We start from the raw sequence: 101,367 nt of genomic DNA on the forward strand, positions 1-101,367 counted from the left end.
GACTGACATCCACATTTTTCTCTGTCATTTGCAGTTGCTAAGGATTAGTGCAAGCTAAATGCCTCGAATCCCACTTTTGACAACTTCACAGGGGAGAAAGCAGTTTGATACAAATTCAAAATTAAAGTAGAGGTGATGAAGCCATCAAAATTCTTTATAATCTGTTTTGAGTTTGCATGTAAAGAAATCAGCTTAAACGTCCAAATTCTGTTTAAATGTGACTTTTTTTACTATGACTATGATCAAGCAGGATACCACAATTATCAGTTCATTCCTCATAACCAACTCCTTGCTTCTGCTAAAAAACAAAAAGCAGTTGATAAGCCATTAGCGTAGTGCACTAGAGTTTATCACATGACAGGTGCTGCTACTTTACTCAGCTTGTTGGGGCTGCATTAGATGTTTCAGGTTAGATTTGTCGAGGCATCGTACTGAATCCTAAATCCTCAGTATATTAAATGGCCTAGACATCTGCTTGGGTTTTAGATATTTAACCCCTCCCCCCGTAATGCATTGCACACGTTATAGCATAGAAGAACATTGGCCTTTAATGCTTCGCTTTGTTAGTCTAACCTCATTTCACTTACCCTGAAGGCAACCAAATGCGGGGTTCGGCGAGCACAGCACGCTCGCTGTGAATGAGAGGAAAGGATGATGAATGGAACAAAGCTGCATATATTTTGTCTAAGATGGCTTAAGTGATGTCTCCACATCCTCTTTAAATCTCCTGACGTCACAGCAGACAAGAGCTTTGCAAAAAACGGCCAGGGCTTTTGTAGATACAATTTATACACTACTGTCTGTGCAGTGTCTCCACAAATCCATGCTTGCAAACTCAATATCCTCCGCTACTTTATTATGTTTATCTACATCAACCTCTTACTATGCTTGATCACAATATAGTGTACTTGATAGAGAAAAGTGATCCTGTATGATCCAGTATGCCATCAGTGGATGTTTGGGCACAGCTTTACAGCCAAGAAAAGACATCAAAGCCATACTTTACAGAAAGAAAAAAAAACACGTAAGATAGATAATCAGTTCACGTACATCCCTTATGTTGTCTGTAGTGGTGTGAAGCAACAGTGAAACAACCCAGAAGTTGATGAAATCCAGTGCATCTCACCACAGTGACCATTTTACAATCAGCATGTGTCCATTGAAGGATCTAGTTGAGATTATACTCTCATATTGTGGCCAATGAGTGACCACTGTCCTTTCAGGGAGGCATCAGCCAATAAGGAAGATCTTTAGGTCCCCATCCTATAACCCACCAGTCACATCATACAGTAATATATCACTGTTTTGAATCATTATGTTTCTACCATTTATGTTGATACCTGGATTGTTGTGAATTTCTCCATTTTGTTGAGTTTCTGATGTAAAGGCATGTCTAATCAATATTTATTTTAGATGGTGAACTTGTGTATTTCAACATTTCAATCATTAATGTTGTTAGATTTTAGGAAATGGTGGCTGAGACAAGAATGCTCAACAACACTCCCTGTATTGTGTTTTCTGCACTGAATAAAACTTGCTGCATTTTCCTCTAAACTCTCATCAACTTTGCATTTGTCCATTGTAAGACCACCTGGATGGACGAATACATCTATATGCTATTTTTAAGTGTGTATAAATTCAATTAGAGATCCAAAAGTAACTCTGGTTCCTTCTGGGGATGCTAGTATTGCTCTGCGGCCCCTGGTAATATTTGGTTTCAATCTGGTCCCCTTCTGGGTGCTGTTCTAGTTCAAACAGCCTTGTGGATAAGACTATAGAACACATCATTTCTTCATTATGGAGCTGGAACTTATTAATTTGGAGCACTCAATTATATACTGCATAAATAGGACAATGTCTTTGCATATCCACTTGACACAAATAAATGCATGTATGTCTCTAAACCGGTGTCCTAAAATGTATTTTTCTGTCCAAAGAATACATTTTCTAGATGATGAGGATGTGATGGCAAGTCACAAATATGTAAATGCTTAACCTATTTCCCAAACAACATAATTCCTTTGTTGCCAAAATAAACAACTTCAATGTACAACATCAAATTTTTGGTTACTTTATGGCATTTATTTATTTATTTTTTTGGCATTTGGATAAGGTTAGGGAAAGTTGTGGTCTGCAGTTGCAGTTTAGTTGAATGGGAACTCCGTTCCACACCATCAAGAGGTCTGACATGCTGCAATTGCCTCCATTACAGCTTTATAAAAATATATTTCTAGAAGTGCACGTTAAGATTAATATGAACTATGTTACAGTCCAATCATATTTAATGAACAATAATTTTAAAACAAAAGCACTGTTATGAATTTTGTAAATAGAACATTTGTGTAACGCCACAAGTTTCTGGATAATGTGTTTTCCACTATCACTGACATTTAAAAACAAGAACAAAAGGTTTTCCTGTGCGCTTCCATAGAACCTAATAAGTCACCTAATGAATAATATGTCACCAGTCAGAAATTTTGTTTCTCTTGGTCTATATGTACCTCATTCTTTTAATATCTTACCTCAATCTTTTCTTTTAATCCTCTGAAACTGAATGCAAAGTAGAGATTAATAATAAACTTCACCATAAACAGGCCATGTGCCAAGAATGGTCCAGAATTACTACATTTAAGTAGTAGAGTTTTAAGAATCTGCCTCTTCACACCAGAATGTAATAGTTGTAAATTCCAGGGCCACAGTGGTGTAAATCAAAATAAGGCATTTGTTTCTACATCAACAATACCTGGTGCACTGATGCAGTGAAAACACATCAGCCATGCTCTTCCTCCCGGAATGGGATTTTATTAGGTGTAAACTATTTTACTCCTTGAGAAAAGGTTTTGTCTATTATCTCCGCTGGTGTTTACATCGCCTGCAAGCACCCAGTGGTGTAAAGAACAACAACTGCTGGCTGAGCAAATTTCTCAGTTGTACAATTCATATTATGGGAGATTTGAAATGAAAACCATACAATAATCCGATGTGCATCCAGATCACTCCATAAGGAGGAACAAGTACAAAAAAACAACATAAACCCAAACTCATACACAACAGTGTTACAAAAGAATAACCAAACCTGGTGTGGCAAAACAACAGACGTATGACAATGGAAAGCTGGATACAGAAACACACAAGATATGAGACAAAATGACAACCAACTGAGGAGGAGGACGAGTTTAAAAGAAAAAGGGACCAGGTGAAACAAATCAGGAAAAACGAGGTAGGCAAGACACCAAACAGAGTAACAGGAAGCGACAAGGGAGGAGCAACAAAATAACAGCTAAGGACAGAAAATAAAGCTGTGACAAACTAAACACAGGGACAGGGTTGTGACACAAGCTGGAAAATATTTAAGTAAGAAATAAGAAAAAAAGTGTGAAATTTACGGTTCAGTGAGAGAAAATACTTCTATCTCATGGGTTATTCCAATGAATACCTTGTACAGATAGAAATGTCAAAGATTAAAGCTTTCAATATTGCAGAGGCTGGAGATGGAGACATGGATTAACACTAAAGTAAACTAAAAGCCTTGTCCATCTGATTCAGATGCCTTTTGGTCTCAGTATTATTTGCTAAAGGCCATAATAGAGTTTCAGTATTTGATGCCATGCGAATACCAGGTTGTGCAGAGAGAAACATCTTGGGCTTATTGTGAACAAGATGGTGGGGATGGTTGTGGGACTTCTAATCCCTCAACACCTATCCCCACTACTCATCAACAGTGCAGTTGTAAAAATGCTGGGAATGACCAATGACTTGAAATAGAAGACAAACAAGAATGGATTTTCTCAAACTGCCCTGCAAGACAGTCAACCCTTAAGTTTGTAGGCAGTTCTACTGAGCAATCATCAAAAGCACTTCGACACCATGCTCCTTTCTTTTTCATGAAACGTTCAACTCTTGCCTGCTGCCAGTTTTGCCCCATCAACCTGAATTTAATCTAAGGCAAGTGTGTGTTCAGGACAAAACTGCATCAATTGCAGGTTTCAGATCCAAGTTTTTAAAAGTGGATTTTTAAGAAGGGATTACATGTTAAAATCAATTAAAAATGGATTTGAAATCAATACTTTGAGCAGGGATTTAAATCTTTGAGACTGGATTGGATTTATTTATTTATTTATTTTAATGCATTCGAGCAGTACTGGTGTCTTATCTTTTAGAGTTTAAGAAGACAAAATGAGGACTGTGTGTGTGAGAGCTGTAACAGGTAAACATCTAGATCAATTTCCAAAGCCATGTTTCATACACACTCAATAAACATAAAGAATAGGGATTAATAAAAAGAAAGCAATTTCCACTAGCTGGATTTGCTCCCTCAGCTTTGGCTGCACTCAGCCTGAGATGCTCACCACTAAGCTTCAACAACAGAAAATCCTGCAGCTGAAAGATCCATTGTTTTAGTCCTATTTTTGGAGTCAGAAATATAAGGATGGGATTTCACATGTTTATTGAACCTCATGATCTTTAACCTCAAAATGTCTCATATCGTTGCATGACGACAAGGCATGCTGCATGCAGTAGCTGTCAGTGTCTTTATTAAGACGTAAGTGGAGAATTACAGAAGATGAGGAAAGACAAGATCAGATCAGATCAGATCAAATCTGAAAGGAGATGAGACAATGGTGCTGTCAACTGCATTGGCATGTGGTTTCAAGAAAATTCTACACTGGCCCAAATGCACATCTTACAAACAGAATAAAGAAATAAATAATATTAGTCATCAGGGCAAGAAAAGCCATGTGAAGCATGAAAAGGAATTACATGATAGATGTGCAACAGATTTTCCAATGAAAAGAATTCACTGAAGGACACAGAATCCACACACACACACACAGAGAGAGAGAGAGAGAGACTAACAGGCAGGGCTGTAAGAATAGAGCAACTCACAAATTCAGTGCTGCATGTGAATGAAGCACTGCAGTGTTTTAGCTTTTCATCAGCCGCATGTGCCTGGGTGGTGATGCTACAGGAAATAATGAGAGAGATACTTTTTCATGACTAGTAAAAAATAAGATTGCTGTATTTTTATTAATCACTAGCTGAGATCCGCCTTCACAGCATTGTGATATTTTTTCCACACACACACATACATTCAGTCTTGCATGCAGCGACAGTTTGTACAGGGCACAAACTGATGAAGACTGCAGTTCTCCACTGCATAAGAGGTGATAACATTTAACATTTAAAGAAGCATGACATGCTATTTTTAATAAAAATAAATATGTCTAAGAAAAGGAAAAGGCCACATTCAGTGTCTAATATAGTATCTACTGCCTGTAAATCAAAGGGACTCGTGACAAAAATCACCATAAATTTCCAAACCCAAAATGTAATTAATCTAAACCCCTTTGTTACATAGTAGGTACAATAAATAAAGGCTGTAATTTAAAGTGCAGCCTCTTATCCTCCTCTTATCTGTAGTTACACTAAAAGTAATAACACCTATCATGTCATTATTTAATAAGTACCCCTTAACTACAAACATTTTTCTTATTATCATCTTGTTACCCTCTTATTCCCCTAAGTTTGCTTATTGTTAACAAGTAACAACAAATATGTATCCATAGGTACTGTGTAATTATACAGTTGTTACTAATAAGTACACAGTAAGTTTACTGTACTTACCCTGCAAGTCACGGGCTGTAATCTAAGGCTTTATGCATCATTTACATTGACGACGAGCTAAGGAAACACTGGTTTGATCAGATATTATATGTATATATTAATGGTGATGTAATTTTCATGTTATGTCACTGACTAAACAAAGTTTAATCTCTCAGAAGTTAACAAATAAAAAATACAAACAAATCACAGATAACCTCCCAGTTAGGATCAATGTGAAGATCTCAGTGTTATTAGATGTGCTAATGGTGCAACACGATTACCTGTTTACCCCCTTTAGATATTCAGAGGATTAAATCCAGGAGCCATTATCTCAGCTGTGGGCTTTGTTCTCCAGTTGCTGTGGCAAAGCAAGGTTATCAGTAACACAGATAGTGTGACACTATCCACACTGATTATCAATAATACTCACTAGCTTTACCATATCCCCCGAAGAAGGTTAAAGCCTTGATAGCCTCTCAGAGAAACCAGAGAGCATCTGTAGGTAAGTTGGGGGGGAATAACATGGAATTAATGAGCTAAGGAGAGGGGAGCACACATAGGAAGCAACATACTATGATGTGAGAAAAATTCTGTGAAGAGAGCTTGTTTAAGAGGAATGAGAAGGATCCAGCAAAATGTCAAGTGAGATGAGAGGATTACCTTTACGCAGCCAAAGGGTTTATTCAGCCTTTAAATTATAGAGAGAAAGATGGAGGTGCAACAGGAGGGACTTTAAAGTGAGAGAAGACAGTGCAGTGTAGTTTCCAGCTAAGTGCTGGATTGCAGCAAAGGAGGAAATAAAACAGGAAGCAATGGAATGAATAAGAGAGTGAGGGACAGCAAAATGAGGAAGGTATACCTTCTATTTATAAACCTGAAAGAGACCATTTGGATAGGCTTATGGAAAAAGAACAAAGGAGAGTAAAAAAAAATAGACAGATGAGAAAAAAGTTGAATGGATGGAAAGAGAAGCTGCCAGTGAACAGACAGAGCGTGGGGGTGAAACTGTGTTGCATTAAAGGGAGCTCCAGTCTCTGCACAAGGTTTACTCTGGAGCTTCATCCTGTACAGCTGCATGTCACTTGTTCACCAAGATTAGCTTTGCAACTGTGCAGCGCAGGTAGGAAGTGTTTTTACAGCAGTCCTGATTACGAAATACAATTTAAGCAATTATAAAAGTACATAATTAAAGGTAAAAGCAATACTCAAAATAGAAAGAGTGACAAGTTCTTTAAAGATTACTCCTGTGAATAAGACTAATAACGATACAAGTACTTATGCTTTCTCGTGAGGAAAAGTAGGACAGAAGACAATCAGTAAAATGCAATAGCTAAATAGAGACGCAGTGACATTTGCAGGAAATGAGAAGTCAATATAATCTAATAGACCTGGACAAGTGGTCATTTTTAGAACAGAAATAACGTCTTATTGACATCAGTGCTGTATGCTGCAGTGCAGAGAAATCAGTCTGAGTCTTGGGTTGTAGTCTATTTAAATTCATAATTCAAAAGTGTAAAATTCGATTAACTGTACTGTGACTGTGTTATCAGACTCTGAAGTATCTGACAACATTGGTTACAGTAGGTGCAGCAGTTTACACTTCAGCTTCCTGTTGTAGCCACATGCTGCTGTTGAAGACAGCGTGAGCCGTTTAGATTAAACATGCATCATGGCTGTAGAGTGTAAAGCTGCCGTTTCATGATTGCCAGCCCAAGGCCTCTCTCCAGTGGTGGAGAGAAGGGACTGCAGCTTCTAGCACATTTAACATGGCAGTTTGAGCTGATCTCAAAACCTACGTCAGGAACATTGAAAGGAAATTTTTTTAGATTTATATATTTATTCAGTGCTGTAATATATTAATTTTATTGATCTCTGAAAATCACTGGTCACAACCTGTATTCCAAAAGATTGCTGATTTTTCCGCCACTACAAGAATCTAAATTGGGTTTTTAAGGTAAAAGTAAAGTGCTTTAATAGTTATTATACATACAAGGTGAACAACGAAGTTCCGTCAGATGATCAGATGGAGGATTAGTCCACAGCCGCTGCGGGTGATCACTGCCACTATGGGCCAACCTGACCTGGTCCTTAACACATGCTTTTAGCAGTAGGGGAAACCAGAGTACCCAGAGGAATCCTACGCAAACAAGTGGAGAACATGCAAACCCCACACAGAAAGGCCCTGTCCAGTCTGGGGATTGAGCCCGGAACCTTCTTGCTGTGAGGAAAGTGTGCTAAGCACTCTTCCCCAGTGATGCCCTTTAGTGAAATGCTACTGGATTAAATGTGGATTTAGCCCATTTCCCCCTCTTAGCAAATTCTATCCATTTACTAATGTGTGATATTAAATTCATTGTAAAGCTTGTAAGATACATTTGTGTAAATAACATTCACGTGAAATGATGCAGAACCGATTTGACGTTGAATTTCCCCAAAGTGTAACTTGTGCACTTGAGAAAGTGCATATACTCTAAATAAACTTGACTAGATTTCCTTATTTGTATTTCCATGGGAAGCAAAAAAACAGAAACACATGTTAATCAACAGGAAACATTTTCAATGTCCGTCAAACTTGAGTGGACAGAGAAGTCAGAATGACAGCCTTACTATCAGTAGAGGGGGTTTAATGCAAGTTTTCAGCTATTGCTCCATAACACACACATTTAAACTGAAAAAAATGTAATGCTCATGCACTTAGTTAAGCGATGCAAGTTTAAAAAATGCCACACAAACACACCCTAACATATGAGAATTGTACTTGTATTTCATGCTTCAATCAACACTCTCACTGAGTGTGGAAGATTACTTTTAAGATTACTTCTCTTCAATGTTATTGAAAGAAAGCATAACCCAGCTAAAGTGAAAGTGGATGTCTCAAGAAAACACATTTGTAATCTACTTTAGGGTACAAAGATACTGGCCAACTAAATAGACACAAAAACAATGAACATATTTTTGCAAAAGTTTTATTTTTGACTTCCTGACATAGTAGATGGATGGTTGTTTTGTTCACCAGGGGCTTTACACCAACCCGGTTTTAAAAACATGCTCTGGAATAAAAACCCCAGGGACAAAACACTGTCTACTGAACAAATAACTCTTAAGACTTAATGTTGGAATCAACATTTTCTTTCTAGAAGGCTCTTGATCACTTAAACCATAAATTTGTGAGCCTGTGGTAAAGTGACTTAAAGAATGTTTATTTTTGTAGACAGTCATCTACCGTTTACTTTTGTTGCATAATTCATGGTTTGAAGACACATTCTTTGAACATAACTTCAACTGACTGAAAGCTTCTTCACGTGTTGCCAGTTTGGTCTGTTTCCATTGGATCATAGCACAAAACAAAAGGTTTTTTAAAAGAAGCTTTACAAAGTGTTACAACTACTGTTTTAATTGCCTCTAAAACTCAGATGAGGAGGGGGCAAAAGAGAATTTAAGACATGAACAGTGAATTTAAGATCAAAACGTGAACCCTGCAAAAACAATGGGAGCTCACATTGACCAATACTATCAGAAAGGTTTCTAAACTCAGAAGGGAGGGAATGTAGAGTGTTACAAAAATTACCAACCAGCTTGTTTTTTGATCAGTTTGCACAACTGCCTCAACTCAAGCCCAGCTGTGAGTAATCTGCTCTGAACACCCATTCCCTAAATCTCAAAGTCTATTTTAAACTAAGATGCTTCGAAATAACCATTTATGGTCATGAAGCCTCTTTTCTGTCTCAGAAAACACGAACAAGCTCGTGTCAAAACAGACGGTTGCAGTGCATAGGTCATTTACTGCCCTAAATAAAGTTAATATTTTAATCAATTTTAGCATCATTTGTACGCTTATACGACACATTTCTGGGTTTTATAAAGAAGCACTACATAGTGCATGAATTATTAAAGGAAGTTCATAATTATTGAATGAAATGTAGTGTATATATACACCCACTCACAGTGACTCAAATAGGACAGCACTCACCGGTACAGAAGACCAGCACTTCCAAAATGTACTTGTTGTGTAATGGGAGTACCAGGACACTATTAGTTTGTATTTCCTTTGTGACCCACCTGAAAACACTCACTTTGGAAAGCAGGAAAAGCTTTACCAAGCTTTAATTGTTTGTCATATATATAAAAACCCTTTAAGTTTCTATTAAGCTCAGCCCCCCAAACAAGTCCATTACCAATTAACAATTAAAATTAATATTTGTCTTTGTCTGTTGTTAGTTTGTGTGTGCTATTATTGTGCTCCTCACTAGTTAAGTGAGGTACAAGGCAGCAAAATTCTAAGTCAAGGAGAAAACATCAAAGCAAAGTCCTAAAAGTGTTCACAGTTCACGAGATGCAAGTGCGAGAAAGAGGAGAAAGGAATTTTTTTTTTTTTTTTTAAAAGAGATTTAAGTGCATAGGAAGATGCGTTGAATGAATAAAAAGAAAACATGGATCAGTAGGTTATTTCTGACCCCATCTTACTAACAGAGTGGTGGGTGGGAGGTGGATGAAATGTATGGAAATACACTAAACCAGTGATTAACTATGTTGTCAGCAAGGATGATTTGCATACTGCAGGTGATGTGACAAATGGAGCCACTGGTAATCATTTAACAACTTTGTCATTTATCGCTGAATACATCAACTGCATCATTTATCGCCATTGTAATTATATTTCATCTTCCCCTACAGAGCTCAAGACAGTGGAGTTATTATCATGTTTAGCATTTTTGACTAAACATTAGGCCATGGGGTCAAATCTGCAGGGCATCATAACATGTGAGCAAAGCCACTTTAACCCATCAGAAAATGGCTGTGATATAGAGCATATGTAATGAATTCATGGACAGTTAAAATGCATCCAGTGACTAAAACATTTATGAGCTCTGTTCAGCTATACTGGATGTGTCCCATAAAAACCAGAAACATGTCACGCAGAGCTGGGTATGCCCTCCTCATTATGCTACTGATACTTACTAGTTATATTGACAACAAGAAAAAATAGCCCAATAATGTTGTATTTGAATTAAAAACACTAGTATAAATTCTGTTAGAGTTGTATTGCAGGCAAATTTCAGCAGATGGGCGCCCATCAGGTGTTTTATTAAGTCGGTCCCACAACATCTACAAACTGAACAGTGTGTTCTAGTGTCCACAAACCAAACACCCACACACTTAAAACAACCAGCCACTACATTATGTTGATATTATATCAAACAAACCAGCCAGATTTAATGTTAGCAAACAACTAGGCCAGTTAGTACAATGCTGCCAGAGGCATCAAACATTTCAAATAACACCAAACACCTCTTCTGCCAACTCATGCTACCATGTGTTAGCCAGGAAATAGGCCTCAAGCCTGCCTGGTGCATCAAACATTTTGTTAACATGGAAAATTTTGTTTTTCTTTTTCTTTTCCATCATGTTCTTCTTCACCACAACCATTCAGCTGGCAGCCATGTGTATCACTGCCTGCTTCAGCTCTGCCCTTTTATACCTACTACACTCACTTAGCAGAGAAGGACTTTTTGTAATATGAAGGGGCCCAGATGTTCTTTAATGTAAAGGTCAACACACATGTTCCCCTTCATATTGTGCCACTTTAAAGACTGGTTTTATCCCATTTGAATAAAAGTTGTAAGGCACAAAACGTTGATTCTAAAATAACATAAAACTGTAAAACCTTTTAGTGTCGGTCACCTATCAGTGCTATTTTGTTTCCACAGCATTGAATTAGTTGTTTGAAAGCACTGTGACTTGAGCCGTTTAAACCCTGCTATCAGTGTCCATTCAGCTAAAGCTCTATTAACATGTCAAAAACACAACAGGTTCTTTGGTCTTTTCATACATCTACACCACAGAGCCATAGAAATCAGGGCCCGATAACAAAAGAGGGGGAAGTGAGGGAACTTGGGTGTGTCGCTCTGAGAGTGGGAGGAGCATTTCAAGTTCAGGAAGAGTACCTGAGCACCTGCTGCCCTGTAACTCATAGCAAAGTCCGTGTAGGTGTGTTATCGCACTGCTCCACGTCAGAGGAAAACATGCAGAGTAAGTTTGACTTACACCTATTTATAAGTTTGTAGGAAATCCTATGTTTTGTGAGTGTTTTATGACTACAGATAGCCTGTCTAATTTGTGTAGACGAAAAGTCACAAACTGTGTAAGTTGTAGTTGGACACACTTTGTCAACAATTAACCTTTCATAAAAACCTCCTCTGATTATGGAAAATTAAAGCTGAAAGCTGTGTTTGTGTCAGATCAAACTGATCAATAGCTGCTACTGTTATTTAGCAGTCCTATTTTACTAAAATTATACCTTAAACCTTGTCTGACACAGATTTCTTATCTACATTACATTACTATCAGCATATATCATTACAGAAACATAAAAAATAGTCAATGGTTTGATACATTCTAAAATCGAACTAATCAGGGTAAAATGGACAAATCAGTGAAGGCTGCTAAAAACAACAGTGGTTGTTGGTTGTATAGCTGATACAGTGACATTTCTTATAGTTCTATTGTGTTTTAGACCTGAAGCAGAGGCTATGAAGTGGAATGTCCTGTCATTCTACATTCCTCAGATAGTTTCATACTCGCCGCCGAGCGACACTTTTAAATGGACTTCCTTGTAATGTGAAAGCACTTTGGCAGTGCCCATCAAATGTATTTGAGATGAAAAATGCTTTCTCAGCTTGTGGTTCTTCACATTTTTCAAATTGATCTACATGTACATCTGATTCACATCATTTGTGGAAGTGTGAACTGAGTATATTTAAGGATTTTAAAAAGTAGCAGCCACCTTCTCATTACTTCCTTCAGCACAACCTTTTGTTAACCAGTTTTTCAGATTAAGAGACGACATGGCCATATTGCTCGAACCATTTTGTCTCTCCTCCTCTGTGACTCTTCATGATCTAAGTTATTGAGACAGAGTAAAGCTGTGCACATGCCGACCTTTAGAGTTTAATACGGCGTAACATCACATTTACTTAGCTCTCCCTCTACGTAAAATAGGAGTGCACTTCAATCACATCTATGGCCTGTCAGCCTTTTTATAGTACAATATAGTTTTTTTAGCCTGCTATTAAAAATGTGCCATTGAAGCTTTTATGGAAAGTGTGTAAATTGCTGTGCTCATTAATGTATTTTAAAACAAACGCTATCACATCATACTTTAAGTTTGCTTGTGCAGGACTAAATAATTTGGAGTAGTTGCTTTTGGATATTAGTTATCAAAATCATGTAAGACATTCTGACTGAACATGTTTGACAAAAACATTTAGTTCTGTATGGTTTAATAGGTGGTATATTTCTAATGTAGCTGAGGACTTGGTGCCTCTGACTTCAGTTGTCTGTTTTTACCCTTTTTCTCACTTTCTTCCAGGCATAGGCTCTCCAAGAGGCCAGGTCCTCTCAGAGGAGCAATTCAGCTGCTCCATCTGTCTGGAGGTGTTCGTGGAGCCAGTCTCCACACCCTGTGGCCACAGCTTCTGCAAGGCCTGCCTACAGGGATACTGGGACCACAGCAAGAAGTTCACCTGCCCCATGTGTAAGAAGACTTTCTCAAGAAAACCTGAGATGAGTGTCAACAGGGTCCTGGCTGAAATCTCCTCCCAGTTTCAAGGGCTGGTGATTGCAGGGGGAACGAATGAGGGTGGCGGGGCTGGTGGAGCTGCCTCACGCGGATCCACAATGAATCTCACCCCAGAAAAAGCCCACGGCTCTGCAGGAATGGACACAGGGGAGTTTGCCCGAGCTGGGGAGGTTCCCTGTGATGCTTGTATTGGGAGGAAGCTAAAGGCACTCAAGTCTTGTGTGAACTGCCTCGGGTCTTTCTGTGAGACCCACCTCAGGCATCACAAAAAGGTCAGTTTGTTTTTATAGTTTATACTAAAGGTAAAGACAAAGACTACAGTAGGTTTTACCTAACCACAAAATATATAGTACTCAAACACATTCATCACTATAGTAAGATTATTTCCAATTCATATACAGTTCTTCATTTGTCTCTTTGGAAAATAAACTGGGTAATAATTGTTTCTCTCTCGAATATATATGCATCAAAGTGATCTGACTGCTCCTGTCTCTGAAAACTCTTTTTACTATATACCACAGAGCAGATTTATTAAATATACTCATGGTAAAATAAGATAATCAGTGGCAGGTCGCCTGGTTGCCTTCCTTTTACATTTACTGATTAAAATTTGTCTCCCATTATGCAGATGAAGTCCTTCGCATCGCATCGTCTAATTGAACCCACTTTTCACCTGGAAGAAAAGATTTGTAAAAAACACGAGCGTCTTCTGGAGCTTTACTGCCGCAGTGACCACGTCTGCATCTGCAAGGCCTGTGCCGAGGCCACGCACAAATCGCACGACATTGTCTCGGCCGACCATGAGTGGAAGAAGAAAATGGTGAGTTGTAGTCATTTGGCTGGTTGTGCACTGTATGTGAGAAGGTTTAGATTTTATATCTTGCCTTAAAGGATAACTTTAAGGAAACTTTTCTAAATGATTTTAACAGTCCATAATCACCAACAGAATCCAAAACCAACAATGAATATTCTCTACTCACCTTAAGTCAGTTAACAGCCTGCAGCTGGATTAGCTTCTGTTCCATAGACCTCTGTTGTTGTCTAAAAACCATAAAAACAAATCAACAACACACACAGCTCCACTGGATCACATATGTCTTTATTCCAAAAGCTGATGAACAAGCCAATTTAGGCCTCGACAACAGGCCGTAACATATGTGAGTAGAGAGGACTCAGTGTTGGTATTAGCATAGTGGATGATACAATTTAAACTATTACCAAAATTATCCTCTTAAAACTGTTGGATAAAGGTCTTGCCTATAGTTATAAAGTGTGGATAAGTGATTTTTTTATATTTACAAAGCTGTGTTAATAACACTTTTGCTCATCCATAATTATGTATTTTAACAGAGCACCATGGGAAAGAAGAAGTCAGAACTGAAACATCTGATCAAGGAAAGAGCCAAGAAACTGGAGGAGATCAAACAATCCATAAAGGTCATCAAGGTATGACCTCTTCACTTTTCACAACTACTACAGAAGGAGAGTAACTCACTTAACAGAAACCTGACCAGAGTCCTAACTGTGCATGTGTGTTTTTAGATCCCCAAACCCTAAGGAGACAAGAATACAGCACATGTAGAATTATTGGAGTAGATTTTCCTTTTTTTACATACAGTAAATCTGCAAACATTGTTTTCTATGATAGAATTCAGATATGCTGTATTCTTTAGGAGAGTGGGATCTGGAGTTTGGACTTAAAGTTGACTAAGCTACTGTACACACCTTCATTCAAATGTTCTTCATATTTGTTTTTAGAACTTCATAATTTTAGGCTGGTTCGATCATAAAATAGCAGTTTATCAGAAGTAGGTAACACAGACTGACAATGTGTATATTGTATCAGGATCAGTACTTTTACTCCAGATTGTCCAAATAACATGTGGGACTTTCAGCATGTCACGTGTCTTTAGGTCTGTTGTTGCTGTTATTGCAGCATGTTAAATATTTGCTCAGTCTATTTTAATGCACTGCTTCTCATGCACTAACGCTTCAAAAGCTTTATTTGCACTTCAAGCGGCTCTCTGATCCAGACAGGGCTCGTAAACGTGAGCAGGCCGTTGTTCAAGGGTACTTTGATCTGAATCTGTTGCTATAACCTTTCAGATAATCCTTTCTCCCATCATACGGCAGATTTACTATGTTAGAGAATCTAAATCTCATCTGGACAGAACATTACATCCGTCTCATACCTCTCGTGCTCTGCAGTGGTGGAGACATTTGTTTTTTTTCTGTCACACACCAGTTGGTTGATTTGTCTAACCAGTCTGACCGGAGTTAATGTTTACCACACATCAAGGTTCCCACACCCAGCTTTTACCTACAGCCTAATCCCAGTAAAATCTTGTTCAAGACCATAAGGAATTATAATGCTTTTGTTCAGAGGACTGAACTCATATTGAAGATTATATTCAACATTAAAAATGTTGATAAGAACTTTTCTCAGATTGAGTAATTATCTGCCTACTCAACTTTTGTAAATTTGTAACTATGTCAATAGCTGTGTGTGCGTGTGTTTGTGTGCATACTGTTAAGACACCTGACTGACTGCAGTCTGTGGGTGGATGTTATTGATAGACTTGGCGATAAAAACATTGGCGCGTCACTGAATTCTTTAAGTTCTGATGCCGAACAATAAACCAAAACTAGTGAAATAAACTCTAAAGTAACAAATTAATAAAAGCACACAAACCCTTCCGCTTAGGTGAGGAGATGCTTGTCAGTCTTATTGTACTTACATGTTTACCTCAACCTCTGCCCCCTGCTTTGCAGGCCAGTGCCCAGAAGGAGTTGGAGGAGAGTTGGCAGGTGTATGCCGAGCTGCAGCGGATGGTGGAGCAGAGTCAGGCGGAGCTGGTGGAGCAGATTGCCACGCGGCAACGTGAGGCAGAGCGTCATGCTCAAGAAGTGGCTCGAGGTTTGGAGAACGAACTCAGTCAGCTGAGAAGGAAGAGCAGCGAGCTGGAAGCTATCACAGAGACCCAGGACAAAGTGGTCTTTCTGCATGTAAGACAGGCTTAAAGGTGGTGCAGCTTTTAGGAAGCTAAAATTGTGAAGATGAAATGTATCTTCAGAGGTGGGGGAAGTACAGAAAGTCAAAATCGCAAGTAAGCGCCTAAAAAGTATACAAGCTCTAAAATATTCGACAAAAACTATTTTAAATTATTTATCGTTCAACAAATTTTTAAAGATAAAATTATGGAAAAGATTTCACTAATTCATAAAATATAAGTGCAAAACATCTTTGTTAACTACAGATTTTATTATACTTTGTTTAGATTATATTTTGTACAATTGCAAAGGAGCCAACTAAAACAAATAAACACAGTGGAGTAAAAAGTGCAATTTTTCCTTCTGAAATGTAGCAGAGTAAAAGTATTATAAAATGGAAATACTACTGGAAAGTACCCTTAAAAAATACGCAATTGCAGTAATTGAGCATTTCACGTTGAGCTGTGAATAAATTCGAAAACAATGATTGGAAAAAAAGAGATTTTTAAATATCAAAATAATAATAAGCTACTTAGCATCACCATCTTACCACTTTTTCCTTATACTTTGGGTTATTTCTTTCATTTCTCTTGCCTTTCATTTTTTTAGGTCATGACCACACAGACACTGATTGTTAAGTTACATTCTGGCATTTATTATTTAGTCATCTAGTGTGCAGCCTTCATACTCAAGATAGCAAGTACCTAGATTTGGTAAAAGGATAACTGTGTAAACTGTGTCATTGAAATTGACCCCTAACTACCTACATTTTATTACTACACTCACTAACCAGTCAAAAATGAATTAATGTTCTAATTGTATAAATATGTATTAATATTAATATGTTTATTGAATCTAGATCTACATCAAAGTTTCTATGAAAAGAGCTATTATGGATGTTCCCCCCTGTTTATTTATCCTGTGCAGTTATAAGTGAAATGTTGATTCCGTCTTACATGAAAGGCGTATGGGTTTAGAGCTTTTTTAGACAGAATGAGGAGCAGCAGGGGCATAAATCCTCATTTAAGCAAAAACAATTTTTGGATGAACAAAGTTGAGCTTGTGCAGGAAAATACATTTGTCTGTGACCCACCTGAAATAAATGAGCACATCTGGACTATCTCCAGCTTTGATTTTAATGACAAAGGGAGTATGTGCAGACTGCTCTCAGTTGATATCTGCATTACTAGATTAAAATTTACAGAGACCAACAGCAATTGTGTAGGTCTGGCCACTGTCAAAAGGTTTTCCATATAAATCAATAAGATAGGGCCGAACACAGATTTTAATTTTATCTTTCATATCTGCCCACCAGCAGCATTTTCAATGCATTTTTTTGTGCTGCAAACACTCTATTTCCCCTGAGGACTTATTCAATTTAAATTTCATCATTCCTCGTGTAACCTCTTCCATTTCCTCTAGAACTTGGCAACTATGCAGCCCCCAGGAGAGCTCACTGACTGGTCAGCGGTTAGCATTAACACTGACCTCTACCTGGGAACCATTAGCTCCTCTGTCAGCTGCCTTGTGGACAAGTTCCAGGAGGAGCTTAAAAGATTGTTCGGGAAAGGTAAAGATGGCTGTTATGATAAAACACTGCTCTATAAAAGATTCATCATCCATAAAAAAGAATACATGTGAAAATAACAAAACCAGAATGTGTATGTGTAGTAACTTAATGAGTGCGTCCAACCTTGTGCACACATACATACAATATGCTACAAGGACAGCTGGACATGTCAGGTCAAGATACTCATTTGTGCAAAGTGCAAAGATAATAATGTATTATGGAAAGAAATCTCTGGAAGTGCTTTTAGTAGTACAAAGTATTTTGCAATCTACATGTACACAGGACTCTTTGGAACTGTGGGAAAAAGAACTAGACTTAACGACTTATAGTGTTTTTTTAGTAAAATCATACACACACCCAACATGCTGTACTGAGCATCTGTCTGGATTACACTACGTAGCAGTGAAATCCATCTTGTCTTGTCTGATGCCAACCACACTTCCTGTGCAAAATCCAAATCGGGGGATATCTAGGTCACTGCATGAGCGCTCTGAAATATAAAAGTGACTCAGCAGTGCACCACATTGGCACATTCACACACATGCAAGATGGTTGGACAGATGGGGGTAGTGTAGTGTTGATACCACTTGGAATCAGTGGAGTGGCAGCAGCAGAGAGCTGACTGACAGCAGCACATGTCTTGAGCATTTACAGCTCTGGATTAGATCCGCATACTGTATTTACCACCCACACGTGCTTTCTGCTCTGACTTTGACTCTGCAACCAAATGCCTTGCTGACTTTCTTTCTCCCCCTCTCTGTCTCTCTCTATCCCTCTCAGAGCTCCGTAAGATGCAAAACTATTCAAGTGAGTATGATTTTAATTTGTCATACTTTTCATGCCATTGTTATTCACTTGTAATTTGTTTATGGCAGGGAGTCGTGACATATTTTGCATCTTGAGCAGTGCAGCTTAAAGTAATGTTCAGTTCTCCCAGTTTTCCACAAGATGGTGCCACTCTTTCCCAGCAAAGACAGCAAAGATAGTATTTATATTATAAAGTTCACTGTCACATCTTCGCAGAAATTATGTACATTTACCCATTTTGAGACATATATACGTTACTTGGAAAGTTGACTGACACTCTGCCCATCTTCCACGTCTAGATGAGGTGATTTTGGATGCTACCACTGCCCAGAGAAACTTGGTCGTGTCTGATGACAGACGCCAGGTGAAGTATGATGAGCGCAAGACCTCCCACTCGGAGGGCCCCAAGTGCTTCAGCCCTGCCCTGTTCATTCTGGGCCGGGAGGGTCTTAACTCTGGACGACACTACTGGGAGGTGGACGTGGGGCGTAAGACAGCCTGGACACTTGGTGTAGCCCGTGCTTCAGTCCATCGTAAGGGTGAGATCATCCTGAGTCCTGAGGGGGGCTTCTGGTGCCTGTGGCTGAAGAACGGGGAGGTCAAGGCTCTGGCATCGCACCGTCTGCCTCTAATGCTTCCCTCCCCACCCAGCAAAGTGGGAATCTTCCTGGATTATGAAGGAGGTCAAATTTCTTTCTATGATGTGAAAGCACGTTTGCATCTCTACACCTTCTTTGATACCTTTGTTGAAAGTCTGTACCCAATATTTAGCCCCTGTCTTAACCATGAGGGGAAAAACTCTGCTCCCCTCATTATAACTCCTGTTAAACACACATGAGACAGTCAGTCAGTATAAAATTTGGTGGGAAGATATATGTTTATGGCAGTTTGAAGAGGTGTTTTTCTTCCCCTGCAAGTATAAAGATTTCTTTGGTAAATGACTCGGTGATGACAACTCAGTGAAAATGTTTTAAAAAGTAGGTCAAAGTAAGTAAGTAAGTAAAATTAGGTGTAATTCAGATACTAGAACTGTCACTGACCCACATAGTGATTGTTTGATATAAATAAATAAAAATAATGATCGTATTTCCTGTTTGTTTTTGGTTAAAGGAACCCCAAATGCAATAACTCCATTCTACGCAATTGCATATTAACAATAATCTATTTTAGAATTGATTAGCATAAAATATATCCCCTTCATACTGCATTCCTGACTGCAAAATTGCACATATTGTAAAATAAATTAGAAGATATCTTGGTGTAAAAGCTGTTTAGGTCTTATATAGTGACTTATTGTGAAGGCAGCCCTGGTGTAGTTGAACATGTTAAGTTGAATAATGTTCTCTTGCACTTTTCTTACTGTGTAAGTCTTTAATTATGAAAGTTTTGGGAATTTTACATGGATTTTCATGAAACAATGAATTCAGATAGAAATGTAATGTCTACATGTTGCTTGAAGAACCAAATGACAGATGTTTGTACAGTAGATATGGAAGGATTATGACATTATTTGCATTTTTTTGTGAACTTATTTGTCAAAGACATTAAAATATACAATGCTGTATTTTGTAGCAAATGTATGCCTTTGTACCAATTTCTGAACTTATCAAATAAAGATGATCAGTCACAAATAAGTCAACGTAAGTGATTTGGCATGAGTTTTTACGCTGGATGTCCTTCCTGCTGTAACCCTCCCATTTTATCTGGGCTTAGGATCTCCGAAACCGATCTTGGTGCCTAGGGCGGGCCACACCTGGTGCGGTGGAATTCATGCCCGTGGCCTTCTGCATCCCAAACCAATGCTCTAACCACTGAGCCACCAGCCCCAACTTGATCAGTCGCATATAAATAATTAACATATTTTTCATGTGGGAGAGAGGGATTTAACAGTGTGTGCAGATTTAAAGACCCTTTCCTTAACCCTGAATGTAACAGAATTATCACTGGTACATTTTGGCTTCTTTCAGCCATAGTAAGATGGCTTTACAGTTCATGACTTGATTGTTAGGCTTCATTCTCGCTGCTCTCATCAGTAATACCAAATCAGCTATTATTTCTGCGATAGACACAACTTTAAATGAGTGCTAATGTTACTTTCATATGTGTTTTATACATGTGAAGCCAGCACCTAGGTGTCTTTGCTTATCAGAAAAAAAGGTGCTCACCTCTGTCCAACAGTTTCACTGACATGTTATAAATTCAAAAGGCAGCTTTAGCAATAATTGTTATAATTTTGCACCAGCACAAGTTGTGGCTAGAACCTCTATGTTTCATGCATTATTCGCAAACTACAATTAGATCTATACAGAAATAAATGAATCCCTCCCTCAGGCAATCTTTAGAACCCATCGCAACACGATGTAGCCTGTATGTGTTTGTTATGTTCGTTCTCTCCTGTGTGTGACCCATGCAGGACTCATGGTACTCTCAGAAGGGTAAAGTCAATCCTCCTGGAGCTTCGAGAGCCATGACTACGGAGTATAAATTTGTATCTGGGGTAAAAAGAGAGGGAGGGAGGGGCGTATATTTTGGGTCTGAAGTGTGTGGGGAACTAGGGGTGGAAGAGGTTGCAGCTTGTCTCAGATGTCAGTACACAGCGGAGTCTCGAGGCAGCTGCTCTCTGGTGAGTGCCGTCATATCTCTGCTTTTCTGTCCTCACTCTCTGCTGTGTTTTAATTTCCATTCTGTCACATCTGCTTCTCTGCACAATAGTAGTACTTTCTTAGGGGAGTGTTGTTGTAATTTGGGGATTTTTTGGCAGCTGCATACTTGTGTCATAAGCTAAAAAGATCTTATGTAAAAGTTTATTACAAATTAAAAAATGCTACAAATACAATAAAAACAAAATACATTTTTTTACTATAATTGTAATTGGTTGTAATTTGTTGTATTTTTAATATTTTATTTTATTTTATATATATATATATATATATATATATATATATATATATATATATATATATATATATATATATATATATATATATATATATATATATATAAAGAGATCACTTGCTATGGCAGTATTTTTGGAAAGATGTTAATTTGGTCCATCATGAATACCTAGGCCTCAAGCAAAGAGCTGCGTGTGTTAAAAGTCAAACTCATAAACTGACAGTGCGACCAGTGATGTCATGTTATATGTAAAAAAACAAACAAGCAATAATGTCTTAAATACTGGCTTGCCTATAATATTGGCTTGCATTGGCTTTGGCATGAATTTGAAACAATAAATGAGTCATGTCATGCTGTGTGTAGTAAATTTGCATGCAAATGCGCTCAAATAAAATCACGCCTTCTAACCCTAGCGACCTCAATATCACAGCAGGTTTGATGTCCCATTCAAAGGCTGGTAGCTTGCGCTGAAAATGACCCTCCCTCTCCGCCGTGTAGGAATGGCTGCTGCTGGAAACCTTTCTGAAGAGCAGGTGCACTGCTCCATCTGTCTTGACGTCTTCACCAACCCTGTATCCATCCCCTGTGGACACAACTTCTGCCAGAGCTGCATTCTAGGATACTGGAAAACCAGTCCTTTGTATCAGTGTCCCATGTGTAAAAAGTCTTTCCACAAACGGCCTGATATTAGTGTAAATACTGTGCTGAGGGAAATTGCAGAGCAGTTTAAAGAGCTAAGGGTTAAAGGCATAGAAGGAAAGGTGAGCAAAGAGTCCGACAAGGGGCAAGAAAAGAAGTGGACAATGGAAAGAAGGAAAAAAGAGGATGAGGAGAGGCTTTTGGAGAAAGATCAGAAGCAGCAGCTATTGGAAGAGCTGAAGAAGAAGCAAGACAAGGAGAGGAGAAAGAAAGAGGAAGTGAAGGAGAAACAAGCAAAGAGGACGACTGTGCCAGAGGACTTGCCGCCATTAATTCCACCAGTGTCAATGCCCCAAACCTCACCTCCGCCACCACCAGGGTTAAAGCCGTCCTCCCAAGCCACAGGTCAAGGTCCACCACCACTTCTGTCCCAAACATCACCCCCAACATCAGCTCAAATCCCCGCTTCTCCATCTTCTCAAACCTTACCTTCACCTCTTTCCTCTTTAGTTACACCTCCTTGCTGGGAGGAGGTACTGTGTGATGTTTGCCTCGGGGAAGGCAGACCGAAAGCGGTCAAATCATGTCTTGTTTGTCTGACTTCCTACTGCGAGGAGCATCTGAAATCTCATGCTGGCAGGTTCACTAAGCACAAGCTAATGGAGCCTGTCGCCAACATGGCTGACAGGATGTGTCCAAAGCACGAGAGACTCTTGGAGCTGTTCTGTAAGAAGGAACAGACCTGTGTGTGTGTACTCTGCACTGAGACGGACCATAGAGCGCACTACACTGTCCCTGTGGAAAGGGAATGGACAGAAAAAAGGGTGAGGCAGACTTGTTACAATCTAAATATAAGGTTCAATTGTGCAATTGTGTCTTAGGAGCAGAACCACTTTTATGGTTAAAAACTAATTGGGGGAGTATTTGAAAAAAAGAGTAATATTTCACATTCCATCACACTTTCACCAAAAATTTTTCCTCATGCATCAACTCAAAGCAAAGTAAACATGGTTTTATATAGGTCTGTGTGTATCATTACAGTGTACATAATAGATATCATGAGAACCATGGTGCTCAGAGGCACTTGAGTACAGTACAAGTACAAAAAGTACAAAAGTTGAATATGGATGAAAATATAAGAACTGCCGTTTTGTTTTCAATCAAATTACACAAAAATTGCACACTCCTGAGACAGACGGAGAAGACATTTATTGGGTCAAATAATACCAGTTTTTAAATGCGTGCCTGTCACTAACTACAGTATGTGAAATGGTGATGCACAGGGACAGCTTAAGAGGACTGAAATAGATGTCCAGCAGATGATCCAGGACCGAGTGAAAAAGGTGGAGGAGATCAAACACTCTGTGCAGCTCAACAAAGTGAGTCCCACTGAGATCCAATAGAAACTACTGTCAGACAAATGAAATCAGAGATTGCATTTACATGAATGATTTGTTAGACACATTATTTTTGTCTGTATTTTCAGGCCAGTGCTCAAAAAGAGATTGAGGAAAGTATCCACATCTTCTCTGAGCTGGTACGCTCCATCCAGAAGACTCAGGCCGAGCTGGTTTTGGCTATAGAGGAGAAGCAGAGGCAGACTGAGATTTGGGCTGAAGGCCTCATCACTGAACTGGAGCAGGAAATTGCTGAGTTGAAGAGGAGGAATACGGACCTGGAATATGTGGCTCGGACTGACCATATTCACTTCTTAAAAGTGAGGGTCATCATCCATTCATCCATTCATTATCTGTAACCGCTCATCCTGTTTAGGCTCTAATTTGAGGCCAATTCAACTAACTTGTTGTTTCTTATGGTTTATCTCCCTGTAGAGCTTCCCAGCCCTGAGCATTCCTCCTTCTGTTAAAGACTGGTTTGAGACCAGCGTTCCCACTGACATCTGCGTAGGCATGATCAGGAGATCCGTGTCCAAACTGGAGGCAACGTTAAGTGAAATGATTGACAAACTGGCTGAAAGTGGTAAGCTTACCTTTAATATTCTAGGTGTTTCACATGCGTTTATCTTTGGTTTTAACATGACAGCATCACCCGTCTATCTAAAAAAATGTGTCTCTTTTTTTTTTTACAGAGATCCAAAAGATTCTGAAATACACAGGTATGTTACTCTTGTCTTGCATTTGGTTTTACTTAATCACCACCTCAATTTTTTTCAAGCAAAATAAAACATTTGTAATGTTTCTTCAGTGGATGTCACCCTGGACCCCGATACAGCCAATCCATGGTTGCAACTTTCTCAGGACAGACATCAAGTGAGACACCTAGGAGCGTGGCAGGACCTGCCAGACCACCCTGACCGCTTTGACACAGTGGTCATTGTCCTGGGCTGTGAAGGCTTCACATCAGGGAGACATTACTGGGAGGTCCAGGTTGGGGACAAGGATGACTGGTACCTGGGTGTAGCCAAGTCATCTGTCAACAGAAAGGGTAGGATCTCTGTAAACACCACCCAAGGCTACTGGGCTCTGGCCATGAAGAAAGGTCAAGGGTACCGGGTGTCAACATCTCCACCCTTACTGCTCCACCTTGACCCAAAGCCCAAGCATGTGGGTGTGTATGTGGACTATGAAGATGGGCAAGTGTCGTTTTATGACATAAGGACTCGGACTCATATTTATACATTCAGAGATACTTTCACAGAGAAGATTCTGCCCTTTTTCTACCTGTACTGCTGCGACAAAGCCTCTGATACCATCATGATATGTCCTGTGAATGAGAAAAGTCTGATCAAGCAAACCTAAGGACGTATTTGACTGTAGAAACAACACTGAAAAGCCCTCATTAAGTGAAAACAAACTGCCTGCTATCATGAAATCTAATGTTATTATGTGTACAATGTACAGTAGTACACAATGCATTTGCAATTCGTTAAAGGAACAGTGGAAATACCCTTGATGCCTCTTGCGGAGAGTTAAATAAGGAAATTGATATTACTCACAAAGCTGCAGAGCAGGTTTGCTTAGCTCAGCATAAAGAGCTAAACAAAACATCAACACCTGCCTTATCTGTTTTGTTTTATTTGTAATTTGTTTTCATTTTACAACGATCTGCCTTTCTGTGTGCTGAGGAGATGTAACAATAAAAGCTCTCTCAGATTTTCTTAAGTGTGACTCTGACTTTCTGACTCTGAGTTTCATTTCAGCAAAATGCTGTCACTTTACCACACCCACCAAAGTGTGTGGCACTTCACCAGCTCCTCTGGGCTCGTTCATCCATTTTCATGTGAGAGGTGATGAGTGCTGAATAGTTTGTGGTGCCATAATTACGACGTAGTCTTGCATGTAAGAGGTCTGTGGAAGTTACAGTCAGGTAAGTCGTTCTTTCAGCTAATTTTGCTACTTCCTAATATTTTCCTTTTAAAGTACTGAACTCCATAAGAATGTGTTGCAGTAAAAAGATGTGCAAGTTGTTTCACATGAAAATGACTCATTGGGTGGGTCAGGACTCACATTGTAAACAACCTAAAAATAGACATGAATCCAATGATTTTTTTAATCTTTTTTCGTTGTTTTCTCTTGATTTGCTGTTATAACATGTTCCATTTAATGTAAAATCACAAAAGAACAGAAAAATACATTATATCCATCAATTTCTGCAATCATCATTTTCAGCAATCCCACCATGTCATCATTGAATATCCTCGCCTCATTGCCAGAGAATCATTTCCAGTGTTCAATCTGTCTGAACATCTTCAGCGAACCAGTTACCACACCGTGTGGTCACAACTTCTGCAAAACCTGCCTTAGTGTGCACTGGGACAACAGCGAGCTATGCCACTGCCCGAAGTGCAATAAAAGATTCTACGGGAGGCCCGAGATCTCCACAAACATGGTTATTGAAGATATTTCTGCACAAATAAAGAAGAGAAAAGTGGAGACACTTGAAATTACTGATGTGCCGTGGCAAGTGAAGTGCGATGTTTGCACAGAATTTAAGTTCAAGGCCCTGAAGTCATGCCTGGTGTGTCTGACGTCATATTGTGAAGCCCACCTGGAACCTCACCAGAGAGTCCCCTCCCTGATGAGACACAAGCTGATCGACCCGGTGGAGAACCTGGAGGAAAGAATGTGTGAGAAACATGAGAGGATCCTGGAGCTTTTCTGCCGGAATGAACAGGTGTTAATTTGTCTGCTGTGCAGTGAGACGGACCACAAAAACCATGAAACTGTGTCGGTGGAAGAAGAAGGGGCTCAACAGAAAGTAAGAAAGTTTATTTTAGTTTTGTTTATTTTGAGTAAACCAAACCTGATTTGATATAACTGTCTCTTTTTCTAAACTATAGGAAACTATTGATTCCAAAAAAGCAAAGATCAAAATGATGATTGAGGAAAGAATGGTAAAAATACAGGAATTTACCAAGTCATCTGAAATGAACAAAGTGAGTACTGGGACAAAAATAACACATGTAAAAATCTGCACTTGAATCAAATTAAAATATTCTAACAATGTAATTTTGTTTATTATAGGAGACAGCCATCACAGAGCTTAATGACAGCAATAAGTTATTTAATACTCTGATGAGCCAAGTGCAAGACATGCACGCTAAACTGAAATTCAACATTGAAAATAAGCTCAGAAAGTCACAAGACAGAAACGAAGCAAGGATTCAAGTGCTCAATGACGAAATAATAAACCTGCAGGGAAAGCATGCAGAGCTGGAGGAGCTCTCACAAAGTGACGACCACCTTCACATCCTGCAGGTTAGTTAACGCCACCTAATAGCCACAAACATTCACTGAGACGCTTAGTAACATGACTGGAGAAAAAAGGGAAATATCACTGTCAGGTGGCTGGAAGTCCAGTTTTTTTGTCAAACAATTTTTGCTTGTCAGTCATCCTTGCATCAATTTAAATTGTATGAACTTAAATGAAAAGTGCAAATAAAGTTTGATTGATTTAATTTGTTAAGGACATTTTTTCTTGTTGTTTTTATGTAACAGTTTGGAGAGAAAGAAGACAACCTGATAATGCTTGTTTGGTTCTATTTAAATAAAATACGCCCATGCCACTAACAGTCATGTGGTTGTGAATCATGTCAGACTTTGCAGGCCCTGAACAACCTATCCAACATCAAGGACTGGTCTATTATCAGGGTTTACTCAGAGCTGTGTGTGCAGACAGTGAGGAGAGCTATGTCTCATCTTGTGCACATTTTTCATACAGAACTGAAAACTCTAACAAACATGGGTAAATAACTGCAATGTTTGCATTATTACACACATCTTTATGTCATGAGTTGTGTTTATATGTTGTGTTTTTACTTCTTACAGAACTGAACAGAATGAGAAAATATAAAGGTAAGGTCAATAATGCATTTGATATACTAACAAAATGCAGAATATTTGCTTTAACTGAACCTAATTTTGTCAGAGTCTGTCACCTTTGACCCGATCACTGCTGGCTGCCACCTTGTGGTGACTGAATTTGGGAAACGTTTAAAGTACTCCAGATATGCCAGCCACTCGTCATCTGATGAACTGGATAATATCGACTTTCCAATGGTTTTGGGAATGAGGGGCTTCACATCTGGGCGGCATTACTGGGAAGTCCAAGTGGGCCTGAGAAACAACTGGGATGTTGGTGTTGCCAAGGAAACAGTAAGCAGAACAGGGAAGCTCTTTCTCAAAAGGGAAAATGGATTTTATGCTATAGGGAAAAGGGGTTTTGATTACCAAGTTCACAGCACACCCTACACAGTCCTCCACTTGTGTCCCAGACCAAGAAAACTAGGAGTTTACGTGGACTATGAGGAAGGCAGAGTCTCGTTCTATGAAGTAAACCAGAAATTGCACATTCACTCTTTCACAAGAGAGTGTTTCACAGAGAAACTGTTCCCATACTTTTATCTGCACAGCAAGGCAAAGAAATCTGAGCCCTTGATTATTACTTCGATGGAAGATCCAGGGTCTACGCTTTCTTAGTTTGGCTCTGTCCAAGAAGCTAAAAAATAATAATGAATAATCCAACATTGTGTGTCCAACAAGTGTGTCCAACACTGAATTTTCTTCATTTCTGCTCTGCTCTGTTCTGCTACCAAACATAAATAGAGAAGATTTAGTTTAGGTTCAAGTGTTTGTGTGGTAATTATGGGTGATATGATTATTTTTAGAAAATTACTGGAATTATGCCTTAAAAGTTAAGTTAAAACTGATTTTCTCTAGCATATAATCATCATACATACTGACTCAGAGAGAAACAAGTATTTTGTCTTTTGGATTCGGGAAGGCTTAAGCAAAAGAAGACACTTTTAATACTCTTGTATGTTGGGTACTACTCTTGTTTCAGCCACTTCAATAGAAATCTATAACTTGAACGTGTTGCTTAGCTATAAGCATACAGTGGCTGTTTGGGAGAAGGGTGTAGCGAAATCTACGTTCACACCAAAGTTCGCACTTGAATTAAAACTCATGCAAACAACATCTCAGGTGACGGTTTAATGAACTACTGTGTATAAATTATTTTATGTCTTGCCAATTTCAGTGAATGTTTATTGAGCTCCCTCAGTGGAATAAACATTGAATAAGCTATAAATGCGTGTTTGCATTCTTACTGAACATAGTTGCCCTTTTTAGACAACGTCACTACATTATAAAGTGTAGGCTTTATGGTTTTATGAGCAGGCAGGAAATTCCAGACTCCAAAAGCACCGCCCTCTTTTACTGCGGTTGTAATTGTATCTAGAGGAGGAACCTATTGTAACAGATAACAGTACATGTAGAGAGCTTTAGTAAAGACAAGTCTTTGGTTACATAAGAAAGGTAAGTGAGTTTAACATATATATTTCCACTGTCTAATATTTATGAGTAAACTTTTTATTATATAGTGTTAGACTGAAGTAAAGTATGTGTTGTTTTGTAAAAATTTGTGATGTTGTTGATAGTCCGTGTTGATCATGAATGAGTTAGTTTCAATTTTAAAAGCAGGATATACCTGTAGATTGACAGACTGCAATGTGACATAAATCCCAATGAGAAATGTATATTTTACAGTTTAATTCTTTGTATGTGTGTATTTCTGACAACGGTACACGTGGAAGCCATTCCAAGTTAATCTTTTAGCCTATTGACAGAGATTGCTCAATTCTGATTCAAGGTTCAAGAATTTACATTATTTTGAAGTTACTACATCACTCTGACGTAGGTTCCTAACCACACCTCTGAATGAACACCATATACAGACTGTGATTAATACTTAAAGCTGAATGTCATCAACCACAGAGGCCAAATATGCTTACGCACAAAACACAGATATAGACTAGTTCGTTTTCCCATAGTGTGCGGTAAGAAAGCCCACACCCCACGTATACTTTATACCAGGAGCACATGGAGGCAGCAGCAATGCAATAATAAGAAGCAAATTAAATACATCATGAAAGATTTAATCTGGCGTTAGGACAGTGTTTTCATAATGTACCATGACCAAATGCACATGTATGGGCCTCATTTAACATAACTATTTAGAATTATTGACTTTATCTTTCCCTTTATTTACAGCCTTTGTTTTTTATGCCAGTGATCTTTAATCTAATAAATTCTATCATCTTCCAAATGTTTATTTGTACTGTTGAGCCAAAGCTAGAATTAAACTGATCACTAGTTGCACAATTTTGAATGATGATCTTTATGATGAATATCATTTTAAATTTACACGATATAAAAGATTCTTGACTGAATGATTTGGTAAATATCAATGAAATGTTGGTTTACAGCACATGTGATAAATCAGTGGAGATGTTACAACCCTGAGTAAAGGTCATGTAAGATAAAAGTAAACATTTATTTTTTTGTTGTTGTCTCTTTATGTTAAAAACTCACGTTTCTATGTCCATATAAGGCAAATAATGGGAGCGATAATGAGGCTTGTGCATGAACTGTAGGCTCATTTCCACAACGATGCACAGGTGTATGCACATCTTTATAAATCTGGAAAGCATAAATCATCTGACTCAAGCTGAATTTTGTTATGGCTCATCAATGTTACAGAATGAGAGTAATAAATATATTTCTGTGTCCGCTGAATGATTAGTGCTTTCCAAAAATGGACTAATATTGCTATTTTGGTCACTGTAGGATAACCCACTCTTACTTCTTTCTTACTCACAACAAATTGTGTAACTTAAGGGCAGCTTCTATCAATGCATCCCTCTGCATTACAAACTGAATATGGTGTCATCTACTTCCAACACCAACAGGTCCTCAGCTGGGTCACACAAAATCTCATGTCATTACTCAGAAAGGGACCTATTGCCACATTCAGTATAGTGTGATAAGAGTCAAATACCCTCTGACTGCTAAGTTGAACTGAATTGTCCTTATTCAGTTCATGTAAATTATCTCTAAAAAGATTGTTTAATGACCTGAATTGGGATGATTAATAATGATGATATATCCATATAATGTATCTGTCCCTCGATCTATTAACCTTAACATACCGTTCTGTGATGTTGATGCCCGCAGCTACTGTGAGGAACTGTAATAACTAGACTCTTCCGCTCATCAATGTTAGATAGGATTGTATTGTATTAACCATTTGTATTAAGTCTTTTTCACTTGGTGCTAGAAAATATAAGAGGTGAAGACACATAAAACAGCAAACAATATATTTGGAGAATCTGGAGACTTTGATGAAGTTATTATATTTGGATTATGTAGCCTTTTGGGCTCATTTGGTTATAAATAGGTTCACAAAACTATTTTTTGTACTGTAACAATGTATATACTAATACTCTGTATTAGTGAAGATGGGTGTAAATGATCCTGGAAACACATTTGAAGAATATCAGTGACAAAAAACAAACAGTAAATGATACTTAATGAGTGAGACAAAAATATTTCTTCTCATTCTATTTCAGCTTTTTTAAAAACCTGCCAACACATTAATATTGATAAACAAAAGTACAGTTATGGTATGTGCACTAAAACAGGTCTTTGTTTTTTCTGCAGATGTACTGATACCAGTGGAATATACCAGTAATTGGTGCATGCTGGTACCACACTGTATTCAGGTTTGATCTAATGTCAGAGTCCCCCACATGCTGCATCTGCCTGGATGAGTTCACGAGTCCCGTTCTTCTCCCCTGTAGACACTGCTTCTGTCTGGGCTGTATAGGAGAATACTGGAGGATCCATGGGGTCTATCAGTGCCCCATGTGCAAAACCATTTTCCCCACCAGGCCTCACCTCAAAACAACCCAGACACTACAGACTGATGACACAGCAGTGCCTTTAAAAGCTGGAGAGGTTCCCTGCGATTTCTGCCCAGCAAAGCGTCGAGCAGTCAAGTCCTGTTTGGTGTGCCTGGCCTCGTTCTGTGACGCTCATCTGGAGCCACATTATCAGAGTAAAGATCTTGGGCGCCATCTTCTGATCAGTGTGGTGAAGAACCTGGAAGACTGTGTGTGCAGGCTGCATGGAAAGCAGTTAGACAGGTTCTGCAGGAGCGATCAAACATGCATTTGTAGCATGTGTGCCCAGACTGAGCACAGGGGCCATCAAATTATTTCTATTGACAGAGAAGCTGCCAGGAAGAAGGTATGGTCTGATAAGTCAGGACCTTAGTCATTATTAAAGTGAATCCATGTCGAATTGGAAAGTTGATTTCAAAATAATAATAATAATAACAAACTCTAGTATTGTGCTGCTACAGGCCTGGCTACATTAGCAAACTTGAATTATATTCTGCAGTCAGTTTTCTGACCTTTTGATTCTTTCCCACTGGTGCTGCTGTTAATTATGTTTTTTTTAGCTAACTGCCAAAAACTAATTAGAGAAATCCACCTAACTATTCAGCATTAACATTAAATTATATTTTCTGTCTTTGCTGGCCACAGTGGCTTTGGCTCATAAAGTCACATCACCACTCTAAATCACTTCACATAAGTCGCCTTTAATATGTTTTTCTGAAACTAATCAAGCCGGTGCCGAGAAATGGAAGCCTCTACACTGATTTTTATCAAAACTGTGGTCAATGTGCAATGTGTAAAAATAATTAATAAAAGTAAAATAATATTTCGATGGCAGCAAGCTACAATATTTAGACAACATCTACTCTTCTGAAGAACAAGAGAAGCCACTGAAATGACATAATTAGGCTTACATTACTTAAAGAAATTCATTACATTCCTGAAGAGAAATGTAATGAATATTTGCTATTTGCTATGAAAGCACTGACATCAGTGATGTAGAGAGAAGGATGCAACAATAACATGTGCATTGTTTTTTTTTTTTTTAATTACACAATGTGTGTGTAGCTTGTCGCCTCCAAAGACAAAATAGAACAGGGGCTCTTTCTTTTAACCGTGATTAAATCGTCACACGAATATCAGCTTGTCTCTTGCCACAGCACTTTTGCTGATGTAATGTATTTGCACAGGTTAAACTAAAAAAGAAGAAGATAAAACTTCAGCAAATGGTTCAAGACAAACAGAATAAAGTTGAGAAAATCAAGTTCTCTGTACACATCTGTGGAGATAATGCAACAGACGCGCAGGCACAAAATAAAGAGCTCATCAAACAGCTGGAAGATGAAATCTCTGAGCTGCAGAGGAGAAGCAGTGAACTGGAGCAGCTCTCACTCACTGAAGACAACCTCTACTTTGTACAGGTCTGTATCCATAAATGATATGGCTCTTTTTTTTAAAAATAACAAATATCTTAAACACTGAACAAGTAATAACAACCACTGACCCTTTAATGCAGCTTCTCTTTCATCTTTACAGAGATATCGACACACTGCTTGATGACTGAATCAACATATTGATTATTCGCCTTCAGAGCACTGGAACAATGCATTTCTTATTTTCTCTTTTCTTAACTCCAAAACTGATTTTCTCATTTATTTATCAATTTCTGGTGGAGCTTTAGAGGAAAAGATGCCACTCGCCATCAGCCTCTTGTGGTAAACATATAGTTAAATTAGCTTGTTTGCTAGTTCACCCTAGTTCACATACAGGTAACGGTTGGTATTTGGTGTGACCTTCCTTTGCACTTAGCATATCTTTAACTCTTTTAGGGAGACTTTCTTGAAGTTTTCTTAAGGTATCTGGTATCAGAGATCATTCGACTTATGCTGTGTATTATGTCTCTCTCTGTTCAGGTAATCCTACACTGCCTAAATGAAATTCAAGACAGGATTTTCCCACCAAAGAAAATTCTCAACAGATTTCTAAGTTTTGTTGGTCTTTAACTCTCATTTTTTGGTCAAAGAAAGTGTGAGACTAGCACAATGAGAAGTCACACCAAATGCCAAAAAAAATGTATTCTTTGCACATTTTTCCTAAACTCTCCGCTTGTATTTTATTGAATAGACTACGTTCATCATAGCATTGCTAAAAACAGAAAATCTAAGGGTGGTCTAGGACTTTTGCACGGTCTTAATTCACAGCAAACCTTTGACATCAAATAACCAGTAGATTGCTGACTTTATTTTGTATGTATGTTATGCATGCTTGGCTGGATGATATTCAAGTGATTTAAAACTTGTTGTTTTTCTGTTTCTTCTATGGGTGAAAAAAGAAACTAAATTAATTAAAGCCTGTATTTTTTTAAAATGAATTAAAATTATTAAATGTACATAAATTACTTTTAGTGTTTTTTTGGAGTTATTGTTTCCCCCCAAAAAACAGTTCTAACAAAGAGGCTAAACATAAAACCTATAGAAAAACCTCTTGGCAACTTCAATATGTAATCTGACTGAACCTGCTCAACCAGCAACACCCTGCGGACAGACAGATGATTTGGTTTCTCATTTGCCTTCTGAAAGTTAAAGGTCCGGCTTTTGAACAAAAATGAAACCTAACAGAGGGAAGGAGGGAGGCTCAAAGGAAAGACACACACACACACAAACACACACTAGAAGGAAGTAGAGAGAGAAAGAGACAGAAGCCTGCGAGGAGCATCTTGATACCTGAAAGATAAGTAAGTTCCCTATTTTTGGTCATAATAGAGTTCATTTACAGTATACGTGCTTCCATGAATGACAAGAAATTACATGTTAGTTCAGTTTAACACTTTCCTTGTTTGGCAGCTGGAATCGTTTCTATTACTCTACAATGTTAAGTATACTGTTTTCAAATATGTTAAACTACTGTGTGATCACAGGGGTTTGTCTAACCACCTAATGGCTTGTAGACTGTTTATTTCTTTTGATTTAGCACTTTTGTCCAATTCTGTGGTTGTTTTTTTACCACACACAGACACACACACCCACATACAACAAAACTCTGAACTACCTCCTGGGTGTGTCACAAATCCTAACACACCTTCAAACCACCTTAGAGTGCAATTTGGGGTTTAAAGTTTGAATTAACATGTGAACGGGAGGAACCAGGAATAGTTAGACTAAATAGTGGGACTAAAGAATAAAGAATAGTTTTTATTATCTTTACAAGCAAAACTGTGTCCATAGCTCTGCTCTCTGTTCAGTCTCTAATCGTGTTAGTTAAAGCAGACATGCAACAAGAAATGACAGAAGAATTGTTGATACATGATTAGTTAAACTGAATCTAAGACCAGAAATATTGATTCAGTGCTATTTGATTTCGAGTTTTCAAACAACATATTGGTTATTCGAAAAACATCATAAAAGGATTTTGTTTTCACTCATGGAGCAATATCCTCCATCATTTCCTGAGTCTAATGAACTGTAAAATTAATCCTAAAACTTCATTATCTTCTGGAGTAAATGATAAATTTACTGTATTTGTAGCCCTTTTCGCATTAATAAGCAGAAATAAAGTATGCGTTGCCCATAGGGTGGTCTTCATTTTCCTTAACTGGTTCTGCTATAAACTTTTGTAAAATAAAGCTTTATTTTCAGATTTTATGCAAATGTGATAAAGATTTGGCAAAAACTTGGTTAGGTTTACAAAATAATTGTTGTTTGGTTTACAAAGATTGTTTGGTGAAAGTACATGGGAAAAAATGATGTTGAAAAAAAACACGCTGTTGAAGGTAAGAATTGGGTAAGAATTTTGTTGTAACACAATATTACCTAACGTACTGGTTAGATAATGGGTAAAAAAAAAACAAACAAAGTTGACTGTGGATAGGAAATGGAAACTAAACAGAGATCATTTTCATGACTTTGGTTCTGTAAGAACACAGTAGAACATAAACATGTACGATTCCAGTAAACAATGAACATATTGTGTCCATTACTGACAGCCCTTCGTCCTTGAAATGTTTATGCTAATTTATTTCTGATTGCAACATTGCAGGGAAATTTTGTACTTGAATTTAATGCAAGACAGTAGAGTTTTCCTCCGGTCACAGACCTGCAATTTTTGTCCATCTATCCATTATCTAAATCACATATTCTGTTTAGGGTTGCGGGGGATAGACAGATCACCAGTCTATCTGAGAGGAACACATGGACACAGGCAACCATTCAAATTACATACAGCAGTGTAGACACCAATCAACTTAACTCCACGTCTTTGGCCTGAGGGAGGAAACCAGAGTACTCAAAGGAAACCTACTGTAGCAGTGCAAACAACTCCACCACCTAGCTGCTCTCAATTTAGGTTTACATTGTAATTAAATGTGTAGTATGATTTCCACGAGTAGATATTGAAGAGACTGAAAACACATGGACACTGGATGCTTAGATTTTGCAGAACAGTTGGTTTAGAAAACAGCAAATGCTCATATAAACATTTGTTCGATTGCAACTTGTCCTGAAAATATTACTTATCAAACCTTTATATAAATATTTCAATACAAAACAAAAGAAATGCTTTCAGTAGACTGTTGAAATTCTGAGACCTATTATATGTCTAACTGTGTTAACACATTCTTTATTCATGCAGATATGGCCTCTGCTGCTACATTACCAGGTGAAACATCACTGGAGAAGCATCTTAAATGCACCATCTGCATGGACACGTTTGAGAACCCTGTCACTACAGTTTGTGGCCACTCTTTCTGCCAGAAATGTCTGGACACCACCTTTGAGTACAACGACAGGGCATGCCCCCTGTGCAAGAAGCACCTGAGCAGGGCCCCTGAAGTGAACATCGTCCTGAGAGACATTGTCCAAGAGCAAAGGTTGAGAAATGATCATGTGTACACTATTAAGGAAAGTGAGGTGCCCTGTGACATTTGCACAGAGAATAAACTGAAGGCCGAGAAGTCCTGCCTTGTGTGTCTTGCTTCCTATTGTTCGAGTCACATGGAGAATCATTTCTCCACTAAAAGGTTGAAGGGCCACAGGTTAGTGGCACCAGTGAAGGACTTGGATGAGAGGGCCTGTCTGAATCACGGGAGACCCTTGGAGCTTTACAGCAGGACACAGCAAAGATCCGTTTGTGTTTGCTGTCTGGAAGATGGTATAGAGGAGGTAGTTTCAGTTGAAGTCGAATGGGAACAAAAGAAGGTGAATTATCCTATGGACAACATGTAGAAAGGAAATGAGTATTGGAATTCAGGATTTTAATCTGACTGTTTTTTTACTACAGGTCGAAGTTGAAAATACTAAGAGAATGTTACAAGATAAAATTAATAGGAGAGACACACAGGTCGATGAGATTAATACATCACTGAAAAACTGCAAGGTAAGCTGAAACTAAGACAATGCTGAGCCTGGACTCGCCTCAGTTGAAGGGCGAAATCAAACTAGTCTGTGACGTGAAAACTGACAGCTAATCTTGAGATAGAGTATTCTAGTCTTTTCAAACACAATGGCACTAAAATGGAGCAACTCAAAAGTAATTATAGTTCCTATAACTATAATAATGTTGGGGCCCTTGACGTCTGCCTAAAATTAGAGAGATTGTGTTGGAGCTCGTCTCCAGATTATTTCAAATTTTGACTGGTGTTGCCATTCATTCCAAATAGATGCAGTTAGTAGAAACATGCAGATTTTTTTAAAAAGTAATTACATCTCCATAAAGTATGTAGCAACAATTGTTAAAATCAAACTACTGCACATGTAATTTTGCTATTTATAAGATGTAGATCAGTTGGCTTTAATTTTGTTCCATTTTCAGGAGGAACTGGATAATGAGTGGTGGGATATTAATGCTGTGTTTGAGGCTGTGAGTAACACTGTAGAGGAGGCTCAGGCAAGAGCTCTTCAGCCCCTAAATGACAGGAGGAAGGTAGTGGAGGAAGAGGCAGCAAACATCAACAATGATTTGAAAGCTGAAATCAAACGCTTAGAGGAGACCGTATCTGAGCTGGAAAAATTATTGTTATATGAAGATCCTATACATTTTTTTCAGGTGAGAGGAACTGCATCATTTCAGGAATTTATGCTGCCCAAAACATGAAAAGTTTCTTTTTTGATTATTTCCTCCAGACATAACTTCTGAGTTAAATGACGAACTTTTTGCTGCATTACCTACGGAGGATTTGTTGAGTACTAATATCAATTTCACTTAGTTTAAGTGTTTTTACTTCTCTCTGTTTTTAGGATTTTCCATCTCTTCAAAATCTTGAGGACAGCAGAAACTGGGACGACATACAGTTAGACACGTCACTATCTTTTGGGACAATAAGAAAAACAACAGCAATCATGATGGAACAAATTCAACAGGAGCTGGAGAAGCTGACCTCCACTGGTAATAATTCAGTTATTGGTGCCAAATGTTAATACATTCTATGGTGTCTTTATCTAAACCTTTTTTTATTTTTATTCACAGAACTTAAGAGAGTTCCAAAGTTTACAGGTATGTTGTGTATTCCGCTTCCAGATAAAAGAAATAGACTCATATTGTTTAGATCACTAAGTTTCAGTCTGTTCAACAGTGAATGTAAAACTGGATCCAACCACTGCACACCAGCGTCTTGTTATTTCTGATGATGGAAAGGAAGTTAAAGATGGAGGAGAAGACAAGGAAGTAGATGATTCCCCAGAGAGGTTTGATCTGTTTGGCAGCATTGTGGGGCTCAACAGATTAACCTCTGGGAAGTCATACTGGGAGGTGGATGTAAGCAATAAGAGCGGGTGGGATCTGGGTGTAGCAAAAGGTGATGCAAATCGCAAAGGGAAACTTTTGCTGACTCCAGACAACGGTTACTGGGTTACTGTACATTATGAAGACGACAAGTACGCAGCCCTGACAGCTCCACCAGTTCGGCTCTCCCTGAAAGAGAAACCAGAGAAGGTGGGAGTGTTTGTGGATTACGAGGAAGGTATTGTCTCCTTCTACAATGTGATGGCTCAGTCTCACATCTACTCATTCACTGAGTGTTCATTCGATGACGAGCTTTTCCCGTATTTCAGTCCACATGTAAAACAAGCTGAGAAAAACGCTGATCCTTTGATTATTTCTGCTGTCAAACAGGCGATAAAGAAGTCATGAGGAATGTGTGTGCCTCTGTGTCAAGTTTTGTCATGAACCTAATGCTACTTTGTAGAGGTCAAGTCCAGATGGTGGTCCATTCTGCCTTTTTGGGCTTGGGGATTAGGAAATGAACAATAGTAAATTATTTCAAAAAGTCTTCGTGGAACTAGTAAAGTGCCCTGAAGTCTAAAAATACCCAGTGTTGTAGGCTGACAATCTTCCACTCCACTACATGTAGGGACACTAACTACTGTGCAAATCCCAGTAGATTGGGGGTTGGTTTGGTCTTTTTTGTTTTCCAATAAGCAGCAGGACATTATATCCATAAAAAGTTTTATAATAAATTAAATAATAAAATCATATTTGCTTCTGTCCCTTTTCTTTTTTGGGGTCTTTTTTTACATCAGGTGTGCAGAATGAACCTTACTGTATATCATTTACGACACAATGAATAACAAGTTGTGCCAGTTTAAATGGTTATTTGGTGAATTTCAGTAGTGAGAATAATGCTACAGCTAAGCAATTTTATTATAATTGACCTGCAGACTAGACTCTAGTAGACTAGACTGACTAGAGCCCACAATGAGTTAGTCTAACAAATTAAGTATAAATCTTTTCTTTAGTCATGTTAAATCTCAGATCTACATATATTAACGCCAGACAGAATATGAGGCAACATGCGAACACTGGATCTCATGCTGCGAATTGAAAACAGCAGATTCATTGTAGCTAATATAGCTTGTATACATTTTATTTATTTACAGTTAAACTATACTAACTCTCTTAGAATTTGATGATTACAAGACTTATTTAAAAAAGACAAAAATAATGGCTATACATTGCGTAAGAATAATGTATATACAATAGCTATTGTATTTACATTCAAAGATTCAAGATTCAAAGATTTAAAATGTTTATTGTCATATGCACAGACAGAAAGCATGTTTCCCTGCTCAATTAAATTCTTAATTTGCTGTCCACAACAAATTTCATACAGTAAAGTAAATAAAAATAGAAAACAAATAATAAAATAAAAAATAAGAGCAAAAAAAAATAAAAATAAGAGAGAGTTGGAGACTTTGCCTGCATCCAGTGCAAAAGTGAAAGGGGAAACTTTAAATTACTTTAAAGGGCATGCATGTGAAATATAGACTATGTATGTACAGCATTTGTTTACAAAATGGGCTTAATATCCATTTTTTAAACTCAAAGTCTCAAAATCAATAAAGTTTTTGCCCTTTGAAAATATCCCACCTGTAGATTTGTGTTTCATAACAAAATGTGGTTGGAACATGTCTGGGCTGCAAAGCATTTCCTGCAGAAACGAAAGTAAAAGCCCACAGCATCAGAGCGGGAAGTCAGACTGTTTGAGCCTGAGGGCTAACAGAGCACAGGAAGGCACGCAGTGGGTAAAGTACCACATAAATATATTTTGTTACAGAATCTTTGGATGCAAATGAGCAAACTAAACATGTGCAAAGTGATAGTGTTTTGCATCAACTTTGCATCAACATCAGATAAAACCAATGTGAATATTGTCAGTCTGAGAGTCTCCCAAACACAGGAGGCTTTTGTTTATCATTTTGGATAGATGGTTATGAATTTCTAGTCGATATGAAGTCTAATGTAATCAAATGTCTAAAATGTTAAAGAGATTTTTTCTAATAGCTTTCCCAAAATTGATAATTTATAAAAGCAGACTCTAGATCTATATAGAATGTTTTTGTTGCAGTGGACTCAGTACAAGAGTTTGGTACAATAGCATTGTTAAAGTAGATATGTTGACGAACTGTTTCCAGAACAGGCGCAGTTGCAGTCACAACAGAATGAAAAACCCTTTGTGCTTTGAGAACATAAAACTAAGAAAAAACAGGTTTTAATATTTCATTATTTAATTTTGAGTTCAGGATGTCATTTTATATTACCCAAGATTGTTCACAGAGATAAATGCTCGAATAAAAGTACAAGTACAACCTTCCAAGTGTGAGATGCAGTAATCTGCATATCAATGGGGAAGTTTTGTTTTGTAGTCACAACAGAAATGAGCCTCCAGGTTTGTCATTGTGGCTGGTCCAAAGTGACAACCTATCATGGCCTAAGAACTCACCAGGGGAAGATGGGATGCTTGCTGAAGGCTGCCAGCGTTGCAGACACTGAACAGCAGTACATGTGGGCAAATGACTTAAGGCTGGATGTCTACACTTCTTTAAAAACTGGTGAGCATTGCTCAAAGATTCCTGATTTCATGCTGTGATATAGTCCACTTAATTTAGGATTTACATCAGCACAAACAACTAAAGATACCAAAAATAATTCCAGATCAGTAGCATGAAAGAATGAAATAACAAATATACAAGAAAACTAAAAAACTAAAGAAAACTAAATTCGTCTGTATTTTGTTTCAAGCAGGCACTCAGGACTTCCATTCAGAAACAAGTCTCCATGTTTGTCACTGCGGCTGGGCCAAAATGACAACTTATCAGGGCTTTAGAATTCACCAAGGCAAGAAGGGATGCACTCCCAAAGGCATGAAGATCCCAAAGAAAGAGCAATACCATGGGAAATATCAGTGGGAAGTGGAAGGGGCTCAAAAGCCACTTCAGCCAACTAAGACAAAAGTTGTCAAAAAAGAGGTAACAACAACCATGTGGGTTGGACAGTAAAGGGTCCAGCAAATCTGAGCTCTATGACCAGTCAAAGTCCAGTTTGGAAAAGTAATGGTTTTAGACGTGCTATCAGAGGTTGGTCACTCCTTTCCAGTCCACACAGAATTACATATTGACTGGTTTGCTGTAAATTTTTATTGTGAAATTCATGTCAACCTCAGAATAAACAGCAGTAACTTTACTTAATCCGCAGTAAAATTGCAGGAAAAAAAGTGGTTTATAACCAAATACATAAAGAATGTGGCATTTCTATCAGCATTGATGCTGCACTGCGCATTGTAAGAAGCAGCTACATTGGCCTTTGACTCCTGTTTACTGCATCTGACCAGTTCACTGTGTATTTATTCAGTACCTTTGTCCCATTCATTTATTTATTCATTAACACATTCTGCCACCATTAAACATTTTATCTTAACCCTGACAGAATCTTCCAGAGTCAACAAGCAGGGATGTCTGTACCGGCCTTGCACCAGCAACAGCCACAATCAAGGAGGAATCCAATTCTTGTATGTTTATGATTATAAATTGAGTAGAAACCAGATATTGTTCAATGTAATGTGGCAATCTGAAATCAGGGAGCAGGTAACACTGAGACTGATCACATTCTTTCACTCCAGATTACGCACTTCACTTCTCCAACAGAGGCACAGCGTCAAAAGCAGGACATCGGCTGCAGGAGGTCTCCACCCTTCCACAGGTAAAGCAAAATTAATCATCTTTGACTTGGAAGTGGAAAATATGAAAAGAAATGTGTTAATCTGCTAAAAAAAAAACCATCACTCAGGTGAAGGCATCAGTCAGAGAGGATTGTACACCAAGATATTCGAGAGCAGTATTCCGACCAAAAGAGAAAAAAAAGCCTCATCAAACACTATCAGAGGTACTTAACAGTAGGTTTAGCTGTAGTTTCCGTTTAAATTGTTTTGATTGAGTATTTTGAATTTGTACCTTTATTAGACAAACAGTGGAGCAATGAGAAGAAGCTGGTGTATTGACTACTATTCTGAGCAAAAGCAGATAGCTGCCACAATTAAGGAGGAGCCCAAATCACGTATGTGATTTGTAAAGCAAAATTATGTATTTGCTTTCAGAATTGAAAATTAGTGACAATTAGTCTGAAAAACACAGCTATAGCTAAAAATGACCTTCTCCCTGTATTACAGCTTCTGTAAACTCACACTCTCAAAGAGGCACAAAGGCAAAAGTAAGGCATCAACTGCAGGATTTCATCACCCTAGAACAGGTAAAGCAATATTAGTAAGGTACAAACAGCATCAAACATTGTCACAGGTACCTAACAGTTTGTTTGATTGCTATAGTTATATATATATTTTTTTGCTATTTTGACTTTTTGCATTAACTAGAATGCAGACAGTGGAGCAATGAAACAAAGCTGGTGTGCTGACATTCGTTCTAACCATGCAAAAACAGCTGCCGCAGTCAAGGAGGAGATCAAATCACGTATGTACTGTACAGAGCAGGAATTACAGTTTTTATGGATTGTAACGGTGAAAACTGGTGAAAAATGAAGCAGCTATTATGAAAATGACCACCATCTTTTATTACAGCTTCTTTAACTCAACATTACTACTCCCAAAGAGAAGCAGGACGTCAGCTGCAAGGTGGCTCTACAGATATGCAGGTATCAGAGTTGTGTATGAAACCAATGTGGTTTAATTTTAGCTATTTTATTTTGATATTTTACATAGAATTTTTAAAGGTTATCTAGTTAGGAATAGAGTGAATTAACTTGCTATTCCACTCTATCATCAGGTAGACAGCTTGTTAAGGAAGCCACCACCTCTGGTGACAGTAGTCTGACCAAAGGAGAAGCACAGGAAGGATCAAACATTATTAATGTTACTTCCGTATGTTAGAACCTTTGCCTTCATTTTAACTTTTTTAAGCATTTAGGCAGATATTTATCTTTATCTACATCCTTTTTGATTAAATACAATTCTTTGAATGTTTACACTTTTTAAGATGCAGTTTGTTTACTGCATTTTGTGAACTCACTGCTTAACAATATGACTACTGGGATATCTTTTCAGCTGATAAGTACTATTAACTGTGATAGATACATCTTTTAATTTTTCCAGCCTACCTGTCATACTTTGCCAGTGTCACAGAGAATTAAGACTGCAACCACAGCCGCAATCAAGGAGGAACCAAAATCATGTATGTAGTGTACAGGATTCTCAGGACAATCTAATATATAATAATAACAATAATCTAATATATAAGTGGCTGAGGCTGGAAATGACCACCAGCTTTTGTTACAGCTTTTCCAAATCCACAACAGTCTTCTCAAAGAGCCACAAATTCAAAGTCAGGCAGGCTCTCACAGGATCTCTCAACTGATGTGGAGGTAAAACGGATGTTTTAGAAATGCTTCTTAAATAAACTTCAACCAATTAGGCTTTGACTTTACTTTTCTAAACATGTGTTGTTTTGTGACACGCACCTATTTACTTTATAGCATAATTTCTGATGTTTTAACTTAAATGTTTCAGGTAAAAGGCTTGGCCATGAAGCATCCAAAAATTCCAACACTGGCAACAGTAATCCAGCCTAAGGAGAAAGACAGGAAGGACCAGACATCACCACTGGTATCACAGAGTAATAATTACACCATTTCAGATTTTATAATATTTCGTTCCTGAATAAGGCCTTCTATGATTATGAAAAACTTGGAGTTGTCCTTTCTATGGTTTCTATAGTGAGGTATAAAGTATATTAAAAACTGCTAAGGAATAATTTTTGGCTTGGCTGTGACAGCCACACTCGCATTTTCCTTCACTGATTAAGCCAAACCGTTACAGCCACGTTGAATGGGACACAGTGTGGGACATTGTACAGTACATGTACAATTACACACAGTCTAATTGTACATGTGTGTGTTTTCGTTCAGGTGAGGCAAGAAAAACCTAAATTACTGCCAAAACCTCAGATGAAGGATGATGAAGTGATTGTGAGAGCAGCAGAAAGAGTCTCTAAAGTAAACTGCACTTACTGTAAACTTCTGTGAAGGCATAGCTATAAATATGTATGAATTAGTAACCTAGGTATTTGTGTACAAATGTATGATGGAAATGATGCAAAGTATGAAGTAAAGTAACCATCCACCTTTTACAAACGGAATGTGCCCGATTCTACAAGTACTAACACTGAAAAGAATTATGCAGCAGCAGAACCTGCAGCAAATAAGGACACATAATGTATGTAGAATAATCATTTATTCAACACAGGCAACTGCAAAATAATAAGAAAAACTAAGAATGTATTGTTTAGTTTTGTTTTTTGTAGCAAAAGAAACTGCAGAGCCTGATTTCACCACTGGCATGATGGTACAGCAGACCCTTGATTTAATAAAATATCTTGTACAACAAAACTTTCAATATGGAAACTTGAATCACCTATGTTCCCATTTTAGTCTACCTGCAGTCTTGTTTTTGATATTTTGCGTACACATTTCTGTTTTTTTGTTTGTTTGTTTGTTTTTTGTTTTTGCTGACAGAACTAAAAATTGCCACAGTTAAAATGATTCATTTGACTCAGTGTTTAATGTTTTTCAGGTGAAGAAACTGGTCCAGATGTTTTCGGGTACCACAGCGCCAGAAAAAGCAGTCCATCCAAAGAAGCATCACAGAGGGGAACCAAAACCATCACAGGCGGTAAAATTGCTGCAAATTCAACCTTTTATTCCTCACAGTGACTGGGCCACTGATATAAAGACAGAGAACTATTCACACTCCCACGCACACCTATAGGCAATTTACCGTCTCCAGTAAACCTAAATGCATGCCTTAGTGGTAGAGCATTGGGTTGGGATGCAGAGGCCACGGGCTCTAATCCCACCCCACCAGGCGCGTCCCGCCCAGGCATCTGAATAAAGATGGGAGGGTTGTAACAGGAAAAGCATCCTGCAAAATAACTGGAGAAACGTCAACGTGCAGAACATGTTCCTCTGTGTCGACCCCTGAAGGGATAAGCCGAAAGCTGTTTAACATAATTAACCTAAGTCAATGTTTTTTTTTTTTTTTTTTAACTTTCAGGTGAAACTAAAGGTTCAAACATTTTCAACTGTCCCAGTCCAAGATGCAGCTGCTCCACCACAGCATAAAGACAGGAATGATCAAAATCTATCACAGGTATGAATACATCCACGGAATTGTGGCGTATACGTTAGTGAGTCTGCACCCCTGCCTTCTTTCGCATAATGGTATAAGCCTGATCTAGCCTCGCATGTGATTGGCCGCATGGTTTGCCCATCAAAACAAAGTCCCGCCCCTGTCTGCCTGGATTCCCACCAGAGCTGAGCAGGAGCAACGGAAGCTTTGACTCTGCCACAAACGGATGACATCACTAATACCCATTGCCATGTCTGCCTGGGTGGATTGTCATGAATATTTATACAGGTACTCGTGGTACTTTTTGTAGCGAACCCATCAAAATGATAAACCTCTCTGACCTCAGGTGCCAGATACAAAAATTGGTGTTGACCGAATAAATCCAGTCGCAGCAGGAGCCACAGAAGATCCCAAAGCATGTATGTAGTGTGTTTTTAGGATTTATTCAACACAGGAAATTAGTACATAATAATATGGACAATCAAGAAAATATGGTTAACAATGACTATCCTCTTTTTCTACAGCATGTGAAAGTGCACAGCTCCCAGATATGGTCACTGATATCAAGGTACATCTATGCTTTGACTGTTCAATCAAACATATTTTTTACATTTTGTTCATTTTTTTAATTATTTATTTTAGTTCCGTTGAAACCATTCACTTGTAACTTGTAACTTTATTTTTTAAGTACTAAGTTGACAAAAGTGCTGTACAAGTTAAAAACATAAAATTAAAAGAAATGAAAAGAGCACAAAAGTATACAATAAAACCAATGAAACAGATAACAATACATAACGGACCGATAAAATAATGCCAACATCTCAGACTGTGTAACAGGCCAGTGAAAACATGTGGGTTTTAAGAAGGTATTTAAAAACAGGCAAGGATGAAGCCTGTCTGATGTTCGTGTGCAAACTGAGCCCACACTTTTGGAGCAGCCACCGCAAAAGCTCAGTAATATAATAAGATAACGTTTAGTTTTTCGCACACTCAGGAGCAACAGTTTAGCTGATCTGAGCGACCTTGGTGGAATGCATGGATGCAGGAGCACAGACAGGTTCATCCCCATTTCAACATTTAATAACAGACACAGACTACACCAAATTAAAAGAGTCAATAGTCAATAGTCCGCCCAAAGTTGAAATAACAACAAACGGGAGGCAGGAGTTTCGTAAAACCGCTGGACTCGCCGGCATTTTCCCACGTCTCAGTCACACAGAAAAAGTCCAATCCGCTGGATACAATATCATCTTTAAGGATTAAATTATTATTTTTTTGCCTGCCATCTGGCATTCACCTGTCCAAACCTGGTGGGAGCCATGGTGTTAGCACGAAAGACCGCAGGTTCTGCAAAATAACTCCGCACTGATGCAGGCAAGGACATGCTGGGCGGCGGGGCTGAAACAGCTCATCAGGGATGACGATTGGTACCAACCAAGCGTTGACAGGTTCTAGCGAGCGCCGCAAAGGAAACAAGCAATGAACCTCTGTCGGCAGATGGGCTACGATCCAGTACAGTTTATCAACTGGACACCAGCAGAGAGTTGACATCATGAAAGTGTCAAAAACAGCACAAACACAAACAAAGTTGGGAGCAAAAGGTGTGTTTCTGGTTAGATTGACAGATATTACCTGCTTAACTTTAGTCTTTAGCCATCATATGTGCTGTGCTACTACTGTAAATTTTAAAAGACGCCCTCATTGATTTTGAATTTGCTTCTTTTAGTTCAAGTTTGGGTCGTGCATGTACATAAATGCCATTAAACTGCCTTCTGACATCCTTGTGTCAAAATACCTCTTTACTTCTAGCATAAAAGTGCCTCCAGAGGTCACCTAATGATGAAAAACTATTTTTTCAGCTAGAAGCATAAACATATTTTAATATAGGGTCAGAGGGAAGTTTAAAAGCAATAATTCACATTTACACCCTAAACTAAAGCCATAGAAAGTAAGTTGAAAATTAGTGAATTCACGCTTTAATGTTCAGGTGAAGGAGCTGGTTCGGATGTTCTCAGCAATCACAACACAGGAAACAGCAGTTCAACCAAAGAAGAAGAAGAACCATAGAGAGGAACCAAAACTGCCAGAGGTGATAAATAAATAAATCTTACAGTTCACTTCACTAAGGTGGCAGTAAAAATAAAAACACACTACACTAGATCAGAATATGTTCTGGATGCAATTTAGTCTGAATTATGTAACTGAGCATTTCAATCACACGCATTAGTTTAATACCACCTGTGGTTATGTTATGTACAGAAAAGCTTTTGCATAATAATTTAGAATGTTGCCAAGATGCTCATTAGTGGCCGATAAAAGTCTGCAAAATTGTGGTTATGTGATTACAAGTACATAATCAGTAAATGGTCGGATTATTGTCTTTCATGTAAAGCCACAACCCCGGAGACGCCCATCTATCAGAGCCCTTCAAACAACAGACAACATACAGGTGAAAGACAAGAAACATCCAGAAACTACACAGGTAACACAAGAGCATCTGTTCCACTGTTTGTTGGCATGCTAGAGGTGTTAGTCTAGAGATGCCTGTGTCAGTCAGTCACTATGTCCACTATCATTGTCCAATCTGCAACCCATGAAAATTCATTCCTCTGATTATACACCCTGATGTCTTTAGGGACAGTCCTGTTTCTTTTGCTTCAAATAATCCCTTTAACATTTTATAAGATTAAGCTAATATGTCTTCTACTTCATATTCGGTTTTAAACCTCTTCCTGCTTGTACAGTGCATGTATAGATGCATGTAGTTGTACTGTATGTGGTTCTGCATAAGCTTAGAAGTCTTTTTGTGTCAAATTACTCAAGGAAAGACAAGACAGAACCACAGATGACCTAAAGAACAAACTCCAGATGAGAGCACAAACAATGGCTAGATGCACATCAACTGTAAGAGCTGCCAAGATAAGCTGCACCAGAGACTGGTTTTGTGTTTTTTAATATTTTATTCCCAGTATGATGTAATATGTAGAACACTGTCCAGCCTTGTCAGGGCAGCCTGGATGCTATGTGGCTGGAGATCAACAGTGTGTTCTTAGAGGTGATGAAGACTGTGGAGGATGCTAAGAAGTCCCTCAACCTTTCACTCTCTTCCCTGAGACCTACAACAGTAACAATGATGCAAGAAATTCACCAGAAACTAGACAAACTCGTCCCTGTTGGTGAGTCCATGAGTTTAGAAAGGGTTAGTTTTACTTTTTCATAATGTTACTTTTCTTCAGAAATAACTGGAACTAACAAAATGTGTATTACCCCACAGAACTTAAATGCCTTTCCAAGTTTGCAGGTGTGTATTTTAAATTGTACAAAATATTTAAACAGTAAAAAGCATTCCAAGCTCTGGAGGCCTTAAGCCGTATTTGTTAATGTTGTGATGTTGTTAACTCATAATTAACTCTTAATTTATCTCTAGTGGACATTAAGCTGGATCCAACCACTGCGCAACTCTGCTGTGTTTCTGCTGATGGGATGAAAGTGAGTGAAGAGAACCAGCAAGCTTGTGATACTCAGGGGATGTTCGGCAGCATTCTGGGGCTCAACAGCTTGAAGAATGGGAAGTTTTACTGGGAGGTGGAGGTTAGCAACAAGACAGGGTGGTATCTGGGTGTAGCCAGAAGTGACGCAAACCGCAAAGGGAAAACCTCCGTGAAAACAAATAATGGTTTCTGGGTTATTGCTCACTATGAAAAAGAGTACGAAGAGTACGCAGCTCTGACAGTGCCACCTGTTTCTCTTTCCCTGAAAGAGAAAACTCAGAAGGTGGGGGTGTTTGTGGATTATGAGGAAGGTCTCGTCTCCTTCTACAACGTGACAGCTCAGTCTCACATGTACTCGTTTACTGAGTGTTCGTTCTCCGGAGAGATCTTCCCCTATTTCAGTGTGCACCCTAAAAAGGATGGTTCAAATGCTGATCCTCTGACCATCTCGCCTGTGAAACACCACTAATCATTCAACCGTGTGTGTGCAGCATTCATTTTTACCTATTTTAGATTTTTTAAATAAGAAGCCACAATAAATGCCAAATGTAGAATACACTGTGACACATGTCTGTGAATATAACAGTTAATTGCTGTAAAGTCACGACATCTTAGAAAATGTAAATAGAAATACACCAATGCACTGTTTAATGTACAGTAAAATTGACCAAACACAGCGGTTAATTTGAAAGTAAATTAGTCATAATAAAATGATCTCATTTTATTGCATAGTTGACAGAATGTTATACCTTAAACACGTGAAAACTTTAATATAAAAACCAGTAGAAAAAGATGATGTTAATCTAAGGATTGTTGTCCCTTTTTTTTTTTTACAGAATGCATTACATTTTACAAAATCATATGCTATACTTTAGATAGATAAAAATATGAAACATGACAGTACAATTATGACATAAGTCATTTGACATTTGAGTGTTACGTTGGGCACAATGGGCAGTGGAGTGGTTGGCGCTGCCACCTCGCAGCTCGAAGGTTGTCCCACATTAGACCAGAATCCAACTCCAGTGTTTGACTGTGTGCGCTTCAATGATGGTCACGACACCACGACACACAGGAAGTGTGTTTGACTTGCCACTGTTTTTTAGTTATTTACTTATGTTTTATCGGTTTATGAGTTCCTTGTCGCCACAGCGGATTATTGATTTGGCACAGTTTTTGCGCCAATGTTGTTTCCTAATATTAGATTTCCCTGAAGTTGGTTTCGCTAAGCACAACGCAGCTTTGTGTTAAGTCGCTGTCGTGATGAAAAATAATGCGACAACTGTGTGTAAATCTCACCGAGAGAATGTGTAGTTTTTAGGAATTTTACATTTTTATTAAAATGTTAATTTTCTGTAGAATTGCAACAGTTTTAAACAGTAAAATGTACAGTTTTTCTGGTAGAGGTGTTAACAGTGGCACAGTTTGTTTTACAGAATTTTTCTGGCAACCACAGCTGCGTGTTTTCTTTTCTGTAGCTACTCCTTCTAGTGTCCACAGTAATGTGGCAGTTATCCTTTAAACTTTCTGCTTTGTTTTTCAATAAATACTGTTTAATTTGAATATTTTACCATCCTTCAAGTGAAACCTTGACTTAAAAATGTATAGTGTTCTTGTTGCTAATAAAAAGTTATAAAGTGGAGTTCTGTCCGGGGTCTCCTCTGTTCTTGGAGTTTACTTCCTAAAGAACGAAACAAATCTGCATCAACTTCACCACTGAATACAAGAAAGTGAAACCTTGGTGATTTACAGTGAATTTTTCAAAAATGTCCAGTGTCTCACCTTAAGACGTGTAGTATTGTTTATTTAGATTTTACAACTTTATCTTCATTTTACAAAAGCAAAGTGAAAACCTTGTTTTATTTATTTATTTCTGTAATTTTTTAACTCTGGTATTTGGCACTGTATATGAGTGTGCAGGAAAACTCGTTATGACTTTATCTTGGGTGTTACAACTACGCACTTGGATCAAAAAGAAAAAAAAAACATGTTTTTGTTGAAACGAAAGTGAAACCATTCAGAGTAAACAGAGAGAAGGAGAGACGGAGCTGAAAGGCAGACCACTCTGTGGATCATCCAGTCAGGGACACTTCTAGGTAAGCAGCCATACATCAGGTCTGATGTTATTATTAATTTCATTTATTATAAAGACAAATCCAAAATGCATTGCCTATTTGGTAACTCACCCGATTTTACTGCAAAAATATGAAATTATATAGTTGTTTAAGTAATTATCAAGATTTTCACTCTTTATTTTAGATCAGATGGCATTTAATCAAACACTGGGTAACACTTCAGTTACCGTGTAAAGAAATTATATTTGCATTTTGTAATAATTGTATACCTTTACTGTTCTACTTGCAAAGAACATACTTGCAAGTACAAAGTAACAAGAATGTGGAATAAGGAGACAAAGTACTCTTTGTTTCACAAGAAGTACTAAAGAGATTATTACTTGAAAATTAATTACATTGTAACTCTTTTCTAATTAAGGGCTATGGACTATATGTGAAAGCATGTGGTAAAGCTTAGAAACAAGGCTGGGCTTGCAGGTAATGCAGTGATAGATAGAAACCTCACAGGTGTCCCACGTAATGTTATGAACTTTTATTTACAAATGAAGACGGGCAGGGTTGTAATGCAAATACGGATGAGCCGTTTCAGGGCGTGTGCACAAAAATGAAACTCACAGTAAGTGTATCAGAAAAAAGTGTATCCGTTGCTATCAGGATGAACTCCAGTGAGCCTTCCTGTAAGAGATTATTGGCCCGGCTTGCGAAATTCTCGGGGAGGGGGGTGGTTGTGGGGTTGACTCACCCAATCAAGACTGTGACAGTCGAAAAAATTAGACTGTGCAGAGCATAAATCTCTATACATTTCTTAGAATTTCCTAATCATATTATGATACATTCTCAACCTCACGTGGGCTGCAATTGCATGTAATAGAAAATCAACCGCCAATAAAACCCAATAAAAAATGTCTAAATAAGTGATGCACGCTCAGCTGATTTTCTCCCAATATTCAAAAAACTGCTGAAAACTGAACTCTTCCACATCTTCCTATGCCATTAAATCTTTACAAAAAAAAATAAAAAAATTCTGCTCTCTTGCACTTGTATCTCGTGAACTGTGAACACTTTTCTGAAAGGACTTTGCTTTGATGTTTTCTCCTTGACTTAGATTTTTGTTTGCCTTGTACCTCACTTGTAAGTCGCTTTGGATAAAAGCGTCTGCTAAATGACTAAATGTAAATGTAAATGTTAATGTGATGTACTATGTACTAACTACCACTAGAGGGCGGTAAATCACTGTGATTCTGTGTGAAACAGTCATGTTGTGTTCCACACACGGGTGACGACTGCAGAAAAAAAATCAACAGAAAACCTGAACAAATTATTGGACAAACATCCAAACCTGACATAAAGAGTCACTGAATGATTTTATAAATGTGAAACCAGAATCATATGGTCACCACATCTCAAACAAACTAAATGTTCAGACTTTATGCTTAATGCTTTATTTTTCACCCATTGTTTTATGTCATCACACAAGGGAAGATTGACATTAAAATGTCAGATTTGATTTTAAACTGTTATTTTTTAAGAATTTTTCTTCCACAAATGAAACCACAAACCTTAATATTTTACACTGTGGAACCTTTATGGACAATATATGCATCTGTGTCTTCTCCTCCACAGTAAACGAACACATCCAGAATGAGCCTCCAGGTTTGTCACTGTGGTTGGAAGAGTCATACAACTTACCAAGGTTTAAGAACTCATCAGGGCAAGATGGGATGCACACCGAAGGGAATGAGGATCCAGCAGGTCGAAAAATTCAGATTTGAAGATTGGTTTACAGTCAAGGGGCCCCAAATTAAAGAGAATTTCCTCATCACTTCTATAAACTCAGGTAAGTGTTACTTCTGTTTTGATCCACGGTCCGTAGTTATGCGCTGAAGTTACCAGCACTGTCTCTAATTCAGCCTTTGCACTGCACAGTGATTGTAGTTGTTGATGAAGGATGAAGTACAAAACCAATAACTAATCATTTTAAAACCTTAATGAGAGCATTGTCTTGGAAAAAAGGAACTACCAATTTAAATCAACTTTTTTTCCAATAAAGACACTGAAATGAACTCTCCTATAGCTTCTCTTGCAGACACAGACTCCTCAGACAAGAGTTGGCAGGTTTGCCATTGCGGTTGGACAAAATACACATCTTACCAAGGTTTAAGAATTCATCAGGGCGAGATGGGATGCACACCAAAGGGAATGAGGATCCCAGAGAGTGAGCAGGACATCTGGGGAAACCAGTGGGGACATTCTCATCAGATGTACAGTAGTAGTCCTGTCGAGAAGGAGGTAAATTTTGTCCAAAATGTCTTTGACCACCAAGACAAACATTTTTATAAAGTTTGATTTCTATACGTGTAAGCTAACTAATCATTCTTTGACAGAATGTGTCTCTAGACATCGTCAACCAAACACTTCCTACAGTAATGGAGGTTATCAAAACACGTACGTATTTTAATTATAGTTTAATTATACCTGGACTCAACAGATAAAAGTAAAGAGCTGTGTTTAACAGTGAACCGTCTTGTCTCCCTACAGTGGTTGACAATCAGCAACCATCTGTGCAAATGGATGAAAAGAAAACTCACCGAGCACTTGAATTCACCACTAGCTCACAGGTAAAATAGATTTGACCCCTTCTACATAGATTTACATTATCGCTTTGGCAGCTGCACTATTGTTTCTTATGCAAAATGTATGCAAAAATAGGGGAAGGTATTTTAATAAGACCGTGGTGCATATCCAGAAACTATGGATGATGTCAATGTTGTAGTATATGTTAATGTGTGTCACTGTACAGATGAAAGTGTCGTATAGCCGAGTCACAATAAGTTATTAAAACTCTGTTAGTGACCATGATAAAATGTGACCCTCCATTTTTCTTTGACAGCCTGTCTTTATTCCGGTGTCACAGACCCTCACCGACACAATAAAGTCTGCAGCCCCAGTAGTCCCAGTGAAGGAGACAAACACATCCTGTACGCATTATAAACGTATAAATTCATAACAAGAACAGGGCAAGAAAAGCATATAGTCTGACACTCACTGTCTTCTTACTCTACAGTCTTTGAGACTCCACAGCGCTCTCATCAAACCACTGCCAAGGTGTCCCAAACTCGCAGAGCGCTTGATTTCTCCACTGGTGCACAGCAGGTACAACAGCTGACTATTAATTCATTTCAACTTCCTGCTGATGAACACATCCTCTCCCATCCCGTGGTTTTACTTCTTATTTTCCCATCAGATGCAGTACACCACTCCGTGCATGTCATAATGGCACTTTTTAATTAACCTTAGTCAAGAGAATAAGTAAAAACTTAGCTTCATAATTTTGTCATTGTTGCTCATTTTCAGTGTTATTGTCCTTTAGGTGGAGCAACTGGTCTTTAAGCCTCCAACAACCACAGCTCAAGAAACAGTTAAGGACGAGGAAAGGCAGAAAGAGAGGAATAAAAAGAAGGAAGCTGAAAAACTACTCAAGGTACTGCACCTCTTACAGTACAGTACCCTGTACTGTTTTTAACATTATATGGATGCACTGCTATAACATTTAGGAACCTTTCTGACAAACAAATCTTTTGTCCACTGATTGTTCATCTAAAATCACCATGTGGTTTGAAGGCTAATGCACACATGTCATGAAATCTGGACATGTTTTCCTGTACATTTTAATCATGTTAATGCTACATCATCATGTGAACTCATATTACGTCCCTTACTGTATTTTATGACCAAATATCTGCAAAACTAATGGGAGGTCTATGTTGTTATTATTATGCCTTTATTTTTTCTTTTTATTCTTCACTAGGTGTTTGATTCACTTTTTGTCTTCATTTAAGGCAAGACAAGACCGTATGAGGGCTGAGTTACAGTGGAAAATTCAAATCAGAGAACACAAGTTGGATGAAGTGATTTCTTCTGTAAAAGCCTGCAAGGTAAGCTGCAGTCCATTGGACTTCATTGATTATGGTTTTAATTATTATCACTTTAACATCCCAACTCTCCGTCTTATCAGGGAAGCTTGGATGCTGAGTGGCTGGAAATCAACACTGTGTTCTCTGAGGTGATGAAAGTCGTGGAGGAGGCTAGGCAGAAAGCGCTGCATCCTCTGGAGGAGAGGTTGGTCGTGTGTGGCTGAGAAACTCACTAACTAGCAGATGTATCTGCTTATCTATTTGTGGAACAAGACATTAAAGGTTGTCACCGTTAGAAACTGTGTCCTTTATGTACAGTGCATTTCATTGGATCTAACTGTCTAATGTACCGTTTGTTTGATTAGGAGACGGAGCATAAAGCGAAGAGCACAGAATCTGGTCCAGAAGTTGGAAAAAGAAATTGATAAACTCAAAAAGACCATTGATGAGTTTGACAATAACCCAGACTTGCAGGTGAGCCTTACAGACTGACTTCTGGCACTTTTAACATTACAATATACCATAAATGTGCGACTGTGGCACAGGAGGTAGAGCGGTCGTCCACCAATCCCTCAGTTGTTGGTTCAATCGGTCGCTGTCGAAGGCAGCAGTACAGAAGTTCAGAGCATTTACCATTTAAACATTTCAATCAACTTTTTTAGTTCTCATTATTTATTTCTGAACCCTTAAAATAAATCTTATACTCTGAGCATGACCCCTTGTACACACAGGTCTGTCCTCCAACAGGCCTGGATGACTCTAGAGACTGGACAAATGTGAGTGCTGACACTTCATTCTCCATCGGTACCCTGACAACTACAACTTCAGCCATGATGGAGCAAATTAAAAACAAACTGGAAAACCTGTCTGCTGTTGGTGAGTTCAGCTGTTTGTGAAGTGTTTTATTTTATCCATAACTGTGTTAAATGTATTTGTTACTCACTAAGTGTAATTTGTCTTCTATAGAATTGAAGAGGATTCCCACATTTGCAGGTGTGTTACTCAAACTGGTAAAAAATTTGACTTGGTGAAAAATGGTGTCTGTTCTGCACCTTGTATCTCACTTTCAGACATATACAAACTAGAAACTAGAGTGACAGTATTACAAAAGAGGGAAAATCCAAGGTATTTTGTAAGAACCCAAACGTCTTTAAAATTAGCTGGTAAATTTGTGGAAAAGGTTTCAGCTTATAAAGGATTTTTATTTACCATATATACATCAATACCTATTGAAACTGACACTTTAGGTTTTCTTATATATTGTTATTTATTCACATATATTTATTTACATACTGTCACAAGTGGCAAACTGCTGGTGCCAACTTGAAACTGTATCATATTTAATTTAGCAATTAGCTATGTTGCATAAAATCTTTTAAGTTCAGTAGAAGACTAGCACCATGATTTGCAAAAGCTGTTCATTTATTGACTGACTATTAGTGAACCACAAAGGACACAGGGTTGGAAATAGCACCACATGTTGCCTTTGTAAGTATTTTTAATATTTTGCTGTGGCTCCCGTGACCCTTCAGTGATCCATTCAAACAACAACTTCTGTTGGTGCCTTTCAAATGCCTTTAATCACTGTTAAAACTGAATTTATGCTGTGACAATGATATGATTTATTTTGAAATTTGGGAGAACACCTTCGTTGGGAAAGTTTGGGAAAGTTTGGCCTCAAAAGCCTTCAGCACTCTTTATTGGCCCATTAGATATTGTGGATGATGTCATGGCACAAGTCTCTTCAGGGTTCCAAATAAAAAGTGTCTGAGCCAGCCCCTTTTATTAAGTAATGTGTCATAATTAGGTAACTGCAATAACTATGTTTTTCTTTATTTGATTTGTTCATTTAAGTTACAGTTATTTGTTGTGTTCAATCCTTGTGAAGAAATCTTTGAATCACACTGATTCTCTTCCACCTGTTGAGCCACCTTTCAAATTAGGACACACGTCTAACTCAGTGTTTAAATGGGTCACTTATCATCTTTTTATTTGTACTGCAAATAAAAAGATCAAAGTGAGCTAATAATCCAAATGTTCTATGCAAGTGCCTGACCTGCACGTTTAAAGGATACGAGCCTTAATTGCATTTGAAGTGTTATCATTAGGAGCACCGGAGTCTTTAAAAGCTTTAAAAAAGGCAATTCAGCAGGAATGTATGACTTTTTCTCACAAAAGCATAGTTCTCAGATGTGGTTCAGTATTGCTAACTATAGAATTGTTTGTTTATGTGATTCCCATCTTCACCTACAGTGGATGTTAAGCTGGATCCAGCTACTGCACATCAGTGTCTTGATATTTCCAATGAAGGGAAGGAAGTGAGAGATGGAGGAATGAACCTGAAAGTTCCTGATGCTCCAGGAAGGTTTGACATGTTTGGCAGCATCTTGGCCCAGAACAGCTTAACCTCTGGGAAGTCTTACTGGGAGGTGGAGGTCAGCAACAAGACAGGATGGGACCTGGGTGTAGCGAGAGGCAGCGCAAACCGAAAAGGGAAACTCTCTCTGAATCCAGACAATGGTTACTGGGTTATTGTACATTACGAAAGCAAACAGTACGCAGCCCTGACAGCTCCGCCTGTCAGTCTTCCTCTGAAAGAGAAACCTCAGAAGGTGGGGGTGTTTGTGGATTACGAGGAAGGCCTCATCTCCTTTTACGATGTGAAGGCTCAGTCTCACATCTACTCGTTTACTGAGTGTTCGTTTAGTGGTGAAATCTTCCCGTATTTCAGTCCACATCTTAAACAAAATGGGAAAAACTCACATCCTCTGATTATCTGTCCTGTGAAAAACCAGTAGAGCTTTAAACATCAGTACACAGGAATTTTGCAGAATATTCTGGCCTGATATTTTATAATATATGCGAGTGTGCAACTTGAATAAATACAGATTACAATATAGTAAATATATCTTAAGATTAGAAATGTGCTAGCTTTGAAGTTTTTTTAATTCAAGATGATAATATAGGTTTTAATTTTAAGTACCAATAATAAGTCTATTAAAAATAATAGTCAGAAAATAGTTGTTACGCAACATTGTATATCATTTGCAAAATCTCATGCTTTCAATTATTTACACTTAGTAAACAATGAAAAGTCCACACATTCACTTTGGATTTACTGAATCATGTTACATTGTAAACTTTTTATTAATATATTAGTATGATATTATAGCATATTGGGTAGCATTTTATACATTGTGTATTATGTATTGTTGGGGTGTTAAAAGAAATAAAATAAAAAATACTTTTTTATTACAGTTGTTATTTGTTATATGGCCATCATCTTCACACATCCCTGAAAACTGCATACATGGAGCATTTCATCGGTTTCACACATTGTCGTGTTTTTGTTTGTGCATCATGAGCAGTTTTCTTGCATGACTTTTCAAAAGCACTTCCTTTTACAATAGGTTTCCCCCCTTTCCTAACAGATTCACACATAGCTCCCCACAAGTGTACTTCAAACACACTACTTTTACTCTGAATTAGTTGCAGGACACGTGCAGTATGTTTAGCATAGAGTTCTAGCATTTTCTTATAGATCAATAGATCTTAACTACGGTGCAACTGACTGTGTGGGAAAAGAAAGCACACTTTCTATTTTAACTAAATTATTTTTAAGACAAATATAAATAGATTTAATGCTGCTCCTGACTAATGTGCCACACATAACAAAAAATGTATTCATCTGGATTGAGACAACAAGAAAACAACTGTGATATATGACTATATAAATATAGATATAATTAAAGTAACGTTATCGTTACTATCAGACATGTAAACAAACTCAGACTTATTTCTTCTTTGACTTCAGGTTACAGTTTAAGCTAAAACTCATTAATACCTTTGGCAAAAACTCCAACCTAAAACCATTTTTTTTAATGCAAAGATTTGTAAGTTAAATTAGCTTTATAACTTCTAGCCTTGTTTTGTTTCCTACTATTGCCCTGACTATTGTACTATAGGTCTGCATTAATTTATCAAGATTCTTCTCCTTTCAATGATTATTATTATTGATTTCTTTTTCACTCTCATGTTAGTTATTTGAGCACAATTGGTGGTAAAACTTAAAAAATATGTGAGACAAGGTGAGCTGGTATTTCTGTTTATTACATGTGTGAAAAATAACTGTATATATCCAAATTTGATGCTATTTCACGTAGTTCAACCTACATTAAACTTACTGTAGTGTTTGTGTGTTCTTTTTTAAAATGTTGATTAAAGTTCTTCTGCTTTTGAGGAGCAATTTGCTTACAGGAACCCTGGGCAGTCATTTCTCACATTAGGTGTTACTGACTCTGTCCTTCAGCTCAGTCCAGAAAAGTGCAAAGCTTCATTTGCAGAAATATGTACATTTATGCTGACTCTAAAAACACTAATACATAACACAGTGAAGGGGAGTCTGCAGCACTTTGATGATTGGTGGAGATCAGGGAATCACATGACAACAGGCGATTGAAAGGAGAAATATTTTGGACTTTCATCCAAGACCATCAGTAGGTATTGATTCCCTCCAGATCAAAGCAGCATCATTTATGTTCAGAGGCTGGCTGATCAGAGCAGGTGAGAAAACCTCATTATGTAATATGTCTAGAAAGTTAAATTTCTTTTAAGTTTAATTTAAAGGTAAAGTTAGATTGTCAGTTGCTTTGTCCACAGACAAATAGTAATGAAACACTATTGGCTTCTTCAATGGTTTCTGTAGAACAACATGTACTTTAAGTCCATTTTCGGGTACTTAGAGATAAGTGACAAATAATTGTTAAACAATACATATAAAAATAGAGCAATACATCTTAAATACTTCTCAATGGGCACAATGGCCAGTTAAACAGTTAAACAATTGCACTACCCAAACCCCAAAATACACTTCACTTGGGTCAGTGACTCATTTCTAACCCAAAGGGGACAATCCACCAGCAGAGAACCATGGCAGCTGTCATTCAAGGTGCTCCCCTGAGCCACCGGGTGCAACTTGGGATTCTGTGTCTTGCGCAAAGGACACTTTAACACATAGCCAGTAAGTGTTTGATAAGAGGTGTCATCTAGCATGAATTGCTAGATGTAACGCCTCTTTTAAACCAGTGATCTTCTCTGTCCAGACTGTGGACCTTGCTGTCTTCAAAAGAATGACCCTTATCTTTCAGATGTAGATGGACTGCTGAGCCTTGAAGCAGGCTCTCGTGTGTTGTGCCATGGTTGTTTAGTTTCTCCAGGGTATAAATCCATCCATGTCCCTAAGTCAGACCAGTTTCTGTTTCAATGCTGTTCCCAGGTTTGTACAGGGATATAGTGTTTATAGTCTATTCTCCTGAGTTTGTCAGACATCCCAGTAATGCATGGAATAACAATAACTGGACAGCAAACGGAACAACATTGTCCTTCCATATGTATTCCGACGAATTCGAAAAGGCCAAACCAGCTGCCACTGAACAGCACTTCTGGGATCTGTTCAGCTTGTCTCTTGTTCATAAGTTTTCCCCTGATTAAGATCATGTTGGAACAATGTTGGTGATAAATACACTAAGATTAGCTGACTTGTTTAACTTTGTGGGAATTCTCCTTCTTTTCTTTCTTGTTATCCACCTGTACTGACTTGGGTTGGATGGTCACACTTATTTCATGTTTTGAATATCGTTACTACAGCCATTCAGCTCTTTCTTCTACAATTTTTTGAGTTTATTGACATATTCAAGTCAGCCTGACATTACTAGATTATTTTGACTTTGCTTTAGGTGTTAATTTCAGATGCTGCTTTTTTATGCCCAGTTACATTTTGGAGTATTTTTTATTGCTTCTAGACAATTTATTAACTGTCTCAAAATCTGTTATTGTTTCTCTCTGACTCTAGGCAAGATGAACTTTGTTCTTTTGATCATCATCACATACACTCTTACCCTTGTTCATGCGTCGCCTACAATGGTTCATAAAATTCGCAGACCTTCAGTGCCAGCTCGTTACAATCCATATCCCTGTCAGAGGAACAATGATAACAATGCTTACAGAAAGTTTTTAAAAAAACACATCCTCCAGGAGCCCTTTACAAGCAGAACAAGATGGGATGAATGGGAAAGGTGAGTTTTAAGGTTAAGTCTAAAATTTATTGTGACATAGTCATCAGTAATGGCGATAATAATTTATTGTGTAAGAGTGACCAACATTTTACATGATGCACCAGCACATTTACTTTCATATCACCTACTGAGTTAATTGGGTCATTGAAGGCCCTTAGTCTCAATCCCACATTTGTATAACTAAGACCCAAACATAATGCACATACTGTAGTAGAAGTTTGAGTCTTATGAAAACCATGACAAAATGTCTCCAGTTCTGGTTTTAAATCACAGATTTTAAACTGCATGATTGCATGAGCATGTTTTGCTTTGTACTGTATTCAGCCTCACCTTGATTAGATTTTTTCTTTTCTTATTTCTCAGTGCCATTGTTTCAGTTTATTTAATTCATATAAAATTTTGAGTGCACAAGTACAATACCATTTACAGAATACGTTTTGTCTCATCATACAGTTACTTGAAAAGGAACGGACTCTGCAACAGAAGTCGGCAGTCCTTCATCAAGAAAAAGGATAAGAGGCATGTCAAGGAGATCTGCAAGGGTTCTGGCTTGCATCTATATGACAACTTATGCATCAGTACAAAGACCATGGTGGTATATGATATCAGAGTTCGTGACAGCAGAAGTTGTAAAATTGAAAGTCTGAACAATGACAGAAAATATGTGATTGTGGCATGTGATAAAGTTGAGAATCGCTGTCTTCCTGTTCATTTTCAGGAATACAGAAACCAAAGGCCAGACAGAAATGCTCAACGCTGTGGGCTTCATCCTTAGAATAGGTCATATTTGTGAAGGAATACTAAATTCCAGTTGTCAAACTCCTTACTGGCCTGACACTTAAAATCTATGTGAAGCATTTTCTGTTGATTTAAGAAATGTTGACATATTACTTTTAACCTATTCTAGTTTTTTGGAACATAAATGTGCATTTCATGACATGGTTCCGTTTAACATATAATCTACTTTCTATTCTACATTGTTTATTGTGTTTCTGTACTATACTGTAGATGTGCATTGACATTAAAATCCATCAAGTAAAAATTTTTTCCTCTGAAGGATAGAGATCGATTGAGACATTTAATTGGTACAACTGTAAATCAGATTACTTTTTAGTTCTTTTTTCATTTTAATTATAAAATCCCAATGATCAGTATACAAAAGAACAATAAAAATACAGAAGATTACAATGCAAAAAAAAAAAAATGCATTTAAGAAGAAACAAGAATGAGGTTTAAGTTTAAATTTAAAAAAAGACCAAAACCTTGTCGAAAAACTTTACTTTTGGAAATTGTAACATAACAACTAACTGTAACATTTTGAAACTCATTATCTGAGATCAACTAGAATAAAGTTCAAGCAATCATTTAATTGGTTCAAGGGTAAATCAGATCAGCTTTGCATTTTATGTATTATTTTTAAAAGAAAAAAACAATGTTTTTCAAAATATTACCGGTATATAAACGAACAATGTAAACAGTAGAATAAAATAACATGAACAATGAAAACATGGATTTAACAGAGGTTTAATATTAAGTAAAACTAAAACAGACTAAAATCATTACTTTCAGAGTTGTGTTAAAAAGGTAGCGTTGTTAACCAGCAGAATTAGAAAGAATTAGAATATACATTAGAATTAGTCTGAGATCTGCTAAAAGTAACTTTAAACCTCAAATTATTATTCACTCAAACACTCATTTCTCAAACTTGGCTGACCAAAAAACCACTGAAGGTGGTAATTTCATTGTTTCCCCAAACATGTGTATTTGCACCCAAGCGCACAAACACCTGGTCCCCTTGTTGTAGCTGCAAGAGCACTGCATTGCCTCCATTATCAGCCCCATCCTGCAATGTACGGTGGTCATAGCATTCCACGACAGTCTGATCGTTTTTGATGAGAGTTAGACTCACTATATTTGTTCCTCCAGCATGATAAAACAAGGTGAAGTAGTAAATCCCTGCAACAGGGGCAGTGAATATACCTGTGGGAAACAACATAATATTCCAACAACTGAACTTGCTTTGTGAAAGTCATTGAATCCTTATTGGAAAGTGTATATTAAAATGGAAATTCTTACATATTCTTAAGCATAAACATTCTGACATTATTCATAATACTTACAAATCTAACGGTAGCATGTTTAGCAGGTTTAATGTTTCACCATGCTAAACATGGCCAATGTTCGCTAAGTTGCCAGTGTTTGTTAACTTGGACTTAACAGCAGGGTCTGTAAGTAGGCCATACTGTGAAAAACAACCCCAGAATCTAGGCTGTTTTTTTGTGATGCTCCCCAACTTAGGGAACAGTTTCCTGAATTACTTTCTCAAGTGTTCAGTATGGAATCACATAATCAAATGTAAAAGGTTTCTAATAGCACATCTAGTGAAAACTGATGTGGATAAGTTTTCCTTATAATCATCATGTTGTGGCACATTATTATCGTGTGAAAAAATTCTTCTTACTCCTTAGTAAATAAAGAAAATGTACTTACCTGTGAACTGGTTGTAGGCATTGCCAATGTTTGTTATCACTGTTTTGTAGATCAACGTTGTGTATGTGTTAAAGGGTCCAATGTGTCCTGAACCCCCCGTTGCTGCACTGAAGAATACCTTGTTTTTTTCTATATGAAACAAAACTTGTCATCACATTATTTTCTGAACTTACTATTACTTTTTCTTATTAAAACAATCTGAGAAAACACTTTACCTTTTTTCTTCAATTCAAGAATTTGGTTTTCACTCTCCTTAAACTTGTTCTCCAAAGCTCCCAGTTTTTCCCTCATGGCACCAAATTCCTTCAGCAAATTACACATGTCAGGAAAGCATGACTGTACTGGAGAAGATTTTTCTGCTTCTGTGTCTGGGTCATTGCTTTCACCATGGACTGAAGTTGAGGTGCATAGCAATGACACAAACAATAAAATGGTAAAATTCATCTCTGTGTGAAGAGGTTTCAGGATTGCTCAGTCTCTGAAAAGCTATGATCCCTCTGGCTGTTTTTACGCTGTTTCAAGTTGACTTGTTAATGTTTAACATGACATTTGACATGACTGATTTTTCTTGTTGCAATTGCGGTTTACAATTGGGAAATAAAAACTACATTTACTAGCAATCAGTTAACCTTTGATATCCCAGATTGTTACTTGGTTTATCTGAAAATGTAAAAGTGGGACATGGTGAGGATCTATTGATTAAATTGCTTGTGTCCTCAGTAGATGATTCAAAATCATTTCTGCTACATTTTTGAAGAATCCACTTCCAAGTTAACAGAACCTTTGGACCTGTGGTAGAAAAATTTGGTTTTTAAGTCTTTGAAGTACTGTGACTACATTTTTATAACATGGATTACTATTCCAATTTACACTGGGGTTAGTGATCCCATTTACATCTGAAGTCTTTAAATGACTGCAAAACTTTGGCTACTAACACCTGTATACCTGGTACCTGGTGTATATGGAAGAAGGCGCTCCATCCTGTCCAATCAAGTGGCGACAATCAGTTCGAATGGCCCAATCCGTCATGACCACCTGTGGCTCAGCCCCCCTCAGATACACTCACACAGAACACACCCTCACAAAAGACAGAGAAGGAGGTGAAAAAGAAAACATAACAATAATAACACACATAATGACTCAGTTCATAACAGTGGTGTACAGAAAGTTAGAGTTTTTTATTTAAATTTGAGAAGTGCAGGTACATGTGGTCTCCCTGCTGCGGCTGCAGGAACAGTGAATTTCCTCCATTATTTGATGTGTGACTGCCTCTCTGGTGATCATGGGACAGGTCCATCATTGTTCTTATAGAGTAGCAGCCATCAGCTCCCAGTTCTCTCCTCCAGATGATGACATCCTGCCATCTTCTTCTCCTCATTTTCAACTCTGACTGAGGATGACTTCATCCACCCTCCTCCTCTCTAACCGACTATCTGCTCTCTGGATCCAATCCTTTCCAATCTCCATCATGCAGTTGCACCCTCACTAATTCCAGCTATTATACAAAGCTTTAACACATCTCTAACAACAGGCACTTTTCCGACCTCATCCAAGCAGGCCCAGATTACCCCTCTGCTCAAGAATGGGGGTGTAGTAAAGATTGTGGTTTGGGGTTGAACTTGTGAGGCGAAGCCGCTTGTCCCTGTAAGCAACACACACCATGATGCCTTTATTTGGACTACTACTGTTAACAAATGTTGCAAGCTTGTTGTAATGCTGGATATTTTATGAATCTGTGTGCAGCAGCAGTCACTCATAGACTTCATAAAGCTAAGGATATATTGGCTAGATTGATTTAAGGAAGTCATTTGTATGTCAGTGTCAGACAAAGTGTCAAGCATTCAGAACTAAAGTGTTAGTGATGTGATGAATGAGGGCTCAGCTCTGTCTGGGTGAAATTTACACATCAGGACAGCTCCTTGTTATTTCATAACACCTGCTTTATACCATGAAATTAACATGTTTTAAAATGCACGCTAAAGCAAAGCCAGCAGTGAAATTTCACTGAGAGAGGATGGGACACTGACCAGGTCATCTCAATTTAGGAAATTTCATTTGTAAGTAAATCAGATCACTTTTGCATTTTATGTATTAATTTCCAAAGAAAAAAAACAATACTTTTAAAAAGATTAACAGTACAGAAATTAACATTGTAAACAGTAGAATCAAATAACAAGAACAATGAAAACATGGATTTAAGACAATACAAAACAGAGGTTTATCAGACGTCACAATGACCTGATTGTTTTCGCTGAACATTAGACTCACTTTATTTGTTCCTCCAGCATGATAAAAGTTGAAGGTGAAGTAGTAAATGCCTGCAACAGGTGCAGTGAAGATACCTGTGGAAAACAACACTGCAACAACTGAAATTGCTTTGGGAAAGTCAGTGAGTCATTCTTGAATAGTATTAGTATTAAAAGATTTGCGTTTCACATCAAAGTGGCACACTTGTTTCTAAGGTACTTCAATTGCTGAAAAAATTCACGATACACACACAATATCTAAAAATACCTTAAAAACATGAATGTTTTTTGCTTGTTTGTTTGCCCAAAGAAAATCATCAAAAAAGGCTAAACTATCACTGTCAGGCAACCTCCTTAATTCAACTGCTGACTAAAAGTTTTTTTTCATGTCAGACTATATAAAAGTAACATTAGGAGGCCGTTTTCATTCTAAAGTCATCATTGTCCACATATATTTTATTGTACAAACACCAAATAAACAACAAATTTTTTATCAAGAGAGCAACTATTCAACTGTTCTTACATCAACTATAGTTCAAGACTTTAGTAACAAATAACGTAACCAAATGAGCTCAAAAAAGGAAATAATTTTAAAGAATGTACTTTTTCAATACGTTAATACTTTACTTAAGTATTGAGGTTGTGTACTTCTACTACTACATCTTTTCCCGAGTTTTCCGAGCTAATATAATATAATATAAACAAATATAATATTTGTTTTTAATACTTGGATAAAGATCTTTTGCAGTCAGTGACTGCCTGAAGTCAGGAACTCATAGATGTGACCAAACCACGAGTCTCATCCCTTGAAATGCTTTGTTAGAATGTGTTGTTTGTTTGAATTCTCAATATTAGGCGAGCAACTTGGCTACTGAAGAATATTCTTTATATACTTAATATTTCTTTGCCTTTAGAAACTGTTTCAGCTGTCACTGTATATTTTGGGCCATTATGCATCTGCAATATGAAGTGCCGTCCAATATGTTTTGCAGCATTTTAATGATTCTTAGAAGAGAGTATAAATTTTAGAATTGGTCCTGCTAATTTTATTAGCATTTGCATGCTCAATAACCACCCAGCTCCACTGGCAGTCACACAGTACATACTGATATCTTAACACTGCCTTCATCATGATTCACAGATGATGTGGTGATGCTTCAGATCATGAATTGCTCCTTTCTTTTTCCATCATTCTGGGTCAAGTTAATGTTTATCAGTCCAAAGAATCTTATTTAAGGCTGGATTTTTTAGATGTTTTCTGGCACAGTCCAATCCGTCCTTTTGTTTAACACTTTAGCAAGGACATTTCTTGACTATAGAATTTCACAATGACATGCCCATCTCCTCAAGTTTACTCTTGACTCGGCTAGATGTTGTGAAGGTCATCTACATTTGTAGATATTTTGCACTGTCTCTTATTGGCTTATTTTGTTTCTCTGACTCTCCTTAGTGTTTAACTAAGTACCAAATCCAAATTTTATACTCAGAAACACCACCAGACAGTTTATCAGCTTGATTTGTCATGAAGTACAGGCCACACATGGTCATCAATTGTCCAATTATCTCAAAGCTTATGAAAACTGTAAGGACGAAGGTAAGGATGTCATTCACCACCAATCAGGGTTGGCGCTTTGATCTGTGGCTTCTCTTGTGCATATGTCAAAGTTTCCTTGTATGAGACACTGAACACTGAAGTTGTTCCTGGTGAATCTAAACACCTTGCATTGGTGTGTGTGTATCTGTGAAAAGGGGAATATGTAGCAACATTCTGAGGGTATTGGTAGAAAAACAACATGAGTGCAAACTATTTACATTTAAATTTAGTAAGTCAATGTTTTTCTTTTCCAAGTATAATCACAAAATTAAAAAGGAAATAATCAGAAACAAAAACAACTGTTTAGGCTGTACTACATTATTTATTAATCAGTACACAGGATTGAGAGCAACACTTTTCTGACAAATCCCACATAACATTATTATTTTCTCATTGGTCTGAGGTTTGTGGAGATGTCTTAAAGAAGATGTTCATGAAGCACCTACATATTGTTTATGTATCTCAACAAAGGGGCAATTAAGCCAAGTAACGGATTTTTGTTCTACCACTGAGTGACCAAGAATCCACTAAAAGTGGTATGATGGTTGCTTCCCCAAATATGTGTGTTTGCCTCCAATTGCACAAACACTCGGTCTCCCTGCTGCAGCTGCACAAAAACTGCATTTCCTCCATTATCAGCTGTGTCCGCTTCTGACTTGTGATCATGAGCCATGGCGATCAGCTCGTTGTTCTTATAGAGAAGCAGCTTTGCCTCGCTGTCTCCTCCAGCGTGGTAGAAAATGCAGAAGTAATAAGCACCTGCAACGGGTGCAGTAAAGATACCTGTGGAAACAAAGGTGTGTTGGTGCTGACAAAAAATCTTGACATCACTTCTTTAACCAGTAAACCTTAGCCTTTCTTCAGACTTGTTCTTGTTATTTACCTGGCATCTTATTAATGTGAATGTTATTATATAGAAATGTAATCAAAATTAAACCCACATAGTTAACAGAAATAAAAAATAGTAGCATCCATTATACGCAGTGATTAAGAATCCTGAATGCAAACTTACACTAATACAATATACATTAACTATCTGTTCTGTAAACTATGATTACGTAAGTTGATTTCTAAATAAATCTGTATACATAGTTATATTTATGTTTTAATCTGCTACAACTCTGTAAAAGAGATTTAGGTAAACATAAAGAGGGGTCCTAGTAGTATTCAAAAGTAGTATTTACATTTTTTAAATTCATTACTAATCAAACACTATTCATGCTGAGTTAACAGACTTGTTTCTGTATCTTTTGGGGAAATGTTGTGATAAGTGCATGATAATACTCTGATTCATCACAGACACCATCATTCTGACACCCAAACATCTTTACCTGTGTCTGAGTTATAAGCATCACCGATGTTTGTAATTACGAATTTGTAGATTAAAGTTGTATCGCTATTGAAGGGTCCAATGCTTCCAGTTCCCCCTGCTGCTGCACTGAATATCACCTTAGTGTTTGCTGTGCACAGAGAAATGACATAGGCAAGTACAGTAAAATACAAGCAAACAAATAATTTCAAAAATCTGATGTACCAGCTCTGCAATCTGATTTTCACTGTTGATCAGCCTGGTTTTACTTTCTTCCAGCTTAGATTCCATAGTTTGGATTTTTTCTTTCGTGGCAACAAATTCTTGTTCAAGAGCACAGGAATCAGGGGAGTCGTGTTCCCCAGGCTGGGCATTGTTCAGGCCACAGAAGCAACAAAGCAGCAAACACATGAAAATAAGCATTTTCAAGCCTGAATCACTCACTGTCTGATTCATGTGAGTTCTCTGCCTGGTAAAATAAAAGCAAACAATAAATGATTTCAAAGATTTTATGTACCATGATTCTTCAGTTCTGCAATCTGGTTTTCACTGCTGATCAGCCTGGTTTCAGTATCTCTCAGCATAGTTTCCATAATTTCAGTTTTTTCTTTCATGGCAGCAAGTTCCTTTTGAAGAACACAAGAATTGGGGCAGTGAGTTTGTGAGCGATCCCCTGGCTGGGCATTGTTCAGGCCACAGCAGCAACAAAGCAGCAAACATATGAAAAGAATCATCGTCTTAGTGTCTGGTTCATGTGAGTGCTCTTGCCTCTTTTACTTGGGTTTATCAATGATTACCTTTTACTGTTCGTTGACGTATTTTCATAGCATGATTAAATTATGGTTACTGTCAGAGGAGAAGGCTTATCTAGTTTGTATTTTATGTTTCATGTTTTATTGCTTTAAAAGTGAATCATAAGCATTTTTCATGGCAACAGCATTCAGCACATCTTCACTCCCACCCAGTGTCTGACTAACCATCTCCCTAAATTTCATGCAAAAGTCTTGCTCTTCCAGTTTCCACCATCAGACTTTTGATTCTGTACTCCCTTTATCTTATTCACCTCCAAAATCCTCCTGCAGACCACTATGTGGTGCTGTCTATAGCATTACAATCTCCAGCCACCACCGTACAGTCTCTGATCTCTTTTAGGTTGCATCTCCTGCATAGAAGGTAGTGAACCTTTCTCCGCTGTTGTAAGTCACGCTGGTCTCCTCCCTCTTCCTAAAATATATGGCAACTACTGCTATGTCCATTCTTTTAGCAAAGTCCACCATCATCTAGCTTCCCACATTCCTCTCCTTCATGCTGTACCTACCCATGACCTCCTCATAACCTCTGTTCACTTCAACAACATGTCTCTAGAAGTCCAGTCCATTAACTAATCTTTCTGTGGGCATATGCACTGATGACATTTATCATTACACCTTTGATTTCCATTTTTACTTTCATTATTCTACCAGACACTTTATTTCCAATACACTCTTGCTATACTCTTTCTTCAAGATTAATTCTTTAATATTGAAGATAAATTGCTTAATTCATTAATAAAGTGCTTTAAAAACATGTAAAATAAATTTTAAATCAATACGGAAGCTGAGAGGTAAGTGTAAGGACTTAAAACCTAGTGTAATCTGTTATATCCTTCTGGTTCTTGTCAGGACTCGGGCAGCAGAGTTCTGAATAAATTGTAACCGACCCACGAGGAGTCTGCTGGATATAAAATCACAAAAGTGTAAATTGGTCTCTGTGCCACTCTGAAGCCCTGTCCCTTAAAATTGACGTTCCTATACAACTAAACTGCAAAGGCAATTACATTTTCATGAAAGATGTAATTTGTCTGATACAACTGTGCTACTTTTTTCGACACCAATTTGCAACATAACTTTAGCCTTTATTTTTAAATAATTACTATAACTTGGCCATAATTTTTACCTTGTAGATTCATGTTTTACCTAGCAGAAAATTTGGGACTGTTTCAAATACACTATTTTCTTAGTGCAGTACTTGTACTTTTGTAGTTTCATTACTTTGGAGATGTTCTTTGACTGAAGAATTTGACAATGACATGTCTACTTCCTCAAGTGTCCTCTTGACTCTTGGTTTCCCTTCACCAAGGACAGATTTCTAAAGTAATAGTCAAGGTCTATAGTATAGTATAGGCCTTATGATGTTTGCATCCCAGTGTGTTCGTTCTTTTTAAAAATCTGCTTGTTTATTTTGCTCCTCTGTTTAAAGAATATTGTCGTTCTTTTGCATAGACCCCCTGTTGGTGTTTAAGTGAAGAAGCACCAAATGAACATTTGATAGTCAGAACCACCTCCACACAGTTTATCTGCTTGATTTGTCATGAAGTAGTGAGTGAACAGGCCTCTTATTGTCCTATTATCTGAAATCTCTGCTCAGTCAGATAACGTGCATAAGGACGACTGTAGCTCTGAAGGTAAGGATGTCATTCACCACCAATCAGTGTTGGGGCTTTGTTCTGTGGCTTCTCTTGTGCAAAGTTTCCTTGTATGAGACACTGAACCCCAAGTTGTTCCTGGTGAATCTAAACACCTTGCATTTGCGGGTGTCATTGGTGTGTGTGTGTGTGTGTGTAAAAAGGTAAATGTGAAGCCACATTCTGAGGGTATTGGTAAAAAAAAACATGAGTGCAAACTATTTACATTTAAATTTAGTAAATTTTTTTCTTTTCTAGTATAATCACAAAATTAAAATGAACTCTCAAATGAATTAAACAGAACTCTTCCGCATCTTCCTATACACTTAAATCTTTAAAAAAAAAATAAAAAATCCTTTCTGCTCTTTCTCGCACTTGCATCTCGCAAACTGTGAACACTTTTCTGGGTGTCATTGGTGTGTGTGTGTGTGTGTGTGTGTGTGTGTGTGTGTGTGTGTGTGTGTGTGTGTGTGTGTGTAAAAAGGTAAATGTGAAGCAACATTCTGAGGGTATTGGTAGAAAAACAACATGAGTGCAAACTATTTACATTTGAATTCACAAACTCGATTCCAAAAAAGTTGGCACACTGTACAAATTGTAACTAAAAAAGGAATGCAATAATTTAAAAAAACTCATAAATTTATATTTTATTCAGAATACAACATAGATGACATATTTAATGTTTAAACTGAGAAAATGTATTATTTTAAAGGAAAAATAAGTTGATTTTTAATTTAATGGGATCAACACATCTCAAAAGTTGGGACAAGGCCATGTTTACCACTGTGTGGCATCCCCTCTTCTCTTTATAACAGTCTGCTAACGTCTGGGGACTTTGGAGACAAGTTGCTCAAGTTTAGGAATAGGAATTTTGTCCCATTCTTGTATAATACAGGCTTCTAACTGCTCAACTGTCTTAGGTCTCCTTTGTCGCATCTTCCTCTTTATTATGTGCCAAATGTTCTCTATGGGTGAAAGATCTGGACTGCAGGCTGGCCATTTCAATACCCGGATCCTTCTTCTACGCAGCCATGATGTTGTAATTGATGCGCTATGTGGTCTGGCATTGTCATGTTGGAAAATTCAAGGTCTTGCCTGAAGGAGATGACATCTGGATGGGAGAATATGTTGTTCTAGAACTTGGATATACCTTTCAGACTTTGATGGTGCCTTTCCAGATGTGTAAGCTGCCCATGCCACACGCACTCGTGCAACCCCATACCATCAGTGAGGCAGGCTTCTGAACTGAGCGCTGCACTTTGCCACAGTCCATTTTAAATGAGCCTTGGCCCAGAGAAAACACATGCGCTTCTCAGTCATGTTTAGATATGGCTTCTTTTTTGACCTATAGAGTTTTAGCACGGCAACAGCAAATGGCACGGTGGATTGTGTTGATTGTGTTTCTGGAAGTATTCCTGAGCCCATGTTAAATGGTCTGCACTTATATAGCGCTTTTCTACCTATTGGCACTCAAAGCGCTTTACACTGCTTCTTATTCACCCATTCACACTCACAATCACACAGACATTCATACACCGATGGGGGAGCTGCTATGCAGCTGGCCAACACTCACCGGGAGCAAATAAGTTGGGGTTCAGTGTCTTGCTCAAGGACACTTCGACATGTGACCAGAGGAGCCGGGGATTGAACCAACAACTGTGAGATTGGTGGACAACCGCTCTACCTTCCTGCGCCACAGTCGCCCCAAATGTGATTGTGATGTGAATGATTTTCATTACAGTAGCATTCCTGTATGTGAAGCAGTGCCATCTAAGGGATTTGTAAGTCAATGTTTTTCTTTTCTTAGTATAATCACAAAATTAAAAAGGAAATAATCAGAGAAACCCTTTTAGGTTTTATATAACATTATTTATTAATCAGTACACAGGATTGAGAACAACGCTTTTCTGACAAATCCCAAGTAACATTGTTATTTTCTCATTGGTCTGAGGTTTGTGGAGATGTCTTAAAGAAGGTGTTCATGAAGCACCTACATATTGTTTCTGTTTCCCAACAAAGGGGGAATTAAGCCAAGTAACTGATTTTCGTTCTACTACTGAGTGACCAAGAATCCACTAAAAGTGGTATGATGGTTGCTTCCCCAAATATGTGTATTTGCCTCCGATTGCACAAACACTCTGTCTCCCTGCTGCAGCTGCACAAAAACTGCATTTCCTCCATTATCAGCTGTGTCCGCTTCTGACTCGTGATCATGAGCCATGGCGATCAGCTCGTTGTTCTTATAGAGAAGCAGCTTTGCCTGCTTTTGTCCTCCAGCGTGGTAAAAAATGCAAAAGTAATAAGCACCTGCAACGGGTGCAGTAAAGATACCTGTGGAAACAAAGGTGTGTTGGTGCTGACCTTTAAAATGGGACAAAAAACTTATTTATATTTATATTTAAACCTGGTACAACTCTGTAAAATAGATTAGGTAAACATAAAGCGGCGTCTAAGTAATGTAACAAATGTATTTTTCGTGATTTATTACTACTCAAACACTATTCATGCTGAGTTAACAGACTTGTTTCTGTATCTTTTGGGGAAATGTTGTGATAAGTGCATGATAATACTCTGATTCATCACAGACACCATCATTCTGAGACCCAAACTAAATGTGTGTTTGTGTGTGAGTCCTCTATAACGTCTTTACCTGTGAGTGAGTCATAAGCATCACCGATGTTTGTAAGGACTGATTTGTAGATCAAAGTTGTATCTCTATTGAAGGGTCCAATGCTTCCAGTTCCCCCTGCTGCTGCACTGAATATCACCTTAGTGTTTGCTGTGCACAGAGAAATGACATAGGCAAGTACAGTTTGTGTAAAATACAAGCAAACAAATAATTTCAAATTTCTGATGTACCACGATTCTTCAGCTCTGCAATCTGGTTTTCACTGTTCATCATCCTGGTTTTACTTTCTTCCAGCATAGATTCCATAGTTTTAAATTTTTCTTTAATGGCAACAAGTTCTTGTTCAAGAGCACAGGAATCTGGGCACTCGTGTTCCCCAGCCCGAGCATTGTCCAGGCCACAGCAGCAACAAAGCAGCAAACATATGAAAAGAATCATTTTTAAGTCTGAATCACTCACTGTCTGATTCATTTGAGTTTTCTGGCTCCTTTTATGTCGAGTTATCAATGTTTACCTTGTGCTGTTTGTTGACATATTCTCAAACAACATGATTTACTCTTAGGAGAAAGTTCATCTTCCCTGCAAGTTTGAATTCAAAAGTCAACTTAGCATTCTTCATGGCCACAGCAAACATGAGGGTTACACAAGGACCGAAGCTGGCGAAGAGTCTATTCATCACCTTTCATCATCTAATGAAAACCTTTATTCTTACTTTATTTCACTCAGCACATTTTATGACTGGCTTGAATTTCAGAGTCAAACTGGATTGTTTTTAATCAATTAACATACTAGTACTCCCATATTTTTTGGTGCAGACGTGTGTTATTGTGCATCAGAATCAGGTCTTACAAATGTGTGGTCCAATCTTAATATGATGGGCTAAGTACAAAGTAATTATTGTTTTGTGTGTGTTATATAATTTAATTTATTTATGATCATTCACATTTATCAAGTCCAGTATTATTTTCCAACAGTGTCTCTGATGTCAACTTCATGTTTTCCTGTAAAATTTGTTTGCAGCTGCACTGAACATTAAGTCATATTTCTTTATTTTGTTGTCCTTTCGGCTTATCCCACTTGTCCGCATGTTGATTTGGCACAGTTTTTACGTTGGATGCCCTTCCTGACGCAACCCTCCCCAATTACCACCAAGCTTGGTGGTACATGGGAATTGCTGTTAGGGGTTCAGTATCTTTCCCAGAGACACTTTGATATATAGGAAGGGCTGGGGATCAAACAACTGACCCTGTGGTCTGTTGACCTTTACCAACTGAGCTACAGCTGCCCCTAGTGAACATTAAGTCATATAAAGTACCTTTATGCAAATCTTATGTCACTGTTTTCTGTTCTATTAAATTATTTTATTCATTTTTTTTTTAACCTTTATTTATTCAGGGAACTTTCACTGAGAGGCTTCCATTTTCTAGGAACACTCTGCTCACATTTATATAAACATTTATCTATTAGTGTATGTTTAATCTCCTTCGGTAATAACTTCCGGGAATCATTCACAGACATAAGAGCAGAAACATGGATTGTGATTGTTATTACGTCATTTACTATTTTAATATTTTTTCTCGGATTGTCAAAATGTTAAAACTGCCCAGTGTGTTCAGCCTTATTCTCTTTAAAAAATGTACGTTAAAGTGTTTAGCAAGTAGAAAACACATCAGTGAAACATGGATTGCATTAAATTGGAGAAACTGAGAGTCAGGTGAACCTCGATCTATAACACTGGATAGAAAATGTCACAGACCTTAGCCTCTGTTTGCTCAAATTAGTTGTGAAACTCCGAGCTTAGACGTAAGTGGGATGCGAACATTTCAAAATGCAAACATTTTCATCAAAAAGGAATGCAAATCCCCCTTAACTAGCACATGAAAATGTGTGATATTTAAAGGACATTGTATTTGTCCCTTGCAGGAAACCATACAGAAAGCAAACACATATATACAGTATGTTTGCTGCCAGATGGAAGTGGTACGTTGTGGTGAAAATGACATTAAAAGTGCCTTTACTCAAACCTTAGAACACTGCCACTTTTTCAAAATTTTTCTTTTTTCTTTTTATAAAATAAAAATAAAAACAAAAAACACTTCCAGCATGTGTGAAAGTTTTGTCACTCTTCTACATGTTATGTTATACAAATTAGGTTATTTTTTAATGCTGCAAGCGTTGTGTTTACATATTTTTCACTTCCAAAATAAACCATTGCCTCATCTCTTAAACTTAATAAACATAGATTTTTTATGAAACCTAGGTTTTAATATAAAATGTCTAATTACTGTGGCATTTTTTTTTCTTTTCTTATTCCGGAAACTTCCACTGAGAGACATGCCTTTTGCGGGAACACCCTGGTCATATTTATTCAAGCATTTACTGTGTATAAACTGGCAGAACCAATATGACCTTCTGACCCCTGCACAGCTCAAACAGACCACCTGAGGCTACACAGTGAGGCTGATCAGAGAGCGGACAAGTAGTGTTTTTTAAGCCTGTCCCAAAGAGCTTCTCTAACCATTAGGTGACCACTGCTGGATCCCCACCAACCACCACTGCAGTTTACATTGCAATCCAATATATCTATCAGTGTATGATAAACTCCTACAGTATATTACCTGCAGACCTTCAGGGAATCAGTCACACACATGCACATGTACATAGAAACAGAAAGGGAATTGGTCTTCATATGGCAAAGACAACACCAGAAAGGCAGTGGTTTTGACCTTTTCTGCAACTTCTATATTTCTTTTATTTACTATCCAGAACTTTATTATTTTTCTCAGACTGTAAAGATGTTAAAACTTTCCACTGTGTTCAGGCTTATTCTCTTTAAAAACAGCAATGTAAAGTGTTCATCAAGTAAAAAACATTTCAGTGAAACAGGATTACAATAACTTGGAGAAACTGAGAGTCAGGTGAATCTCGATCTAAAACATTACATAGAAAATTTCAGGGACCTTATCCTCTGTTTGCTCAAATTCATTAGTAAAGGGCCATTATATTTGTTCCTTACAAGTACAGTAAAAAAGATGTTACCTGCTAGATAAAAGTGGTACTACGTTGTGGTTTTGCCATTGGTTGCTCATTCATATTGAAAGAAGTGATGGTATTTATCATTTATTCATCATCTTTTTCATCCTCCTCCTCCTCCTCCTCCTCCTCATCATCATCATCATCTGGGTGATGAGGATAATTCTGGTAAATTCTGACATTGATGTTTTTGCACTTGTTTTAAAGGCAGAAACCTGCTGGCTTAAAAAATGTTGTTGAATTTTAGTTGATAGATCTATTTGAACCTGTTTTGCTAAGGTTGTGATTTTGAGTGTTATCACGTGCTCCCTCCTTAAAAATGTCAATAAACTCAAAACCTTCTAGGAAAAAGTTGAATTATCAGGTCTGACGTTGTTCCAGATTCCCTGAAGTATCAGCTTTTGATCCAGTTGCTCTGCATTTGAAATCTGTTATGTAATTGAAAAAGAAAGATGCATTAATATAAAAATGTACCTGGGTCATCTTCCTCTGCAAAAGCAACTGAACTGAAATGTTAAAATCGATTTTCTTAGATGACAGCAGCAAGTGCCAGACGCCAGCTCTTCATCGTACTCAATGATCTCTCATCATCGGTAGATGCTCTTGACCTCATCTAAACCTGAGAGAAAAATATTAAAACAAAAACTTGTTAATGTTTAAATCAGTAAAAACTTTAATTTAACTAACATTTCTGGAAATTTGTGTATATTCCAAAAATGTATAATTTTCCAGTATCTTAGATTAAGTTATTATATAATAACCAATAAAGTTTATACTTGATCCAACATGGTGGTTGCTCCTGCTGAAATGTTGTAAATGGTCTGCACCTATATTGCACTGTTCTAGCTACTGGTACTGAAAGTGATTTCCACTGTTTCCCATTTGCACACACAGTCACACACACACTCACACACCAATGGGGGAGCAGCTCTGCAGCTGGCCAACACTCATCGGGAGCGACAAAGTTGGGGTCCAGTGTCTTGCTCAGGGACATGTGACTGGAGGAGCTGAGGATCAAACCAACACCTGTGGGATTGGTAGACGACCGTTCTACCTCCTGCTCCACAGTCTACTTGTTATTGAAATATTAACATTTTGTATACTTTTTTTATAGTATGTACTGAAGACAAAATACAAAATGAACCCCCAACAGCCCATTTCCCTCCCGCAGCTGTGCAGTGGGGGTCCAAGCCTGGTAGAAATTGGGGAGGGTTGCGTCAGGAAGGGCTTCCGGTGTAAAAAAAAAAAAAAGCCAAATTAACATGCGGACAATGATCCGCTGTGGCGACCCTGAACTCATGGGATAAGCCGAAAAGACAAAAAAAAACCTAACATAAAATAATATTTCATAGCACCTGTTTAAGTACAGATAATTTGCACATAATGGCTGTGTTACATAAATGAAGAAAATGTGTTCATTTCCTTTCTGTGATGTATAGTTTAAATTGTTCTACTTTTCCTTTAAAACCTGTTTAATTGTTTTATTGCATATAGAAAACAGGTCTGCTTTAAATGTTAACCATTGTTAAAAAGACACAGAAATGTCTTGGTAATAAAATGCTGAGGATCCAGGTTTTTGAACTCATGTAACTGTATTAAAAGTTTACAAAGAGGCTGTGGAGACTGTTTACTTTATTCTTACAAACAAAAGCCAATTTGAAGTTTTACGGTCACTTTAATATATTAGATTTTAGTCTTTTCTTCTTTTATGAGTTTATATTTATTCAGTTTTTGAGAACAAACTGTGTTGGATCAAAATATCTAATACCTACAAATGTACTACACTGTAAAAGCTGTTTCATTTTCCAAATTCTACTCAAGACTGACTTCATGAATCGTGTCCTTCATGTTGATTATATGACTGGGATCAGTTAGTGAGATGTGAAGCACCTGATCAGGAACATTTAGTGAAAACAGAAGAGCCCTCGAGGAAAGAGGAGAGATTTGATGGAACAAATTTTTTATTTTGCTCTTGTTACCACTGAAAATTAGTCTCTGTGGGTTACTGCCAAAATTACCCAGCTTCTTGGGTCCTACTTTTCATCCACCAGGCCAAACCCAATGTCCTCATAATCTTGCAAGATTGTTCAAGAATGCTCTGTCTCTTCATGATCCTTCTGGCTGTTTTACTTAATATTGACTTGATATTTTTAATTTGACCTGTAACTGTTTTACTTAATGTAGTGTATTATCATTTATCTTTTGTAGATGTACAATGAGGAAATGGTACAAATCACCTTAAACACCAGCCTTTCATATTTACTCTCTTCAGGTATTTAAAAATTCAGTAGAAAAACTTTTGGTTCTCTAATGTCCAGCTGGGACTAACCTGACTTTTAGCCGACCTTTACATTAACACCACTAAATTTCAGATAAAAACGTTGTACTTTTACTCCACTTCATTTATTTAACAGCTTTAGCTACTAGTTAGTTTTTGCAGAAGCGATTTGTTTTATCCAAAATTTAATTAGCTAATAATTTCCATCCCTCCATTATCTGTAACCGCTTATCCCAATTGGGTCGCGGGGGGCTGGAGCCTATCCCAGCTGTCATGGGGCAAGAGACAGGGTGCACACTTGACAGGATGTCAGTCTATCTCAGAGCCAACAAAGTGAGACATACTCAAACAGAAGCATTCACACTCACATTCACACCTATGGACAGTTTTCGATTTACCAAATAAACTAACATGCATGTTTTAGGACTGTGGGAATAGCTAATAATCTTATGTATTATTATGGATTGACCACCTGTCAGTACATAAAGTGGTTACAGTCTGATACAACTGTCCTACTTTTTTCGACACCAATTTGCAATATAACTTTAGCCCTTATTTTTAAATATTTATTATAACTTGTCCATACTTTTTACCTTGTAGATTCATGTTTTACATGGCAGAAAATTTGGGACTATTTCAAATGTACTATTTTCTTAGTGCAGTAATTGTACTTTTGTAATTTCATTACTTTGGAGATGTCCCTTTACTGTAGAATTTGACAATGACATGTTTACTTCATTAAGTTTCCTCTTGACTCATGACTCTTGGTTTCCCTTCACCAAGGTCAGATTTGTATAGTCATCTACTTCAGTGTTCATCCAGGCCTTATGATGTTGACGGCCTCGCCGGTGTGTTCCTTCTTTTTAAAAATCTGCTTGTCCAATCAGGGTTGGTGCGTTGATCTGTGGCTTCTCTTGTGCAAAGTTTCCTTGTATGAGACACTGAACCCCAAGTTGTCGCTGGTGAATCTAAACACCTTGCATTGGCGGGTGTCATTGGTGTGTGTGTGTGTAAAAAGATAAATGTGAAGCAACATTCTATTGGTAGAAAATTAACACGAGTGCAAACTATTTAAATTTAAATTTAGTAAGTCAATTTTCTTAGTATAATCACAAAATTAAAAAGGAAATAATCAGAGGCTTTATTACATTATTTATTAATCAGTACATAGGATTGAGAGCAACACTTTTCTGACAAATCCCACGTAACAATGTTATTTTCTCATAGCTCTGAGGTTTGTGGAGATGTCTTAAAGAAGATGTTCATGAAGCACCTACATATTGTTTCTGTATCTCAACAAAGGGGCAATTAAGCCAAGTAACGGATTTTCGTTCTACTACTGAGTGACCAAGAATCCACTGAAAGTGGTATGATGGTTGTATCCCCAAATATGTGTGTTTGCCTCCAATTGCACAAACACTCGGTCTCCCTGCTGCAGCTGCACAAAAACTGCATTTCCTCCATTATCAGCTGTGTCCGCTTCTGACTTGTGATCATGAGCCATGGCGATCAGCTCATTGTTCTTATAGAGAAGCAGCTTTGGCTCATTTTCTCCTCCAGCGTGGTAGAAAATGCAAAAGTAATAAACACCTGCAAGGGGTGCAGTAAAGATACCTGTGGAAACAAAGGTGTGTTGGTGCTGACCTTTAAAATGGGACAAAAATATCTTGACATCATCACTTCTTTCATCAGTAAACCTTAGCCTTTCCTCAGACTCGTTCTTGTACTGTACCTGGCATCTGATTAATGTGAATGTTATTATGTAGAAATGTAATCAAAATTAAACCCACATAGTTAACAGAAATAAAAAATAGTAGCATCCATTATACACAGTGATTAAGAATCCTGAATGCAAACTTACACTAATACAATATACATTAACTATCTGTTCTGTAAACTATGATTACGTAAGTTGATTTCTAAATAAATCTGTATACATTACACATAGGTAAGTATAAAGATGGGTCTTAGTAATGTAACAAATGTATAATATTTTTTTGTGATTAAAAATTTTTTTTTAATTCATTACTAATCAAACACTATTCATGCTGAGTTAACAGACTTGTTTCTGTGTCTTTTGGGGAAATCTTGTGATAAGTGCATGATAATACTCTGATTCACCACAGACACCATCATTCTGAGAACCTAACTAAATCTTTGTGTGTGTGTGTGAGTCCTCCATAACGTCTTTACCTGTGAGTGAGTCATAAGCATCACCGATGTTTGTAAGGACTGATTTGTAGATTAAAGTTGTATCGCTATTGAAGGGTCCAATGCTTCCAGTTCCCCCTGCTGCTGCACTGAATATCACCTTAGTGTTTGCTGTGCACAGAGAAATGACATAGGCAAGTACAGTTTGTGTAAAATACAAGCAAACAAATAATTTCAAATTTCGGATGTACCACGACTCTTCAGCTCTGCAATCTGGTTTTCACTGTTGGTCATCCTAGTTTTACTTTCTTCCAGCGTAGATTCCATAGTTTTTAATTTTTCTTTCATTGCAACAATTTCTTGTTCAAGAGCACAGGAATCTGGGCATTCGTGTTCCCCAGGCTGAGCATTGTTCAGGCCACAGCAGCAACAAAGCAGCAAACATATGAAAAGAATCATTTTCAAGTCTGAATCACTCACTGTCTGATTCATGAGTTTTCTGGCTCCTTTTATGTCGAGTTATCAATGTTTACCTTGTGCTGTTTGTTGACATATTCTCAAACAACATGATTTACTCTTAGTAGAAAGTTCATCTTCCCTGCAAGTTTGAATTCAAAAGTCAACTTAGCATTCTTCATGGCCACAGCAAACATGAGGGTTACACAAGGACCGAAGCTGGCGAAGAGTCTATTCATCACCTTTCATCATCTAATGAAAACCTTTATTCTTACTTTATTTCACTCAGCACATTTTATGATTGGAAACTGGATTGTTCTTAATCAGTTAACATACTAGTACTCCCATATTTTTTGGTGCAGACGTGTGTTATTGTGTATCAGAATCAGTTCTTACAAATGTGTGGTCCAATCTTAATATGATGGGCTAAGTACAAAGTAATTATTGTTTTATGTGTGTTATATAATTTAATTTATTTATGATCATTCACATTTATCAAGTCCAGTATTATTTTCCAACAGTGTCTCTGATGTCAACTTCATGTTTTCCTGTAAAATTAGGTTGCAGATGCACTTTGTGGGGGGGGGGGGGGGGGGGTTTCTCCTTTTTTTTTTTTTTTCTCCGGCTTATCCCGCGAGTTCAGGGTCACCAGAGAGGACCATTGTCTGCATGTTGATTTGGTACAGTATTTACGCCGGATGCCCTTCCTGACGCAACCCTCCCCAGTTAACACCAGGCTTGGTGGTACATGTGAATGGCTGTTAGGGGTTCAGTATCTTTCCCAGAGATACACTCTGTTCAAATTTATATAAACATTTATCTATTAGTGTATGTTTAATCTCCTTCAGTAATAACTTCCGGGAATCACTCACAGACATAAGAGCAGAAACATGGATTGTGATTATTATTACGTCATTTACTATTTTAATATTTTGTTCTCGGATTGTCAAAATGTTAAAACTGCCCAGTGTGTTCAGCCTTATTCTCTTTAAAAAATGTACGTTAAAGTGTTTAGCAAGTAGAAAACACATCAGTGAAACATGGATTGCATTAAATTGGAGAAACTGAGAGTCAGGTGGACCTCGATCTATAACACTGGATAGAAAATGTCACAGACCTTAGCCTCTGTTTGCTCAAATTAGTTGTGAAACTCCGAGCTTAGACGTAAGTGGGATGCGAACATTTCAAAATGCAAACATTTTCATCAAAAAGGAATGCAAATCCCCCTTAACTAGCACATGAAAATGTGTGATATTTAAAGGACATTGTATTTGTCCCTTGCAGGAAACCATACAGAAAGCAAACAGATATATACAGTATGTTTGCTGCCAGATGGAAGTGGTACGTTGTGGTTTTGCTTTTAATGCTGAAACAGACATTAAAAGTGCCTTTACTCAAACCTTAGAACACTGCTACTTTTTCAAAATAATTTTATAAAAGAAAAAGAAAAAGAAAAAACACTTCCAGCATGTGTGAAAGTTTTGTCACTCTTCTACATGTTATGTTATACAAATTTGAATAAAGGTTATTCAAGCGTTGTGTTTACATATTTTTCACTTCCAAAATAAACCATTGCCTCATCTCTTAAACTTAATAAACATATATTTTTTATGAAACCTAGGTTTTAATATAAAATGTCTAATTACTGTGGCATTTTTTTTTCTTTTCTTATTCCGGAAACTTCCACTGAGAGACATGCCTTTTGCGGGAACACCCTGGTCATATTTATTCAAGCATTTACTGTGTATAAACTGGCAGAACCAATATGACCTTCTGACCCCTGCACAGCTCAAACAGACCACCTGAGGTTACACAGTGAGGCTGATCAGAGAGCGGACAAGTAGTGTTTTTTAAGCCTGTCCCAAAGAGCTTCTCTAACCATTAGGTGACCACTGCTGGATCCCCACAAACCACCACTGCAGTTTACATTGCAATCCAATATATCTATCAGTGTATGATAAACTCCTACAGTATATTACCTGCAGACCTTCGGGGAATCAGTCACACACATGCACATGTACATAGAAACAGAAAGGGAATTGGTCTTCATATGGCAAAGACAACACCAGAAAGGCAGTGGTTTTGATCTTTTTTGCAACTTTTATATTTCTTTTATTTACTATCCAATATTTTAATATTTTCCACAGACTGTAAAGCTGTTAAAACTGTCCACTGTGTTCAGGCTTATTCTCTTTAAAAACAGCATGGTAATGTGTTCATCAAGTAAAAAACATTTCAGTGAAACAGGATTACAATAACTTGGAGAAACTGAGAGTCAGGTGAATCTCGATCTAAAACATTACATAGAAAATTTCAGGGACCTTATCCTCTGTTTGCTCAAATTTATTAGTTAAGGGCCATTATATTTGTTCCTTAAAGGAAAACGTACAGGAAGCAAACAAATAAAAAATACGATCGCTGCCAGATAAAAGTCGTACTATGTTGTGGTTTTGCCATTGCCATTTATTCATCATCTTTTTCATCCTCCTCCTCCTCCTCCTCATCAATATCATCTGGGTCAATCTCTCCAGACAGGACATCCCTCAATCCACTGCTCAAGCTCATCGGCTGTGGGCATGTCCTCATCGCCATCCACACGCTGTCGGCCTGGACAGGACAATTACAAAATCAGAAATAATTTTCATATCCTGCTCAAACAGTAAATACTGATGTAAAAAAGTGACCTACGGTGAAGTCGTGTCCTGTAATGAGGTTTGCCCAAAACAATATTGAGTCAAGTGGCATCAATAACTTCAAAGTCTAAGTCCAGTATTCAGTCTCCTTTAACTCTGTTATTGGTCCCTACCTGCTCCAGGGGAAACTACAGTAGCTTGTATTTTAGCTGCTAAACACATACTGTTTTAAGCTTTGCAAAAACCCAAAATAACAACCTGGGATAGAGTTGTTTGGACACACCAGCACCAAAAATGTAATATGCAGAGCGTGGAAAGTGGACGCAATATCAAGTCTGCTGAACTCCCTAAATTTATAGTTGTAATTTTTGTTTGTTGATGCCAGAGGGTGCCACAAACCAAATTGCATTGAAAATGACTTGACGTTTGTTTACTGACTTGTAAATTGTAAAGTTAAGCAGAATTCACAGGGGATCAGTTAAACTTGTTGCATTTTTGGAAAATTTACATATGTAAAGTTATAAATGTTTTTTATTTCTTTTAACTGTATTGTGACGGCATCAAGCCATGAGCCCTGTATTGTAAATCCTGAGCTGGCTGATTTGTATTCCCTGCCATATTATTTGTAGAGGTTATTTTTGTGTTTTTACACTAATTTTAATTATGTAACATTTTTTTAAAAATGTATTAAAGAAAGAAAAACAAATTCGTCAATGAGACAACCAGGGTTTCCTCTGTTTTTTAATGACAGTATATGGCATCTTTAACTGATATTTTTTAAATGGTAAAGTTGGGCAGAACCTGACCTCTCTTTGAGGAAAAGCCTTTATTATTTTTCTTATTTCAGGTTCAATAATAGAAGCAACAGAAGAAACCGGTAGTTGTCTCTCTCCTTCTCTGTCTCCCTCTTTCTGTCCCCCTCTGCAGGTGTCCCTGGGCTTTGAAGCTGTGTGTTTTCCAGTGTGATGCTACTGATCCTACCAACGTGCCCAATGTCTTCTTGTTGATTTTGTTGCTCTTTTTCTTTTCTCTCTCCACTTTCCACTCACTGTCCACCCTGAGCCTGGTTCTGCTGGAGGTTTCCGTTTAAGGGAGTTTATCCTCTCCACTGTTGCCTAGGGCTTGCTCAAGGGGGAATTGTTGGGTTCTCTCTATACATCTTTATAATCTTGACTTTATTCTGTAAAGTGCCTTGAGATGACTTTGTTGTGAATTGGTTGTGAATCACTGTCTGATTCATGTGACTTCTCCGGCCCTTTTATGTGCAGTTATTAATGTTTACCTTGTGCTGTTTGTTGACATATACTCAAACAACATGATTTACTCTAAAGTTCATCTTCGCTGCAAATTTTTAATTCAAAAGTCAACTTAGCATTTTTCATGGCCACAGCAAACATGAGGGTTACACAAGGACCGACGCTGACAGGCCTTCAAAGTAAGAGTCTATTCATCACCTTTCATCATCTAATGAAAACCTTTATTCTTACTTTATTTCACTCAGCACATTTTATGATTGGCTTGAATTTCAGAGTCAAACTGGATTGTTTTTGATCAGTTAACATAATAGTACTCCCAAAGTTTTTGATGCTACCATGTGTTATTGTGCATTAGAATCAGGTCTTACAAATGTGTGGTTCAAATCCTAATATTTTGGGCTAAATACAATGTAAATATTGTTTTGTGTGTGTTATATAATTTTTTGCCATTCACATTTATCAATTCCACTATTATTTTCCACCAGTGTCTCTGATGTCAAACTTCATGTTTTCCTGTAAAATTATTTTGCAGCTGCACTGAACATTAAGTCATATAAAATACCTTAATGTAAATCTTGGGTCACTGTTTTAATTCTATTAAATTATTTTATTCATTATTTTTTTTACCTTTATTTATTCAGGGAACTTTCACTGAGAGGCTTCTCTTTTGCAGGAACACTCTGGGCACATTTATATAAACATTCACTGTGTATATACTTGGACAACCAATCTGACCTTCTGACCACTGCACACAGCTGGAATAGAGCAGCTGAAGTTGGACAATGGTGCAGTTTATATTGATTATATTAAATATGTGATTAATGCCTATATAATGTATCTAATAGTGTATGTTTAAACTCCTACAGTATATTACCTGCAGGCCTTCCGGGAATCACTCACATGCACACGTACATAGAAAAAGAAATGAAGCTGGTCTTATATATTGCTATAATTGATTATATTGCATTGGTTTTAAACTTTGTTTTATTTTCAGTGTTTTTTCCTTTTTAAGAGCAGGATATTTACTATCCAGTATTTTCATGTTTTTTTCTCAGACTGTGAAGATGTTATAACTGTCCAGTGAGTTCAACCTTAATTTCTCTTTAAAAAATGTATGTGAAAGTGTTCATCAAGTAGGAAACATGTCACTGAAACAGGATTACTTTAAATCGTAGAAAATGAGAGTCAGGTGAATCTCGAACTATAACATTAGACAGAAACTGTCAGGGAACTTGGCCTCTGTTTGCTAAAATTCATTATGAACCTCGGAGGTTAGACTGAGCAGGACATTAAAACTTTCTGTTTATCAACAGGGATGCAAATCCACTGCTTCTTTAAAAATGTACCGTCTATGTGATACTGAAGTGATACTTTACACAAATTTATTTTTGTGTTTACATCATTTTCACTTCAAAAATAACCCATTGCCTCATCTTTTCAACTTAATACACATGTTTTTTATGAAACCTAGGTTTTAATATAAAATGCATTATCACTGTGGCATTTTTTAAATCTTTCTTTATTCAGCAATCTTTCACTGAGAGCCATGCCTTTTGCAGAACACCTTGTTCACATTTATTCAAACATTCACTGTGTATAAACTGGCTGAACCAATCTGACCTTCTGACCCCTGCACAGCTCAAACGGGGCAGCTGAGGTTACTTCAGGGAATCAGTCACACACATACACATGTACATAGAAACAGAAAGGGAATTGTTCTTCTTATGGCAAAGACAACACCAGAAAGCAGTGGTTTTGACCTTTTTTGCAACTTTTGTAATTCTTTTATTTACTATCCAATATTTTAATATTTTCCACAGACTGTAAAGATGTTAAGACTGTCCACTGTGTTCATGCTTATTCTCTTTAAAAACAGCATGGTAATGTGTTCATCAAGTAAAAAACATTTCACTGAAACAGGATTACAATAACTTGGAGAAACTGAGAGTCAGGTGAATCTCGATTTATACCATTACATAGAAATTCTCAGGGAACTGAACCTCTGTTAGCTCAAATTCATTGCACCTCAGATTTTAGACTGAGTGGGACGCTAACATTCTCTGTTCATCTTCACGGATGCAAATCCATTTAAACATTCCATTTACATGTGTTATGGGCCATTGTATTTGTCCATTGCAGGAAACCGTACAGGAAGCAAATAAATAAAAAATATGTTTGGTGCCAGATAAAAGTGGTTTTACATTGTGGTTTTGCTATTACTTGCTTATTCATATTGAAGTAAGTGATTGTATTTATCATTTATTCATCATTTATTCATCATCGTCATCGTCATCGTCATCGTCATCGTCATCGTCATCGTCATCGTCATCGTCATCGTCGTCATCATCATCATCATCATCATCATCATCATCATCATCATCATCATCATCCTCCTCCTTATCGTCATCTTTATCATTGTCATCATCATCATCTTCCTCCTCCTCGTTGTCATCATCATCATCTGGGTCAATATCTCCAGACAGGACATCCTCAATCCACTGCTCGAGCTCATCGGCTGTGGGCATGTCGTCATCGTCATCCATTTCCATCCACACGCTGTCGGCCTGGACAGGACAGTTACAAAATCAGAAATAATTTTCATATCCTGCTCAAACAGTAAATACTGATGTAAAATGATGCTCCAGGGGAAACTACAGTAGCTGCTAAACACATCCTGTAATGTTTGTAGGTTTAAACAGACCAGTATATAACAAATTTATAGTTTAACTGAGGTTGCTGGTGTAATTTATAAAGTTGTAATTTCTGTGTGTTAATGCCAGAGGGTGCCACAAACCAAATCTGCTTTTTGTTTTAGTTTTAGTGAGAACCTGGCTTTGGAATTTCAGCATAAAGCCAAGAAAATTATGACTCAGCTGTAGATCAAACAAAGGATCTACAGCAGTTATATGGTTTTATGGGTTTAGTTTTTTTCTTCACACGCGGCAATCTTTAAATCACACACTGAGAACCGTCCAAAGCCTGGACTGCTGCCTGAAAATGTCAATGTGTGAATTTTCTAAAAAGTATTCAGTCTCCTTTAACTCTGTTATTGGTCCCTACCTGCTCCGGGGGAAACTACAGTACCTTGTAATTTAGCTGCTGAACACATTCTGTAATGTTTGTAGGTTTAAACAGACCAGTATATAACAAATGTATAGTTTCACTGAGGTTGCTGGTGTGTCCAAACAACTCTATCCCAGGCTGTTACTTTGGGTTTTTGCAAAGGTTAAGACAGGTTACTTACATCCTCAACATCAACCACACCAATCTGAGGGGAAGAAAGGTCGATACGGAAGGTCCTCTCCCAGTATGGAACAAGCTGAACATAAAATAAAGAAAGAGATGGTTAGACTTACATATCCAGTATTTAGTAATTCAAAAATGTCATGGTATGCATCGTAAATGTGGAAAGTGGACGCAGTATCAAGTCAGCTGAACTCCCTAAATTTGTAATTTACGAGTAAGTTGTAAATTATGTTTGTTAATGCCAGAGGGTGCCACAAACCAAATCTGCTTTTTGACTGACTTGACTTTTGTTTACTGACATGTTTTAAAATTGTATTCCCAAAGTGTAAGTGAAAGTTGAAAAAGGAAGAATGTTGTGCAGTTTTCAGGGAGGAACTGAGACAGACTCTGGGTGGTCAGGAGGTGTTTCCAGACGACTGGACCACTACAGGTAATATGATCAGGGAGACAGGTAGGAGGGTACAGTTCAGGAGTGTATACAGAGAAAGAGGTTAGCTAAGAAGAAGTGGGACACTGAGAGGACTGAAGAGAGTAGACAGGAGTACAGGGAGATGCAGCGTAAGGTGAAGGTAGAGGTGGCAAAGGCCAAACAAAGAGCATATGAGGACTTGTATGCTAGGTTGGACTCTAAAGAGGGAGAGGTGGATTTGTACAGGTTGGCCAGACAAAGAGATAGAGATGGGAAGGATGTGCAGCAGGTTAAAGTGATTAAAGATAAGGATGGAAATGTATTGACAGGAGTGTGATGGGAAGATGGAAGGAGAACTTTGAAGACTTGAATGATGAATGAGGAAAATGAAAGGGAACAAAGAGGAGAAGAGGCGACTGGTGTGGAGCAGGAAGTAGCAAAGATTAGTAAGAGTTAAGTGAGGAGGACGTTGAAGAGGATGAAGAGTGGAAAGGCAGTTGGTCCTGATGACATACCTGTGGAGGTATGGAAGTGTCTAGGAGAGGTGGCAGTAGAGTTTCTGACTAGTTTGTTTAACAAGATCTTGGAGAGTGAGAGGATGCCAGAGGACTGGAGGAAAAGTGTACTGGTACCAATTTTTAAGAACAAGGGAGATGTGCAGAGCTGTGGCAACTACAGAGGAATAAAGCTGATGAGTCACACAATGAAGTTGTGGGAAAGAGTAGTGGAAGCTCGGCTAAGGGCAGAGGTGAGTATTTGTGAGCAGCAATATGGTTTCATGCCTAGAAAGAGTCCAACAGATGCAGTATTTACTTTGAGGACGCTGATGGAGAAGTACAGAGAAGGTCATAGGGAGCTGCATTGTGTCTTCGTAGATTTAGAGAAAGCGTATGACAGGGTGCCGAGAGAGGAGCTGTGGTATTGTATGAGGAAGTCTGGAGTGGCAGAGAAGTATGTTAGAGTGGTGCGTGACATGTATGAGAGCTGTAAGACAGTGGTGAGGTGTGCTGTAGGTGTGACAGAGGAGTTCAAGGTGGAGGTGGGTCTGCATCAAGGATCGGCTCTGAGCCCCTTCTTATTTGCTCTTGTGATGGACAGGCTGACAGATGAGGTTAGACAGGAATCTCCATGGACTATGATGTTTGCAGATGGCATTGTGATCTGTAGCGAGAGCAGGGAGCAGGTGAAGGAGAATCTAGAGAGGTGGAGGTCTGCTCTGGAAAACAAAGGAATGAAGCTTAGCCACAGCAAGACAGAATACATGTGTGTGAATGAGAGGGACCCAGGTGGAACAGTGAGGTTACAGGGAGCAGAGGTGAAGAAGGTGCAGGACTTTAAGTACTTAGGTTCAACGGTTCAGAGCAATGGAGAGTGTGGAAAAGAGGTGAAGAGGCGAGTGCAAGCAGGTTGGAACAGGTGGAGAAAAGTGTCAGGTGTGTTGTGTGATAAAAGAGTATCAGCTAGAATGAAAGGAAACGTGTTCAAGACGGTGGTGAGACCAGCCATGTTGAGGTTCTCTTTGGGAGTGACGAAGATGGACTGGATCAGGAATGAGGACATCAGAGGGACAGCTCATGTTAGATGTTTTGGAGATAAAGTCAGAGAGGCCAGATTGAGGTGGTTTGGACATGTTCAGAGGAGAAACTGTGAAAATATATCGGTAGAAGGATGCTGAGGTTGGAGCTGCCAGGCAGGAGGTCTAGAGGAAGACCAAAGAGGAGATTTATGGATGTAGTGAGAGAAGATAGGACGTTAGTTGGTGTGAGAGAAGAGGAGGCAGAGGACAGGGTTAGATGGAGGCACATGATTCGCTTTGGCGATCGCTGAAAGGGAACAGCCGAAAGGAAAAGAAGGGAATTTTTGTGATTTTACTCACTGATTTTAATTAAGTAATAAACTTTTTGAATGTGTTTGCCTATTTTTATTCACAATTTTAGTATGATGTATCCATACCAGGGGGAAGTTGTCTGGGTCAATCCAGATGATGCTGAGGTTAGGGTTGTCAGTGTTATCACGTGCCACCTCCTTTAGGATTTCAAGAAATTCAAAACCGTCTAGGAAAAAAGTTGAATAATCAGGAGTGAAGTTTCCAGATTCCCTGCAGTATTAGCTTTTGATCTAGTTACTATGCAGATGAAATCTCTGATGTAATTGTAAACAAATATGCATTAATATAAAAATATACCTGGGTCATCTTCCTCTGCAAAGGCAACTATGTGCTCTCCATCAATGTCATCCTCCTGTGAACATAAAAAAGTGGGATAAGTTAATGAAATAGATATTTCCACCCTAGTCTGGAATGCAGCTTTCATGAGGTGAATTATGAATTCTGATAAATGGATGATTGTTTTTTTTTATAGAGTAAAAATATGAATCCCTTACCCAGATCTCATACATGCTGTGAGGCTCTAGCTTCCTCAGAGTAGGCCTGGAACATTAACACATCAAACTTATATTGAAGGAACCTTCTTTTGTTTAAAGACTGAGTGCGTTTTTTTCATTTACTGTACCATTACAAAGATCATGGTTAATAGGGATTGTCAGTATTTATATTACATAAATCATTGTTAAGCACACTATAGCTGTGTGTTGCAGCTAAGCGTAGTTTAGCTTCACACAGGCTCCCACCTGTCATGCTGTTCAATGTATTCAACAAGCTCAGACTCCATGTAGGGTTTTCCTGGAATGGTGTCAGGTTCCTCCATGAATGGTTCATAGAAATCAACTTCATTTAGCTTCAGCTTCAGCTTCTTGGCAATCTAAAATACCATTAAGGAAAAGGCAAATCAAACAGAAAATAAAGAAATATAAATGTTTGCTAGCACCATACCACATACTGTATGTTGTTAATTTATATATGTGAAAATAAATGCGCACAAACAACTTAAACCTTGGGATCAAATGTGGCAAAGAATTTCACAAAAGGGTGGAACTCCTCAGCAGCATCATCGTACTCAATGAAATCTGGACAGAGAATAAAAGGATAAAAACTATTATTATGTTCATAAAAGGTTTTATTGTGTAATATATTATTAATAATATTGTCAGCTTGATGCATGGTTTTTTCAGATGACAGTCCTCAACGTACGTTGGGATTTCTCGCTTTTAAAATAGCCGACCAGCTTGATGACCTCATCATTGTTGTAGAAACCTTTCAGCTCGCGCTCGTTGTCAATGATCTCCACTGGGTCTTCAATCACCTGACAAGTATGATGAAGTGATTTGCATGTACAACAGCTAGAGCTCAATATATATCCACAGTGTCCTGTGTACAAATTCTTAAATGACTTACATCATAGAGGAACTCGACCAAAGTGTCAGCAGCCAGCTCCCCATCGTATTCAATGATCTCATCATCGGTAAATATGTAGATGCTCTCGACCTCATCTAAACCTAATGAAAGTAAAATATTTAAACAAAAACTTGTTAATGTTTCAAGTTTTTGGTTTACTTTTAAGTTATACATCCTATAAGCTCTTTATTGTAGTTTTAATGTTATATGTGGTTGCTACTGATAAAATTTTGTATAGTTGGTATTGGAATATTAATATTTTTTAGTAAGCAGTATTCACTCAAGACAAAATAATATTTTCACAACACCTGCTACGGTACAGATAATTTGCACATGTTGGCACTTTTTTTTACAATATATAGTTTAAATTGTTCTGCTTTTCCTTTAAAACATGTCTAATTGTTTTATTGCATATCGAAAATATATCTTTAAATGTTAACCATTGTTAAAAAGACACAGAAATGCCTTGGTAATAAAATGCTGAGGATCCAGGTTTTAGAACTCATGTAACTGTATTAAAAGTTTACAAAGAGGCTGTGGTATCTTCATCAAACACTTGAGGGCGGAATTGTTTCATATATATTCTGTACAAGACATTAGACACTGATCCACTGCTTCTTTTCAACTTTACAACAAAATCCAATTTGAAGTTTTACATTCACTATAAAATATAAGATTTTAATCTTTTTCTAATTTCCGAGTTTATATTTATTTAGTTTTTGAGAACAAACTGTGTTGGATCAAAATATACAATGTCCACAAATGTACTACACTGTATAAGCAGGCTAAAGTAATTTTTTCCCTTCAGTGTCTCAATTCTTAAATATGAAGTTGACATTTTCCAAATCCTACTCAAGACAGACTCCATGAATCGTGTCCTTCATGTTGATTATATGACTGGGATCAGTTTGTGAGATGTGGAGCACTTCATTAGGAACATTTAGTGAAAACAGAAGAGCCCTTGAGGAAAGAGGAGGGATTTGATGGAAATAATTTTTCTTTGCCGTTGTTACCACTGACAATTCGTCTCTATGGGTGTCTGCCAAAATTACCCAGCTTCTTGGCAACAGCAGAGTCCTTCTTTTCATCCACCAGGCCAAACCCAATGTCCTCATCATCAAGATCATCTAGAACCTGGGCTGCAAGCTGAATAAAAGAAGAGTGGAGAGGGGCGGAGGAGTATGGACAAGAGACAGAAAGACAGAGAACAAGAGCTTATGAGTGCTATTTTCTGCATACTGTATAATTGGTAATAGGGATTCACATGTGGACAATCCATAATCTCAGAGCAACATTAGAAACATTCTTTTAGTTTCATTCACACATTCCAGCTTATTTTCAAGACTTTAAAAGCAAAAGCTCTGGATTGCTGCCTTGCACTTTCTATATCAGAGTGAAATGAAAGCCAACAATTGACAGGCCCCGTAGCCGGCATGAGAGGACCACAGACAAGTTCCAGTAGAACAAGAGGGGCAGAACTGGAGCCAGATATGTTGAGAAGAAGAGAAGCTGCGACAGGTGTCGTGGAAAGGATAGCAGCTCACAGTTTGAGAAAGGGAAAATGCAGCACACACAGTACATATACAGACTTGTTTGACACCGAATCTATCACAGTACTTTACACAAAAACACATCTCGATTCTATTTTTTTAGATTCTAAGTGTTATTTTTATTTCATTGCTTTGCCACTCAATTTAGCACTTGCAGAGTGTAAAACAATGACTGCCCGGTTAACCTCTGTGAGGTTGCCTTATGTATGAAGTGAGTCAAAAGTGTTATGTAGTGACTTGCAAAGCCGCAAAAATGTTCAACATTCATAAGCAGCCACATTCCTAGAAGCACCAGCACAAATACCTTCTATTTTTTATGCCATCCATTCTCCAGGGTCCAGACACATTAGCTCATCTCGTGTTAATCTGAATGGAACATCATTCAGATTAACACGCCACTAGCAGTAGATCTGAAAGTATAATTGTGATAAAGTATGATTTGAAAGAAGTGACCCGTTGTGATAATGATGGTTGTAAGAATGGATGAAGCTGATGAGTGAAAATGTTAGTTTGATTAATAGATTAAATAACAGTTGTTGTTTTTTTTTCATTCATTTTAACCTCAGTCATAAATCTGAAATGAAACTACCACAGCCCAAGATGCTGCTGGACTTTAAAGGCAGTTCAGTCCTTCAGTTTTCAGCGAAGTCTGTTGTTGCCTCATGTAAATTCATCTGTTTAATCTAAACTGCAGTCAAGGGGTGGAAGAGAACAATCAGCAGATACTGCAGCAGCAGAGGAACCACAGTTTGGCAGCACAGCTTTAAAGACACAAAAGGCAAACCTTAACATACCTGAAACGTAATTGCTGCTTGACTTGTGATCAACTGCAAGAAGAGGTAATGCTTTAGGGGAAAGCACAATAGTCACAGCCCTCCAGGTTTACAACAAGTCGCAGTGGCCTTCACAAGTGTCAAAAGAAGCCCAAACTTAAACATTGACGACGCGTCACTACAAATCTTATTCACACAAGACCATTCACCATGTTATTTGTTCTAAGCTCAACTGTGTTTTTTAATATTGCAGAAAATGTGGAGAGTTTTGCGAGTGTTCATATGATGATCTCTAACAAATTACAATAACTCAATGTTTTTCTCACAAAAGTAAGATAAAAAAAAAACTATTCACTGCTGCAGAAGTGCTAGAAGCATGTCACCAGTGTTTTAAAGAAGTGAACATTAGTTGGCCAAATTAAGCTTAAAAGAACTTGCTTGTCCAAAACTATTCCCCAAAGCTCACACTGACACACATGATTGAATTAGTGACACAGGGGACTGGAACAAGATGCCTAACACGAGTCAAGTGTTACCCACAATTCATAACCACCGTCTCCACTTATCAATTTTGTCAAAATTTTCTCACTCAAACTCTTAACATTTCTGCTCTCCTTCTCATGTGACTCTCGTTTCTTTCCATTTATCTGTGTCCATATGGGTATTTTGTCACATAAGTCTCTTGACAGCCCTTCGCTCTTCCTCATCTGTTCCCCTGCCATCACCCGACCCCATCAAGACGTCTGAGCTTGTGGAGCCAAGTGAGAGGTCAGCAGTGTGACTGGGCAGCAACTGGGCAGGGTCCCAATGCACAGTCACCGTCGGCTTGTCAGGTGACATAAGCAAAGTGTGCCATGGTGAGTTGTCCAAAACATGCTCTTCCCACTGCGCTTGGCTGTGGCACTGAACGATGAGCTCGGGTAGGGCGGCAGGTTCACAGTGCATCACAGTTCTTCTATTACAGCTGCCCAAATACTTGCATTACACTGCTCCGTGTAGGTTAGTTTATGGTTACTTTGATTTATCTGGACAAGCTTGACAGGTGTTACTGTTGCCGAGTAGACACACTTACTGTTGACTGGAATAATACACTGAAAATCTATTTTTTTAAGCCTTATACACTCAACCTCTGTTTGGACCATCTCTAAAAAGTTTGTACCTCTTCATTGCTCATTTGTAGAGGGCAGTGGCTCCAGTCTGCTTGAACTTTCAAAAGTTAAATTATAGTTTGATGTATTAAAGCTGATTTAAGGCCACATGCTCTGGTCTTGAGTGACATATTAAGTAGTGTAGTGTAAATGATTTCAAAATATTTCATCAGGGACCCACTGGTATAGCAACAGACATTTGCATAAATACAGTTCAATCATCTGTCTTTTGTATCCCCCTATTTGAACTGTATCAGCAGTATAAGCAAATTTGTTCTTCTTCACAGAATTTTTGTTTAAAGCAACAATTTCAGTGTTTTTCTCTGCACTCTTATACCACAGTGAGGAAAGAATTCTCTACTTTTTTGTTGTTCGATCAGGTTGCTGATGTACTTCCTTCCTCAGATGACACGTTTTCCCAGATGTCACCCTTTAGCCTAAGATCTGTCACCTGACATTTCCAATTTCCTCATGAACAAACGGCTTTTCTGTGCACAGATAAAACCTCTCAAACACAGACACACCTCATAAAGCAGGACTGCAATGACAGTAATTTGATAGCCTTGCAACAGGCTTCAGTGTGTTCTGAAATTACATTCCACTATACAATGGCTTCATATGTGGCTACATTTTTGTTACCTTTTTAATCATTATTTATTTATGATCCATCCAGTCTTTCTTTACTCCTATGTGCCAGGCAGATTGGAATATGGACCTTCTAGCTGTGAGGCAACAGTGAAAACCACTCAGTCACCTTGCTGGCCAACAACACCAACATCTACAACAACAACAACGACAACGACGATGATGATGATGATGACGATTACGATGATGATGAAGATGATGATGATGATAATAAAACAAGAAAAATAATAACAATAGTAATAATAAACAATAATAATAATCATAATAATAATAAGAGAGAGAGAGAGAGTAAACCAAATTAACATCCTCAGAAGCAGGTCCTAAAATTGTTGCATTATGATGCTGAAAGTTCAGTGCATGTTAGTTAATGAGTTAAAGTCTTTTAACCCATTTTACCAAGTTGTTGTAAAATCAGTAGCTGATTGGAGAAAAACATTAGACAGGTAGTTGGAGTATCTCAAACAGTAAAAATGCCTGTGACTTGTATTAAAGGTGCCGCTAAATGCAAAAACACAGCTATGATGCTTTACCATACAATACAACCCGGCAAAATCCTCTTTTTAAAATTTCCAAAGTAACAATATTCCACTTCTTCCTTCATGAGTGAGTGAGAGGTTTAACCAACTTCCCCCCCTCAGCCAGACAGTAAATTAGTAATGGCTGGTAACACATCAGGACATTCTACACCACCCTGTTACATAACACTGCGCTGGGGTGGTCATGAAAGATTCAGATACAACAGCATAAAAGCTGACTTGCCACCAGCTAGTGTAACTGCACTATTTGGAAGAAGATGATCCAGGATTTTGCACAGAAATAAGAAACTAATGTCTAATCTTAGGAGAGATTGATGATTTTCTATTCATATTGTGTTATATTGTGTTGTGAATTAAAAATCTAAAATACATTTTGTACTCTGATCATTTAACCTTGAAATGTACTATTTTCACTTCCTTTTAGTACAACATGGGCTCCTGGGATAAATGAAGAAAAGCATGGAAAGAGTTTAGAAATATCACAGCCACACAAGCTGAATCACTATGCAACAACTTGTGAGGGCAGAAGTGTCTGGGACCATCTGTGAATGACTCAGTTTCACAGCAATAAGCCATAATGCAAACATGTCTCAAAATGATCTCTGCTAACAAGCAGAATCCCTCCTGCATTTGTCAGGCTTGTTTTGGTGAGTTACACAAAATTCTGCAGGTGTTCGATCAAACAAAAAATTTTGAGGCCACTGAAGTTATTAAGTTATAGAGCTGTGCAAAAGTAGCTTTGGTATTTATAGACATATTTGTGTATAAGTGCTAATAAAAGAAAAAGGATATGACTAAGATTTGTGTACTGTACATATAGGGTGATAGCAGTAGGGCAAATTTCTCCTAAATTGCAGGTATAGTAATAATTCTTACCACATTTTTAATACCATATGCAATTCCAATAATCCATCAAGACTATATATTACTGTAGGTTTCTTACTCCATGTGTTAAGCATGCTAGCTGCAAGACTGTAAGGATGGCAGCGTTGGTTGGTTAGGGCTTTGGTATCGATGGAGCAAAGTGGGGAACTGCATCAAGGTGCAATGTTTAACCAAAACTACAACAGTAAATTGATTTGGCAGTTTACTTGTTCCTCCAAAACTATTACAAATAATTCCTGTTATTTTGTGTGTGGTTTTATGGGTTCAAAAGTATGAATCACAGTGACTTTGCCTTGACCTTCCCTCCAGTATAACTATGACAACAAGTCCTCCAACTTCATCAACCCTCTGGCCCTCTGTAATGATTCATAGCTGTTCATGTATTGGCACCCCAAGCCGCAGCAGGAGATGTGCCACGAATTATGTTGTAAACAATTAACAGACGATAAAAGATTATGGTGCGGGTTAGTATAAGAACACTAACAAGTAAGTTAGAGGACCCTCATTGTCATGGACACAATAATAAACACATGTCATAACTATGCGGTAAAAGTTACAGACAGTTGTGGTCCTGGTTTATAGAAACAAAGCTGACAAACGTTGGCCTCCCATGTTTAAGTCCAGTGTTTTGTTGACCCTTCACCCCACCCTGTCTTCTGTGTGGACTACTCTGTAGCAACACTAACCTGGCTTCTTCCTTTGCTCCCATTACTATTACCATGGCCATTAGAGGGGATCGGTATTTTGAGGTAAATGTAGACTTGGGACTGAAAACAGATTGTCTGTCACACAACATGAGCTACTTTACAATAAAACAGAACTACAGACAATATAGAAAATGATAATTACTGTGACACAGTTTAACCATCTTGTGAGATTTGTGATCTACTTACCTGCACCTGCTTCAGTTGTCACAATCATTAAACTGCAAGCTTTTTGTGTGGCTAAATAATTGTTTTACTTGTTCAAGTGTGATAGAGATGCAAAAGAAGAGGGACCCTACCTAGAAAAATTAAATTGCAAAAGCAAACATACTTGTTCGGAAAGACAAGGCAAAATGCCAAAGTACGTTCTTATGTGGAGAGATAAGACACTCCTCTCCTAGGCTACTATGGCAGTAGCACTGACATACTTTAGCAATGCCATTCAGAAACACCATAGAAAGTCACGAAAATCCTCATCAAGTCTCTTACATCCCCTAACGGTTAACAAGGCAGGACATCAACTTCACATTCTCCATAGCCAATAGTTACATTGTTCATGTAACTATTATTCATGACTTTGACAATTTTGTTTTTACTTAAATAATAAAATTTTAAAGTCAGTAGACACTTTTATTTGTCCCCAAACTGATGACTTACCCATTAGCCATAGCTGTGCTCTCGATTTAGTGCAATTTACTAAATATTAACATGCCGTACACAGTACACCGAAACCGTAAAATGGCAAACATTATTAATCATCATAAATACTTCAAAGTCTTTGTTTGAAACCCTAATGTATATTACTATAAATAATAAGGTGAATGGGGACCTAAAGCCCACACAAACAGATATGTTTATGCATAAACTGCATACATCCTTTTTCAGGTCCATAATTTTAGGGAATAAAGACGTAAGTCAGAGTATCAACGTTACAAATTTTTCATTTAAATCATTTATGATGCGCCTTGTAGTCCTACATTTACTAGACATTTTTCTCTCATGAATTAGTGATATGAAGACATTTCCTCATACAGATAATAGAGGAGGGAGGAGAAGGAAAGGAACATTTGAGGGGAAAAAAGCAAAAACAAAAAGACCACAGTCATTTATAAATAATTATGGAAAGGTAGAAAGTACACACACTCTGCAAAATACAGCATATCACTTTGTGCAAAGTGATTTGTTTTTGGGCTGTCGTTATGAGTTTATTTATCATTCAAAAGAACATTTTATCCCTGCGATTCCAAAATGACAGTCATGTAAAAAGATTTTTAGGTGTGTTTAATTTACATCAATCAACCTTTGCCAGTATGTTTACATTTACTGATGAAGTGCTATGGTAATTATAAATTACATTTGGGGTTTTTTAGAGCAACAAGCAACAAAGTCCATTAAACCAACTTTAAACTGAATTTCCAGCAGAGTTTTGGATTGGGAAGGACAAGAAAAATGACATACCTTTGATAGGGGCATCAGATTTGGAAAGTATTATATTGTATTGTATCTCTCCATTGACATGATGAGCTGCAAAGTGTATGGACATATGAGACTCACACCCTAAATAATACTAAAGATGTCACGTGGTGAGATTATTCTTATATTACCATTGATAGTACTATTTTATGTGTTCTGTGAATATTTCTTGCCATGTTTTTTTGTTGTTACATGTATCCTTTTTTACTATGAGAGTACATGGATTAAATAAGCTTCTGCCTATGATGAAGTCACATTGATGTCTTCAAGGTTACCTAATGTCAAGGTTTGCCAAATAGATACATGCCACATAACTGCAGTATCTTATTGCAACTGAAAACCTTTTCTGCATGTCACAACCTCGCTCATCTCCCATAGGTCTAGCTTCTCACTGAGCAGTATCATATATGCATGATTTTAAAGAGGTATATGTAGTCAATGGTTTATAGGTGAGAATAATATGCAATAAAAACAAAAAAATTATGTTTGACTATTTCACATTATTTGATAGATCAGGCCCATGCAGCAAACTACCTAAAACAAATGTTGGATGATGTGTAGTGACCATTAATTTTGTAGGAATAAATTTGGCAGCAACACATTACAGCATTGCATGAAGGTTTAAACTGCATCCAGATATCAGTGAACTGGAGAAGTATCCATAGTAAAGAAGAGTACAAATTTTTTTAGGGAAACTCCTGTATATTACAGCCACATTTTAAACCGAGCCTAGTGCAGTCGACAGCTGCTTGATGGACCAATAGTGATGACAAAAAGCGATTGTAGATGTGCAAATGTACTCAGTGGAGGAACAATATGAAGGCTCATAGCCCAATTCAGGGACTTTCTTCCCCTGATGTTATACACAAAAATTATTTTAGAAAATCATACGAAATATTATCAAATCAAGATAAAAGTAATAAGATCAATGTGCCTCACAAAGGATGAGAAGATAATTCTATCCCTGGGAGAGTTTGGGTCCTATAAATCAAAATGAGAACAGCAGTTCCTCATATTGACTCTGTACAAAACACCTCTCCTGAATAGACAAAAAAATTCAATATCCAAGTGTCATATTATACTGTATATCCTCAGGTCATATACATTACTTACCACTGCTGCATAGTCATGCCTGGGAATACTGTAATATAGTTCTATTTTTATCAAAATCTTGTTTATTTTAGCACTACCAAATTTAATGTTTAATATCTTGTCTTTATTGTGACAGTGCATCAGGCAGCAAAACACTCATATGGTTTCAACAACAGCTGCAACCATCACAATCAATAGGCAAAAGCTTCTATTATTAATCCATTCCAAACAACAGGTGGCTTTCGAAAAAAAACTGGATGAGCTGGAAAGCCCATCAAAAGCACCTCTACCCAACACTGATGAGATGTCATCAGAGAATAACACCAAGGACATTTAATCTAAACTCCTGTCATATTTA

General features: G+C 37.7%; 11 protein-coding genes and 2 long non-coding RNA genes across 28 annotated transcripts in view; 8 read left to right on the top strand and 5 right to left on the bottom strand.

The window, feature by feature from the left end:
• The first annotated feature begins 11,544 nt into the window (after positions 1–11,544).
• Positions 11,545–19,647, top strand: LOC137138213 (E3 ubiquitin-protein ligase TRIM39-like). The gene is made up of 8 exons (XM_067525244.1): positions 11,545–11,634; positions 12,974–13,455; positions 13,812–14,003; positions 14,534–14,629; positions 15,956–16,189; positions 17,597–17,744; positions 18,525–18,551; positions 18,851–19,647. The coding sequence occupies exons 1-8, from the start codon at positions 11,628–11,630 to the stop codon at positions 19,387–19,389; spliced, it is 1,725 nt and encodes a 574-aa protein (XP_067381345.1). The 5' UTR covers positions 11,545–11,627; the 3' UTR covers positions 19,390–19,647.
• A 1,448-nt stretch (positions 19,648–21,095) lies between these two features.
• On the top strand, positions 21,096–25,207 carry si:dkey-46i9.6 (E3 ubiquitin-protein ligase TRIM39). The gene is made up of 7 exons (XM_067523257.1): positions 21,096–21,174; positions 21,877–22,909; positions 23,369–23,464; positions 23,572–23,802; positions 23,918–24,065; positions 24,175–24,201; positions 24,291–25,207. Exons 2-7 carry the CDS (start codon positions 21,920–21,922, stop codon positions 24,842–24,844), a joined length of 2,046 nt encoding a protein of 681 aa, XP_067379358.1. The 5' UTR covers positions 21,096–21,174; positions 21,877–21,919; the 3' UTR covers positions 24,845–25,207.
• A 62-nt stretch (positions 25,208–25,269) lies between these two features.
• Positions 25,270–28,634, top strand: LOC137137244 (E3 ubiquitin-protein ligase TRIM39-like). The gene is made up of 7 exons (XM_067523261.1): positions 25,270–25,412; positions 25,715–26,303; positions 26,386–26,481; positions 26,570–26,803; positions 27,143–27,290; positions 27,374–27,400; positions 27,474–28,634. The coding sequence occupies exons 2-7, from the start codon at positions 25,725–25,727 to the stop codon at positions 28,022–28,024; spliced, it is 1,635 nt and encodes a 544-aa protein (XP_067379362.1). The 5' UTR covers positions 25,270–25,412; positions 25,715–25,724; the 3' UTR covers positions 28,025–28,634.
• Positions 28,635–28,754: 120 nt separating this feature from the next.
• LOC137137246 (E3 ubiquitin-protein ligase TRIM47-like) lies at positions 28,755–33,344 on the top strand. Its single transcript, XM_067523264.1, has 4 exons — positions 28,755–28,861; positions 31,046–31,633; positions 32,475–32,705; positions 32,821–33,344. Exons 2-4 carry the CDS (start codon positions 31,118–31,120, stop codon positions 32,839–32,841), a joined length of 768 nt encoding a protein of 255 aa, XP_067379365.1. The 5' UTR covers positions 28,755–28,861; positions 31,046–31,117; the 3' UTR covers positions 32,842–33,344.
• Positions 33,345–33,863: 519 nt separating this feature from the next.
• On the top strand, positions 33,864–38,748 carry LOC137137245 (E3 ubiquitin-protein ligase TRIM21-like). 2 transcript variants are annotated; one of them, XM_067523263.1, is made up of 8 exons: positions 33,931–34,018; positions 35,427–35,625; positions 35,911–36,476; positions 36,559–36,654; positions 37,090–37,323; positions 37,515–37,662; positions 37,744–37,770; positions 37,850–38,748. In XM_067523263.1, exons 3-8 carry the CDS (start codon positions 35,913–35,915, stop codon positions 38,404–38,406), a joined length of 1,626 nt encoding a protein of 541 aa, XP_067379364.1. In that variant the 5' UTR covers positions 33,931–34,018; positions 35,427–35,625; positions 35,911–35,912; the 3' UTR covers positions 38,407–38,748. The 2 variants fall into 2 exon arrangements, with proteins under 2 accessions (XP_067379363.1, XP_067379364.1); XM_067523262.1 differs by lacking the exon at positions 35,427–35,625 and having other exon boundaries at positions 33,864–34,018.
• Positions 38,749–39,707: 959 nt separating this feature from the next.
• Positions 39,708–50,437, top strand: LOC137137241 (uncharacterized). Of its 12 annotated transcripts, XM_067523247.1 has the most exons (24): positions 39,708–39,797; positions 40,419–40,604; positions 40,795–41,021; positions 41,479–41,560; positions 41,672–41,751; positions 41,839–41,934; positions 42,012–42,105; positions 42,218–42,297; positions 42,419–42,515; positions 42,623–42,696; positions 43,154–43,232; positions 43,337–43,422; positions 43,568–43,663; positions 43,966–44,052; positions 44,630–44,728; positions 45,110–45,205; positions 45,531–45,603; positions 45,709–45,752; positions 47,172–47,273; positions 47,577–47,666; positions 48,008–48,088; positions 48,171–48,360; positions 48,459–48,485; positions 48,612–50,435. In XM_067523247.1, the coding sequence occupies exons 2-24, from the start codon at positions 40,430–40,432 to the stop codon at positions 49,142–49,144; spliced, it is 2,688 nt and encodes an 895-aa protein (XP_067379348.1). In that variant the 5' UTR covers positions 39,708–39,797; positions 40,419–40,429; the 3' UTR covers positions 49,145–50,435. The 12 variants fall into 12 exon arrangements, with proteins under 12 accessions (XP_067379348.1, XP_067379349.1, XP_067379344.1 ...); XM_067523248.1 differs by lacking the exon at positions 39,708–39,797 and having other exon boundaries at positions 39,804–40,604; positions 47,577–47,633; positions 48,612–50,436; XM_067523243.1 differs by lacking the exon at positions 39,708–39,797 and having other exon boundaries at positions 39,804–40,604.
• Positions 50,438–50,659: 222 nt separating this feature from the next.
• LOC137137243 (E3 ubiquitin-protein ligase TRIM21-like) lies at positions 50,660–58,913 on the top strand. 3 transcript variants are annotated; one of them, XM_067523258.1, is made up of 14 exons: positions 50,660–50,771; positions 52,374–52,587; positions 52,825–53,039; positions 53,135–53,195; positions 53,289–53,368; positions 53,641–53,728; positions 53,815–53,903; positions 54,121–54,231; positions 54,590–54,685; positions 54,766–54,869; positions 55,030–55,138; positions 55,396–55,540; positions 55,631–55,657; positions 56,918–58,913. In XM_067523258.1, exons 2-14 carry the CDS (start codon positions 52,392–52,394, stop codon positions 57,460–57,462), a joined length of 1,866 nt encoding a protein of 621 aa, XP_067379359.1. In that variant the 5' UTR covers positions 50,660–50,771; positions 52,374–52,391; the 3' UTR covers positions 57,463–58,913. The 3 variants fall into 3 exon arrangements, with proteins under 3 accessions (XP_067379359.1, XP_067379361.1, XP_067379360.1); XM_067523260.1 differs by having other exon boundaries at positions 52,837–53,039; XM_067523259.1 differs by having other exon boundaries at positions 50,769–50,790.
• A 155-nt stretch (positions 58,914–59,068) lies between these two features.
• Positions 59,069–61,328, top strand: LOC137138277 (uncharacterized). The gene is made up of 3 exons (XR_010915923.1): positions 59,069–59,227; positions 60,516–60,738; positions 61,192–61,328. It is a non-coding gene; the product is annotated as an uncharacterized lncRNA (long non-coding RNA).
• Positions 61,329–61,836: 508 nt separating this feature from the next.
• On the bottom strand, positions 61,837–63,718 carry LOC137138276 (complement C1q-like protein 4). The gene is made up of 3 exons (XM_067525329.1): positions 63,444–63,718; positions 63,229–63,357; positions 61,837–62,718 (listed from the first exon to the last, which is right to left on the bottom strand). Exons 1-3 carry the CDS (start codon positions 63,670–63,672, stop codon positions 62,438–62,440), a joined length of 639 nt encoding a protein of 212 aa, XP_067381430.1. The 5' UTR covers positions 63,673–63,718; the 3' UTR covers positions 61,837–62,437.
• Positions 63,719–67,372: 3,654 nt separating this feature from the next.
• LOC137137647 (uncharacterized) lies at positions 67,373–69,141 on the bottom strand. The gene is made up of 3 exons (XR_010915762.1): positions 68,895–69,141; positions 68,400–68,528; positions 67,373–67,851 (listed from the first exon to the last, which is right to left on the bottom strand). It is a non-coding gene; the product is annotated as an uncharacterized lncRNA (long non-coding RNA).
• A 3,526-nt stretch (positions 69,142–72,667) lies between these two features.
• On the bottom strand, positions 72,668–73,926 carry LOC137137628 (cerebellin-1-like). The gene is made up of 3 exons (XM_067524142.1): positions 73,680–73,926; positions 73,471–73,599; positions 72,668–73,151 (listed from the first exon to the last, which is right to left on the bottom strand). Exons 1-3 carry the CDS (start codon positions 73,918–73,920, stop codon positions 72,874–72,876), a joined length of 648 nt encoding a protein of 215 aa, XP_067380243.1. The 5' UTR covers positions 73,921–73,926; the 3' UTR covers positions 72,668–72,873.
• Positions 73,927–79,899: 5,973 nt separating this feature from the next.
• LOC137138356 (cerebellin-1-like) lies at positions 79,900–81,412 on the bottom strand. The gene is made up of 3 exons (XM_067525474.1): positions 81,163–81,412; positions 80,954–81,082; positions 79,900–80,374 (listed from the first exon to the last, which is right to left on the bottom strand). The coding sequence occupies exons 1-3, from the start codon at positions 81,401–81,403 to the stop codon at positions 80,097–80,099; spliced, it is 648 nt and encodes a 215-aa protein (XP_067381575.1). The 5' UTR covers positions 81,404–81,412; the 3' UTR covers positions 79,900–80,096.
• Positions 81,413–87,379: 5,967 nt separating this feature from the next.
• The window catches only part of casq1b (calsequestrin 1b), a 20,000-nt gene continuing 6,012 nt past the window's right edge, over positions 87,380–101,367 (bottom strand). Inside the window, exons 2-12 of one of the 2 annotated variants that reach the window (XM_067525315.1) lie at positions 94,548–94,580; positions 93,256–93,349; positions 92,204–92,304; positions 92,000–92,111; positions 91,802–91,875; positions 91,540–91,670; positions 91,294–91,339; positions 91,097–91,151; positions 90,865–90,965; positions 88,501–88,575; positions 87,380–87,820 (exon numbers count right to left, since the gene is read on the bottom strand). In XM_067525315.1, coding sequence (XP_067381416.1) covers positions 87,527–87,820; positions 88,501–88,575; positions 90,865–90,965; positions 91,097–91,151; positions 91,294–91,339; positions 91,540–91,670; positions 91,802–91,875; positions 92,000–92,111; positions 92,204–92,304; positions 93,256–93,349; positions 94,548–94,580 — 1,116 coding nt within the window. In that variant the 3' untranslated portion in view covers positions 87,380–87,526. The remainder of the gene's footprint in view (positions 87,821–88,500; positions 88,576–90,864; positions 90,966–91,096; positions 91,152–91,293; positions 91,340–91,539; positions 91,671–91,801; positions 91,876–91,999; positions 92,112–92,203; positions 92,305–93,255; positions 93,350–94,547; positions 94,581–101,367) is intronic. The other variant, XM_067525316.1, reaches the window with a different exon arrangement.

Source organism: Channa argus, chromosome 12 (assembly GCF_033026475.1).
Source record: "Channa argus isolate prfri chromosome 12, Channa argus male v1.0, whole genome shotgun sequence".
Classification (NCBI taxonomy): domain Eukaryota; kingdom Metazoa; phylum Chordata; class Actinopteri; order Anabantiformes; family Channidae; genus Channa; species Channa argus.

What these genes read in the sequence shown, in the direction of transcription:
- LOC137138276 (XM_067525329.1), bottom strand. Translation starts at nt 63,672, where the DNA reads ATGAATTTTACCATTTTATTGTTTGTGTCATTGCTATGCACCTCAACT. An exon ending in TCTTGAATTGAAGAAAAAAG is followed by an intron (nt 63,358 to 63,443) that starts GTAAAGTGTTTT and finishes TGTTTCATATAG; the next exon opens with AAAAAAACAAGGTATTCTTC. An exon ending in TGCCTACAACCAGTTCACAG is followed by an intron (nt 62,719 to 63,228) that starts GTAAGTACATTT and finishes TGTTTCCCACAG; the next exon opens with GTATATTCACTGCCCCTGTT.
- LOC137138356 (XM_067525474.1), bottom strand. Translation starts at nt 81,403, where the DNA reads ATGAATCAGACAGTGAGTGATTCAGACTTGAAAATGATTCTTTTCATA. An exon ending in TGCAGAGCTGAAGAGTCGTG is followed by an intron (nt 81,083 to 81,162) that starts GTACATCCGAAA and finishes CTCTGTGCACAG; the next exon opens with CAAACACTAAGGTGATATTC. An exon ending in TGCTTATGACTCACTCACAG is followed by an intron (nt 80,375 to 80,953) that starts GTAAAGACGTTA and finishes TTGTTTCCACAG; the next exon opens with GTATCTTTACTGCACCCCTT.
- LOC137137243 (XM_067523258.1), top strand. Translation starts at nt 52,392, where the DNA reads ATGAGCCTCCAGGTTTGTCACTGTGGTTGGAAGAGTCATACAACTTAC. An exon ending in GAAGGAGACAAACACATCCT is followed by an intron (nt 53,729 to 53,814) that starts GTACGCATTATA and finishes CTTACTCTACAG; the next exon opens with TCTTTGAGACTCCACAGCGC. An exon ending in CTTCTGTAAAAGCCTGCAAG is followed by an intron (nt 54,686 to 54,765) that starts GTAAGCTGCAGT and finishes CCGTCTTATCAG; the next exon opens with GGAAGCTTGGATGCTGAGTG.
- LOC137137241 (XM_067523243.1), top strand. Translation starts at nt 40,397, where the DNA reads ATGGGGAAGTTTTGTTTTGTAGTCACAACAGAAATGAGCCTCCAGGTT. An exon ending in CTACACTTCTTTAAAAACTG is followed by an intron (nt 40,605 to 40,794) that starts GTGAGCATTGCT and finishes TTTTGTTTCAAG; the next exon opens with CAGGCACTCAGGACTTCCAT. An exon ending in AGACAAACTCGTCCCTGTTG is followed by an intron (nt 48,361 to 48,458) that starts GTGAGTCCATGA and finishes ATTACCCCACAG; the next exon opens with AACTTAAATGCCTTTCCAAG.
- LOC137137628 (XM_067524142.1), bottom strand. Translation starts at nt 73,920, where the DNA reads ATGAATCAGACAGTGAGTGATTCAGACTTAAAAATGATTCTTTTCATA. An exon ending in TGCAGAGCTGAAGAATCGTG is followed by an intron (nt 73,600 to 73,679) that starts GTACATCAGAAA and finishes CTCTGTGCACAG; the next exon opens with CAAACACTAAGGTGATATTC. An exon ending in TGCTTATGACTCACTCACAG is followed by an intron (nt 73,152 to 73,470) that starts GTAAAGACGTTA and finishes TTGTTTCCACAG; the next exon opens with GTATCTTTACTGCACCCGTT.
- LOC137137244 (XM_067523261.1), top strand. Translation starts at nt 25,725, where the DNA reads ATGTCATCATTGAATATCCTCGCCTCATTGCCAGAGAATCATTTCCAG. An exon ending in AAGAAGGGGCTCAACAGAAA is followed by an intron (nt 26,304 to 26,385) that starts GTAAGAAAGTTT and finishes TCTAAACTATAG; the next exon opens with GAAACTATTGATTCCAAAAA. An exon ending in GAAAACTCTAACAAACATGG is followed by an intron (nt 27,291 to 27,373) that starts GTAAATAACTGC and finishes TACTTCTTACAG; the next exon opens with AACTGAACAGAATGAGAAAA.
- si:dkey-46i9.6 (XM_067523257.1), top strand. Translation starts at nt 21,920, where the DNA reads ATGACCCTCCCTCTCCGCCGTGTAGGAATGGCTGCTGCTGGAAACCTT. An exon ending in ACCATATTCACTTCTTAAAA is followed by an intron (nt 23,803 to 23,917) that starts GTGAGGGTCATC and finishes ATCTCCCTGTAG; the next exon opens with AGCTTCCCAGCCCTGAGCAT. An exon ending in TGACAAACTGGCTGAAAGTG is followed by an intron (nt 24,066 to 24,174) that starts GTAAGCTTACCT and finishes TTTTTTTTACAG; the next exon opens with AGATCCAAAAGATTCTGAAA.
- LOC137137245 (XM_067523262.1), top strand. Translation starts at nt 35,913, where the DNA reads ATGGCCTCTGCTGCTACATTACCAGGTGAAACATCACTGGAGAAGCAT. An exon ending in TCGAATGGGAACAAAAGAAG is followed by an intron (nt 36,477 to 36,558) that starts GTGAATTATCCT and finishes TTTTTACTACAG; the next exon opens with GTCGAAGTTGAAAATACTAA. An exon ending in CATCACTGAAAAACTGCAAG is followed by an intron (nt 36,655 to 37,089) that starts GTAAGCTGAAAC and finishes TTCCATTTTCAG; the next exon opens with GAGGAACTGGATAATGAGTG.
- LOC137138213 (XM_067525244.1), top strand. An exon ending in ACCTCAGGCATCACAAAAAG is followed by an intron (nt 13,456 to 13,811) that starts GTCAGTTTGTTT and finishes CCCATTATGCAG; the next exon opens with ATGAAGTCCTTCGCATCGCA. An exon ending in ATGAGTGGAAGAAGAAAATG is followed by an intron (nt 14,004 to 14,533) that starts GTGAGTTGTAGT and finishes GTATTTTAACAG; the next exon opens with AGCACCATGGGAAAGAAGAA.
- LOC137137246 (XM_067523264.1), top strand. Translation starts at nt 31,118, where the DNA reads ATGTCAGAGTCCCCCACATGCTGCATCTGCCTGGATGAGTTCACGAGT. An exon ending in GAGAAGCTGCCAGGAAGAAG is followed by an intron (nt 31,634 to 32,474) that starts GTATGGTCTGAT and finishes GTATTTGCACAG; the next exon opens with GTTAAACTAAAAAAGAAGAA. An exon ending in ACAACCTCTACTTTGTACAG is followed by an intron (nt 32,706 to 32,820) that starts GTCTGTATCCAT and finishes TCATCTTTACAG; the next exon opens with AGATATCGACACACTGCTTG.